We start from the raw sequence: 143,866 nt of genomic DNA, 5'->3' as shown, positions 1-143,866 counted from the left end.
TTTATTCTGGGTAATTTATAAGAATTTAATAAATATGTAATTCACTGTTCAGCTCAAATGTATAATAATCAATTAGTTTTTACTTAACAAAATGATTTTGGTTCAAATTCATTATTTTGGGTCAAATTTGTTGTTCATCCCACAAAATTTTAAGCTCAAATGGCAAAACCGAAAACCAAAACTGAAAAACCCAAAACCTAATGGTTTTCAAAAATTCAAAAACTAAAGTTTCGGTTTTTGCCCAAAACCGACCCAAACTTAACCATGCAATAAAGTATGAAACTTTAAAAACCAAAGTTTTGGTTTTTGCCCAAAACCAACCCAACCCGAACCGTGCAATAAATTATGAAAATTAAAAAACAAAAGTTTCAGTTTTCACCAAAACCGACTCGTGCAACAAATTATGAAAATTCAAAAACCAAAGTTTCGGTCTTTCCCCAAAACCGACTCGTGCAACAAATTATGAAAATTCAAAAACCAAAGTTTCGGTTTTGCCCAAAACCGACCCAAACTTAACCGTGCAATAAATTTTAAAAATGTAAAAACCAAAGTTTCGGTTTTTTGTTCGGTTTTGCCCAAACCCAGCCTGAACCGTGTAATAGATTATGAAAATTCATAAACCAAATTTTCGGTTTTTGCCCCAAAACCAACCCGAACCGATCCGTGCAACAAATTATGAAAATTCAAAATCCAAAGTTTCGGTTTTTGCCCCAAAACCGACCCAAACCAAACCTTGCAATAAATTATGAAAATTTAAAAACTTTCAGTTTCGGTTTTTGCCCAAAACCGAGCCGAACCGAATTATAAAAACCAACACTTACTATCCCTTGGATCAGTGTCTCCAAAGCAAAGCCGAGCAGAGCAAATTAACATCAAACCCACAAATTTTAACATCAAAAGCTTCAATCTTGAATCGCCCATAATGAATATACCAGCTACAAAACCCAATAAGAAGCTGAATGAATAACCTGCAATAATAATAAATTTATGAAATTGGAGACAGAAAAGAGTGAATTCGAAAGTAAAAGCTGTAAAAAGACGAACAAAAAGCAAACAAATAAAAAAATAATAAAAACCCACTAAAAAAAGTTAATTGAAGCACGTTACCCCAAAATTGAGTCAAAAAGTATGACGAATTGACTGATAATAAGAAGCTACATTAGTTAAGTTAATAATAATTTGGATTATGTGAGAAAGAACTAAGAACAGAGGCTTGTTGGAACTAAGATAGATAGAAGACGGTGTGGGTTATTAATATTAATAATAATAATAATATTATTATTATTATTGTTGGAATTTAAATACTTTTTACTAATATTAGACCGTTGGGTGGGAGCTTGCTTGCTTGCTTGCTTGCTAGCTCAAGTGGTGGATTATTATTATTATTATTATTATTATTATTATTATATATGGGTCATTGTTAACTGGTCCAACTTAATTGTACGGAGCTTTTTAAACGTCTCTAGGTTATTTCCGGGGAAAACATATCCGTCCGAAGACCCACTAGTGATAAATTTATACGTTCTCAGGATCGAACATGAGATCACAAAAATACCGGTCTTCCACAAAGTGTTGTATGTAAGAATCAAACTTGGGTCTGCATTGAATAACTCAGACTTCCTACACTGCACCACATTAGAAAGGACGATGTTTGGGTTGTTTTAAAGTCGTTTCGGTTTTGTAATAGGCTAAATGTTTAGCAGGTTGTTCTAATAGAAAAATACATAGTCGGGTATAGAGGTGGGCAAATAAACCGGTTAACCGAACCGACCCAAAACTTAACCGAAACCAAACCGGTTTGATACGATTATGTATTAACCGGTTTGGAACCGATTGAAAACGGAGGTCTGGAACCGGTTTGTAATTTTCTCCACCAAATCCAATTCCAAACCGAAACCGGTCAAAACCCAAACCAAAACCGATCAAACCCGAACCGAAACCGATTGTAACATGGTCAAGAAACTGGTTCAACCCGTACCGAAATCGATCATAAACTGGTTTTGACTTTTGTTAACCAAACCGAACCGGTTGTGAGTTTTAAACCGGTTTGGGCACCTTTAGCCCGGTACATGTAACCCGTGTTTCTTGGTTTTAACATAATCAACATTTCTAGAATAGAAAACCAATTACTTTATTTGGTTTCGTTTTCAATTTAAAGTTAGATAAAAAAAACCGAATATGTAACTCAGTTTGTTTTAAATGATTTCAGTTCTATTTAAAATAGAAGGTTGTCCTAAACAAGTGATTTAACTGATTCAACATGGATGTCTTTGATCACAGTTAATTAACTTTTATCCTTGGAACATATTTGAATACAAAATTTATACATGTAACGTACCAAATTTATATAAATACATTTATCAAGTTTGTCATGCACAGTATGCATAAAATGTGTTGTAGATATTTTTATACAATGTGCATGAATCAAACGTGCTGTGCATTAATTTGATACGTTACTAATAACTATTTATTAATAAAAAAAATAATAAATAGCCGTTAATAAAAAATGAGAAAAACATTAAATAAATTATTTATACTGTTAAATATTATTATTAACTAAATAAAAGATCATTTATTTATAACAAATTTAGATAATAATAAAAATGGATGAATTGTGCTTTAAGCTTTTGTACGTTGTGCATCCAAGTGTGTATAATATAATATTCTTTTTTTTATATATAATTTTTATCTTTTTTTACTTTTGGTACTTACATTTTTTCATAATACAAATATGTCATATTTTAGTTTTAGTTTTCAACATTTTTCCAGTTTCAACTTTGGTGCCTTATGTTTTTCATCTTTTACATTTTTTTTTGTTTAACGTTTAACTTTGAATTTAACGAGTTAACGCGTTACAACGCATGTGTGTAGTTGAATGTTATGTCTATTTTCCGTTTAACAGCCCCATCGAAACGTGTAGATGTTAAGTTGACTTAGTTATTTTTTCTATAATTTATGTTCCGGTCTAATTTGTGTGTGTTAACACGATGCAATGAGCGTGTGTGGTTTAACGTTTTTACGTCTACTTTTTGTTTAGTTTTCTTAATGGTAAACGTTAGTTACTGCTGCGAACAAAGGCGGCGGTGGTAACTTCGTGCTTTCGAGTGGAGTGGATATGTAAATACAAGGTTTTACACCTCCACCGCAACGCCGGGGTGTAAATACTAGTTTTAAATATTTATTAGCTGTTATAAATATATTTAACTAGTTTTTATCTCACGTATTACAGTGTTGTTTTACATTATTCGTTCTAATATTTATATATATTTTTGAATTTTAATTTTGTTTATTGTAAGGAGGTTAATAATATACTTATATTTTGATGATGAAAGAGTTTCACAAATAAATGAGATGTTATAATCAGGTTTAAAATCTATTTGGGTTTGAGACTCATGACCCGCTTATTTTTTTTAGTATAAAATTGTTTTTTAAAAATCAGATACTAATTTTTAGTATATCTTTATTTTATATGATTTTAATATAAAATATTTTGTGAGATTAATTGTTAATTAAATGAAATGTTATAACTCGTTTACGAGTTATCTGGGTTTGGTGAGACCCGTACTCATGAATTCGAGTCAAAAGCATGAGAAACATTTATTTACAAATAAATCAATCTGATAGTTTGAGAAATTTAGGAAGGTTTTGTTTATATATATTTAAGATAAAACACAAGATGCTTGGAAAATTGGATTGAAAAATGTCATAAATCAACAAAATAAAGGCAAAAGGAAGGTGGAGAGTGAAATGCAGGAATTGATGATGAGATCACCCAACTCTTACTTATCTCTTAAAGCAAACGCTTCATCATTAAGTCTTGCAAAATTTCATAAACAATCATTCTCCACACTATTTTACAACAAGCTTTATTATATATAATTAATTAACATAATTGTTAAAATATAATGATAAAAGTAAGATCTAAGCTAATCTATAAATAGACATTCTGGTTTCTAGAAAAAAGGTATAATAATTAGTCCACTAAATGTTTTTAAACTTTTCAGTATCTTTAGTTACCCTTATAAAAAGAAAATCAGATCGTTTAATTTGATTTAATTCAATTTTAACTCGTGATTTAGTTAGCTTGACCAACATTTGGAGTTGAGCTTAAACGAACTCGATTACAAGTCCAAGCCTACATACAAGATTGTTTAATAAACTAGCTTGAGCTTCACTTTTCAAGTTTGAATAGTTTCACAAGCCTAAACATACCTATTAGTTATGTAAATTTTATTAACATATTAAATATATTTTTGCATCATATCTATATTAATTAATAAATAAATGTTTACTTATGTCACATGTAATCACTATGTTAATCCTTACAAAATATTCCCTCCTCTCTCTCATATTAAATACATTTTCCATTTTAATATTTTATTTTCAATTTTTAATAATTCCATCTTAATTTAAAAAAATTAATACCATCATAAATATGTTAATTTGTTTAATATAAAATGGAAAATTGTTTTTAAATACTCCCAACTATGTTCTATTGGCAAATAACAGTCTCAACTTAACACTTGGCTGGTGGCGGTCCCAACTAAAGAGATATTTGTTTCCAGTGGTCCGCGACTAACGAAATGTTAACTCCGTCAGTCCGATGCTTACGTGGCACGCTTAGTTGTCAAAAATGCTTATGTGTCAGCTTACATGGCATGTGACTGTTAATATTATTTATAAATATATTATATAATATATTAAAAGATTATTTAACCACCACTTCATCTCCCATTCTCCCGTACACCATATTCAACACACAACCACCACCATCTTTGTCTTCAACCCACCACCTGTCCACCACCATTACTTAATTTTTCCGGCCAAAGTTAACCCCATGGGAAAGTTCAGGTATTAGTGAAACGTGGTCCACCTATCTAACTACCATTGTCAGTCGTCTTAGCCCTTCTACCGCTAATGCCGGCTACCGTTGAGCCACCATACGTTGGGCGGAACCCTAGCCGCTTTATCCCTTTCGATTCACAAGAGTCCCTCTCTCTTTCTCTTAGATCTACAATCAATCACCGTAATTTCGAATCCACGTCACCGGAAAATCGAGTTGTAGCTTTCCGTCGTCGATCTGAGATCTGAATTAGGTTTGTAAATCCGGGGAGCTTCGATTAGTCGTAGTATTTGTATGAAACGCGAACATATAGGCTTCAAAATTTTGATACTTTTGCACCTTCTCCTCCGATGAACTCGTATCCGACTCGTTTTGGGTTTAAGAAATTAAAACCTGAGGTAATTATGCTTTACAATGAAGGTGGTGGTGGCGGCTCGACGGAGTGCCGGTGATGAAGTTTTGGTTGCAGAAGGGGGGTGACGGGTGGCTGGGTTGGGTTAAATAGTATTTTAATATAATTATAAATAATTTAAAAAGCCACATGCCATGTAAGCTGCCACGTAATCACTTTTTGACAACTGGGCGCGCCACGTAAGAATCAGACTAACGGGGTTAACATTTCGTTAGTCGCGGACCATCGGAAACAAATACACCTTTAGTTTGGACCACCACCAGGAAAGTGTTAAGTTTGGACTGTTATTTGCTAATAGTACATAGTTGGGAGTATTTAAAACCAATTTTCCATATAAAATATATTGCATTAGTTATTAATATTAGATTTTTATAAGTAATTAATACGAAACGGGTGGGTTTCTTTAACCGATTAAAGTATCAAACATAGTTCATGCCAAAATAATTTAAGATTAGAATGACTTTTGGTCCATGAGTTGGTTTAAAAAAGTAGGCATTTTCAACTAAATTTTGATATAGAAAATAACAAAGAAATAATTTATGATTTATGAATTTCTAACAACTTTTTATTTCCAAATTAGGTAATGTGTAACTTTTTTACCGTATAATATTAACTTTATATATGTGATACATCTTTTATGTATTTTACATTATGTTATTATTTAAAAAAAATTACTTATTTTAACCCGTGTGCTACACGGGTAACTAACCTAGTATTTTATATATATAATTATAATAAGATTAATGTACAATTTGTATGAAGTGTAAACAAAATAATTGTGGTAAGACAAATTCGTAATTAGTCTTAACATAGTGATTGCACTACAACAATACAACATTGTGATACTAATTACGCTAAACTTTACATGTATCGTAATTATTATTACAGTACTTGTATTTTTTTGTAGCCTGATTATTCTCTTCAACATGATTACTAAAATGTCACTACATTCTTTTTTTTCTTCATTTTATATGTTTCACACCATAAAAGTTATTAGTATTGATCCAAACACATACTATATATAATATAATGTGTTATATATAAAGAAAAGTTATCAATGCATGTAAGTGCATCAAAGAACTATAAACATGTTGAACCCAAACCAAGTTCATGATTTAGAAATAGAATTTGAGATAAGCCAAGCTCGAACTCACTCTCATAAATTAGATAAGCCTAGCATAAAGCAAGCTTAGTTTTTCATGGTCTCATTTAGGCCTTTAATTGAGGCCCAACACTGTTCATCACGTAATGTTTTTGGGCTTAGAAAGTAGAGGTGTACAAAACCAGTTCGGGCTATAAACCGGTTTATGAGGAAAATTGTTCAAATCGAAGCTTTTAGTCGAACAAAAAACAAAAATTCGAGCCCTCATATTTTAGCTTTAATTCGATTATTAATAGTTCAAGACCTTTTTGGACGAAATCATGATTCACGATAAACTTTTAAAAAAACTATCTGGCCAATACTAGTTAACTAATTAAACTAGTAAAACAGTCATATATAGAAAAAGCCACTTTCATAAAGTTTTTTTTATGTTGCTTGAAAACATGAATCACATTGACTGATTAAGAAAAAAAAGTATGGACTAAATGTCACATAGAAGATACAATAATTGAGATTCCTTTTATAATAACCCGAACTTTGATATTGAATATAAATATATATATATATATATATATGATAATAATAATAATAATAATAATAATAATAATAAATAATAATACTAAGACATTACCATCCAGCCGAACATATACAGGAAGAAAGAAATTGATCATCATCATCACAACCTCATTAATAATAATAATAATAATAATAATAATAATAATAATAATAATGGATGGGTTCAAACTCAAGACTAACCACATGTGCATTATTTTAAATTTCCATTTATCATCAAGTTGGCTTCTTCAAATTCAAACTTTCGGATATATCTGAGATGATCGATTCGTTTCTTTTTAAGCACCCTCAAACTCTATCAAATCACATCCTCCCGTTTTTAACTACCACCCATGTAAATAGCTAGAAACGACACCGGAGCCGCCACCCCTCGGACACAGATTTGCTTTCCAGGTCTGTTCGATTCATGAACCAAGTACTTAAGTTCGGTTTGTTCCCTCAAATTCATCTTCCATGAAATTTAATTCGGATGTATGTTGATTCGTTTTGGTGATCACCGAAGCCTGTGGCGTTCCCGGGTTACCACGCTGTTACCTCCTTGATTTGCTCATGTTTGACTACATATGGAGGTGATTGAATTTGGTCTTTTATTTATAGTTTTGGATTATAAGTTCTAGGATATTGATCGATTCCGGCGACAAAGTTATCATTTAATCTAAAATTGAGATGTGAAGAACATGCTAATAATTTCAATACATCAAGAATTATGTTTGTTTTCTGTTTGTTTGTTTGTCTTAAGACTTGTGATCGACACAATACGTAGGTTAACTACTATATCCATGAACTACTACTACTTTCTTGTTTACACCATGAAATCATACCCCAAGAACACTTTTAACATAAAAATAATACTAAGTTTTGAATATGAAGGATATTAACATCTAAGTTGGCTGATAAGTCAGTACGTATATTGATTGTAGTTTTCATAACTTATAATATAATATGCTTTGTTATTGAAGAGTGAAACTATTTTATTAAGTATTCATTCAAGAGACTATTCAACAGGAGAAAAAGAAAACTTGGTATGATTTATGGAGAGCGATAACTTGTTGTATCGTATAAAAATATTAAAAGCTTTTGTCGCCGGAAAAGCAATAAGTAAACACATTAAAGTTCTATAAATCTAATTCGAACCATAAATAAAAATGTAGATTTTCAGTTTGGTTGAAGACAATTTGATTTGTTTGCTATGTGTAAGGTACGGATTCTGGTTTCTGTCACTCATAGTATAAATTTTATTTTGTTACTTTGTAGTACGGTTTCTGTTTTTGTTCACTTTTAGTATTGACTCTATTCCGTTACTTTGTAGTACGGATTTTCGTTACGCGTCGGTTATATTTTGAGTTCAGTTATGTTATATAATATATTTTAGTTATACGACTTTAGTTCAGTACTCTGTTACCCGAGCATTTCTGACTTGTCGTTGGGGCGTCAACGACATGGCACTTATCGTGACAGTGCGTAATCAAAGTTCACGGCGTCTCTGAAAGTACTCATGTAGTACCTTGGCCACTTAGAGGCGTATAGATCGATCTTAGCTCCGACTCCTGACATGGCACTTATCGTGACAGTGCGTAATCAAAGTTCACGGCGTCTCTGAAAGTACTCATGTAGTACCTTGGCCACTTAGAGGCGTATAGATCGATCTTAGCTCCGACTTCTGACTCCTAACTCCTGACTCCTGACTTCTGTTTGAGATGGAACAATGTGTGCACGCCACCCACACCGTCTGCTTGGTGCATGGACTAGCTAGCTGTGTACCCCTCTGTTTAGGCTCTGGGTGCTTCCGTATTACACGACCTATTTATTTTAACATCATCGTCGTGTATTTTAGTAATTATATTTTGTTTCGCTATATTTCTGGTCCGTTTTGAAATGTGTATATACATTTGATTAAATTTGAGTATATTCAGATTACGTCCCGATCGTGTATCGGATTATGTTTCGCATTTAATTATAGTTCAGTTAAATGTTACACGTTATATGTTACACGTCACACATTATATGTTACAAGTTATATGTTTCTGGCTCTGGGTGTTTTTGTTATAGTTCTGATATATTTCCGCATGCGTTTGACCATGTTCTGGCCAAGTGTCGGATCATACATCCGAATTTTATTAAGTATATGTTTCGGTAAAAAGGGTTGGTTTCGAGTTTGAATTGAAGTTCGTATATTTATTCTCTTACGTCTGTCCTTACCTATACTATTGTTCTTTCCGTTACCGGGCAATTTTTGGCTCAGCCGTGTTTTCTTGTTTTGTTTTTCTTATTTTGTTTTCAGGTAATCCGGGATTCGGGGAATTTAGTGATGAGAGATAAAAATGAAGTTCAAGCTTCTAAAAGTTAATTCATTTTGTTTAATAATATGACGTAGGTTGCATTAATTTTTGTTGTATTTTGGATTGTGGCGTTGATTTTATATCTGTAATAGTAACACGTTAGCCTGTTCCGGGTTGGGGTGTTACAGTTATGGTATCAAAGCCCAGGCTCTTTCTTGTAGAAAACTTAAACGAAAATAATTAAAAATGTGAGTTAATGGGTAGACGTCGAGTTAGGATTTTCCTTTTCGTCTTCCGCGTATTCCGTAAATCCTTATCGTTCAATTCATACGTTATCTTACTTTAAGATGCCTCCTAGAAGACGTGTTAACCGCCAAAACGGGAATGATGCTGGAAACGACCCACCTCTTGTGACCCTTGTCGCTAACGCCGTCAATGCGGCTATTGCTGCGGCAGTCCCTAACATCATACAACAGTTGCAGCAGAACAACGCCGGTGGCAACAACGCCGGTGGCAACAACGCCAGTGGAAACAATGCTGGAGGCAACAATCCTCCTGTTGGTATTCATGTCTGGCTTGAGCGTTTTCAAAAGCAAAAGCCAAAATCCTTTAGTACTTCTAGTTCTCCAGTAGAAGCTGAAAACTGGATCACGCACATCGAGAAACTGTTTGAAGTGTTGGGTGTTGAAGATGTGTTTAAGGTTCGATTAGCTACTTACAAGCTCGAAGATGACGCTCACAGATGGTGGAAGACACTGAAAGCTGCCCGTGGAGGAGACAATTATGCTGCCGCACTTCCTTTGAACGATTTTCGCACCTTGTTTTACTAGCAGTATTTTACTGATGCTGATCGTAGTGAATACCTGAGAGAATATTCTTCGATTGTTCAAGGAGATGATGAGCCAATCGTAGAGTTTAAGAACCGTTTCGGCCGTCTGGTTAGCTTTCTGGGCCCGACCGTAGGTACTCAAGAGCAGCAAACCAATCATTTCAAGTGGGCCATATGCGATCATGTTAGGAAGTTCATTCTTAATCTCCGATTTAATGAGATAAATGAAATAGTGGATGCAGTTAAAACTTGGATAACGATAAGAAACATTCTCAAAGGATTTATGATAATAATCGTAAACGAGCAAGGGAAAGCAGTAGCGATCAGTCTCCTTCTAGTGACAACAACGATCAATCATTGGAACCTCGAGACCGTAAGAACCGATCTGATCAGAATTTCAATAATCAACCACGACATGGGAGGAACTGAAACCAAAATCGTGGAGCTGCACAAAATCAAACACAACAGAATCGTGATGTTATCCCTCCATGTGCTACGTATGGAAAAACTCATAGGGGTGTATGTCGCCGAGCCGAAGGCCTTTGTTACAGATGTGGAGAGGCTGGACACTTAGTTAGGGAGTGCCCTCAACGTGACCCTCGAGCTAATACCGGGGGATACGCTAGGCCTACTGCAGGAGGACGAGTTTTTGCACTTGCAGCTAATGCCCCTTGTACGAACCATTAGTTATTTTCAACGTGATATGTTTGGTCATTCGTTTTCAGTTTTAATATCATGAGTTACGCGTTTAGTTTACCAAATAAGATAAGTTATTAGTCTCCATTTGATATCATAATTGCTATGAGTCATGTGTTTCGGTTGTTCTGATCTATCTCTCCGAATTTTAAGTATGATTAAGTTCGCTCTAGGTTTATCTCTCATTTTAGATACTCCATATTTTAGTGTGTGGTATTCGTATATGTGTATTCATGAAGTTTAAAATCTAATATGTTTAGTCTCTGTTGCATCTGTATTTGCTCGTTTTTGTTTTACAATTTCGAGGACGAAATTTTTTTTTAGGGGAGTATAATTATAATAACCCGAACTTTGATATTGAATATAAATATATATATATATATATATGATAATAATAATAATAATAATAATAATAATAAATAATAATACTAAGACATTACCATCCAGCCGAACATATACAGGAAGAAAGAAATTGATCATCATCATCACAACCTCATTAATAATAATAATAATAATAATAATAATAATGGATGGGTTCAAACTCAAGACTAACCACATGTGCATTATTTTAAATTTCCATTTATCATCAAGTTGGCTTCTTCAAATTCAAACTTTCGGATATATCTGAGATGATCGATTCGTTTCTTTTTAAGCACCCTCAAACTCTATCAAATCACATCCTCCCGTTTTTAACTACCACCCATGTAAATAGCTAGAAACGACACCGGAGCCGCCACCCCTCGGACACAGATTTGCTTTCCAGGTCTGTTCGATTCATGAACCAAGTACTTAAGTTCGGTTTGTTCCCTCAAATTCATCTTCCATGAAATTTAATTCGGATGTATGTTGATTCGTTTTGGTGATCACCGAAGCCTGTGGCGTTCCCGGGTTACCACGCTGTTACCTCCTTGATTTGCTCATGTTTGACTACATATGGAGGTGATTGAATTTGGTCTTTTATTTATAGTTTTGGATTATAAGTTCTAGGATATTGATCGATTCCGGCGACAAAGTTATCATTTAATCTAAAATTGAGATGTGAAGAACATGCTAATAATTTCAATACATCAAGAATTATGTTTGTTTTCTGTTTGTTTGTTTGTCTTAAGACTTGTGATCGACACAATACGTAGGTTAACTACTATATCCATGAACTACTACTACTTTCTTGTTTACACCATGAAATCATACCCCAAGAACACTTTTAACATAAAAATAATACTAAGTTTTGAATATGAAGGATATTAACATCTAAGTTGGCTGATAAGTCAGTACGTATATTGATTGTAGTTTTCATAACTTATAATATAATATGCTTTGTTATTGAAGAGTGAAACTATTTTATTAAGTATTCATTCAAGAGACTATTCAACAGGAGAAAAAGAAAACTTGGTATGATTTATGGAGAGCGATAACTTGTTGTATCGTATAAAAATATTAAAAGCTTTTGTCGCCGGAAAAGCAATAAGTAAACACATTAAAGTTCTATAAATCTAATTCGAACCATAAATAAAAATGTAGATTTTCAGTTTGGTTGAAGACAATTTGATTTGTTTGCTATGTGTAAGGTACGGATTCTGGTTTCTGTCACTCATAGTATAAATTTTATTTTGTTACTTTGTAGTACGGTTTCTGTTTTTGTTCACTTTTAGTATTGACTCTATTCCGTTACTTTGTAGTACGGATTTTCGTTACGCGTCGGTTATATTTTGAGTTCAGTTATTTTATATAATATATTTTAGTTATACGACTTTAGTTCAGTACTCTGTTACCCGAGCATTTCTGACTTGTCGTTGGGGCGTCAACGACATGGCACTTATCGTGACAGTGCGTAATCAAAGTTCACGGCGTCTCTGAAAGTACTCATGTAGTACCTTGGCCACTTAGAGGCGTATAGATCGATCTTAGCTCCGACTCCTGACATGACACTTATCGTGACAGTGCGTAATCAAAGTTCACGGCGTCTCTGAAAGTACTCATGTAGTACCTTGGCCACTTAGAGGCGTATAGATCGATCTTAGCTCCGACTTCTGACTCCTGACTCCTGACTCCTGACTTCTGTTTGAGATGGAACAATGTGTGCACGCCACCCACACCGTCTGCTTGGTGCATGGACTAGCTAGCTGTGTACCCCTCTGTTTAGGCTCTGGGTGCTTCCGTATTACACGACCTATTTATTTTAACATCATCGTCGTGTATTTTAGTAATTATATTTTGTTTCGCTATATTTCTGGTCCGTTTTGAAATGTGTATATACATTTGATTAAATTTGAGTATATTCAGATTACGTCCCGATCGTGTATCGGATTATGTTTCGCATTTAATTATAGTTCAGTTAAATGTTACACGTTATATGTTACACGTCACACATTATATGTTACAAGTTATATGTTTCTGGCTCTGGGTGTTTTTGTTATAGTTCTGATATATTTCCGCATGCGTTTGACCATGTTCTGGCCAAGTGTCGGATCATACATCCGAATTTTATTAAGTATATGTTTCGGTAAAAAGGGTTGGTTTCGAGTTTGAATTGAAGTTCGTATATTTATTCTCTTACGTCTGTCCTTACCTATACTATTGTTCTTTCCGTTACCGGGCAATTTTTGGCTCAGCCGTGTTTTCTTGTTTTGTTTTTCTTATTTTGTTTTCAGGTAATCCGGGATTCGGGGAATTTAGTGATGAGAGATAAAAATGAAGTTCAAGCTTCTAAAAGTTAATTCATTTTGTTTAATAATATGACGTATGTTGCATTAATTTTTGTTGTATTTTGGATTGTGGCGTTGATTTTATATCTGTAATAGTAACACGTTAGCCTGTTCCGGGTTGGGGTGTTACACCTTTCTCCTAGTGACTAGTAAACTCGTTAGGTAGCTAACTAAGACTCGCTCGTTAAAAGCCTCAAATCAAGTCGAGTTTAAATAAGCTCGAGCTTTACATATCAAACTTGACTAAACTCATGAGTCTAAATAAGTTTGTTATTTATATGAATATAATATTTTTTAGTTTGTATAATAAAATATATGATTGTATATAAATATTATTTATATAAATTTATGATTAAGATAACTAAATAATTAATTATTTCATAAATAATAAACAAGTCAGGATCGCGAAGAGATCAAGATTATTAAAATAATAATTATCGAACCAATCTCAGCTTTAGATATACAATTTGAGACGTGCAAAATTTGAGCCCACATTCTTTTCTTTTAGTCAAGTGACACCAAAGTTTTGACTGTTCGATTCGGCTTGACTCGTTAACTATTTTATGTGACAGTGAAAAAGAAGAAAGGAGGGGGAAATGTAAATTTCGGAATATGTTGCTAAAGCTTCATTTCTTCTAGCTACAGTATTATTGCCACTAAACCTTGTCCTTAGATTTTTTACATAAAACAAATCACAATGCATAACTTTATTTTCCAATATCAAAAAAACGACACACAACTCAATTCATGTCCCTAATTTTTACAAACTATAAGTGCTATGCTTAGTGTACTTCACACTTCATTAAATATATTAAGAATCAAACTATGCTTATTATATAATTTTTTACATTTGGTGTTGTTGAAGTATATGGATATTTCAGTTTTATAACAAAAATAATGAAAAATATTAATGAGATTTTATTGTTCTAATGTGATTGTGGTGTGTCTATTTTGTATGTTGGATTGCGCTGAGCTCAATTTGGACTAAAAATAAGTTGTGTTAAAGTTGAGAGGAGTTTTGAGCCGGTGATGGGCTTGGAAGTTGGTGCGAGCTTGTGATCATAGACTTGGCAATCTAATCTAATCTCATATTACGTAAGGGATAGTTTTGTCCTTTTCTCCTCAAATATACTCCAATTTTAATTCGCAATCCTCCTCACGTGAGGGCGCCCCGATGGGTTTAACGACCAGACATAACGGGATTGGTGAATTCAGGTTTAATTGCAAGTGAAATGAAACCTTAGGGGCGAAAATAGCAAATTTAAAACTATTGGATTAAAACCGCACAGACACAGGGACGAAAGCCGCAGTTCACTCTATAATTTATAAATGAAGTTTATAAACAATCAATTAAAAAATGATGCATCATGAGACAATAGGCAACCTCACATGTGACATGAAGTATCATGGTTAAAGAAAACGTGCTTTGGTCTTTTGTAACAAACAAAATTTCAACTCATCAGTATTGTATATCACTACAATACAAACTTATCATGTAGAAAACAACACTATCATGTGTATTGTATGTTTTGTGTTGAGTTGTTTTCTTTTTTCCTAAATACAATATGTTAATCAAATGATAAATCAATTCATTTGTTAAGCAACATGGGTTTCGAAAAACCATGTTCGATTCATGCCTGAAACATTTTGTGAATAAAGAATCCACGTCTTTGATATGTTCACATATGCTATGTAATTAGTCATGCGACGGTGTTAAACGCCCGGAATAGGTTTTATTGTAATCCTTCAGTTTATAAATGATGTCCTTATGACATACATATAGCCAAGACTCCTCTATGAAAAGGTTTACCGTTTATGTATCATAATATAGTATAGTATAGTATAGACAAGAATATGTATCAGTCCATTGGGTTAACAATAATCATCATGTAATCAGGGGCGAATCTTCATTGAGGCCCGGGTGGTCCCGGCCCCTCTGTTTTTTTGCGCAGTAGTGTAAATTTACCCGTTTTCGGCCGAAAATTTTTATACGTAGTGTACGTCTTGCCTTTTATGGCTGAAAATTTGAGTCCGGCCCCCCTCATTTGTGAAATTTTGTATACATTTTGAGCTTCCCCCGGTGTCTCAGTCCAAGCTTCGTCACTGCATGTAATATATATTTTAGTGTTAACAACTAGGACAAGACTATTGAATCAAAGTTTGTATATATTTAACTGTGAAAATTGTGGCATATCACTTGCATGTTTAGTGAAATGTAAGTCGATATTAGTTAGTTCATTTAAAGTCTTAGAAAATAATAAACCACACCAACTGTCTCTATACATTATGGTTATGTGTAATGTATGTTTCCAATTCAGACAATAAATCCATGCATGGTGATTAAAGTTCTCACATTATTAGTTAAACTTATCCTTTAAAATATCTGATAATAATAATAATAATAAGGTGTTGGTCCTGACTCTGGTGATGTTAAAGTGTATGAATAATCCAATGTAGCTAGTATTGTATCATCATCCATTGTGACTCTTTACCAATCACACGTCCTATCAAGTCATATGATGATGATCCATATCACTATAAATATAACGTTAATTTCATGCAAACTAATTAAGAGAGTAACAAGAAATGTAATAATTCTATGTTAATATATGCACCTACATTATATAATCTAACTTTAGGTTTTTTACACATTAAAAATAAACAAACCTTAAAATTATTATTATTATTATTATATATATATATATAGTTTTTTTTCCCTTAAAAATCATCCAATGTCTACTTTGTAGTGCTCTAACTCACACCACTTTAATAAGAATAAACACCTTATCTCATTAAGGGTATAAGCAAGCTAAATCAAGCCGGGGCTCGTCTTGTTTTGACTAGCGAAAGCTCGAGCGTTCCGTGCTCTTTTTGCATATTTTTGGAAAAACCTTAAACGAACCTAAGCTTGGCTTGAGCTTAAGCATAGTACCGTAAACGAACCCTAGCTCAACTCTGGTTGTATGTATGAAATTATTACACAAACGTCCAACACACTTAAAAATCTAACAACACACAAGGCTTGTTAAGACACAAGCCAAACGATCTTCCCATATAACTAGTGACGTATCCAAAAGAGGAGGGGCATCCAAAACAAAAACTTTGCATACCCAGAAAGAGTTTTGTTATATAAAAATGGCATATCTTAAAGTTTTGGGTATACGATACATAAAATTGAACTATGTCAAGAAAGTTGAGGGATATCTCAGGCACCCTCTGCCCCAGCCAGTATATACAAGGCTCAAGTTCGGGTTCAATAACTAAATAAGTTTTATTCGAGGCTTGAGCTTTGTTTGGGCTCGATAAAGCTCATATCATTTTGAACTATTTATCAACCCAATCTCAACTAGCTCACGTACACTCGTACAACTCGACTCATCTACAACCCCCGTAGGGTAGATCATGAGCCGAGTCCGATCAAGCCAGGGTGGGTCCGAGCCTGAGCTCGAAATTAAATGATGCAGTTCAGCTATGCTCGTGCTTGACTTTGTAGTTAAACGAGCCAAATATTGAGCTAACAAGTCGAGCCAAGTATGGCTTTTTTTACAAAAATGAACCAATTCAGGCAGGGTTGTTTCAAATCAAATTTTATTCAAGTTTTTGTCAAACAAGTCATCAGCTTGAACTTCAAGCCACGAACTTTTTGAACCGGTCATCATCATCATCATCATTAGGCAAAGAGACCATCTACTTTTTGTAAGTGTGTGTATGCATTAGATTTGTACTACCTCATGCCAATAAATACACCACTCTCCACACCTACCTTACTATCTCCTACTCAACTTCACCACCACTACCACGTTCACAACCATTCTTCCTACATAATAATAAATAATATTATTATTTATTATTATGGGGTGTTGTATAAGCACCAACAAAAACAAATACCCACCATCTTCTAAACTATCAAGCAGAGCTCCACCACCAGTAGACGTTGAAACAGTAAAAGAAGTCCTCTCAGAAACTCCAAATATTATTATTAAAACCCAAGATGATGATAATAATAATGATATAACAAAACATTTGTCCCGACACAACTCTTACAATATCCGACAAGAAGACCACCATCATCATCATGTTCTTGAAGACACACATGTCATGGAAACCGGTAGTACCATGAGCGAAAATGTTTCCACGACCACGTTTGACGATGACGTGTACAACCGCCGCAAACTTATTATTAATAAGTCCCCGTCAAAGTCAAGGATTCATAATAATAATAATAAATCTCCGGGTCGGGTCAAGTTGGGTCCGGAAAGAAATGGGAGAGAAACCGGGTTTGGGTCTCCGGGTCGGGTCAAGTTGAGTCCGGAAAGAAAGGGGCGGGAAACCGGGTTTGGGTCTACGGGTCGGGTCAAGTTGGTACCAGAAAGAAATGGGCGGGAAACCGGGTTTGGGTCTACGGGTCGGCAGAGGCCGGGTTCGGGGAATGTGTTAGCGGCTCGTTCGAGGTCTCCTGCGAAACGTACTACAGTGGGACCCAGGATTGGTTTTAATGGGGATGAGGTGGGACCTGGACGAAGCTTGTCGGGTAGGAGGACGGGGAAGTCTCCAGGTCGGGTAGGGTCGGATTTGAATGAGAGGGTTCGGAAACCCGAAGTTAGATCGGGTCGGTTTGTAAGTAAGGATGAGTCACTTGATAACCCGTTTGTGTCCTTGGAGTGTTTTATTTTTCTTTAGAATTGTGGTTTAATGATGGATTGATGGGTAAGATTGTAATTTTGTGTAATGATTATGGACGTATTTAATTTCTGTTTGTAAATTATATAAAAATATTTTTTATTCAAAACTAAGCGGCATTGGTTCTCATTTTCCTTCTATTTCGGTGTTGATGAATATGCATATTAAGAATTGTTAAGCCTGATATAATGTTTATATTAGATTAATTTTCATACTTAAGTTGTTACGTGTAATTGTCGCGTCATGACGTGTAAGGGTTGGGTTTTCACACATATGCTTGATGTCCATTGATTTTTGTCATGCCTTAGATTAATTAATTCGGCCTAATTACTCTTGGTTAGTGTGGTGTCAAGAAGTGTAAATACCTCTTACAAAAAGATAAGTAATTGCGGCAAGGAACCCATGCGTTAAATACATTTCTTTGTAAACCCGAACCCTAAATAAAATGGCCATGACATTCTTCAACACGAAAATCATGAATGTGACTGCGCATTGCAACACTTCCCCAACAACATCCTTCATACTTGACTTTTAGTGACGTATCGACTATACCTTGAACATTTTACGATAACACATATTGTGTGTTCTAGGAGCGTGACCACTTTACGATAACACTTTACAACCCCTTTCTCTCCATGTAAAAATCCATTCACTCACACAACATCACCTTGTCTTGGTCTAATTATGAGAGTGTCCCAACTTTTGGTAAGTGTGGTAGCAAAAAGTGTAAACATTTATGTCACATGCAAGTATGCAACACATTAATAAGTGATGAAGTGAACCCAAATGCACTTTTGCAAGTAGGATTTTTTTTTCTTTCTTTTAGCGGCAAATTCATCATACTGCTACTCCTACATCATGTAAGAGACGAGGATTTTTTGATTCTGCAGATATTAATTTTCCAGTTTACAAACGTTATCTGAAATTCTCATCATCTGAGTTTGTTAGTTGATAGGACATATCTTAATCTGCTCTTTTCAGAAGACCTTAAAAGTTGAACTGATTCATTATACAATCATAAAAACCTTAATCTTAAATCTTAACACAATAAGAAAACATATCTTTATTTGTTTATATGCATAAATTTGATTCTATATGTGTAATATATCTATTCTAGTATAGGTGCATTTAGATTTTGTGTACAATAGTCCAGAGCAATAATGGTTTGAGAAGTTATTAGGTCGAGAAGGACATTACCGTATAAAGAATGATCATTTGTTGTACATTATGCAATAAAAGGTGTGCTTTACTAATAAGCTGACAAGTTGTTATCAAAGTGTATTGATCAATGGCCTGGTTGGTAGATGAATTCAAGTGACATTACATTTATGGATGGTCAAGCTCCATGTTACTTATTAATTGGGGAATTGGAATATACAACCAAATGCCTAGGAGTAAATACACTGATAAGATCAAACAAAAGGAAAAGCGTTTTATATCGCCATCGGGTCTTTAGTATCTGGTCTGGTGGTTAGGGTGTCTTTTCAATTTTCCTTACAAGTTTCTATCTGGGTTCAAATATCTAGAACATCAAACTAATTACAGGTTTCTTTCTGGGTTCATCATACTCCCTTTTTTATTAATCTTTGGTGTCCTTGTAGTGAATTTGAGCTTTCAAGCTACTAAACTTGGTTAGAAACATGTCATTGAAAGAATGAAAGAGCATTATTTATTTATTTTTTACAATTATCGGATGCAATTTGTCAAGATTTACAATGCAAATTAAAATTTTGAAATATTTTGGAACCAGTCTTATTCCAAGTTTATTTGCTTTCTAAACATTTAAAGTTGCCCCTTTTAACTCTTCAAATCTTCAATTCTTAAGACATGGGCCAATCATATTTACTTGGACTCTTTCTTCATAAACAAAAAAGAAGCCCAAACAAAAGTAATGGGTCAATGGGCAGCACTTAATTTATTATTGTATCTTATACTCTTGAATGTATAAAAAATTTAAAAAAAATCTTTGAATAATATAAAAATAAAAATAAAAAAACTTGAATGTAATTTCTAAGAAGATGCAAGGGAGATCTTCACAAACATCACCCAAGGCCTGTCACTTTTATCTGCAACGTGAAACCCAACCCTCCAATAGTACTCGTAATCATGGAACCTGAACCATTATGATTTGTTTCGGTTACTAGTTATTCGTTTTTGGGTTTCAAGTCAACCCGAAAAACCCGTTATGCATATAATATTCCATATATATTTATTTAACTTTTCGAATGACATTCCATTGATTTCAAGGACAATGATTATTCTACATCTTTTAATTTTTCTTCAATGATAACGCTAAAGGTTTTTGTTCATCCGATTCTATAGATTTTGTTCGATCGGTTTTTGTTCAATTCTACAGGTTTTTGTTCGATCGTATTCATCTCTATTCACAATACTCATTAAAATGATTAGTTTTAGTTTTTCTTACTCAAAAACTCGAAACCCGATTAACTCACCCCGATAAAAAAAACCCCAAACCTAAAAACGCGGAAGTGATTAGGGTCGGATTTTAGTTCATGCTTTAAAATTCTCAAACCCAAAACAACAACCCTCAAACGAATATTGATCATTTGATCTTGTACTAATTACAAGTACAAAGTAATCTTATTACCATAGATCCAATTTCTTATTTGATTTTATGGTACATGAATGGTATGTCTTTGCATGACAAATCAACATCAACCCGGATTAACCGTACATATGGACCACTCTCTCGGTCAAACCTACTTAGTAGCTACGGGTGCATATCATCAATCTAAGCCTATTTAACCAATTAAAGTGAACTAGTGTAGTTGACTAGTTGGTTTGGTTTATGTGACTATTTTTTTAATTGGAAAAGTTCATAAATGTTGAAACCTAAAGATAGTTTAATAAATTATTAGTTTTACATAAATCGATTCATATTCTCTTTTTGATCAAAAGCCCTAAAAAATTAGTTTGAAATTCTAAAAAAGGTATAACGCAATTAAGTCCTTTTTAACGGGGGACCATTGAAGGCCAATTTTTTAAAATTTGGGACCGCCAATGGTGATAAAATGAATATGGATTATTATCAGCCAATACCTGTCAATATGGACTATTAAAATCTAATAAACCTTTATCGAAAGACTTGGAAAGAGTAGCCTTTGTACTCAAATCTAATAGATTAAATTACACTTATTATAACTGCGGTATTCAAAAATCATAAGTTATTAATTTGCCCTCCTACACAATTTTAGTTACATAAATACTACTTTGGGCCCAAATTTATTTGAACTCAATCTCGTGTGGCCCGGCACTTTATTTTAATAGCCTTTAGAACTCCCTTCAATACCTGAGTGAGTTTTTCCGATATCAATCGTTCATATTGATTATAACGTTTTAGGTCTGACTCATTTAATAACACTATCATGTAATTGTATTGGAAGGTCAATGGGTCATTTGACCCGACACCGACCCGACGTTTTGACAGACTTACTTGTGAGTAGTAAGCCTCTAGTGGGAATCCATTGAATATACAAGTGGGTTTGATCGTCTGCAAGTGCAACACAGACAAGACAGGCCCACAGAATATAGATAGATAGGACATCTTGACCCATAAGTTGGTTAATAACTGTTTATACATTTTGACCCATAAATTGGTTAATAACTGGTTTTAGGTTTATATATATAATTTTTTAAACCGGTCTTTTTTTCCGGTTATTTACCGGTTAACCGGTTTGTGACACATCTTAGGGTTTTTGTGCTTGATAACCGGTTAGTTAACAGTTTACCATTATATCGGTTATTAAATTAACCGGTAACCGATTTATGCATGTCTACACCCGACTGGTATTAGGCTGTTTGACTGGCATAGTTTCACAATCGTGTTTTAGACTGGGCTTATTAATACCCGTTTCATTGCACTCTTTGATGAATATGGTTGTGAAGTGTTTTTTAAATTATGTTGTTGTATTTGTATAAGTTTTTTTTAATGATATATAAAATAATATTGGTAGTTTGTAATTACTTTGGTTACAAATTGATTTTTATATATGTATTTTTTTTATAATGATTAGATTATAAAAAAAAACATTTTTTTACAAATCTTACTTCTCTAATAAAAGACTACCACTAGGTGTCACTTGTCAAACTCTCATCAATTCTAAGACTTTTTAACCCAATTTTCAAATATGAATCATATGGGTCATTACCCACCCATGTTTAATGTAATTTGGATCTGTATCTTTTATTCCTTCATAAACCCTAAATCACAAAACTCTCTCAACTCCATCATCCATCCCCCTCTCCATGGTCGCTGAATACTATTATTGCCCCTCCATGGTCGCTGAATACTATTATTGCCCCTCCACGGCCGCCACTACCACCACTGCCTGCACCGCCACTCCACGACCTCTTTCCGGTTTCCACACATCCATCCATCCATCGATCGAAAACTCTCCTTCAACACCAAATATGAATACCGGACCCGAACTCTTCTCTGATATCGGCAAGAAAGCCAAAGGTTATTTCAATTCGATTCACCGTTATATGCATATTCAATTCAATTCGCCCTGATTAATATGTTTATTTGACCTAATTAATTAATTTTTGCATATGTTATGTTTGTGTTAGATCTGTTAACGAGGGATTACATAACGGATCAGAAGTTTTCTGTCTCCACCGTCAGTGCCACCGGCGTTGTATGTATCTCTGTCGCTTTTTCAAACCCTATATTTTATCTCTGTCTCTTTTTTTTTTCTTTAACAGTCCATTTTCCAGTAATTGTTTTAGGAGTAGATTTCAATTGCTTAATGTAAATTATCAAACTAGATGAGTAACATATGAATTGGAATAACAAATTTTTGTTTTAAACCTAATTCACAGTAAATTGGTCGTGGAGTGTATTTTCTTTTAGGCATAATTATTATTCCAGTATCGATGGAGAAATAGCCCATCATAATTGGTCGTGGAGTCCTAATTCACTGATGTAGTTCACAGTAAATTCTTTTAGGCGTAAGTATTAATATTTTAACATATATTTTCTTTTAAAATTATGAATTGAAAAAAAAAAAACAGATAATGAAACACCACGGGCCTCAAAACAAAAATTATGAGTGGTCAAACTCATAGGACTTTTGCAAATAAATTCAAATTAGAAACTCATTTTAACCAAAAATAAATATATTTTAGGAAATATTTCGTTTTTTATAAAACTTAATATCTTTAATTTGGGTTTCAATATCTCTAAATTTCAATATAATTCGTTATATTATGTGTTATATAGACATTATATAGTCTCAAACAAATACAACAGATTATTAGGCTACATTTAAAATTTTGTTTTTATTATAATTTTCCTTAATTTTAGTCAAACAAATTAGAAACTCATTTTAGGTAGGTATATGAGTGGTCAAACTCATATGACTTTAAGAAATAAATTCAAATTTGAAACTTATTTTAACCAAAAATATACATATTTTTAGGAAATAATTTCGTTTTTTAAATTACAAACTCATTTTTAACTAAAAATGAAGATTTTTAGGAAACAGTTTCAAGTTACTTTTAAAATGTATATCACATAATATCAAATTTAACAAATCACACTATTTTCGGTTTCAATATCTTTAATTTTAATAAATTCATTATATTTACATTATGTATATTGGTTTTTTTTATATGTTATGTTTTTTTAGAAAATGATGTAGTCTAAAAGAAATACAACATCAAAATTTAAGGTTTTTTTTATAAATCAATTTCAGCTATTTTATATTAATATATTTAATAAAATATTAAGATATTTTTTAGGAAAATTTCAAATAACTTTTTAGAAAAGAATTTCAAATTAGTTTAAAAAGTCAATATATTTTAGGTTACGTTTAAAATGTTGTTTTTATTATAATTATTCATTATGCATAGTCAATCAAATTATAAACTCATTTTAACAAAAATTATGACTGGTCAAACTCATAGGACTTTAGGAAATAAAGTCAAATTAGAAACTCATTTTTAACCAAAAATAAAGATATTTTTAGAAAATATTTCATTTTTTTAAATAGTGTAACCAATTTACAGTTTAAACATAAGTAAATAAAATCCTGTAATTGAATATTGTCAAATATAAAACTTAACAACTCCCACTAATTTGGGTTTCAATATCTCTAAATTTCAATATAATTCGTTATATTATGTGTTATATAGACATTATGTAGGATCAAACAAATACAATAGATTATATTTTATTAAATTATTAGGTTACGTTTAAAATGTTGTTTTTATTATAATTTTTCTTAATTTTACTCAAACAAATTAGAAACTCATTTTAAGTATGTATATGAGTGGTCAAACTCATATGACTTTAGAAAATAAATTAAAATTAGAAACTCATTTTAACCAAAAATTAACATATTTTTAGGAAATAATTTCGTTTTTTAAATTACAAAATCATTTTTAACCAAAAATGAATATTTTTAGTAAGCAGTTTCAAATTACTTTAAAAAGGTATATCACATAATATCAAATTTAACAAATCACGCTATTTTCGGTTTCAATATCTTTAATTTTAATAAATTAAATACATAATGACATTATGTATATTGGTTTTTTTATATGTTATGTTTTTTTAGAAATTGATGTAGTCTAAAAGAAATACAACATCAAAATTTAAGGGTTTTTTTCAATCAGTTTCAGCTATTTTAAATTAATATATTTAATAAAATATGACTTTACTAAAATTATTTGGTCATCAAACTTAACCAAAATTGTCTACGAGTTAAGGTGAATATCAAATTTTCAGAGTTTAAACAGAATTAAATAAAATCCTATAACTACTCAATTATAACAAAAATCCTATAACTAATGCTTATACATGAAATATTCACATGAAATATTCTTTAAATTGTTTTAATTTCAATAAAATAGTATAACCAATCGTATAACTAATCTACAAATACAACTAAAATTTTCAATAATATTTCATAATATTGTAATATTTCGAATAAAATTGGGAATTTTTTTCCTTATTCCAAATATAACTTTACCATGATTAATTGTAGATAACTATGGAAACCTACAATTATTGATTATTAGTTTATGTCAACTTTTTTTTTTCAAAATATCCCGTATTTTTAGTCTTCTCCTGCACCAACTATTCGTGTTCCGTTTCGTGAGGAGTTTCTTAACTCAACTGAGTTTTGTCATATCATCACACTCGAAGAATTTTATAAGGCAACTTGATTTGTTCAAATCATTTTTAATACTTTATTACTAAATTTTGTGTTTCTATCTTTTTTCAGCCTAAACAGGTTATCATATGTGGAAAGATTCTTCCTATGTCGAAATATATGCAATGGTATTACGTGGGTTGCAAGGTTTGCACAAAGTTGGTCAAAGATCGTGTAAACAATGAAGGTGCAATTGAGGGATCACATATTCTGAATCAATTTCGTGTTAAGTATTTTTGTAACCAAAAGTGCAACGGCGCTATTGTTGAAGCTGAACCGAGGTATTTAAATTCTGTCCTTATTTCTATTCTTTTGACATTATATCTACGGTACAACTACTTTTTGTTTTATCTTTACTAAAATAAATATTTGTCCATATATGTAGGTATCGTATTAATCTGGCAGTTCAAGATGCCACTGGGTTGTCGATTTGTCTTTATGGGAGGGGCATGCTAACAGACTTCTTAAGATTAGTGCTCATGACTTGCTGCTTAAAGTCATAAATGTATGTTTTTTAAAGAACTAAATACTTTTTTTTATGTTCGTACTTTATACATATCAATTGTTATTAATAGTTAATTACTAAATTATGCATAGGGACCTCTGAATTCGGACCTATTTCTTGAGGAACTGAAGAACCTTGAGAATAAACTGTTTGCTTTCAAGATTTTCGTTAATCAGTTTAATTTGGATAATCGAGGCTCTCATATCAATATATCCAAGTTAACTGAAGACTCTTTTATATTAGCGGAACTTTAAAAGAAAGTTAACTCTAACCAGGCACAACAAAATTTGTCTTGTGTTTTGGTTATTAATTATCTATCTATTTTAATAAAAGCATACCATTTTTGCCACTTGTCAATACCATAGCCCTCCTCACCTTTTTTTCGACCAATTTTCATACATGGTCCTTATCTTTTAAGTCATTTCAATATATGACATTAAAATTATAGGTTTATTCCAACTAAATCCATTACTACATATAATAAGCATGCTCCATATGGATTAACAAGTGACGATTAGTCAATTTTGAAGTGTTAATTAAAGTGTTTATTATGATTTATATTCAAAATAACAAACAATAAATATTCGATTCAAAATATGTGGAACGAAAACAATCGACTTGGACCAAATTCTGATAACGTCAGCGGCTAAGACTTAGCCTTTAATACCTAAAAATACATATGATTTTAAAACTAAAAGTTTTCGGGTTGACCCGAAACCTAGAATTTGGACCCAAGAACCAACACGAATTACTTCGGTTCAGGTTCGGGTTAGTATTTTCTTGGGTTCGAGTTTCTCGGGTCAGGTTAGTTTGGGTTCAGGTACGGGTTGTCTTTGGTTGGGTTTCATGTTACGGGTAAAAGTGGCAGCCTTACTTTCAACGATTATAAATAAAAATCACTACATTCATTTTATGCAACTTTAAATCTTCTAATATTCTTTTAACTTAGAATAATCACTATTATTTGAACATGGTTTTAATGTTAGTATGTATTTTTTATTTTACTAGACAGTTACATTCATATGAAATAAGCAAATCATTTTATTATATTTAAATTTTCGGTTTTTATGTTCATTTATTATACAATTTTTAATTATAAAATATAAAGTCAATTAAAAATTTGTCATACACAGAATATTAATGACAACAAATTTATCATGATCAATCAAGTTCAAATTGTAAAGATTCTAAGGATAATTATATTATTAATAAAGTTCAGGTATGTCGTTTTTGGGATAATCATGTTTTTTTCTGGAATAACATGAGAAGATGTTTTCAAATGACATCATATTAATTGATTAAAAGCTATGATATTTTATGTGTATGAATATTTTTTTATTAGTATCATGAATATATATTATCATTTATCTAGAGTTGGTATGTACTTGGAGAATATTTTTTGTCACACGGACAATATCAAGAGTTATAAGCAACCTCCATCTTACTTTATTAAGAGTTACAAGCAGACATGGACTAAAAATTTTGATTTTTGATAAACAATGTATACCTGCTAATACAATCACAAATGTAGTGTAAAAGAAAGTTTTTACCTATTTGTAACATATTTGTGTAATCTTAGTTATGTAATTTCTGTAATTTTATAATTTTAATTTAATTGTAATTGTATTAACAATATATGATCAATTTATTGACTGTATTTCACTAAATGGTCAGAGTTTAAAAGTTTCAACAATTACCCGTGTAATACACGTGCCTCAAACTAGTTTTCTTAATAATAGATTAATCGTCTAGTCATTCGCATTTACAAATTTAAAAAGGATTTTTTTGCTTTTACCTTTAGTCATAAATTTATTTGGATAGATATTAGATGAAACAGCTTTGGTTACAATTTGTCTTATGAAACTCTTATGTGTAACATCTATTTATAACGTTAATATAATTTAGCTAACAAGAAATCTAATAACCTTAGTTTGATCATTTATTAAAAAAACCCTTTAAGCCCACTGCTCACACCCAACTTGTTTAGGACCGACCATCATCCCCTGACACGGGTTGGAACCTTTGCTCGGGACAGACAACAGTTAAGTCTACACAACCTACTCTACTTTATATTCACATATAATAATAAACCTTAAAAAATATAATATTTAGTTATTTTTTTTTATAAAATTGAGTATATACATCCAAAATTTTGTAAAATAGATACTTAATAATAAAAAAAAAATAGTTCAAAGTTACATTGCTCCATCTATAAAACACCCACGCCACTTTATAAAAAAACAAGAAAGTATTTTGAGTTCTTTATGCTTTATACTATCTAACCCAAGTACAAAGATCTTTACCCCCTCTTTCCTATGTTAAAGTCTCAAACTTGATCAAGTGGGAGTTACTAAATCTTGAATCTCTATACAACCTTCACTTTGAAATTAATATTCTCCCTTTTTTTCTTTCCTTTTTGTTGCATATTTTTTTGGGTTTTTGAGTTGGGTATTGAGGGTTAGTGATCTTTCTTTGTATGTGCAAAACTTGAAGTGGGCATGATAGAATCTTGAATCTTTATTAGGCTTTTCAAGATTCTTGAAATGTGTATGCAAGCATCTTTTTTTTATAGAATCTTGAATCATTATACAACTTTTTAAACATTCTTGAAATGAGTATTCTACCACACTAAATTCTTTTTTTTAGCCAAAAGATAATCAAGTTTCTTGAAGTAGTTATTCAAATACATATATCTTGGAGTGAATAGTGATCAAGATTTTGTGTTTTTTGAAGTGGGTAGTAATCAAGATTCCTTAAAAAAATCTTTTTTTTAAAAAAAAATTATAGTATTATTATTGATTTGAATAAATGGGAGTTTTTGCCAAAAGATACTATCAAGCTTCTTGAAGGGTAGTTATCCTAGCACATAAATCTTGAAGCGGTATTCTCTACTAGATTTTGTGTTTCTTAAAGTGGGTAGTAATCAAGATTCATAAAAAAACTAAACAAAAAATATTTTATTTAAATTTATTATTATTATTATTATTGATTGATTGATTGAAGAAATGGGAGTTATAGGGAAATTGGTGTGGATGAACACAAGCTCAAAGAAACAATGTAGAAGCTTATTTTGGAGAATGAAAGCAGCCATGAAGAAGGTAGTCAAGCAACAAATAGTTCTTGTTGCTCTATATGGAGGTCAAAAGAAAGAAGTTAACTATCAATATGATCCTTCAAGCTATGCTCTCAACTTTGATGATGGTACATTTCATCATCATCATGACTATCAACATCAACATGTTATGGAGCAGCACAAAATTACTAAACTACCCTTGTCAAAGCAACAAGTGTCACATTTTGATAATGCTACAAGGGTCTATGTTATATGGGTTGAATCTTTCTAGTATTATTTAGATCTTTTAATGGGTTTTTAGGTTGTTAATGTGAAAGCTACATTAAACTATTTAGTCCAAGTCTAAACTAGAATAGTCTAAATTAGAATCGGTTATCGGTCCTTTGATAAAATATCAATCAAAATATCGGTATCGTAATATCAGCGAGCGATGTTGACTGATATTTGACCGATATATCAATGATATTCACGATATCAGTGTTCTAAGTCTTATACATATCAACTTTTAGTGTTCAGTGTTAATGTTTTAAGTCTTAATCAATTTTTACTTTTTACGATGGTTAGTGTTTTGCAATTTGCAAAATGTTTATTTATTAATGCTAGAAGACTATACTAAATTATTAGTGTTAAATTGCTATACATATATATATATATATATATATATATATATATATATATATATATATATATATATATATTGTTTTGCAGCATGGTTCTTTTTGAGAAATCGAGTATTTTGTGCACCTCTACGTATCAGTGTCAAACTGAACATTTTTGGTACCGATACTAAGTTCTTGAGAAAATCGGTACTGAGCTCATCCCTACATAGAAGCATATAGAATGAACAAAAAAATTAATCCTATATATTACTACTATATATATGCAAGACCTTTGTCACAAGGTCTAAATGAACACAAAGTATAAATAACTAAACAAGTCTAAAAAGATATTTAAATTACCAATTAAGGAAGCAAAACAGACTGTGTTATGAAATACAAAGTCTAAATTTATTTACCAAAGTAATCATAGTTTAAAAGTTGAAAGATTAATGGAACAATGAGAAATGAAACTGCCAATGATCCAACTCTTGGTAGTTCTTGCCACAAAGTCCAATATTGCGCATTTGCACCACAATTGCCTGTCACGAAACAAGAAATGCGGTTTAGCTAGTTAGAATATACGAATACAAAGATGTCGTATCGAATTTCAAATGTAGCATGATAGCAAAACATATAGATATAAGGCATAACATTCGTATATGAATAGATCGTGTTCAAATAAAATATTTTGTTGAAAAGGTGAGGCGATCAATGTGACGCGAAGTACAAATAACTTAGCACCGAAAACGTTCCAGATCCATGGTATTGGTCTGCGGCCACACAGTCGTGCGAGTTGCTTTTATGTGGCCGAATGCATCAAGAAAAAGGTCGTGTGTAATGAACTGATTCGTCTGTTATAGCGGCTTTAGTCTATTACCAATATCATCATTGTCATTAAATGGCATTTTATTATATTCACAGTGAATAAAATGATTAATCTTACATCACTTAAATCACTTATAAATATATTATTATATATAGCATGTTTTCTAAGGAGTACGAAAATATCGTGAAGAACGAAAGAATAAAAGTTAAAAGAACGAAATAGTTGTCACTTCACATGTCAAACGTATACGAGCACGAACATGTTTAAGCGAAAGATAATCATAATTTATTTCACAAAACATAAGAGTATCTTCATAATTTTCATTCCAAAATACAAACCACAAAGAACTGTGATTACAACTAAAACATGTTCAAGATCAGAACGCAACAAATGATGAAAACATGACGGCTATACGTACCCGGGTTGGTTCTGTTTTGGCGTGTAACGAATGTCAAACAGGCGGGTCTTCGAGAGTAGCAGTGAAAAGATCGGTGATTCGTGGATAAGCCGCTTTCTCATCAAGTTGATTTTGAGCCCATAACAGCATTCTCAACAAACTTGGGAGCTTCGGGTCTGTTAATCATGTAATAATCTCAATGTTAACACTAATCTCAAGTATCATACAAATCATAATCCATGTTTGTGCAAGTTACAAACTCGTTCACTTATAAATGAGTTGATTTGGATTATATTAACAGCGTGTCAAATAGAAAATCAATTAATTAAACTAAAAGAAATACAGGTTCAACAGGTCGACCGCATTACTTTATAACATGATGCAGGTTGTTAAAAAATGAATTTTAGTAGTTACATTAAAAAAAGGAGTAGCTTTTGTATTCAAATTTAATAGATTAAATTACACTTATTATAACTGCGGTATTCAAAAGTTATTAATTTGACCCCATACACAATTTATTTGCATAAACACTACTTTGGTCCCAAAAGCGGATGCAGTAAGATTGAAGTTGATGATGAAGACGAAATTTTACATTTTTACCCTCCTTCACTACCATCTTGAAGAAGAGGAAGAACAGGAATTTAAAAAAATCATAACTGAAACCTCGAGAACTCGAAATCAGATACATTTTGAAGAGGAAGAACAGGATTTAAAAAATTCATAATAGAAACCTCGAGAACTCGAAATCCGAAACATTTTCTTCTCCGTCTTCTTAGAGAAGACCTTAAAAAAAACAGAAAATCCAATAATAACCTTGAAAACCCAAAAAAAAAAAATCAAATCATTCTCATCATCTTTTGAAGAAGATGAAAAACATGTTGTAAGAGAAAAGAAAGATGATGGAAAAAGAAACTTTTGTTGAACCAGTTAGGTTTTGTTTTATAGTTTTTAGAGCGAAAAATTGCTCATGGGTTTCATCAGACGATGAAAGATTTAATTTTTTAAAAGGTGGTTTCGGGTTTCAAGTATTTGATTTTTCAAATACTTTTGTTGAACCAGTTAGGTTTTGTTTTATAGTTTTTAGAGCGAAAAATTGCTCATGGGTTTCATCAGACGATGAAAGATTTAATTTTTTAAAAGGTGGTTTCGGGTTTCAAGTATTTGATTTTTCAAAGCTTTGCGCTTCCAGTTTCCAAAGTTTCACTCTAAATTATCTTTTAAATTGTGTTAAAAGGGAGTATAAAATGGTAAACTTGCGCCTACTTCACGGGTCCAATCTCACATCATCTACTGACCAAAGGATTCAAAATAAGCAAATGCTAACTTTAATAATAATATCAACTGCCAAAAGTCAATTTACTCAAGTACTCAAAATTAGATAAACACAAACCTTTTTCATGGCTTTGACTAGTAAGAATCGCCGCATTGACCTCGCTTGCGGTTTTCAAACGCTGCGATATGTCTAAAAGATCTCCAACAGGGCTGTTTTTAACATCTTCAAAAGCCAGCAGCGCAACCGTTCTCTCCAGCTCCTCTAGAAAGCTTTGCTGCAATCATGGGATCTTATCTTTATAAACAATCACTTAAATAAAAAAATTTATTAGAAAAAAACGTATTCATAAAGATAGAAATTACATTTTCTTCTCCCCTCGGAGCGAGTTCCTCCTGAGCAAATTCTAAAGCCTCTTCAACCTTTCCATTTCTAATCAATTCTATCAACCTTTGCTGCTGCAGATGGAAAAATAGCTGCGGATTCGTATCTAGAATCTACACAATATATTTGCCACATCAGCATTTATAACTAGAGGTGCACAAACCGGTTTAAAACTCAAATCCGGTTTGGGTTGAAACCGGTTCGGTTTGGTCAATAAACGTCAAAACCGGTTTACGATCATTTCGGTTCGGTTGAAACCGGTTTAGTTTGGTCAACAAAAGTCAAAAACGGTTTATGATCGGTTTCGGTTCGGGCTGAAACCGGTTCGGTTTGGTCAACAAAGTCAAAACCGGTTTATGATCGGTTTCGGTTCGGGCTGAAACCGGTTCGGTTTGGTCAACAAAAGTCAAAACCGGTTTATGATCGGTTTCGGTTCGGGTTGAAACCAGTTTCTTGACCACGTGACAATCGGTTTCGGTTCAGGTTTTGATCGGTTTTTGCCCGGCTTTGGCTGGTTTTGGTTCGGTTAACCGGTTTTGGTGGAGAAAATCACAAACCGGTTCCGAACCTACGGTTTCAATCGGTTCCAAACCGGTTTGGTTTCAGTTAGATTTCGGGTCGGTTAGGTTAACCAGTTTATTTGCCCACCTCTATTTATAACAGTTAAAAATGAAGAAAAAGTAAGTCTTTTAAAGCAAAATAAACAACAAACTAACCTCGGGATTCAGATCATTAACTTTTTCAATTGCATCTTCAACATTCCCAGACTGTACAGCTTTCTTAACAGCCATACGATCTGTAATGGTAGCAAGGTCTATATCTGCTAATTATATATAAGGAAGTCCAAAGCAATTAAAAAAGACTAATCAAATCAACGTAAAAACATTATAAACATGTCTAAGAAATAAAAAAGGATACGTTCCGTGCCAGATTCCATTCGGAACTTTTCTGCTGCATCAACGTATCCCTCGGTGACAAGAAAATTCATAACCAACTTGTTCATGTCTTCTTTTTGAATTTTAACATCGTTAAGCTTTTTCTCCCATTCTTCCCTTGTTATCACCTTCTTTGAAGTTGCCTACATGCAATAAAAATAAATATAAAAATAAAAATAAACAATGCACTTATGCCAAGTATATTTTGTAAGCAACAAGTTTTGTTTTTTTTTCTTTTGCAAACATGGCGTTCGAAGTGACTCTCATACGGATCAAATATGTTAAAAAAAAAACATTTGCAAGAAACTGATAAAAAACACAAAATACAGAATTTACATTTCACATGTAAAGGTATCATTTTGATCAGTATTGTGCATTCTTATAGCCTTACTCAATCTAACCAGACATGTAGTTCAATAAAATGACAAAGTTATTGCTCTGTTAATTAGATGTTATTAAGGGTGGCAAACCCAACCCAAATGGATTGTTTTGGGTCAAGATGGATAAATTTTAAAACTAAAATGGGTTAGGATGGATCATAAAAATTCTTCAAGTGGGTCAGGATGGGTTGGAAATATACAAGTGAGTTTTATTTATAGGTTAAAATGGGTCAAAACAAAATATCCAAGTTATCCAAAATTTTTCTAATTCAAAATACCCAAACTATCACGTGCGAAACAAAACTCATCCGAAACCCAAAAAACGATCAAAACGAAACAAAAAACCCGAACCGACTAAAACGAAACAAAAAAACAAAAACGAAACTGAACCGAAATAGAAAAACGACCAAAACGAAACAAAAAAAAAAACGGGAATGAAACCGAAAAGCTGACCAAAACGAAACAAAAAAAAAAGCGAAATGCAACCGAAAAGCTAACCAAAACTAAACAAAAACACCGAATCGACCAAACCGAAACAAAACTGAATCGAAATAGAAAAACGACCAAAACGAAACAAAAGAACCGATATAAAACCGAAAAGTTGACCAAAACGAAACACAAAAAAAAAAAACGAAATGCAACTGAAAAGCTGGCAAAAACAAAACAAAAACACCGAACCGACCAAAACGAAACAAAAAACCGAAACGAAACGAAACAAAATTGAAATAGAAAAACGACCAAAACGAAACATAAAAACCGATAGAAACCGAAAAGCTGACCAAAACGAAACAAAAAAAAGCGAAGTGCAACTGAAAAGCTGATCAATACAAAACAAAAACACCAAATCGACCGAAACGAAACAAAAAAACAAAACGAAACTGAACCGAAATAGAAAAACGACCAAAACGAAACAAAAAAGCGAAGTGCAACTGAAAAGCTGATCAATACAAAACAAAAACACCAAATCGACCGAAACGAAACAAAAAAAACAAAACGAAACTTAACCGAAATAGAAAAACGACCAAAACGAAACAAAAAAGCGAAATGCAACTGAAAAGCTGACCAAAACAAAACAAAAACACTGAACCGACCAAAACGAAACAAAAAAACCAAAACGAAACAAAAAAACTGATATGAAACCGAAAAGCTGACCAAAACGAAACAAAAAAAAGCGAAGTGCAACTGAAAAGTTGATCAATACAAAACAAAAACACCAAATCGACCGAAACGAAACAAAAAAACAAAACGAAACTGAATCGAAATTGAAAAACGACCAAAACGAAACAAAAAAAGCGAAATGCAACTGAAAAGCTGACCAAAACAAAATAAAACACTGAACCGACCAAAACGAAACAATAAAACCGAAACGAAACTGAACCTTAATAGAAAAACGACCGAAACGAAACAAAAAAGCTGAATTGAAACTGAAAAACTGACCAAAAGGAAACATAAAAACAACTAAATGCAATACAAAAACCGGACCAAAACGAATCAAAAACTCCGACCGACCAAACCGAAACAAAAAAACTGAAACGAAATAGAGAAACGACCAAAACGATACCAAAAAAACCGATATGACACCGAAAAACTGACCACAACGAAACAAAAAAAAAAGCGAAATGCAATCAAAAAGCTTACCAAAACGAAACAAAAATATTGAAACCTAGCCGGCCAAAATAAAACAAAATGAATCGAAACGAAATGAAACCGAAAAAACTGACTAAAACAAAACTGAAACCGGAAAAACCGAGGAATCGAAACCGAGCAGATACCGAAACCAACCGGAAAAAAAACACAAAACCGAACTGGAAAAAAAACCGAAAAACTCGAACCTGAACCGGTACAAAAAGGTTTTTTTTAATGAACGAGGATGACGTGGGAAACATTTTTGTTATTTTACATTTTGCATTTTTTATTTATATTTTGAGTTATTATTTTTTAATAGTTATTTTGAATATTTTTTTGAGGGGTTTTTAAAACCCTTTGTATGTCAACCTTAACTTGGGTCAAGATGGGTTATCTTTACCCATCTTGACCCATATCCATCCTAACCCTCTATTTTAAAAATCCATCCTGACCCCATACCCATCCTGACCCATCACCCAAATCCAACCCAACCCACTCACATTGCCACCTCTAGATGTTATTAGATGTATATAATAGTCCATATCACGAAAAACTGATAAAACTATGTTGACTTTATATGAAACTCATAAATCTAGTTACAAAACTCACTGCATCATGCACAGTTACTAGGGTTGTAAATGAGCCGAATGTTCGACGAAAGTTTGTTTATTTTGCTTCGTTTGATAAACGAACGAAAATGAACAAGGAATTTCGTTCGATTAAATGAGCCAACACGAAAAGAGACCATGTTCGTTCGATTGTGTTTGTAAACGTCTGATAAGGCGTTCGTTTACGTCCGTTTATGTTCATTAAAGGCTTTTTATATTTTTTTAATGATTATTCTAATCTTTATCATACAGATTCAAGCAAAGTTATTAACTTCAAAACAAATATATATATATATATATATATACACGAGCATATACTATTAATTTACATGTAAATTTTAAAAGTAACCAGACAGAACCATTGACACCGTTCACAAACAAGTTCATCTTTTTAATGAACGAACACGAACAATCAACTTCTAAGTAAACATGTTGATATATGTTTTGAGTATACATATGCTACCAAATACCAATTTTTTGATAAATAAACCCTAATAAACAAATAAATAAATAATTAATTAACACCAAATCAATTTAAAAATAAAATTAGAAACCCTAGGTTCAAAAATCACAAAATTAACAACAAACCCATCAAAATTAAACACAAATAACAAATACCCAGATACTGAATCATCATCGTTTGGAATATAAATTAATAATAATAATATGAAAGAACGAACAAAAATGAATAATAATAATAATAATAATTGAATACCATGGCTTCAATCTCTGCTAGTTGACGGATTACACTCCAAAATAATGACATCAGTTTGCTGCCAAATCCATCTAACGAATTTAATTACTTAATTTATTTTTGATTTTTGAATATATTTTTTTTGTTATTATAGATCGAAGATCAACACTGGCTTTTATTATTATTAATAATTTAATATTATTAATTATATTGAGGGATGAATATGAAGATTATTTGTTTCAAAATGGCCCCTGAGGTTTGGATTATTTACAGTATTCAACTTGGTCGATTTTCGCTCGAAAAATGTTCGGCTTAGTTTGAAATGTATGCGAGACAAGCACAAGCGAAATACGCTATTTTTGGTTCGGTTCATTTCAGATATTGTTATGGTGATTTGAATTATTTTCTAATTTATTTTTATATGTATATAAGTATGTATATATACACGTTTTTTAAAAAATTAATCTCTTTAGGGTCACTTTCGTGTTTTATATGTTCGTTTTAAGTTTTTAGGTTACTAGAAGTTTGTCTAAAAGTATTAATTCGTTTTCGGGTGTGTTATATATTATTTCAAGCTTCAGGTGTAGTAATGCTCGGAAATTCGTTTGATGTTCAGTAAAAAATGCTCGGAAAATTGTTGTTTGGTTTTGGTTCGGTTTGTAAACAAGCTGAGAAACACTCATTTGATTTTGAATTGGTTTGTAAATTAATAGATTGGCTCAATTCGGTTTGTAAATGAGTCAGGCATGAGCAAACCCTCGGTCAGTTCGATTCGACTTGTAAACAACCCTACTTTATTATAACATTTACATTTGTATCATCATCACCATCCCTGCAATTTTACTGAAAAAACCACATTTATTCCATAAATTTGGTTATCTTTTTAAAAATGTTCATATTGAATTTCACGTATCTATTAGAACTAGAAGTAGATATGTACAAAACTGGTTTTGTTCAAACCGAACTGGTTTTGTCAAAGCCTGGTCAGAACCGGTTTGGTTTAGAAACCGGCTTAGAGGCAAGAGATGTCGACCTGGTCCAGATCGATTCGGTTATGTTTGAAACCGGTTTTCCTCAAACCGATTCGGTTTTAAAACCGGTTTGGTTGTTCAAAAAGGGAACCGGTATCAAAACCAACGGTTTGGGTAAAACCGGTTTTTTTGTCAAACCGATTCTGGTTGATTTTCCATGAACCGGTCTCAAACCGGTATTTTTTTACGCCTCTAACTAGAAGCAAGTAATTTGGGCTTACAAATTCCATCTACAAACTCGAAACCAGGAAGTAAGAAGCCCATTAAAAGCAATTAGTTTGGGCATAAGAATGTCATCTACAATTCTACAAATACCAAAGCCCACTCACATCCATTTTGGTAGTAAAAACATTTTTTTATTAAAGTCGTATATGTGTGTGTCATATAGTAAAACGAAAGCTCTCGTGGAAGGATTGGTATTGTTTTTGGGTGTAACGATTGTAATTGGATGGGTTGGTTTTCTCCTGTTTTGGTGTTTAACGTGTGCTTGTTAACGTTTTGTTTTGATATTTATTGTGGTGTTTCTGGCATCTTGCTAGTTTAATCAAAATTTCTTTTATTGATCGTTAAAAAAATTTATATGTTTTATCAAGTCGTCCAATTATTGAATAAATCCAAAAAGCCATAAAAATATTGTTGTGCTTTAATTTATGTATGTTCAGACAAATTTGGAGAAGATTATAAAGGAACTAAATAAAGTTTTATAAATTTTTATCATATAATGTAAAAAAATTAATTTATTACAACCTATATGTTATCCTTTAATTATTTTTTAAATTAGTCTAGCAAGTAAAAAGACTAGGCAATATTATAATAAATAATTAATATTTTGCAAAGCATTTGAAAATATTAATTGCAACACCAATGGAACCATACCTATATTTTCTTATTCTACCGACATTAAAATGCAAACTCAAAGACCACTTAGATACTACTCTATTTCTATATTATTTTATCTTTAACGAAGGCTTAAGTCAATAAAAGAAACTAATGCTAATACAAAGTATGAATTAAATACTAGTATGCCTTTTTATTTAAATATACAAACTATAGAAACTTGAAAGGCATAATGGTTTGTCACATATACAATCAATAGTCTATTAAAATATGGCAAAGTTTACTTGTGCTTCACTATTAACACTCATGTTTTTATAATTTTATTTTAACCACAAGATTATTGTTTTATGTTGTGCAATATTTTTATAGATATTAAGTTCTTTGTAAAAAAAAATAAAACACGGTTACTATTAGTGATTATTTTCTTTAAACTCAGCCTGAAGTAGAAGATAATTATGAATAAAAAAATTAGTCAAATAATAAAACTAATATATGCTCTATGTAAGTCGCTTATTAAGAAAAAAAACGTTTATAAAAAATTTTACAATGAAAAAGAAATAAACTTCAATGATGTTAATATTTTAAAAATAAGTACAATTTTGAAAAAATATTGAAACTTAAGTACTATTTTATGATATATATCTCAAACATAAAAGTATTAAAGTTTTGGCCAAATCTACAAAAATTATGTATTTTTTATGGCGTGCATATATACTTCCATTTTTTACTTTGCTCGTTTACCTGCCATTTCATTATAAATCTTTTAGTTGTTTTTAATAAAAAAAAATAGAGTTTCTCATAATCATATATTAATTTTCTTTTCATTTAAAAAATATATATTTCTAAACCATATGGGTGTGAATATATCAAAATATCATTTTGGATATTGATATAAGATGACAAATGTGTAGCTATCTTCAGTGTGGTAAGCCCCATAGACTATATTATTATAATATCAGAAATGGTTAATAGAAAGTTGGTGGGTGGTCTATTTTCTTGAATTTCTAGCTGGATCACGGTTGTATGCAACATTCACCACCTAATTTTGAAAAAGAAATATGCATTATATCTTTTATGTGAGTAGTCTTTGAGTTTTAACTTTTAAATAAGGTCCATCTATATAGACACCCGGACTCACTAAGCTCCTTCTCTTTCTAGAAATTTTGTAATGACATGAAAACGAGTAGTATAACTCTACTCAAGTGGTAGAGTCGTAAATAGTCATACGACTGGCATAATGTCACACCCTCAAAATCCACTAACGGAGTTTTACCGTCAGAGGGTGTGAACTGACAGGATCGGAATCATTAGTTATAACCAAACCAAAGAAAAACGTTTAAATGAAAGTAAATGCGGAAGCGTAAAACCTTAATTCAAAAGTTGCGTCACGCAGGACGACTTAAAAACCAAAAGCAACTGTTAAAGTTTAAATTTGCGGAATAAAAATGTTTTCAATAATGCATGCTCCTAAACCGCGCGCCCGCCTCGGCTACCTGAGAATAACATACTAAAAGTGTCAACACAAGGTTGGTGAGTTCACAAGTAAAATAAGATAGATTGTTTAGCGTTTTGCGTAACCTCGTTACGACGTTTAAATGTTGCGTAACCTCGTTACGACGTTTGAGCGTGTAACCACGTTACAACGTTTAAGTATTGCGTAACCTCGTTACGATGTTTGAGCGTGTAACCATGTTACAACGTTTAAGTGTTGCATTACCAGATAGTGTTATGTTAAATTATATATCGATAGGTAGCTAATCTATACAACAAGTATTGCTAAGTGGTTCGCGACCGAAGCTGACTGTTTATCAAGTGCCCGTCACCAGGTCCTCCAGACCATGGTATGTGTTAGCCCAAATTTACACCCACTCAACCTCCAGTTGAGCTATAACGTCGGGTGGGGTTTGTCAAACCCAGTAGTACTACCCAAAAGTGACTCGCTATTCCAAATATTAACCGGTCCGATGTGTGGGACTTCAAGTTGTTACAAATGCCGCTTAGCCTTTACAAGTGATATATAATTTATAACAAAATCTTTCATATGCGTTTATCTCAGAAAATATGTTTATCGGAGTATGTTATCTCCCCCAAGTGAAAAACGTTTGAAAGCAGTTTAAGAGTGGGGTAAAGTGAACTCACTGTTTGCGAAGAATATCCGATCTAGATCACCGAGTGATGCGCGTCGTAGAAAACTCTCTAGCGTTCTAAAACAACAAAGAGATTTTCTAAGTGTCGGAACGTTTAACGAGTCTCTAGACTCGGCACATAATACCTATGCAAGTAACATGTTTCGTGTTTCGTTTGTGTATTGTGTGTGACTCTACAAGTACAATCGTGATACGACATATGAGTGAGCAATTACTTCCGTGTCATGTGTTAATAACCTACTTACTAGCAATAATTCCCGTAAGGGCAATTTGGTCAACAAACAAAGACTAACTAACCAATATTTCCCGCAAGGGTAATTTGGTCAATTCATGGCAATCAACTAGCAACTATTTCCCCGCAAGGGTATTTTGGTCAAAATTACAACAATTATATAGAAACTACCATATTTCATGCATTCCTATACAACTCAGCAGCTAGTTTCGTTATGACAGAATTTCTACTTGAAAGATTGTACTAGTTCACTGATTATAACGTCTCAATTAATTCACCAAAAATTACCACAGAAGCATACATATCTTAGGTTTCCAGAACATCTTTTATCTTATTTTTATTCCATATAGATTGTTCATAATGATCAAAACATTACAGCTAACTTATATCAGTCAGATTCATGCACAACAGAATATTATTTGCAATTCCCGTTAAACGAAAAATCCAATAAATGCAAGACCACTTGGGTTTGGTTCCTGACTCAATGAGTCAACTTCCAAAAGTGGAACCAACCCAATTGGCCTCGTAGTTCATGAGATATAGTATTTACAATATAACCTAACAGCAGGTCTAACAGCTCAGCTTTGCATCACGTTTTTGTAAAATCATAAAAGTATACTTCTACTTATCCAAAAATTACGAATTTATACTTTATAGAAACTAGACTCAACCTAGTTTACTGCAGTACCCACAATCTCAATCAATTTTCACGTTTACACTTCGTTACAGTCAGTTAAACATCGTATATACATTCTGTCCAGAATCTGTTCACATCAAAACTCAACCTAACCATACCCTATGAACTATCATGCATCCATATAACCTTCTAGATACTATAACTACTATCCATGCATATCAATCATACCATACATACAAGATTAGGGTTTGTGTTCTAATTCAAATCAAAGACAATCAATGAATCATGTAACAACATCAAGAATCATATTAATCTATCATCCAACTATCAAGAATCATATTAATCATATAACACCTAGAATCGGCTGAGTTAGGGTTTGCATACAACTCATTAAACATCAAAATTACACAACAAGGAGGTAAGGGATGATCAAGTATACCTTCCTAGCACCTAGTTCTTGGATTAAACTCTTGATTTGATGTGTGTGTGTGGAAGATTGTGGACGGCAGCCGTGAGTAGGGAGGAAGGGATTTCCGATCGGAGGTTATTAATAATAATAATAATAGTTAGGGTTTAGAGTTTATGTTATATTTATAAGCCAACAAGTTACATTCTAGTCCCTAAACTTCCAATTGTTGTTTTTCTCTAGAACATTCCATCATACTTGAACAATAAGTTAACATGACCATACTATTATCACATAGCACATAATCCTAACACATAATAATCATATAATTAGTGTCTTGACGTTTGTCGTTTATTTGTCAATCGTTTGCGTTAACTCGTTTGCGTTTCGGTGCAAATCCCGAAAGACTACACATGTAGTAAGTGTTAAGCGTCATTTAAACCCTAGTTTAAATGTAACGAAGTGTGCGTTAAAGATTCAACGATCTTAAAGTTTGAATTGACGGAGTTGAGTTAACGAGGTTAACCTGAAATTGACGATTGTCACATCATTCCCATGTTAAAGAATTTTCGTCCCGAAAATTGAGTCAAGTCGTGATGAGAGCCTGAAAAAGTAAGAAAAATTTTCAGTTTGTCATATCATCCCCTAGTAGAAAGAAATTTCGTCCCGAAATTTAGTTCATACCTCCGGTGATGTTTGACGGTTTGCCGGGTTTCGCGGTTTCCGGTGTTTGGTTAGCCCTTCAAAAAGGTGAGGATACTTTTTCATCATTTGATCCTCGCGTTCCCACGTGAACTCCGGTCCACGTCTCGAGTTCCAACGAACCTTAACGATTGGAATTTTGCTGTGTTTGAGCGTTTTGGTTTCCCAATCCAAAACCTCGATTGGTTCCTCAATGAACCGTAACTGTTCATCAACTTGTAGTTCCTCCAAAGGGACTACTTGGGTTTCATCAGATAGGCATTTCTTCAAATTTGATACGTGGAATACATCGTGTACGCCACCGAGTTCTGTTGGTAGATCCAGTCGGTACGCCACCGGACCAATGCGCTCAGTTATCCGGTACGGACCAACATATCGCGGGTTAAGTTTGTTTCGCTTACCAAAGCGAACCACACCTTTCCAAGGTGAGACTTTGAGTAACACTCGATCGTTTACTTGAAATTCGAGAGGTTTTCGGCGCTTGTCGGCGTAACTCTTTTGTCGATCTCGTGCTGCTGCCATGCGATTTCGGATTTGAACAATCTTTTCCGAAGTTTCGAGTACCAGTTCCGGACCAGTGATTTGGCTATCACCCACCTCTGCCCAGCAGAGTGGTGATCGACACTTCCGTCCGTACAGCGCTTCAAACGGCGCTGCCTTAATGCTTGCGTGGTAGCTGTTATTATACGAAAACTCTACCAAGGGTAAATGGGGTTCCCAACTTTTTCCGAAATCTAAGACGCATGCACGCAACATATCCTCCAGGGTCTGGATAGTCCGTTCACTCTGCCCATCTGTCTGAGGATGGTATGCGGTACTCATATCGAGACGTGTGCCCAGTGCGCTTTGCAGCGACTTCCAAAAGTGTGAGGTAAAACGAGAATCTCGGTCGGAAATGATGGAGACAGGCACTCCGTGTCTCGACACTACTTCCTTCATGTAGACACGAGTCAGTCTTTCCATTTTGTCTGTTTCCTTAATCGCTAGAAAATGTGCCGATTTAGTCAACCGGTCAACGATCACCCAGATGGTATCGCATCCCGTCGGTGTCTTAGGCAAACCCGTAATAAAGTCCATTGAGATTTGTTCCCATTTCCACATTGGGAGTTCCGGCTGTTGCAGTAGACCAGATGGTTTCTGGTATTCTATCTTGACTCTGGCACAAGTCAAACATTTGCTCACGTAGGTTGCAATGTCGGCTTTCATGTTCGGCCACCAGTAAAGTTCCTTTAAATCATGATACATTTTATCTGAGCCGGGGTGGATAGAATATCGGGACTTGTGAGCTTCGTCCATCACTAGAGTTCTCAACTCTCCGTATCGTGGAACCCAAATCCGGTTCTCAAAATATCGGACCCCGTCCGACCTGGTTTCAAGTTGCTTGCTCATGCCCCGCATGAGTTCCGATGGGAGATTATCATCTTTCAAAGCTTCCAGTTGCGCATCGCGAATCTGATCGGGTAAGCTGGCATGAATCGTGAGTTGCAATGCTCTCACCCGTCTGGGTTTATCTGTTTCTTTTCTGCTAAGGGCGTCGGCCACCACATTGGCCTTGCCAGGGTGGTACTTGATGGCACAATCATAGTCTTTAAGCAGCTCGACCCAACGACGCTGTCTCATGTTCAGCTCTTTCTGATCGTAGATATGTTGGAGACTCTTGTGGTCGGTGTAAATGGTAAACTTGGTACCGTACAAGTAATGCCTCCATATCTTAAGAGCAAACACTACAGCTCCGAGTTCCAAATCATGGGTCGTGTAGTTCTTCTCGTGAACCCGTAGTTGTCTAGAGGCGTAGGCTATAACTTTCTCAAGTTGCATCAGCACACAACCGAGACCTTGTATAGATGCGTCACAGTGTACCTCAAAATTTTCCGTTCCCTCGGGGAGGGCTAAAATAGGGGCGCTACAAAGCTTGGTTTTCAACAGTTGAAAAGCGGATTCTTGCGCGTCACCCCAGTTGTACTTAGTGCCCTTGTGAGTCAAAGCGGTTAGGGGTTGAGCAATCTTTGAAAATCCCTCGATGAAACGCCGGTAGTAGCCGGCCAGTCCTAGGAATTGTCGCACCTCAGTCGGAGTCTTAGGTGCTTCCCAGTTTTTGATGGCCTCTACCTTACCGGGATCGACATGGATACCATTCTCGTTTATCACATGTCCTAAAAAGTGAACCTCTCGAAGCCAAAATTCACATTTCGAGAGTTTAGCATACAGTTGTTCCTTCTTCAGCAGTTCCAGAATTATCCTTAAGTGTTCGTCGTGGTCAGTCTCGTTCTTGGAGTAGACGAGAATATCATCGATGAAAACAATCACGAACTTGTCGAGGTACGCCTTGCATACTCGATTCATGAGATCCATAAATACGGCTGGTGCGTTGGTTAGGCCAAAAGGCATAACCGAAAACTCGTAGTGACCATACCGTGTTCTGAAAGCCGTCTTTGAAATATCTTCTTCGCGCACTCTCAGCTGGTGATAACCGGATCGTAAATCGATCTTCGAGTAGTAACTCGATCCCTGAAGCTGGTCGAACAAATCATCAATTCGGGGTAAAGGATAACGGTTCTTGACCGTCACCTTGTTCAATTCCCGGTAGTCGATGCACATCCGGAAAGTCCCGTCTTTCTTTCGGACAAACAAGACAGGGGCTCCCCATGGCGATGAGCTAGGTCGGATAAAACCCTTATCCAACAAATCTTGCAACTGAGTGGACAACTCCTGAAGTTCCGCCGGTGCGAGCCGATACGGGGCTCGTGCTATGGGTGCTGCACCGGGTGTCAACTCGATTTGAAATTCGACTTGACGAATAGGAGGGAGTCCGGGCAAATCCTCCGGGAAGACTTCTGGAAAATCTCGCACAACCGGAATGTCTTCAATTCGTTTCTCCTCCACAGGTTTCTCAACAATCTGCGCCAGAATTGCCGGATGACCCTTTCTTAAATACTTCTGTGCCTTCATAATGGTAATGATGCTGGTGGTCATGCCGCTTCTCTCGCCTCGGACCGAAATGATCTCGCCTGAAGGGGTGGTAATATGGACGATCTTATCATGACATATAATCTCCGCTCGGTTCTCAGATAACCAGTCCATGCCGACAACGACATCGAAACTACTAAGCGTAAAAGGAATAAGGTCGATGTCAAAGACATGACCTGACAATTTCAACTTACATCCCGCAAGTATATGAGTTGTTATTACAGTCTTACCGTTAGCTAATTCAACAGGAAACTTAGCGTCTAACGGGGTTGGAGTAAGGTTTAAAAGTTGGCTAAAGGCCTTTGACACAAAACTCCTATCAGCTCCAGTGTCAAACAAAACAGAAGCAAAACAATCGTTTACAGGGAACTTACCAGACACCACATGCGGATCTCTGCGGGCTTGACCTGATCCAATCACAAACGCTCTTCCTTTGCCATTTCCTCCACCGTTACTGCCACTCCCATTACCCCCGTTATTGTCGTTCTGTTTCAGCTTGGGGCAGTCCTTCCGGAAATGACCTTCCTGTCCACATTCATAACATCCCTTAGTCATCATCGGTGGCTTAGGAGCACCCTTCGCCACAAGGTCAACTCTACAATCCTTCGCTTGGTGACCTATCTTTCCGCATCTTTGACACTTGACACGGTCACACTGCCCAACATGGTGAAAGTTGCACCTATTGCACTTTGGATGTTTCCCAGCATACCCGCTCGAAACCTGCCCGTTACCGTTGTTGTTGTGATTCTGAGTGTTGAAACTCCGAGTAAATTCGGGCTTCCGGTAGCGTTGCGGTGGGAGGTTTGAGGATGAAGATCTGGTGTTGTCAAACTTTCTTTTCCCGCTGTTCGGGTTGCTGTTGTTGCTGTTGCTGGCATGGTCATTATTCGGGTTGTCACGGGCTTTTACAGTCGAACCCCTTGGTGGTAACGCACCCTGGGTCACAGCCTGATCCGTTAGTTTGTGAGCCAAACGGATCGCTTGTTGGATCGTGGCTGGTCTGGAAGACGTCACCATACCCTGAATCTGTGGTGCCAACCCATCAATGTACATCTCTATTCTTTTGCTCGGCGGATCCACCATCCGCGGACACATCACAACCACATATTAGTCTAAATAAAAATTTTTGATTAAAACCATTGTATTCGCTACAAAGTATTTCCAATCAATCCTTAAAATCGTAGAAAAATAATAGTTTGGATGGAGACAACCCCTCCATCTAAGTGTCATCATCACTAGATGTCGTCATCTGAGGACACCTCTGAATGTGCCTCCTCCTCAGCCGGTTCCTCCTCCGGTTCTTCTTCGGGCTCCTCCTCGGGATCTTCCTCGGGATCTTCCTCAGGCTCCTCTTCGGGATCTTCTTCAGGTTCTACTTCGGGTTCTACTTCAGGCTCTGCCTCGGGCTCGGCCTCAGGTTCTGCTGCGTTCTGATCGAGTTGCGTTTGTAGGATATCGCAACGTTCTAACGCTATTTCCGTTCGGGTCCTTGCTTCTTGGAGTTGTTCTTGCAAGTCTATCATCTCGGCTTGCATCTTCATCATAACCTTGGTTCGTTGTTCACTAGTCTCTTGCATTTCTTTCATTGCCGTTGTCATGCGGGCAATCTCCTCTTGAGTCTCGGTTCCATCTTTAAACAGTCTAGCAACATTTTCTCTAGTGTAGCGCATGTAACCCACATCACGCTCCAAACAAGAAACGACAGCTGCGAGGACTCGTTCCACAGGTTCGGTTATGGGTGGTAAAGTGTTAGGGTAACCAGGGTGGTTCGGGTGAGGCAATGGGGGAACTTGTTCACGGTAGACCATACGTCTGATCATGTTGGGATACCATTCCCAGCTAACGTCGTTATCATACAGGCCTCCGGATGGGCGGTACCTCTTTGGTGCGGGAGCTTCGAGTTCCGGGACTACACGGGGTGGCGAGGCAGTAGGTAACTGCGGTTCCTTCCCGTGAGCATGCGTCATCGAATCGGATGATGATGAGGGTGGCGTCGACATTCCTACAGGTAAGCCGTGTATGCGCGCGCGTATGAGCGAAAGAGGTAAAGAGATAAGATTTCAAGACTACACAAACCTATGCAGTGCGTATTATTATAACTAATGGGTCGTCGCGGTTATAGTCTAGTATGCATGCGGCTTCTAGTTCGCTATAACCAATGGCTCTGATACCAATCTGTCACACCCTCAAAATCCACTAACGGAGTTTTACCGTCAGAGGGTGTGAACTGACAGGATCGGAATCATTAGTTATAACCAAACCAAAGAAAAACGTTTAAATGAAAGTAAATGCGGAAGCGTAAAACCTTAATTCAAAAGTTGCGTCACGCAGGACGACTTAAAAACCAAAAGCAACTGTTAAAGTTTAAATTTGCGGAATAAAAATGTTTTCAATAATGCATGCTCCTAAACCGCGCGCCCGCCTCGGCTACCTGAGAATAACATACTAAAAGTGTCAACACAAGGTTGGTGAGTTCACAAGTAAAATAAGATAGATTGTTTAGCGTTTTGCGTAACCTCGTTACGACGTTTAAATGTTGCGTAACCTCGTTACGACGTTTGAGCGTGTAACCACGTTACAACGTTTAAGTATTGCGTAACCTCGTTACGATGTTTGAGCGTGTAACCATGTTACAACGTTTAAGTGTTGCATTACCAGATAGTGTTATGTTAAATTATATATCGATAGGTAGCTAATCTATACAACAAGTATTGCTAAGTGGTTCGCGACCGAAGCTGACTGTTTATCAAGTGCCCGTCACCAGGTCCTCCAGACCATGGTATGTGTTAGCCCAAATTTACACCCACTCAACCTCCAGTTGAGCTATAACGTCGGGTGGGGTTTGTCAAACCCAGTAGTACTACCCAAAAGTGACTCGCTATTCCAAATATTAACCGGTCCGATGTGTGGGACTTCAAGTTGTTACAAATGCCGCTTAGCCTTTACAAGTGATATATAATTTATAACAAAATCTTTCATATGCGTTTATCTCAGAAAATATGTTTATCGGAGTATGTTATCTCCCCCAAGTGAAAAACGTTTGAAAGCAGTTTAAGAGTGGGGTAAAGTGAACTCACTGTTTGCGAAGAATATCCGATCTAGATCACCGAGTGATGCGCGTCGTAGAAAACTCTCTAGCGTTCTAAAACAACAAAGAGATTTTCTAAGTGTCGGAACGTTTAACGAGTCTCTAGACTCGGCACATAATACCTATGCAAGTAACATGTTTCGTGTTTCGTTTGTGTATTGTGTGTGACTCTACAAGTACAATCGTGATACGACATATGAGTGAGCAATTACTTCCGTGTCATGTGTTAATAACCTACTTACTAGCAATAATTCCCGTAAGGGCAATTTGGTCAACAAACAAAGACTAACTAACCAATATTTCCCGCAAGGGTAATTTGGTCAATTCATGGCAATCAACTAGCAACTATTTCCCCGCAAGGGTATTTTGGTCAAAATTACAACAATTATATAGAAACTACCATATTTCATGCATTCCTATACAACTCAGCAGCTAGTTTCGTTATGACAGAATTTCTACTTGAAAGATTGTACTAGTTCACTGATTATAACGTCTCAATTAATTCACCAAAAATTACCACAGAAGCATACATATCTTAGGTTTCCAGAACATCTTTTATCTTATTTTTATTCCATATAGATTGTTCATAATGATCAAAACATTACAGCTAACTTATATCAGTCAGATTCATGCACAACAGAATATTATTTGCAATTCCCGTTAAACGAAAAATCCAATAAATGCAAGACCACTTGGGTTTGGTTCCTGACTCAATGAGTCAACTTCCAAAAGTGGAACCAACCCAATTGGCCTCGTAGTTCATGAGATATAGTATTTACAATATAACCTAACAGCAGGTCTAACAGCTCAGCTTTGCATCACGTTTTTGTAAAATCATAAAAGTATACTTCTACTTATCCAAAAATTACGAATTTATACTTTATAGAAACTAGACTCAACCTAGTTTACTGCAGTACCCACAATCTCAATCAATTTTCACGTTTACACTTCGTTACAGTCAGTTAAACATCGTATATACATTCTGTCCAGAATCTGTTCACATCAAAACTCAACCTAACCATACCCTATGAACTATCATGCATCCATATAACCTTCTAGATACTATAACTACTATCCATGCATATCAATCATACCATACATACAAGATTAGGGTTTGTGTTCTAATTCAAATCAAAGACAATCAATGAATCATGTAACAACATCAAGAATCATATTAATCTATCATCCAACTATCAAGAATCATATTAATCATATAACACCTAGAATCGGCTGAGTTAGGGTTTGCATACAACTCATTAAACATCAAAATTACACAACAAGGAGGTAAGGGATGATCAAGTATACCTTCCTAGCACCTAGTTCTTGGATTAAACTCTTGATTTGATGTGTGTGTGTGGAAGATTGTGGACGGCAGCCGTGAGTAGGGAGGAAGGGATTTCCGATCGGAGGTTATTAATAATAATAATAATAGTTAGGGTTTAGAGTTTATGTTATATTTATAAGCCAACAAGTTACATTCTAGTCCCTAAACTTCCAATTGTTGTTTTTCTCTAGAACATTCCATCATACTTGAACAATAAGTTAACATGACCATACTATTATCACATAGCACATAATCCTAACACATAATAATCATATAATTAGTGTCTTGACGTTTGTCGTTTATTTGTCAATCGTTTGCGTTAACTCGTTTGCGTTTCGGTGCAAATCCCGAAAGACTACACATGTAGTAAGTGTTAAGCGTCATTTAAACCCTAGTTTAAATGTAACGAAGTGTGCGTTAAAGATTCAACGATCTTAAAGTTTGAATTGACGGAGTTGAGTTAACGAGGTTAACCTGAAATTGACGATTGTCACACATAAAAGCTTGGTCAATGACAGACTTGACATCTTTGTATCGTGCTAGTGTACGGTAACACCATACAAGTCGTATAAAGGGTGTTCGTATAATAACCCTAATTAATTTACTACCAAATACCAATATTATTGTCATTACTTATTACTATCATGTCTCATGCAAAAGTGTATCAAAATAACAAAATGTATTAAACTTTACATAAATTTTCACCGGATTTAATTATGAACTTTTAAACTTATATTTCTATGCTACAAATGTTTATACCCATATTATTAAACTTAGACATCCTTCCATAAAAGGTTCGCAGTCGATCATCTTTGTCAATGTCCCATTCAAGTACGTCAACTTCGTCATCGAATCATCGAGATGTATTACTCGACGATTCCATTATTTATTTATTATTATTATTTATTTGGCTAGATCATTTTCTCATTAAGTCGAAGATAAAATAAATCTAATCCGTATAGACCATTTTGTCGAAAACAATGTTTTTAAAATATATTTATAAAAAGTAATTTTAAGGTAGCCATCAACATTGAATGATAACAACTTCAAAACTTGTAACATCAGCATTATGATTGAAAATTAATTCTACTTAGTGATTATTTTTTTGTGTAAATATCATAAATATTACTCCACTTTGTCTTGTGTTATACTACATGTCCGTATTATACTCAATACAAAAGTTGAATAAATAACTATTCCACTCTTCTGATACAATATATATCACCACTGTACTAGCAAACACATATACAGAAACCTAAGTTATAACAATTAAATAAATAACTCACATGTTAATTATCGAACTTAAATATTCTTCGCCTAGATCATTACGTACACCGATCTTGAACGGTGGTGAAGCTTGAACTTTTATATAGAAGGGCCGAAAGTCATGAACCTTGCTTCAAGTGGTGGTGGTGGGGACTTAACACATATAATCCTTTTATACGAAAACACGTAAATATTATAGCAACTTCATGTGAAATTAATAAAAGAAAAATGTAATAATTATAAAAAGACGGACTTGATAATCTTTTCAAGAAAAACAATTTTATAAAAACATGATAATTTAAACGCTGATAATGACAAATAACCGTGTTAGATAATAATCCAAGACAATTAAATCATATCACTAACTAATGTTATCATAACCTTGATTGTTGCACACAATTATAAAAATATACAAACTCAAGAGTTTGATACCTATAGTAACAATTAACAAATGGCCATATTATAATATTAGTGTAATCAATTAACAAATAATGCATCCAACCCAACGGTACAATAATCCTGATCCACTATGAGTTAATAAAATATTAGAATCTAAATATTTTTTTAATTAAAACATCTTTAATGAACAAGTAGGGTGCATTATTTTCATTCCCCAATAAGAACATAACATCAAGGTAGTGAGAGAGTGTGTGTCTCACATGCGGTCTAATGTTACGAGGCTTCGGTTATTTACTGGAGTTTCAAGTTCGATCTCAATCTGTATTATTTTTGTGAAGTTATTTAATGAATAATTTGAGTTAAGCCTTGTGAGCTTGTCAATTTAAATCCCAAGTCAACCCGTTACTTGATTTCTCGTCCTACCGTGTATTACATCAGAGATTTATGCTTTTGTGGTGGCACTAGGGCTGTTCAAAAAGTTCCTTGCTTGAAGCTTTGATTCGTGACTCGCTCGAATAAAACTTAATTTTAAACAAACCAAGCTGAGTTAGCTCATTTTTGTAACCGAGCCAAAATTGACTCAAGCTCGATCCTAGGCTCGTTTAATTTCAAAATCGAGCTGGAGACTAGTTAAACTGCCTCGCGTAATTTCAAACTCGAGTCGTGAATAGCCCTAGGTAGCACAACGACTGTCAAGTAGCAGTTGACAGTATGGTTTCCCGGAGTAACGCAAGACCAAACTATAAAGTCAACGTAAACCAATTAAAACAACATAATCTGATCAGAACGTTGCAACAGAGCTCTCGAAACTTGACTTGAAACAACCCGATCTGAGTCAGCTCGTTTTTGTAACCATGCCAAAATCGACCCAGGCTCGATCTTAGGCTCGTTTAACTTCAAAATCGAGCTGGAGCCTAGCTGAGCTGCCTCGTTTAGTTTCAAGCTCGAGTCGTGAATAGTCCTATGTGACCCAACGACTGTCAAATAACAGTCAATGTAAGCTCGGTTAAGTTAACATAATCTGATCATAATGTGACAACTGAGCTCTCCAAAACACACAACTCAATAGTCGTTTAAATAGTTAAAATAAAAATAAAAAAATCTCAAGGTAGACAAAGAGAGGTGGGGACAATGTCGTTTGAGTGTATGTGAATGTGATCCCACATGTGAGAATATTAATCTTTTATCTTCAATCTCACACTCTTATCTTTCTTTCAACACTACATTACCTATACTACTACTGATGCATGTGCAATACCTCATCATTTCCTGCTGTCTTACTATTACTACTATCTCCACAGATCTGTTCATGTTATTCCACCACAACACTCATTCTTCTTAATTTTATCTCCACACATTCATTCTTCATTCACATCTTATTTGCAGTATGGATCCATTTACACATCTTGAATATGCCCTGTTTCAACTTACTCCAACTAGAACAAGGTACTTATTATTATTATTATTATTTAATTTTGTTTGTAGATCTTTTGTTTGTATTTAGGTTTGGTTTCAGTTGCTTTGAGTTGGGTTTCTTTGTTCTTGGTTAAAGATTTAATCTTTTGGATTGATTACAGTAATTATGAGTTGGGCTTTGTTTTTCTTGTTGAATTTGTATAAAAAAATTGATCTTTTTGGATTAATTTCAGTTATTATGAGTTGGGTTTTGTTTGTTTTTGTTGAATTGGTATAAAAGATTTGATCTTTTGGATTAATTTCAGTTATTATGAGTTGGGTTTTGTTTGTATAAAAAAATGATCTTTTGGATTAATTTCAGTTATTATGAGTTGGGTTTTGGTTGTTGTTGATGAAATTGTATAACAAAATTGATCTTTTGGATTGATTTCAGTTGTTATGAATTGGGTTGTCTTTGTTCTGTTGAATTTGTTGAAAGATTTGATATTTTGGATTGATTACAGTTATTATGAGTTGGGTATTCTCTATTTTTGTTGAATTGGTATAAAAGATTGATCTTTTGGGTTTATTTGTAGTTATTATGAGTTGAGTTTTGTTTGTTCTTGATGAAATTGTTGAAAGATTTGATTTTTTTGGATTGATTTCAGTTGTTATGAGTTGGGTTGTCTTTGTTCTTGTTGAAATGCTTGAAAGATTTGATTTTTTGGATTAAATTCAGTTAATTTGAGCTGGGTTGTCTTTGTTCTTGGTGAAATTGTTGAAAGATTTGATCTTTTGGATTGATATGAGTTGGGCTTTCTTTGTTCTTGTTGAAATTCTTGAAAGCTTTGATTTTTTCGGGTTGATTTCAGTTATTATGAGCTGGTTTTTTCTATATTGTAAGAATTCTTGATATGTTTAATCTTTTGATTTGATTTCAGTTATGCTGAATATGGTTTTATATATTCTTGTTTAAGTTCCTAAAAAGCTTGACCATTTCGACTTCTCTCACATTCTTGAAATTGATTGTAATCCGAGTTTTTAATTGTTCTTGTTGAATGGTCTGTTTTTTAGTTTTCATTGATTGCGAAGACGTTATTAAAAGATTTAACCATTTTGGGATTTATATAAAATCTGCTGATTTGAATATTTGCTACTCATTCAACAATTTATTAAGATTAAATCTTTTTTTGTATTGGTTTTACCTAAAATTGCATGACCCTTAAGCATTTAATGTGTGAAAATACAAAAAAGGCTAAAAAATAGAGATCTTGTGGAAATAACTAATTTAGTGGCAAAAATAACCGATTTCGGAAATGAATCTGATTGTTAATTTGGGATTTCTTTGTTCTTGTTGCAGATGTGATCTTTTGCTATGTTCCGGGAAAACGAAAGAGAAATTAGCATCTGGATTAGTGGAACCTTTCATATCACACTTAAAATCGTTTAAAGATCAAATTTCAAAAGGGGGTTATTCGATCACTCTTCGTCCACCAAACACTAATGCTTTTTGGTTCACCAAATCCACTTTCCAAAGGTATAGCTCACACTTTATTTTGTTTCATTCCATTCATGATTAGATATATGGATAAAATATCACATCACTAATGAATTATATCAAGATTAAGTAGTCCTTAATCCACATCAGACATTGTTATCATTTATCAAGAAGTGAAATTGTTTAATAATTTAATAAAAAGACTTTCTTTATAGTAACCGAAGCAGAAAATCTGCAAACAGGGTTCCAAAGGTTATGGCTTTAACATTGAGATGTTTTTGACACCTTTACTTGTGAGCGGGTCAACTTGAGTAATATTTAATCTTTAACGGGTCAAACAAATCTATGTATAAACCTCCTAAATCATTTCATTCAACCCGCCAACTTGAGTAATATTTAATCTTTAACGGGTCAAACAAATCTATGTATAAACCTCCTAAATCATTTCATTCAACCCGTTATGTGAAAAAAGTGTTCGGGATCAACATTACCAAAAGAATTTGCGCATTTTGATTTGAACCCGTTACGTAAACCACCCATTTTGAAACCTCTACTTCAAACTTAAAATGTTAAAACTTTGTTATCAACTTCAAAATTTGAAGTGGGTCCCACTATTTTAGTATGGCATATATATATAAGGTGAGGTTACTGTACAATAATTGCTTAACGTACGATAGGTACGCGATACGCACAAAGGCAAAAAACAAAAACGCTCAAAGGCAAAAATAATAAAACGCTCAAAAACGGTTTTCGTGAAGAAAAGTAAAAAATTGATCGATTAATGATCCAAAACTGCTTATTTCGGTGAACCAATGATTAATTGGATATGTATTGACGATTTCAAGATCTTGTGATGTGATTTTGTGGATCGATTTCATGAATATAAGTATTCTTGTACCTAATGTACGTCAAGCATTTATTGTATTCTATCTTTTCTCTCTCCCCCTCTCTCTCTCTCTCTAAATATATATATATATAATTTAAAAAAAGAATTAGAATCAAGTGGTCCATGAGGCCAATAGACCTTCATTACAAGGCATGCTTTATTGATTGAAAGCCTTTTCAAATGCTTGCCTCATTAGAAAGCAAAGCTCACTATGCTACTAGATTCCTTGTTTGCTCACATGAGTCATAACAAAGTAAGAGAATCTTGGCACTAATCGGTTGATATTTGCAGGCTTGTGCGGTTCATAAACTCGCCTGAAGTTCTTGAGAGGTTTATAAGATTAGAACGAGAAATTTTACAAATCGAGAATTCTGTTAATGACAGCGAGGAACAAGTTGGTGAAGGTATTGCTCAAAAGTCAAAAAGTCAACTCTTGAAACGACTTGTGTTTATTTGTTGTCTCACATTGATATCGATTTTTTAGCTGGAAGCTTATCATCTGATGGAAGCACTAAGAAGTCTACCGATCCCTCCAAGGTACACGTACACAAATCAAGTCAAATATTTGGTGGTCAAACATAAAAATGTAAACTTTATATATATATATTTAAAAAAAAACAAAAAGTAAACTTAAAATAATAAATATAATGTAATTAAGTTTAGCAAATTATATATTTAGATTTTAAGTTCTTAACACAACCAAAACCTTTTATTATCCTAAACTTGACTTGTTTGACCTTAAAAGTCAGCGTCTCTGTTATTGAAACATCGGGATTCATATATGTTTGTATCTAATTTATATCTTGTGTAATAGATCAAAACCGGAGAAGCTGGTGATAATGGACAAGAAGAAAATTCCAAGTAATTTGAGCTTGCTTATAAAGATTTTTTTTTTTTTTTTGTATCCATATAACTAAGGTTGACTTTTGTCAACTGCATTTCAACAGGATTCAACTTCAACGGTTATTGGAGACACGCAAAGCAATGCTTCGGAAAGAACAAGCAATGGCTTATCACCGTGCACTTGTTGCTGGATTTGAAACCGAAAACATGAACGATCTAATATTGTTTGCTGATCATTTTGGAGCGTCACGTTTAAGGTACATTTTGACTTTTGACATCATAAATACTTTTATTTAGATATTTCTTTTACATTATAAGTTAAATTATAAATCTTGATGTTTAGATCTTCAAGTTAATATTTTTTTTTGTTTCATATAGGGAAGCGTGCATCGAGTTCAGAGATTTATGCAAGAAGAAGCACAATGATGGTCTATGGATGGATGAATTAGCAGCAATGGCTGCTGCATATCCTCCTTCAGAACTAGCTTACAGCGGTACCTCTGGATTATTAATTGCAACTGAAAGTAATGCTTCAACTCTAAATAATGATCTCAACTTCGAGAATCCAGAAGGTGACAAAAGTAAGTACCTTTACGTGTTTATGTGTGTAACGGGTTGTATTAAGAAGTTTAGTTTGAATGGATAACAAGTCTAACGTTTAAAAGTCACCCGTGCCATATCAAAATGTTTACAACCTCTTATATTGCTTTAAAAAAGACAAGTGGATAATTAATATACTAGTATTTAATAAAATCATTATTTATGAAAATTTAAAGAAATGACAAGAAAGTTGTTGGCAGGTCAAAATCGTATGATTTGACTTGATTAACATAGCTCCGCTTTCACATAAAGAGACAATACATTATCGATTACTAAGTTTTTAGCAATCCAAGTTTATGCAAATTTTGGATCTTGTAGCAAAATGCCGCCTCCTTTTTTTTCCATAAAACAGAACTGTTTTGACTATTATAGTCAAACAAGCCAATGCAAGAAACTCGATTCTTATATACCCTTTCAAATTTAAATGAAAAAATAACGCTCACATGTTGAATTAAACAAAATATAATGGATTACTATCTTTTAAATGAACTGTTCATGTAAAATTTGTGTTTAAAATATTTACTTATTTGACCACAAATAAGGTTTCTTATAAAGTTTTTTTTTTTTTGTTGCAGATACAGATCAAGCACCATCTACTCCTTCAAATGTCCCAATGCAGATGCCATGGCCAAACCAGATGCCTCAATACATGTACAACTTTGGCCCACAAGGTCCACGTTACCCGTATCCATACCCTGGTTTGCCTCCATATTATCCACCTCATATGAACTGGCCCGTTGATGATTCTGGCCACGGCCGACATCATAGATCATCTTCCAAAAAGAAGTCAAAGTCTCCGTTACCTGACTCCTCGGAGGAAGATGATGATGAAAGCAATGAAGATGGTGAGTCTGATTCTGTTAGTGACTCGGGTACTGTCTCGAAGCATGAAAAGTCGAGTAAGAAGAGCAAAAAGAAGTCTTCGAAAACGGTTGTTATCCGAAACATTAATTATATTACTTCCAATAGGAAGAATTCGGATGGTGGTAGTGATGATTCTGCTGAAGATGAAGTTGATGATGTTCTCGAGTCTTTGGTTAAACACCATAATAAGTCGTCGAAATCACACGAGAAGAAGAAGAAAGACGCTGACTTGGATAATGAATCGGGAAAACGAAATGAAAACTGGGATGCATTTCAAAATCTGCTCTTGAAAGATGATGTTCAAGATGATCATTTCTCGGCGAGAAACGATGCTATGGATTTTGGCTCTGAAAGTTATGTGAAAAGTCAACCGAAAGCGAGAGTCAACGACTCGTTTGTGGTTCCGGATAGAAATGGATTTGACGAGTCAAGAAAAGTCAACTCTCATGATTTTGAGAATGGTGAGACTTTTAGGATGAAGGGTAGAGATTCATCAGATGCTGATCTGGTGGTTTCGCGTGGATTTGGTGAGGGAACCGGTGGAATGACGAGTTTCCGGGATCTTGGGTCGGAGTCTTCAATGATTAGAAACAAAAGGGATGGAGATTGGTTTGTGGTCAAGAACTCTGAAGGTCAAACCGGAAAGTCAACGTTTATCGACGACTATGCTTCGATGAAAGGCGACGTTTTTTCATCCGAAACAAACAAAAAGAGTGTACCCATTGATGATTCTTTCATGGTACAACCGCAAACAACGGTTGCATACGATTCACAATGGCGGTCAACTGACGTCAGCATGGTCGAGAGCGTTAACAAACCCGACGTCAATGAGTCAAGCCAGGCGGCAAAAACCGGGTTCTATGAGCCAGATGATCTCTATTTGATGGTCTTGCGTGATTCTGGGTCCGAGCCATCGGTTAGGTCCTCGTGGACCCCAGAAATCGACTATGGGACCGAGGCTCAGTTCACAAAGTCTGAGCCCAAGCCGGCTCCTGTTGAGACAAAAGAACAAACCGACGAGTCCCCGGTCAAGCCTAAAACAAAGAAGGTGGTAAAGCCTCGACCTTTGTCAAGATCTCTCCCAACTGACAAGAGGTTACCTTTCGTGAGTCGGTCTGTGGTTCCCAAGAGCAAAAGAGAACAGGTATGGAAGTGTTTTTGACTTGACTTCGAGTGTCAAACGAGTTACTTTTAGTTATAACTTTAATACAGACGTATCTAACCTTCAATGCGAAACCAATAGTTATATCATAAACCAACTTAACTTGGCGTAAGTTTTAAAATAAATAGTGCCAAATTGTTAAAAGATTGAATAGCAATTTTAATTTTGTCAAGTACAAGTTTGACTTGACTTTTAATGTCAAACTAGTTACTTTTGGTTTCAAAATTTAATATGAACACATCTAACCTTAAAAGTGAAAGTGCTAGGTGTGTGCACGGTTCGGTTTGGGTCTGTTTTGGGCTAAAACCAAACCAAAAACCGAAACTTCGGGTTTTGGATTTTTGAAACCGTTCGGTTTCTGTTTTTCGGCTTTTCGCTATGGTTTCGGTTTTTGTCATTTGAGCTTGAAAAGTTTAGGCCGAAAATAGTTGGCCAAAAATAATGAACTTAGGTACAAATATTTTTTTTAATTATTAACTAATTGATTATTATACATTTGGCCAAAAATATTTAAGTTACATATTTATTAAATTCTTATAGATTATTTAAAAATAAAAATAAAAAACAAAAATATAGAGGTTCGGTTCGGTTTTTATTACACGCGAAACCAAAACCGAGCCGCAAGTTCGGTTTTTACAAAAACATAAAACCAGACCGGCGGTTTTTGTTTCGATTCAGTTTTTTCGGTTTGGATTTTTCCTTATGTTGATTTATTTTTGGGCTCTCAAATTATATAGAAACATAGATATTACATCAACATAGCAGGTAGGCGGGCAACAAGCTGCACCGCCACCCCTTTATGAATTGCAAACCCTAACCTGCTAAAGACATACCCCTGCCCCTTTGGAGTCGACACATTGCTATGCACAACCCGTTGGACCCTGGTTAGGAAACGGATAGCTTCCGGTGCCAAGGAGCCAAAGGTATCAAAAGCCAGAGGGACAAAAACATGTTGGTTTTCTTCGCAGGTTTTAGCATGTTTCTCCACCTTCTTCGTTTCAGCCCTTTTCATTGCTTACCCAGCTACAAACCCATTATCCCTCAAACCAGCTAAGGGAGATACCCCTGTGAGGTCAACACAAGCTTGTTTGCCCCCGGCCCAACCAAAGTGGACAAAATTTTTCCTTTTCATTTATATTTTAGATTATCAACTAGGATCTTGAATCTTTAGGCCTTTTATTGTAAAAGAGCAATATTTTTAGCCAAGAGGACAAAATTTGTAAGATTCTTGTAATAAAAATAATATAAAAATTGTATATTTCATGCATGCAAAAAGTTTATGTCTATTGTTTATAAGTTACTTTATATTGAAACAGGAAGACGAGGCTCGAAGGAGGGTGGAAGAGCTAGCAGCCGAACGACAAAGGAGAATTGCTGAAAGAACCGCAGCTGCTGCTGCTAAGAAGCCGGTTAACCCAAAGACCGTTGCTAGTCCACTTAAGACAAAGGCGACAGCCAAGTAAAATGCTGGTAATAAGTTTTATACATGAAGGAGAATTCACACATGGCCTGCTACTGCGACAGACGGTTGTTATTATTGAGTTCTTGTTTGTATTGTCCAATGTGGGTTGGTGTGTATAATACTGGGTGGTTTTTGTTAAATACGGTGATGAATGATACGAGTATTTATACATTTTCGGAATAATTTTTGTGTATGTATAATGTATGTTTATTTTAATTTTAATTTGTAATAATAAACATGGTGGTGATTGTGGTACATTATGAAATTATTTTGTGTTTTATAAATATTTTGGTTTGTTGGTTTAATATGTTGAAAATTTATATATTTTCAGGTCAAAGTTGGCTATATTTACTTTAATAAATATAAAGAATAAATTTTTATAGTGTGTTGAGTATTATTAACGCTTATTTTATTGTATTTAAACATAAAAATTTAAGAGTACCCAAGGAACGAGAATCGTAAATTTGAAACTATTTGACTAAAATCGCAAATTTAGACAAACCACGGTAACGAAAACCATAGTTTACTCTTTAATAATTCTATTTTTTACTGGCACATTCTTACTAATTTTATCTGTTTACTTTGTGACTTTATTTAATTCAATTTAAAATTTATCTAGAATCTAGATTTTTAATTATGTAGTTCCTTTTTAAATGCTTCTATATATCGATAGGGTTGTGCGTGGTATGGTTCGGACTTCGGTGCGATTTTGAGCTAAAATCAAAACTTCGGTTTTTTGATTTTTTGAAACCGTTCGGTTTCGGTTTCGTTTTGATTTCAGTTCGGTTTCAGTTTGTCGGTTTTTGTCATATGAGTTTGAGGATTTTAGTCCGAAGAAAAAGTTGGTCAAAAAGAATGAATATAGGTATAAATAATTTTGTTAATTGTTAACTAATAGATTATTATATTTTTGACCAAAAATATTTAAGTTATATATTTTATAAAATTCTTATAAATTACTTATAATAAAAAATAAAATATAAAAATTTAGGAATTCAGTTCCGTTCGTTTTTTTTTCTTACATGCAAAACCAAAACCGAACCGTTAGTTCGGTTTGTACAAAAAACATAAAACCAAACTGTCGTTTTTTTGTTTCGATCCGGTTTTTTCGGTTTGGATTTTTCGGTTTTTATGATTTCGAATAGGTTATTTTGGTTTCTTTCACACCCCTATATATCAACCTTCTTGTTAAAATGTCATGGCCCGTCACTATAATAAATCGTTTCGAAACCGATCATATAGAAACCAGTTTGAAAGCGTAGTTTGAAAGCGTAGGCTCGAAACCTTGCATTTTCATAGGGACTATTTATGTAATTATCCACCCACAATATAAATACCCCAAACTCAAGAACATTAAAGGCGCGAACTTTTTGCACATAATAATAAATAAAAAAATATTCTCAAAACATATAAAAAATTATTATTATTATTATTATTATTATTATTATTATTATTATTATTGATTTTCTGGACTCTTTGAATTAAACGTAAAGAGTCCAGAAAATGGGTGGGTATGAATTTGAATCTGAATATTGTTTTTGATTTCAATATTTTTATTATTATTAATTGGGTAAATTGGGTATTTAATTTCGGCGTCAATTTGTTGTTCAATTGTCAATAATTAGGGTTCTATGGTTACTACTGAACCCAATGATTTGACCCAATTTGGTTATCAATTTTTGTTTCGATGCGGCATAAAGAGTCATCTGGGATGCCATGTTTCGGTTGTCTGTTTCGAAAGAAGGCGTCTAGATCTCGGGTAATTGGTTTTATTCATGTTTTATGTAATGCACATAAGGTGTTTGATGAAAAACCCAAATGAGTTTAAGGGTTTATAATTCTATTCCTGCTGATTAATATAACTAGTTTGATCCATTAGCATTAAGTGCTAGTCTGCTAGATACAGATTATAATTTTTCTTTGTGTGCATAATGCGGTACTTGTTTAATGCATGTAAGGTGTTTGATGAAAAGCCCGAATGAGTTTACGGGTTTGTACTAGATATAATTCATGTTGGTTAATGTAATTACTATGAATTATGATCCATTAGCAAGAAAAACTGGGTGCTAGATACATAATATAACGCTTCGTTTTAGCATTATGCAGTATTTGTTTAATGCACGTAAGGGATTTAGGTGTTTGATGAAAAGCCCGAATAAGTTCAAAGTTTTGTTCTAGTATGCTAGATATAGGTTATAGCTCTTTTCTGCATTATGCACTACATATGATAACATATCTAAGACGGTCTGCAACGCAGCTGCACGTAGGCCATCTGTGACTGCCTGTCATATATTTGATTATTTGTCTCACAAATCCATAAATTAAATATTAAAAAGTAGGTTGCATGTGGGAATGATGGGTCTGGTAGTGCTGTAGGTAAAAATATGTTTGTGTAAGAATGGGTAAAAAGTTGATGTGGCATGCTGACTAGGCCTGCATGTGGGAAGAATGGGTTGTAGCGTTGCGGGTAGTCTAATGCACATTTAAGGTGTTTGATGAAAATCCCAAATGAGTTAAAAGGGTTTGTTCTAGTATGTTAGATATAGATTATAGCCCTTGTTTTGTGCATTGCACACTACTGATCCAATGCAGCTCTGATTGACTTGTTATTGATCTGAAAGAAAGGAAAAAGTACCGTGGGGTCGAGTAAGAAGGATCAGGCGACAAGTAAAAACCATCCCGGGAATAGTAAAAGGTCTCAATCATCAAAAAGGGCTCCCGAAACCGAGAATGTGGTGGTGCAGAAGCCGCATGCTGCTGACAACTCTGACAGATTGATTGAGCTTCGAAAGAAGATCATGAGCTTTGGAGAGTTGGTTGATTTGCCTCCATGTAGTAGTTCTTCAACCGATTTTGAGGTATAATTTGTATTGTAAAACGTGTTAGAAATCGTTAATTCAACCTATTTCTCTGGTTTATTTGCAGGTGGTGAAACACACTGTCAATGAACTGCATAAATTATACCCAAATGTCGTGCATTGGATTTCAATATCAGATTCAGAAGGAGCTGTGGATAAGGTTTTTTTGATGTAAACATATAATTGTGGATTTTATCGACTTCAAAGTTTTGGTTTTTTTGTAATCAATGAGTTCTGCAAACAGGCAATAAATGAGCTTTGTGCATCTATCAAGTCTCTTGGGAAGCATTGGATGCATAATGATGAATGGATGGTCAAATCCAAAACAGACAACGCAGCAGAGTTTGATTTAGAAAAACATGGTAAGTTAATGTTTTCATTACAATGTATATGATCTCAGTTAATCATCTTGTAATATAGTTCTTGTCGCTTATTATAGCGTTGGCTTTGCTTGATGACATTATTAACGTGGCACGAGAGAAAATGAACAATAAAACGGATACGGATAATAACAAAGAAACGAAGAACCATGTAGACTCGCCTTCTAGTTCAAATGGGAATTCTTCTTCAAAATCTTATCCAGACAAAGTACCTTCACCAACTTCAGTTCTTCGCGTGTTGTCAAATAAACAATCTGCAAAGGCATGCTCATAAGTTAAATTCTCTCCACCTGTTCTCTTGATCAGACATGACAATTTTGACCCGTTTACTTATGAATGGTCGATTCAGGCTATGTTTTATCTCTAACTGGTCAAAAACCTTGAGTCGGATATTAAATTGTTAATGAAATAGTATCTTTTTTGAACCAGATGAAAAGTTTTTTCTGGTCAACCTGACATGTTTTGACTTTTGACACCCGTTACCCGACCTGCCAGTTTTTTCATCTCTGATCTTTTTAAGTTGAAGATGTGGAGAAGTTAAATGTCACTGATATTAAGAGTTGTGATTCCAGATGGACAATAATGGGAATCCTGATGGCAATGTGATAGTGCAAATGGAGATTTCGTTACCGTCATCATCTTTAAAATCAATTGTGGATTCTGAGAATGTACAGTTGATTCCATCATCGTCTTCTGAAAGGCCATCCATTTCAGCAGCAATAGTGTCGTCGCCACCTCAGATATTGGACTCAGAAGCCAGTCAATTGCAGCCATCACCACAGCCATCACCACCACTATCATCACCAGATAAGCCTTCACCAAAGATGGACATCAACCATACAGCAGATTCATCTCTCACATCAGTAGGAAATCTTTGTCCTCCATCACCACCACCACCACCACCATTACCGCCAGCATCACAGCCTCCACCTTCACCTCCTCCCTTGGTGACAATAAGCAATACAGCATCACCACCACCACCACCGCCTCCACCTCCACCTGCATCCTCAACAGTAACAAGTACTACAGCATCACAGTCACCCCCACCAAGTAATGCAGCACAACCGCCGCCGCCACCACCACCACCACCATCGTCGTCAGACAATGGTTTGCCAGTGTCAGTAGGATTATCTTTTATTCCACCAGGACCACCAGCAGCAGCTCCCACAGCAGGTGGAAGCATTCCACCACCACCAGCAGCAGCAGGTGGAAGCATTCCTTCACCACCAGCAGCAGCAGCAGCAGGTGGAAGCATTCCTCCACCACCACCACCATCAACATCATCAGGTGGATCGGTCCAACAACCGCCACCACCGGTGCAAGAGGTCAAAGGCGGTGCTCCACCACCACCACCTGCAGTTGGTAATGGCGGAAAATTGCTGCGTAAATCAGTCAGTAAGTTAAAAAGATCATCTCAGATGGGATGCCTGTACCGTACACTCAAAGCAAAGGTTGAAGGATCAGGTGTGAAAACTAAAACATTGCAAAGGAAAGATAGTAAAGTTGCTCTTTCTTCTGGTGGCAGTGAAAAAATGGGAATGGCTGATGCACTTGCAGAGATGACAAAAAGGTTCATTTAAATCATTAAATCCATATTTATAAACTTTATATGTTTTCTGGATATTTAAGTTTTTTTGGTTTACAGATCATCCTACTTTCAGCAAATCGAAGAGGATGTTAAAAACTATTCAGATTCCGTCAAAGAAGTGCAATCCGCCCTGATATCTTTCCAAACAACAGATATGGATGAGCTCATCGACTTTCACAAATATGTGGAATCCCATCTTGAGAAACTAACCGATGAAACACAGGTCTATACTCTGATTTTTTATATATTTTTTTTCAAAATAGGAAAAAAAGAGTTTAAATGGTTTTTAGGAGAGAATAAAAGTTTTTGGTTTTTAGGCGACCCACCATTTGAAATGGTCCAGATGTTGTCAGCGATTGTTTGGTGATTTTGAGGTTTCGAACGCGTATAGTCATTCCAAAGGACGGATCCAATTTGAATATGCTACGATCCGCCATATGAAATGGAAGATCTTGAATCTTAACTCAGACAAGTACATGCATTGATTTGATGTACCAGCTTTTTGACATAGGATCCGCCAATTCAAATGGCGGATTCTAGCATATGCAAACAGGTTCTGTCCTTTGGAATGGCGGAATAAATTCCAAACTTCCAACTTGCCAGACAAGCACTGACAAACAACTGGACACTTCTTAGGATTCGCTATTTCAGATGGCAGATCGCCTGACTCCTAGAAACCAAAAGCTTTCATTCTCTATCTCTCGTAGACATCATTTAAACTCTTCTGTTTTCCTGCTTTGAAAAAAAATCTCTATACTTCTATTTTAATTATATAAAAGTAATTTAAAAAACTAAACAGTTTCAAATGTGACTTTAATGTAAACTAGGTTCTGGCAAGGTTTGAAGACTTTCCTACCAAGAAGTTGGAAGGATTGAGAATGGCTGCAGCATTATACTCTAAGCTAGATGCGATAGCCGATACTTTGCAAAACTGGGATATAGAGCCACCGGCGAACCAACTTCTCGATAGAATTGAGAATTATTTCAATAAGGTAACACCGACCCTAATTATCTTATACCATTTTGTCGTTTCATCACTAACCGATAAACAATTTCACGTCAAGATCAAAGGAGAATTGGACACATTAGACCGAACAAAGGATGACGAAATCAAGAAATTTAAGAGTCAGAAGATCCATTTCGATTTTGCTATACTTATCAGAATCAAAGAACTCATGGTGGATGTTTCCTCAAGCTGTATGGAATTAGCACTAAAGGTAACTCTGATAACAAATGGCATAGGATCTTCATACACCACCATGGATCTTCACACACCACCTTTCGCCTATACACTTCGTATAGGGCTATACGGGCCGTATATGACCTGAGTTGTTGAAAACGTATACGGCTCGAATAGGGCTATACGGGTCTAGGACTTCAAAAGGCTGTTTTTTGTGTCCCATCCGTACACTTGTCAGTCATGTGTGGCCTCTACGGCCTTAATAACCCTATATGAGCCGTATAGGCCTGTACAGTCACCATGGGGGTGGTCCGTGAAGATCACATCCCTATTAAATATAATAAAACCTAATACAAATCATATGATGATAAACAATTGAATTGTTCTATAAACAGGAAAAGAAATTGGCAAGTGCATCTAAGAAAAATGGGAAGAAGAGTAGTTCAAATAAAACCCTTTGGAAGGCATTCCAGTTTGCATTTCGGGTGTATTCGTTTGCAGGGGGACAAGATGAGCGTGCTGAGAACTTAACAAAAGAGATCGCTCAACAATTACAAGCCGATAATATGCATTAGTATTTATTATTAAAGAAAACACATTTTAGTTGACATGTGTATATATAGGGACACTATACTTGCAGCACAACAATGAGCCATTTAAGCCGCTTGATCGAACAAATGTGTTACATTAGGCTTATGTGCACCGTGTCCTACATGTAAATAAATTTTGGACACTTGTGTATGTTGCAGATAGGATATAAGCTCGGAAATGCTAGATAACGGACTTTAGCATCACTATTTCGGTTTGCACAGTTGGTTTTATTGAAATGTAAGTGTTTAATCCGCAATTCGGATGTGTGACAACACTGAACATCTTCCACAGGTGATTTATTCTGCTTGTAAAAAGTGCTATCCTGCTATTTAAGCTACTTAACAAATATTATAACACATCACTTATATTTTTTTAAACTTATGTTTATATAATTATCTGAGTAAAAAACCCATTTTACCTTGTGAATTAAAATTTTAAATTAAGAGTATTAAAAGTTGCACTCTTCTTTAAAAACATTAAAAAACTAGAAGTTTAATTTAAAAGGTGTCTAAACAAAGACCAACCACCAAAGGTGTCTAAACAGAGACCAACCACCACTATTGGTATAGTTTAAAGCTCTTATTGAATCTTAGTCACAAATAAATTGTATTTTACGTTTAAGAAAACATAATAAAAGTAAAGATATGTTTTATAGGAATTCATTTTGGTATTGTAAGGGGTCTACTTAAATAATTGAAGTTTATTAAGCAAGATTGTAAGCTTTATTTTTTATCTTTATTTTTTATTTTGTTAGGGGTGTTCACTATGAACTTGACCGGTTTTGACGAAATTCTGGGTCGAACTCCTAAATGCTAAGAGTGTGCATGAGGTGGTTCGGTTTGGTTTTGGGCCTTAACCGAAACCAAAATGTTTGGTCATTGAATTCTCTTACAAATTAGTTTTTGATTAATCAAGTTTTTTTCTATCGGTTTGGTTTAGATTTGGGTCGGACAACCAATATATTAGGACCAATATATTAGGCTATAATGTTTTAAACTGTTGGGCCAAAAATTGTTTTTCTAGTACCCTCAAGTTACTTGAAGGTTCCATAAGTCTCTCTAAGATTGTTTATCGAGAGAGCCGATTTAAAGTTATGTTATCATCAGCTCAAACTAAGACTCGAAGAATATAGATCAAAGAAACCAAAACCAGCTCAAGCTAAGGCTCGATGAATACATATAAAAATAATAATAGAGGAAAAGAATAAAAATTGAAATATGTAGAAGAAAATGGTGAAAAATGATATTATTTAACTTCGTATTTTCGAGTTTCAATAAAAAAGGAAAATAAATTTTAAAGAAATGGAATTTTCACATTCTCCATTTTGAAAGAAAATTTAGAAGATAAAAGTATTAAATGTTTTTATTTATCTTTTTTCCATTTTTTATGCATTAAAAAAATGTAGGATCTTAAATATTTTTCAGATTCTTTCCTTTACTTTCTGTTCTCTCCTTAAATAAGGCCTCAAAACACAATGGAGTTATATAAATAGTATATGTTTTATAAGGTGCTACTTTTGAAAGCCTTATTTTTATAATTACTAGGTGTTAATGAACCATTGAAACAGACCGAACAGTCAAAACTGAAAGCAAGTCGGTCAGTTTGAACGGCCTCAATCCAAACATATGGAACTTTGGAATTGGTTGTTTCAACTTTCTTATTAACATATATTTTTAATTTTTTTAAGCCGTAGTTATGTATATGTATTACAATCATTAACCATTGTAATAATTTGTAAGTCTAAATATAAGTAAATGATTTTGAAAATAAATATGTTCAAACCATGAAACCGTTAAGAAGGTGAAGTTAACCAAAATTAACCCGCATGGTTTGGTTTGGTGTTCTCCAAACCAGAGTAGAGGACGAGCAAATAACTTACTTAACCAACCAATGACTGGATTAATCGACTATTAAGTGATGGTTTTGTTAAGCCATCACCGAGTAACAAAATAATTGTGAGTCGGTTTTGGTTACGATGTGTGTCATAACTCATAAGCGAGTTAACCAAAATTAACTTTGTCAACTTGAAATAAATTTTAGAATACCACATATATAGTAAAAACTAAACATAATCTAATCATTTGACTACTATCTTTTATTTTAGTTTTAGACGTGCACTTTTCGTCTCTGTGGTTTGTTCAAATTTGATATTTCAGTCCAAAAGTTTAAAAATTGCTTTTTTCGTCCCTAAAGTTTCATTTACGTCAATTTTCGTCCATCAGGGAAGAAAATTGCAAATTTTAAACTTTTGAATTGAAATACTCCGTAGCAAATTTGAACAAAGTATTCACTCTTTCGTTTATTATTCTCGAAAATGTATTAGTTTGTATTACTAACTAGACATAAGATAACTATCCATGTTTGATGCCGCAAGCATAGATAATTATTTTATGTATAATTTGTGCTTTATGCACCACATTTTCCATCTTTTATAGATTTTATTATATTTTTTAAAACAATTGTTTACTTTCAAATTTGGGCTTACTAATTAACATTTACAATTTAGTGTCAATACCGATCGAATTCGTGTCGATTCATCATCGCAACACACTTATTCTCTTTTAACATGTTAATTTTTTGTATTATGATTTATGCCATTGACAATTTTTGTTGTTTAGTTCCGGTGTCGTAATCCGATATCGACCGAATTTGCAATGTGCATGCTTTGTCAATCGGCTGCACATCATTTCAAATATGTTTTTATAATCATAAGCTACGAGTGTCAACACTATTTAGTACATTTTGTTAATTTATAAATAGTTACATATTTACCCCTTATTCAAAATCAATTACACCCACGACGTTAAACGGCAATACCTTCTTCACACATAAATATTTTTTTAAAACAAAAATATACGATAAAAGCAAACATTTTATTCTCTTCTGAGTATGGTGTTGCTATATACATATTTTCATTTTCAAAAACTTCACTTGTTATGTGATTACAAGGACCGACAAACTTATTGGGTCGACTGGTTCGAGTCATGGGCCTAGAAGGGTTAACGTCGAAAAGGGTCGATACAAAAAATGGTTAATTTGGTTCAGGTTGGCTGGGATGGGTTCAGGTCGAAAGGGGTTCAAGTCAAAACGGATATCAGGTTAGAAAAGTATCAGGTCAAAATGACTTACGCGCGTACTGGCACAGTAACACCAATTACTTGTTCATTGTCGTGTTTGTGTGTATACTCCGCTAGAGGTGCACAAAAAACCCGAACACGTACTTGACCCTACCCGTAAGGTACATATAATTTTAGTACCCAATTTGTACTTAGTAATACCCGTAAACCATCAGAAACGGGTTTTTCTAATACCCGAACGAACACGTACCTGACCCTATCCGTAAGGTACATATAATTTTAGTACCCAATTTGTACTCAGCAATACCCGTAAACCATCACAAACGGGTTTTTCTAATACCCAATCTATACATGAAATTACCTGAAAAATACCATAAAAAAGTGCAAACCCCCTTAATAATCCCAATGCATACCCAAAAAATACTCGGAACAAATTTGAAAATAAGGTTTTTTTTTTCAATACCAGAAATATGATATTCAAATAAAAACCCAAAAATATGGCTTTTCCCAATGTCTAGAAACATGATATTCAAATACCCAGTTCTATATCCGCCCCGAACTCAATACATATGGTATGACTTATAGATACAATACCCAGTCATACCCAAATTCAACTTTATACCCGAAACCTAGTATTTGAAAACCCCAATTTATGTACCTTTATACTCTCCAGCATCGTACGAGCACCCCGTCAGCCATAATAATACTAATAATAATAATAATAATAATACTCTAAAACATTTTTATGTTGGGATTTCCAAATCTAGACACCCCCCCGGCCGGCACACACACACACACACACTTGTTCCGTGACCACCGTCACACCTTCATTTCATTTCTCTAAACTCAAATATTTTCCCCCAATTCTCCCCCCCTCTCTCTCTCTCTCTCTTCTCTCATCCATTTCAAATTACAAAATTAGGTTAAACCTATAAAACTAATTAACCAATTCAATTCAATTCACACTACCACCACTTCCATACTTCAATTCATTCATTTCATAATAATCTATAACAACAATGTCTGAAGAAGAGAAGTTATTAAAGGACGCGAAGAAGTTACCGTGGGAGGATCGATTATTTCACAAGAACTGGAAGGTTCGTAACGACGCTAACATTGATCTCGCTTCCTTATGCGACTCTATTACCGATCCTAAGGATTCTCGCGTCCGTGAATTAGGTACGTACGTAACTCCTAGGGTTTCATTTCGTTTTATATGCTAGATCTTACGGTTAATCATCGATTCGTGTAATGTGTGATTGCTAGGGCATTTTTTTAAGAAGACGGTGGCGGATTCGAATGCGCCGGTTCAGGATAAGGCGCTTGATGCGTTGATTGCTTACTTGAAGGCTGCAGATGCTGATGCTGGAAGGTTTGTTTCAGTTTGTTTGTTTTGGTTGCGTAATTGTGCTGTTATGCCTAGGGTTTTGTGATGTTATGTGACTGTGTTACACTATTGATGCATTCGGTGTGTTGATCGCTTACTTTGAAAGACGTGGATGCTGGAAGGTTTATTATTATACTAAATTGCTTAATTGTTGTGTTTTGGTTGTGTAATTAGACCTAGGGTTTTGATATGGTTGTGTGGAAGTTATGTGACTGAGTGATGATATTGATATGATGTTTAGTTTATATTTAAGATCTCTGAATGTTTTGTAATTACATTATTAGGTTTGGAATGAATTGTATTATTAGGTTTATATTTTAAGGCGCTTGATGCGTTGGTTGCTTACTTGAAAGCCATGGATGCTGATGCTGGAAGGTTTGTTTTACTTAGTTAATTGCTTAATTGTTGTGTTTTGGCTGTATAACTGTGTCATTAGAGCTGGGGTTTTGTGACTGTGTGACAACGTTGATGTTATGTGGTTTATTCTTAAGATCTAAATGTTAATTGGAATTGCATTATTAGGTTTGGAATTAATGTGATTGCGGAAATTATTGAGTTTTGAAGATCTTATTTGATTGGTGTAGGTTTGCGAAGGAAGTCTGTGATGCAGTTGTGGCTAAATGTCTTACGGGGCGGCCGAAGACGGTTGAGAAGGCGCAGATTGTGTTTATGCTTTGGGTGGAGTTGGAAGCTGTGGATGTGTTTCTGGTATGTTTTGTGTTCGGTTATTGTAATTGCATTATTTGGATTTGGATTTGAATTTTGAAGTCTAGTTTATTAGGATGTGGCTTGTTGCATGTGATACGGTCCCCTTATTTGTAATTGCATTGATAAACTAAAAAATACATCTGTAAGTATGAAACCATTAGTCTGGCTGATATGATTTTGTTTTCTTGCACTTAATCTCAACCGTCTGATTTGTTTTTTTGACTCTTGTGATTGCTGCTAACAATGCATTAACTAATCACTGTTTTAAAATCATCGAAGTGTGTGCTATTTTCTTTTGAAATTACCTGATTGCTAAATGAAAATAGAGTTTGTCATTTTCTTATACATAGTGCGGGTGTTATCTTGAGTATTAGTATCCACAATACTAGCATCTTAAAGGTTACATGATGTTAGCATTTGTTACTTCTGTAGCATCATTTTCTTTATATATGTGTACTTTTGAGGGATTTCTATCAACGTTCTATGCATTGCACGGCAGGGGTGCTTATCTTGCTGTTATATATTATATTCAAATGGTTTAACTCAATTCACAACTTGCATAACTTTCTAGTGTTATTTTTTATTATTTGACATTCATGTGTGTTTTCTGAATGATATTGGTTCTTTAATGGAATTTTTGTTGATAGGATTCTATGGAAAAAGCAATAAAAAACAAAGTTGCAAAAGCTGTTGTTCCTGCCATAGATGTCATGTTTCAAGCCTTAAGGTTTGCGATTCATATATCTTGGTTTCATTTTTAGAAGGTTGTTATGTTATCTTATTCATTTGCTATATATAACATTGAAATCTTTTCTGCTAATAACCAGTGAATTTGGTTCGAAAGTTGTGCCACCAAAGAGAATATTAAAGATGCTTCCAGAACTTTTTGATCATCAAGATCAGAATGTTCGTGCTTCATCTAAAGGGCTAACTTTAGAGCTTTGTCGTTGGATCGGCAGAGACCCTGTTAAGTCTATACTCTTTGAGAAAATGAGAGATACAATGGTATGGTGATTATTTTTTTATTGCTTCCACTCTGGTTTATGTTCCTTCTTGACTTTTCTTTATTTTATTGTTGAAGAAAAAAGAACTAGAGGCTGAGCTTGTCAATGTCACAGGAGCTGCTAAGCCTACTCGCAAAATAAGGTTTGTTATTTATTTAGACGTTTTAATTTTATGGGCTTAGTGTTGCACTTTGCCCATATTCGCCTTACTTTCTGGATAAATTAATAATTAATATATTGTAATAATATAGATCAAAGTTACGAATATATTTTCCAACGTTTGTAGATCTGAGCAAGACAAGGAACCAGAACAGGAAGTTGCGGCTGAGGCTTCAGGCTCTGGTCCTGCTGAAGAATCTGCCGCTGAGGGTATGCCATTATCTTGAATATGTTGCTATATATCTCTAATAATATTTGTTATACTATATGTTATTCTTACTTCTATATTGGATGTGATGGTGTTGGCTGGTCATTCTTGAACCGATTGGAATATTTGTGGATGAATTAGAAATATGCACATGCAATGTATAATATTAATGCATGCTACTTAGTATAATACTCCACCTCATATATCTTGAGTTTTTGGCAATATGTAGGGATTTCTTCTTCATGCTTTAACAACTTATTTTTTTTGTTGATAAACGGGTTATTTCATCTCATTATATAGTATCCATTAAGATGATTTATGGACATGCAATAATGGTCAATGGATGGATTTTTAAAAGCATACTTATATGTTTTATGTTTCTGTAAAACACTCTGTATAATTTTAAGCTGTGCATGGATGAATTTTCAAAAGCAATGTAAGGAACAATCAGGTTGGCTTAATAGCATATCTGTTTATGATTAAAAGGGATTTGGTGACCAAACCACAATTACATGAATCTTGAAGTTGGCTTATAGTATATCTGTGTATGACTTATTTTGTAGTTGGACATTATGTTGAAAACACATATGCTGTAGGCTGCTTATATTGATGGATGAAGTATATTAGTAGATGTGTGACTTGTCTGTTTGTTTTTCAATTATTTTTTATTCTTGTATTTTATACTGACGAATTTGTGTGCCAGTTCCTCAAGAAATAGACGAATATGAGCTTGTTGACCCCGTTGATATCTTAACACCTTTAGAGAAGTCAGGGTTTTGGAATGGAGTGGTGAGTTTTTTTTATGTTTGTATTTGAAGATCAGCAACATTGCTTTAATATCTGCTTTTTTTTATATTTACATAGATACCCTATTTTTGGTATTTCCTTTTTACAGAAAGCCACTAAATGGTCTGAGAGGAAAGATGCTGTTGCTGAATTGACTAAGCTTGCATCAACAAAGAGGATTGCTCCTGGAGACTTTTCAGAAATTTGCCGTACACTTAAGAAGGTATTTAGAAATTTGTGTCTAAATCCACCAAAATTTTAAATTCTATTTTTCTTATCAGAAGTGAGTATGTAAAATCTGCTTTGTGCGATTACTCCTTTTTGCAGCTTATTACAGATGTAAATATTGCTGTTGCTGTAGAAGCAGTCCAAGCTATAGGCAATCTTGCATCAGGATTAAGAACTAACTTTTCTGCGAGTTCACGTTTTATGCTGCCTACTTTACTTGTAAGTGTACATTTTATCATGTTTTTAGATCTTTAAAGCTACTAGTGGTGGTAGATAACATCTACTTACATCAATGTCTCATTATATATTGCTTGCTAACTCTTTTTGCATTAAGTGGTTGTTTCAAATCATTTACAAAGTATTGTTTTTATAGGAAAAATTGAAAGAGAAAAAGCCTACTATGACGGAAGTACTGACTAATACTCTCCAAGCAATTCACAAGGCTGGATGTGTGACTCTTGCTGATATTGTTGAAGGTAGGCTCTATACTTTTTTGAATTTAAAGGGTATTTTGCTGAAGTGTTCTTTTATCAATGATTTGTTAATAGTGTTCTATCACTGCCCTAATATCTAGCTTAATTGTTTTATTTCAGAGGTTAAAGCAGCTGTAAAAAATAAAGTTCCACTTGTGCGTTCACTGACGTTAAATTGGATAACATATTGCATCGAAACGAGCAACAAGGCAGTCATTATTAAAGTGCACAAGGACTATGTCCCCATTTGCATGGAGGTTAGTGAATTTGTTTCTGTTATAATATATATTATTGGATGATTGATTTTCTTTAATTTTAAAATGAGTTTGGTTAACTTTTCTTAGTCAGTATAGATTATTTTAACAGTTTATTACAACTTGTTTGGTTATTGTAGTGTCTCAATGACGGAACACCAGATGTCAGGGATGCTGCATTTGCAGTTTTGGCAGCAATAGCGAAGGTATACCATCTTATTATAGTTTGGCTGCAGGGCTATTTTTTTTATTTTTTTATTTTTTGCTGCTGTTAAACAGTTTTCTGTTTCTATTTTTAGTCAGTTGGCATGAGGCCTCTAGAAAAGTCATTGGAGAAACTTGATGACGTCAGACGAAAGAAGTTGTCAGAAATGATTGGTGTTTCTGGAGGTGGTGCTCAAACCGTTGCAGGCTCAGGTTTGAAGATGCTTTGTTACTTTTCCCTATTTAAGCGAGTCACTCATCAACTTGTGAGGGTTGCTTATTATTGTTATTATTTTTCATTCCACAGCTGTCCCATCATCTGGTGGAACTGGATCATCTGTGGAGGTGTGTTTCTTTTATCGTTTTTTAACTAGTGTGTTAATACTATTTAGTTTCATTCTTAAAGTAGCATGTTTATGAAGTTAATGAGTAACAAGTTCATGAAATTAATATTATAATGCTTAAGATAACACTTCATGCCATAATTTTGCAGGCTTCCGATGGAGGTTTTGCTAGAAGGTCAGCAGCAAGCATGCTTAGCGGGAAAAAACCTATTGCGGCTGCTGTGAGTTTCTTTCTTAGTATTCTGTCATATTTTTATGTTTAATCTTTAAAATATCTTTTATCCTCTTGATATTGATACTTCTCATCTTCAATATTTAAGCCTGCTGCTAAGAAGGCTGGTCCTACAAAGACAGCTGCTGCCAAGAAAGCAGATGGACCAAGTCAAACCAAAAAAGTTGAAGTTGAAGATGTTGAGGTAAGTTACTTGACGTGTGTATGCATTTTTTAATCAAGTATCATATCTTGTTTGCTCTTGCAGCCGGCTGAAATGGGCCTCGAAGAGATAGAAAGTAGAATAGGGTCTCTCATTCAAGAAGATACTATTCCTCAGTTGAAAAGTGCTGCATGGAAAGAACGACTTGAAGGTAGAGAATATATTTTTTGTTTTTAAGTTACTAGTGCTAAAGTTGATCTAATGATCTTTTTTCTTCATATTTACTAATGTGTGACATTGACTGTTATGTTTTCCACAATTGTGTTCTTTTCTGCAGCAATTACTTCATTTAAAGCACAAGTTGAAGCACTCCAAGAACTTGATAAGTCGGTTGAGATTTTAATCCGTCTGCTATGTGCGGTTCCTGGCTGGACTGAAAAAAATGTGCAGGTCCAGCAACAGGTTATTGAAGTAGTCAACCATATAGCTTCTACTGCATCAAAATTTCCAAAAAAATGTGTTGTACTTTGCATAGGAGGTAAATAAGCTTACAGATTGTGATTATTAATTATTAACAATAGTATAGTTATAGTATAAACTTGTCATTTGCATAAAACAGATTTGCTATCTTGTCCTTCAAACTTTTTTTTGCATCTGATGTTTGGTGTTTGTATTTTTTGCATGTTGACAGGTATATGTGAAAGGGTTGCTGATATTAAGACCCGTGCTCAAGCTATGAAATGTTTAACCACTTTCTCTGAAGCAGTGAGCCCAGGTTTCGTTTTTGAAAGAGTAAGTGTAGTCAATTGTCTTAATTAGTGTTCTTTGCGTTCCATATTCTTATAGTTTTTTATTGAAGTTGTATGCCATATTCTTTTACTCAATATTGTAGATGTTCAAGATCATGAAAGAGCACAAAAATCCTAAAGTTCTTAGTGAAGGCCTGTTATGGATGCATTCTGCAGTTGAGGATTTTGGTGTTGCACATCTGAAGTTGAAGGATGTAATTGATTTCTGCAAGGATACCGGTTTACAATCAAGTGCTGCTGCTACTAGAAACGCTACCATTAAACTTATTGGTGCTTTACATAAGTATGTGGGCCCTGATATCAAAGGGTTCCTTTCTGATGTCAAGCCTGCTCTTCTTAGTGCAGTTGAAGCAGAGTGTGAAAAAAATCCTTTTGAGGTATGGTCCAGTTCTAGATGTTTTAGTTTTTTAGTTTTTGTTTTTGCATTTTGGGCGTTATTTCCAAGTTTTTTCTCTTGCAGGGTGCAGCGGCTGCACCAAAAAAGACTGTTAAAGCAACAGACGCAGCATCTTCTGCGTCGGTTGGTGGTTTGGATAGCTTGCCACGTGAGGATATTAGTGGAAAGATAACACCGGCCATTCTTAAAGGATTAGAAAGTTCTGATTGGAAGGTGATGCTTCTTTAATTACTATTTATTAAATATTAAAACATGGAATATCATTTTGACAATGTTTTTGGTTTTGTTCAGATGCGTTTGGAATCTATTGAAGCTGTAAATAAAATTGTGGAAGAAGCAAACAAGCGTATTCAGCCTACTGGAACTGGTAATTTATATGTTTCTTGAGCTCATTTGTTTGAAGTATTTATGTGCATTAAATGGTCTTATTAGAAAAAGTATTATTTTTTACATGTTTTTTGGTTATTTTTTAGTGGAATTGTTTGGGGCTCTTAGAGCTCGGTTATACGACAGCAACAAAAACTTAATCATGGCTACTCTGACTTCTATAAGTGGTCTTGCGTCTGCTATGGGACCTGCAATAGAGAAGGCCAGCAAGGTTAAGAGATACACTTATCTCCATCTATTTATAAAAAAATTGGTCTACATAAATCAATGGATTCTAACATTTATACATATGTTTTGACTTTTCTTGCAGGGAATTCTGTCAGATGTTGTCAAATGTCTTGGTGACAATAAAAAGCACATGAGAGAGTGTACATTGACAACTTTAGATTCGTGGGTTGCTGTTACTCATCTCGACAAGATGGTCTGTGTCTTATATGTTATATTTTATTATTTAATAAAAAGCACAAATTTGTAATTACAGCTGTATTAGTATCTAATTATGTGCAATCTAATTTGTAGATACCATATATTACTGCTTCTTTAGCTGATGCTAAACTTGGCGCGGAAGGACGTAAGGATCTTTTTGATTGGTTGTCCAAGCAACTTACAGGATTAGCCGAATTCCCAGATGCAATTCAGTTACTGAGACCAGTTGCTGTTGCTATGACGGTATTTAATATTTATAAATTTACTACATTCGTTGTTTCATCTGTTAACGTTCATTTTTCAGTCAGCAGACTAAGTGATATTTGTTTATCAGGATAAATCCGCCGATGTTCGTAAAGCAGCAGAAGTGTGCTTAGGAGATATTGTTCGAGTTTATGGACCAGGAATGGTTAGTAAAACTGCTTACTTCTACTCTTTTACTGTTTTACTTTCTTGTAATTTTTTTGAACCAATGTTATTCACTGTAGGTTATGAAGAATGTAAGAGATATTCAAGGTCCTGCACTTGCAATTGTTCTTGAACGATTGAAGGCACATGGTGCATTTCCAGAAGTACACGACAACACAAGAACAGCTCCAACTGGACATCCAACAAAAGCAGGCTCAAAGATCGGAAAGTCAAATGGTCATGCCACAAGGCAGGGAGGCAGATCTGTATCTTCGGTATGCTATAATATCTGTTATATCTTAGTTTATATTGATCTGTGGAATATTATTTGCATTATCGTCTCAATTTATGTGTTCTAGAGAGCGGTTTCAGCAAAGGGCTCAAAACCAGAGCCTGTGATGTCTGTTCAAGATATTAACATCCAGTCACAAGCTTTAATAAATGTCAGGGACTCTAACAAGGTATCCTTCTATGCTGCAGTTGCATATAATTTAACGTATTTATCACAAAATGTATCTAAGCGTATTGTGTTCTTATCTGCTTGCAGGATGAAAGAGAGAGAATTGTGGTTCGTAGGTTTAAATTTGAAGAGCTTCGTTTGGAGCAGATTCAGGATCTAGAGGTTGTTTTTTTTTATTATTAAATGAATGGCATTATGTTGTGGCTATCTAGATATTGAAAATAACAATCGTTTCTTGAAACAGAATGATTTGATGAAGTACTTCAGGGAGGATTTGCACCGGCGACTTTTAAGCACAGATTTCAAAAAACAAGTTGATGGCATTGAGATGCTTCAGCGGGCACTTCCAACGATTGCTAAAGATTTAATTGAAGTTATTGATATACTGTTAAAGTGGTTTGTTTTGCGATTCTGTGAATCTAACACATCTTGCTTACTAAAGGTTAAACTTTTAGTATTATTTTGTTCTGTCAAATACACTATCGTTTATGGTTGACATGTTATGCTTAGAGCATATTTTAATTGTTATATATCATTATAGGTGTTGGAATTCCTCCCAGAGTTCTTTGACACATTGAGAAATGAAAACTACAATTTGAATGAATCTGAAGCTTCCGTCTTTTTCCCTTGCTTGGTGGAGAAGGTTTACTCAGCCCTAGACTTTATAGAATCTATTTTCTTGTAGAATACATTTTAATAAAATCATGTCATCTGAAATATTTACAAGTTTTACATGAGAGAGTTTGAAAGCCTACTTACTATTAACTTCTTTGTGTGTGCAGACTGGTCACAACATTGAGAAACTAAGAGAAAAGATTCGGGAACTAATGAAGCAGCTCATTCATAGCTATTCTGCTGCAAAAACTTTCCCTTACATTTTGGAAGGTCTACGTTCTAGAAATAATAAGACAAGAATCGAGTGTGCTGATCTTGTTGGATATCTGCTAGACAATAATAGCTCCGAGGTACATCTTTGCATTTTTTACATTTTAATGGTTGAACTCAACATGAAGGTTGCTCACGTCTTCTATATCTTCTCAGATAAGCGGACAGCTAAAATCTTTGCAAATTGTGGCAAGTTTAACTGCTGAACGAGATGGTGAACTTAGAAAAGCTGCTTTAAATTGTCTAGCCACGGGTTATAAGATATATGGTGATGATATCTGGAGATATGTTGGGAAGCTCACCGAAGCACAAAGAAGCATGCTAGATGATAGATTTAAATGGAAGGTATAATGTTTTCCTTCCTCCCTGTTTTCTACTATCACAATTATAATTATTATTATCAATACTATTATTATCATTGGCATCATTATTGCATTTTTAATATATTGTTATAACCTAATTTTGCTTTTTTTATGTTTGTCTAGGCCCGAGAAATGGAAAAAAGAAAGGAGGGGAAGCCGGGTGAAGCAAGAGCTGCTTTAAGGCGTTCTGTAAGGGACAATGGGTAAACATCAGCATATCCCTTTCGTTTCATCTTACTATTCTATCATAGTTATCTTGGAATTTATGTTTTGAGTATCTTAATTTTTTGTGTTGTTCTTGTACAGTTCTGATCATGCTGAACAAAGTGGTGAAGTATCACGATCCATATCTGGACCTGCTTTTGCCAGGTAGTCACAGTTTCCTGTTTTCTTCTCTTTTAACTTGTTTTGTTCTCTTTATATCATTTCCTGACTAACGAGGACTGCTTATTATGTGGTTTTAGGGATATTTATACTCCTCCAGAACCTCAAATGGAAAGGCATCCAATGGCACGACCATCTGGTGCTGTAATTGGCCCTACAGACTGGAACGAGGCTCTAGATATCATTACATATGGCTCTCCTGAGCAGGTTTGAATTATACTTTTCTTCTACTAAATTCTTTCTATACAAATATCCAGTTAAGTTTTTACTGAATGCATAAACTGTTAATATGCAGTCTGTTGAAGGTATGAAAGTTGTGTGCCATGAGCTGGCAGCTGCAACCAATGACCCTGAAGGCAGTTTGATGGATGATTTAATCAAAGACGCTGATAGGCTTGTTTTGTGTTTAGCTGCTAAGGTACTTGCTATTTGTTGCTCTTTTTGGATCTACTATTCTTTTCTTTTACCATACTCTCCATTACATGTGGATTTTTTTATTTACCAGGTCGCAAAGACTTTCGACTTTAGCTTAATGGGCGCATCTTCAAGGTCTTGTAAATATGTGCTCAACACACTCATGCAGGTAACGTGTCATTTGCTGTTTTTTAATATTAAATTCTAACAGTTCAGTAGACGGTTCTTATGTTGCAAGTTTATTTCTTTGTTTGCAGACGTTTCAAAATAAAAGGCTTGCTCATGCTGTCAACCAGAGAACACTTGACAGTTTGATTACAGAGCTTTTACTTTGGCTTTTAGATGAAAGGGTTCCAAGGATGGATGACGGCAGTCAGCTTTTGAAAGCATTAAATGTTTTAATGCTTAAAATATTGGTAACCTTTGCCTCTTACCTAATGAATTAATGATTGTATGCACTCTTATATTGTGTTAACTTGTTTGGTATATTATTTCAGGATAATGCTGAGCGTACATCATCATTTGTGGTACTGATCAATCTTTTAAAACCGCTGGATCCTTCGAGATGGCCATACCCCCCATCAAATGAGTCATTTGCTACTAGAAATATGAAGTTTTCAGATTTGGTTGTCAAATGTTTGATTAAACTTACAAAGGTCAGGTTTTTAGATATGATAATAATAATTAACTCACGTGTTAGTTCAATAGCGCTATAGCTCCCTTTTGAATTAATATAGGTTCTTCAAACTACAATTTCTGAGGTTGACCTTGATCGCATTCTCCAAAGCATTCATATTTATCTGCAAGAACTTGGGATGGAAGAGATCAGGAGGAGGTTTGCTATACTTTATTGATAATTTTTTTGTTAATTATTAGAGTTCTTATCTATGGCTAATAATTTTCCCGTGCTTATAGAGCTGGAGCAGATGACAAGCCTTTGCGCATGGTGAAAACGGTTCTGCATGAGCTTGTAAAGCTTCGTGGAACGGCAATAAAAGGCCATCTTTCTATGGTTCCAATAGACATGGAACCCCAACCTATTATACTTGCCTACATTGATCTTAATCTTCAGGTATTTTGTTTAATATATAACTTTATATGCAAAATTATCATCCAGATTTTTCCAGCATCTTAAATGCTATTTTCTTTTTGAGAATTTTTAGACTTTGGCTGCTGCAAGGATGTTAACACCAACGGGGCCTGTTGGTCAAACACATTGGGGTGACTCCATGGTCAATAATCCTATGCCTGCTACACATTCTGCAGACGCTCAACTTAAGGTGAGTTTTTTTTAATCTTAATTGACACTAATTTATTAAAGTTATTAAATTGTAAGTTATTTTCCTGTTTCTTGCTTCTAAAAGTACTCGGTGTTGTGTTTACAGCAAGAACTGGCTGCAGTATTTAAGAAAATTGGGGACAAACAGACATGCAGTATCGGTTTATATGAACTATACCGAATAACTCAGTTGTACCCAAAGGTACAGCACTATTCTCCTTTATGCATGTATTAGTTTTCAAAGTTTTTCAAGCGCACATGTTAACAATAAATTTTTCAGGTTGACATATTTTCACAACTTCAAAACGCAAGTGAAGCTTTCAGAACATACATTAGAGATGGTTTAGCCCAGGTCTTGCTAACTGTTTTTCGAATAAATTCGTTTAATATAACTTTTTATATATTTCTCTAACTTAAGTTTGTTATTTTTTTTGTAATATCAGATGGAGAAAAATGCTGCAGCTGGAAAAACTCCATCCAGTGTGCCTATGCCAACGCCTCCACCGTCTGCCATGAACCTTCCGTCTCCGAAATTTGCACCTCTTTCTCCTGTACATACCAATTCTTTAAATGATGGAAAATCTGTTAATACTAAAGCCGAGCCCACAAATTTCAGTTTACCACCGTCATATGCTGATGATATGTCATCATCGGCTAATGTTATGGCCTCAAGAGGAGGTCCAATCCCTGGTCAACCAGATGTTGAAAGATTCCCGTCAGGAGGTTTGTTTTTACCACATTTGTCGTGACCTCATTGAACTATTTGTTTTATTTTTATATTTGTTTATTTATTATATGGATTTTACTGATTTGCAGTTAGCAGCGGGACTCTAGATGCAATAAGAGAAAGGATGAAGAGCATTCAGTTAGCTTCTGCTGGGAACCCTGAACCCGTGAACCGACCCATGATGCCCATGAATGCTAGTCACGAGGACCATGCGGCCGGTCAACCGACGGATGACGTTAGTGCGGTGAACCCGAACCCTGTTCATAGTGGTGTTCTTCCAATGGATGAAAAGGCGTTGTCCGGGCTTCAAGCACGAATGGAGAGGTTGAAAAGCGGATCAATGGACTCTCTTTGAATTGAAATTACATAAATAACCTTTAGGGTCTCGGCAAGAGCTTTGGGCCACGAGGATATAGCAAAATCGTATTCTTGTCACACTAGGGTTATTATAGAAAGAGGCGAAAGTAGGTGGTTGGGTGGGTACTTAATTTTTGATTTGGAGGTGTGTGTGTAAATTTAATGTTGGAAAAGCATATACTTTGTGCGCTCATATGCTTTGTAGTGTATTATACTGTGAAACGCGTCGTCATCGTCGTCCTTTGCGATCGATCACTTTAGGTTTTCCAAACTTTTTATGTTAAATTGTTGATGAACATATAGGGAAGATTGATTTTCATTTTTTAAATCGTATGATGAAATTTGATGTATGATAAGTTTATCATATTTCAAAACTTACTGTTGCTAATTTGTGTGTGTTTAGAACTTAAAAGGTTTAAAAGTTATTTACAGCATGCGAAGTGCAGCTACAGTGTAGTGTAGCGAGTCAATATGAAGTCGGGTAGGCCGACAGGCAACAAGTTAGATATACGGCTATGTGCATCAAATAAGATATAGTCATACAACTTGGGATGCTAAATGGAAAAAAATGAGTTTTATGCAATTATAGTACGTCTGCAATACGTCAACTAGTACACGAGAATGTTTTCGGTGCATATGATGCGTACTCGCAATGTTCGAAAGTGTTTCACGTGGGTGAAACGGTGAAATTGTACTATTTTTTTGACAGTATTATTTGTTTGTATGGAAAATAATGTGCATAGATCGACTTCCTATAACATGCAACTTTTGCATGTCGCATATAAACTAACCATGTATTAAAATGTCCTATTAAATAAGGTATGAAGACGCGTGCTAGTAAACTATAAATCTATAATTGTTTTTAATACACAGTGTAAATAAGCTAGCTATATAGAAATTTTTTTTTATAAATTGTCGGTTTACAATTTTTTTTATTTTTATTATTTTGTTTTTATTTGTTTTTGTATATAAGTTATATTTAATATATCCTCATGTTTGATGACATTTGTATGAATAAACTAACGTGACTCACAATTTCATGATAAGATGAGTAGTTAAGAGTGTATTTGTTTTCTTTCCTTTTTTATACAGAAAACATTCTTTACTTGACAAGTAATGTCGGGTGCACTACCACACAAAATGTTAATGACTTATTGTGGTGTTGGCAAGTATAAATTAATTTTGTTTACGAACGATCAACAAAGCCCGGGTATCTGGGTATATTAACTAGACAAAAGGTCATCTACACTTGCGATCACAGACTACGCTTAGACCCAGACCGCCACTAATTCCAAGGAAAACCTATTGCTCGAAGGCTCACTATGACAAAACCATTGTCTTGCACCCGACATTTTATACATAATATACATTATTTAAGAAAATTAAAATTTGATACACTAAAGTTTAATAGCTCTCTCTCCCCCCCCCCCCCCCCCCAACTAAATAAATTATTACTAATATTAATTTTATTCCTGACAAAACCCAAGTGTGTGTATATATATTTAGCAAAATCATTTATAAAGAAAAACTATGGTTGAACAAATTTATGGATCCCCTTGATTTAAAGTTTAAACAAACAATATAATATGCTATAAAACATGTTTAATTAAAAAATTAAAGAAGATTTGACCAAACTTGAGAACAAACATTTGACTACCACAAATAAATTGTGGGCTCACAACCATTCACATGCCTTTCTCCTTTTTGTAGTGGGGAATATGTGTTGCACATGTTCATATAATTCCATCAAGGAGGCTAAACCCAATCCTAATCATTCCATTATGTTTAGGACTATCATCTTTATATTTTATATTTTATTGTTTGGTAATCCTTAGTTGTGACAATTATTATTAAAATAATAAATGTAATTATATTGTGTTATATGAAGACTGAAGGTATAGGTTTGTAAGAAAACATTGAAATTTATGCTTTAATGGATGTTGATGTCAAATAAGTAGTATAAGATTTAATTAGTTTATGCTTTAATGAATTTGTTAGAGCCTAGTTTGATATAGCATGAAAAAGATATAAATAAATAAAAATTGTTAAGAGAAAAATGTAAGTAAGATTTAATTTTAATAAAGAATTCAATAGTTTTTACGCATGCGCCTATGTTCGTGAAGTCTTTACATATGCCACTTTTCCTCGGGGGTTTCATCGATGGATTTACCTTTGCCGACGAACTACTTATGAATATTCGTGTCACTGAAATTCCTCTAATTTGTAGTTACATTGTTTAAAAAACATGACACAAGAAATCATAAAAACATTTTTTTATGATCCATTGGTATATGTAAATTATACAAATAAATTATATAACAAAACAACAAATAATAGGGTTCCCACAAATTCCATTTGAAGGATGGGCAAAAATCCAAAAGAATCTTTCTTTCTCATCTTGACATCAACTCATATAAAGTTATAAACCCATTGAGCTGTAAGAAGACACCAATGGTCTCTTTGATCACATGCACATCACTCCAAATCTCTTCACTATATTATTCACAACTTCATATGCAACCCCACTGACACTAATTAATATTCTTTCATTTCATTAATTCATGACACACATTCACAACATAATATTCAAACCATGAAGCTGAAATAATAAAAGAAACCACAGCTTCAAGAAACAGTATACATCCAAACATCCCAAAAAAAAAAAAAAAACCCTAGAACAAATTAATAAAAATCATATAAAAATCATCTAAAGTTGGTTAATAACTTAATATTGATCTCAATCTCACCTCCTTTTATTGTTTTGTTTGTGGATCATCAAAGGGTTTGTTAAGATCAGCTTGAACCATTGAATCAGTGTCATTCCATGTCCAATAATTTGGTTCCAAGAAGTTACTTGTGGTTGGAACTTGCATCCATTGTTGTGAAACATTTGAAGAATCATGCATCATCATTCTTGTTGTTGTGAGAGTTGAATCATCTTTGAAACCGGATAATAATGGTGGAAAAGAAGTTTGAATGATTGGAATATTAGGGTTTGTTTCCATGTAGGTCAAGTTTGTGTGTAGTGGAAACCCTAAATTTTGATGATGTGATTGTTGCATGGTGGTTGTGGCACCGGTGAATCCACCGTTGAAATCCCAAGAAACTTGATCGAATTCGCTATCGGATGGTTTATAAAACAAACCTTTGTCATTTGGGAACATGTATTTTTGATCACTCATGTATTTCTGATCACTCAACCCTAAATTATGATTAATTGTGGCGTTTGTGGCAGTGGCAGCGGATGTGGAGGTGGTATTAGCGCGTTTGATGCGCTTATTTTTTCGGCCTCCACCAACGGGGACATTGCGAAGAGTGCCACCTTTGGTCCAATGCCTCTTACACGCTTTACAATAATGTCGCGGTTGCGTTTTGTTGTAGTTGTTGTAGTAACAAAATTTTGTGTTTGTTGAATCACATCTTGGACACTTTAAGGGATCGGATTGTTGCGTTTGCAATGATCTTTTCATCAGTGTTGAGCGCGTGCTTGATGGTTGTTGTGTGTTGTTTGATGCTAACATGTTTTGAGTCCAATTGAACTCAATTTGATCACTAGAAACTTGCTTGCTACTCAACCCCATGTTTATGTATTTTGTGTTGGAATTTGAGGTGGGAATTTGATTATCAAAAGAGAGAAATGAAGAAAAGAAGTTGATTTAATTGGTTTGAGAAAAAAACAAAGCGTGATGTGAGGATATAAGGGGTGAAAGAAAGAGGGTTGGGTGGGGTAGGGAGAATGTATAGGAAGGTGATGAGAATTGAGAAGTGAGTTTGTGAGAAGAATCTCTTTTGCATATAGTTGTATATAGGTCAAAATAGAGGTGTTTAATATACTACGTAGATATGATCATGTTTGGTTTGATCATTTTAGGTAGGTGTTTTTCAATTCACTAGTTCTATTAAAATTATGTATGCCTATATATAAGGAAGATGATAAAAAGAAAATGTATGATAGTTAAAGAAAAACCAAGGTATACAACTATGCATACACAAATACATGTTATGTATTTCAAAATATAAATATATAGTGTCTTTCAAAACATAAATTGTTTTAAGTAGGGATGTCCAAGTCATACAAGTAAAGAGATGCCTATGACATCCGGTCCCTCGTATTATCATTATTGTTCATTTTGTCTACGAAGAGCTTACGGATTTATTTTTTACTGTCCAGGAGGTCATTCATCCTGCTATTACTTCCACCTGAGCACGTTTAACCGTGGAGTTCTCATCTCGTCTACTAGCATTAAGCCCCAAACAAGTTGATGATTTAAGAGACGATACATTTACTTATGAATCAATAATCTCTTCTGTTCACGGTCAATGTGGAATCGCTTAGAAAGTTACAATGTATTCATTGATAATAAAAAGAAAAAAATACGGACGAAAACTAGATTGGTGATAAAATAGAATCATGGGCTATATACAATGATACAATTAATGATGAAAAAAAAGAGAGTTATTGGTTTGGTTATTCACATTCATAACAGAAAAAAGAATTAAACAAATTTCATTGAGCTAGCTTGACTCATACTAATCAAGTTTTTCAAACATTTCAACATTATGATAATTTGAAGATTCATAATAGGTTCATCTCGCCCTGCCTGCGGTGCGCGCATATAATGTATATATGTGTGAACTCTCGGGTGGCAAAAGTGAAATTGTACTAATTTTGACGTTATTTTACTAATCTCGTGAAAATAACGTTAAAAGTGGCGGAAGGTTAATCAGGCATCATGTGGTGGCGTTGATAGCCGAAAGACAAAGGTACATGCACCAATCGATCGGTGTCCCGATGGTTGAGTGTTATGTGTCTTATGTCCAAGGCTTGATGCAAAACTACTATCGAGCTGGGGGTCTCACCGGAAGCAGCCTCTCTATCCCAATGGAGTAGAGGTAAGGCTGTCTACATCTTACCCTCCTCAGACCCTACCATAGCTTTTGCTATTAATGTGGTGGCGTTGATAGCCGAAAGACAAAGGTACATGCACCAATCGATCGGTGTCCCGATGGTTGAGTGTTATGTGTCTTATGTCCAAGGCTTGATGCAAAACTACTATCGAGCTGGGGGTCTCACCGGAAGCAGCCTCTCTATCCCAATGGAGTAGAGGTAAGGCTGTCTACATCTTACCCTCCTCAGACCCTACCATAGCTTTTGCTATTAATGGGATATACTGAGTACGATGATGATGATGATGATAATAGGTTCATAATATAATATAGATAACGTGTGTATTTTTGTATGTATGCGTTGACCAAGTCAACAAGGGGCTGAGAAATTTTGTCCTCCTTAATCGTCAAGAAAGAAGTGATGCATTTGGTCATCCTTCTTCAATTTTTAATGTTAACTAGTTCTTTGTTCCTCGCGTTGCCTCGGAGACGTAAAGACGTGAAAAAACAATCAACATTGAAACGTAAAATGCATGAAAACAACCAACGTTGAAACGTTAAAGATGGTCTTTGGATTAACGATGGTGAATAATATACAGTTAGTTCTCTAGTTTGTAAATGATGATAAAAATAATAACAAAATGACATGCAACAAAGTAATTAAATCATTTTCCAAAACCGGTTCAATTTTCCTCTTGCCTTTCCTTTTCAGCCATGCAACCTCAAGAGTTGCTTTTGTTTGCTTCGTTATGTACAGAAGTCAAATTCCAACTCGCCAGTCATGATTGACTTGCCACGTATTAGAAGAGCCATATGAAACAGATATGAAACCTTGCCTAAAATGATTGTACATGTAGCTTCAGCAGCAGTACATTGATGAATAGTATTTTCTCCTTACAACCAAAAGATACTTTTTAATATATATATAATAAAGAGATTATACAATTTAATACAAAATTACAAATTAAAACTTTTTCAACCCCGGAATACAAGGTACAGGCAATTTCTAAATTTCACATCTCTTTCACAATGATTCTGAGTATGACCCTTACCTATGTGGTATATGTATAACTATATATGCATGGTATGCATATGTAGATAACGTATGTGAAATGTTACAATCTAGGTAGTGGTAAACTTAGGATATTTTCTCACGGAGAGCGGAAAATTTTTGGGTCATTTTAAGTTCAATTCATTTTGCTTTGGTTCTTAGTTGACTATTGCTATATAATTTTTTGGGTCCGGTTCGGGTCATATATATCGAAAAAAGGATAATAGAAAAATATCATATAACCAAAAAAGTACGTGAAACTTCATTATACATGCATAATTACAATATATATATATATATATATATATATATATATATATATATATATATATATATATATATATATAAAGTTGTTCTCTACGAGGTTTATTTTTTTTAAATCTAATCAAAACATCATCTAGTTTAACCTTTATAAGCAAGTTAATTCTCAATGATCAAATACGACCATCGTTTAAATTCTCGTCACCATTCAATTACACAAATCTAACTCTAAGTACTTACCTTTTCTTTTTAACTTTCCACTTAATTACCATCTTATACTCCTCAATCTTAACTATTAAAATAGTGTGTCCATGGTGGGTGTAGTCATATACTTTATCATACTCATCTTTCTTAATCTCTACATATATATGTTTATTTATTTATTTATATATATTATAGATATGTGTGCTTTGGATTACTTAAAGACTAAGGTAGAATTGAGACCATTGATAGTTGTTTCATAGTTGTTTCAAGGATGTTGGCTGTAAAGTGTTACATGTCATTGATGTCAATATCTTCATTCCACCCACACATTCCCAATCCCATGTGTAATATATAATTAAATGATACCAGTCAATCAAACTATTTAAAAATGACCATATATGAAATATATATGTATATAAATGGAATCAGGTTGGAACAAAATTTCAAATTATTATTCACTTATAACTAGACATCTATTATTTTTAAAAAGAAGTTATGGCGCAATTTATTGCTTATTTGTCTGCCACTTTATTATAATCGCTTTATAATAACTGAATGTTAAATAATATGATATTTATTCACTTATAACTAGACATCTATTACAAGAAAAAATAGACATGCCTCATTTATAACTCGTCATGTTTGCATTTTAAAGCATTTTCAATTTATTCGTATATTTATATCTATAATTTAACTAAACTTTATCATTTACTAATTTTACTTATGGTTTGTAAGAATTCTTTCACATCTTATTCTTCATTGTTGTCTTTATTTTTTTCTCTTTCTACCATTTGCAAATTTAGCTAATACTAACTATTTTTAAACATTTATTTACTTAAAAGATAAAACATAAATAAAAGATAAATGTTGAGCCAAAAATATGAAAATTTATTTCAAAATGTTTAAAAAATAATCAGAAATGTGTATTTTCAAAAACTCTAACGAATACACGTAGTTTGAAAAAAAAAGTTATATGTAATTAATGTTCAATTAAATGAAAAGTTGTAACAAAAAAAAACATTTATATTTTTATGTGTTATCATGTAATTGGCTTGTTTAAATTGAGATGATGAATTGTTTTGCTTTCCTATCAATATGAAAAACAAACCACCATCCTGAAAACAAAATCAAAATGCAGAATATAACGTATAAATTATAATGCTCCTATTATAATGCTCCTGTTATATGTAATAGAAATTTAATAAATTAATTATTTCACTATAAACTTCAATCTTTAATCTTTAGGCCAAAATTTATCAATTGTTCGTAATATTTATTTTGTTAAGATTAATGAAAACAAATTTTACTTCTATTCCTAAAGCCCACAATTTCGGCCATTTGCCGCTCAATGTTATTACCTCAAAAGTTGGCACCAAAATATAATCAATGACATATGTTGAAATATTAATATATTAAACTTGTGACCATTTTTTAAATGTGCAATATTTTCTTCCTTGAATTTCGGTCTAAGATATATATATATATATATATATATATATATATATATATATATATATATATATATATATATATATATATTAATCAATGCAATCTGTAGTTTTATATTTTAAAAATGCATTCTAAAATTTACCAATTCTTATGATTACTAGTTATATTGGCAATTTATAGAAGAATTCTGAAAATGTTTTACTTCTAACATGATCTGAATAAGAACATGGTTTATATCTTTATAGGTACACCATTGTATTTCATTTTTGTAAAATATATATATTATTGATATTTTCTGAACGCAAATGAAAACGGAAACATTAAGACACCGAACAAGTTTTCTAGATTCGTAAAATACATGCGTAAACACTAGTTTAAAAAGATGAGATTAATGATAAAAGTTAACGTAAGAAAGAAAATGAGACGAACAATAGCACGGTTTATAATTAAACAATCTAAATATGTAGTTAGATCTTCTAATTAAATTTGAAAAAAATACTTACAATAAAAGAAACACAACATTTGAATCATAGAAAAAAAAAGGATTGAATAGACACTAGAGTAGACCACACCATCCATTGTACTATTGTAGTGACCCCTAAATAAAGACTAGGCAAGAGAATTCAATTGTACCATGTGCTTGCCTATTGTACAACATGGGCCCATTTATTTGGGGCCCGTTAGGTGGGTGGAGGGCTGGGGGGAATATAGGACACATTTCAGTAGGTATCTAAAGGGCCTTGGTTCACTAGTCTATCCATTATCATGTTATTTAAAAAATTGTTCCATAGGTATTAGTGATATATTGGTGATATGTGACTTGACAATACACAAGCTTTTCTATATACTTTTAGGGATGTCTCGGATTCCTTATTTTACCTTTTTATAACTTTTTTAAGGAATAAGTTATAATTTATACTTTATACATTCATAAAACTTAACTTTTCTAAACAATTTATAACTCATAAATTATAAGCTATAAGGAGCTAAAATAAGAAATCCCAAACACCCCCTTTAAACCACATGAAGTGGTATAAGTAAAAAGTAAAAATGTTCATGTTGTGTAAACACAGAGGATTTCATTAATTTTTTTTAAAAGCGTAATGATTTAACTAACAACACATTTATTTGTTAATTGTAGCGGAACTTGTTGTCCGCTTGCTTTATGTTTCGATATAATCACTATGTTTCATTATGTATGTAATAGTAATGATGAAATGAGGATAAAGGAAATCGACATGAACATAGTACTTAATCTTTTTATATATATAAAAGTGAGTTAAATTAACCCTTGAAACCATTAACGGGGTAGAGCCCACGGACCTCGCACTAAAAAATGTCTTCTCCCGTAATACAGGGCTTGCTTGACATTTGTATTTATGTCTGTAACATAGGCGCCCCTGGTCTCACAAATCTCCGTATTACAAATGGTCTTATCATGAGAAAAAAAAATGTTTGCTCCTTTATATACTAGAAAAAATAATAATCATTATATAATGATATTAATAATATATATATATATATATATTCCTTTTTATTAAATAATATATGATGTATATAGATCACTATAAGTTTTATAAAATAGATAAGTTGCCATTTTATATTGACATGAAAACAATCATGCATAGTACCAGTTTATGTTAAGTCACCAAATTTATAACCATAGAAGGTAGTTGAATCATAAAACTAATATGCACTCTAGTTTAATAGTAGGTTCTCCCCTCAACATCAATGGTCCCATTGACCAAACATGATTTACAACTTTGAATCAAGCATGATATATCAAAACCATGACAATGTCTAAATTTGACATAAAGCACAAATCAATATCATAGAACATGAAATGAGAAAAAGCTCCAACCTTTCACCAAAGGAGAAGCATACCACAGATCCACAACTTACTTAAACCAAAGCATAACATACAACTTTTTAATGGCTAAAGTACGAGTTATCATTAACTTATGATAACTTTAGAAAGACGTTAAAGTAACAAGTTAAGTTATTATCGTGTTATTTCTTCTCGTCAAGTTTTAGTTGAGTTACGGAAAAAAAAAACTGAATTAAACAAACTGAATTAAACTATAGCCTGTAACAAGTTTTTTTACTCCACGTATTTTTTTTTGTGTGAATGACGTTTTTATTAATAATTAATAAAAACTAAACTTCTAGCAAGAAGCTAGAAGCAACCAAAAATTGCATGTACAAAAGCGGGTTTTTGATTCATTGTACCCATGATATAAAATTTACAATACGGACTACTATACCATACAAACGAGTAATGCTAAATATCATAAAAAATGGTCTCTCTTTGGTGTCATTTCTTCTAATAAACAGTACATTTATGAATATCATTTCACAGTCATGTAAGAATAAGTCTTAACCGTCAAACCCATGTAGTCAAGTTAAGTTATTATCGTGTTTTGTGCAATAGTAAGTATAACATAAAACAAACATAAAAATCAAACATAGAAACAAACCCATATTTACTTTCAAAATATACAAACAAATAACCAAATCTTTACTTCTAATTCTAATTATATAATTATATGATCGTACCAACATAATCATTCCTCTTTATCATGGAACTTCTATTGTAATCTAAATGTGGAACGAATTGAGTTGATTCATAACCACAAGTATACCAAAACATCAAATCATTTTCAAGTTCTACTCTATACGTAAAACGCTATTCATCGACGAATTACAGAACACACAACGGTTCAACAAAATCTTCCCCACAATGCTCCCCTCTTCAACCCGAAGCTTTCGACTTTGCTTATTCCAAAGATGAACCGCATAACTCTCCCTCCAAATCTGCCTCACTTTCCCCCTCAAGCACCTCGCATCACTCTCATTCCTCGCCCCACGAAACAAAATCCTTACCCGGTTCCAGTTCACCGGATAAAACGCCATCGGGGGTAAAACAGTAAAATTATACCCCGGTCTATCTTGAACCCTAGACACCACCCTTGAAACCAAATAAGGACCATTATGACCCCATTTGTTACCATTAAAAGTTAATGAAAACTCTTCAATAAACTTATAAACCAAAGGATGCATTTTATCAAACACCATGATTGCATTATTCAACCTACTCCAATTCTTTGTATCCAAATCCAATGTTTGTGCACCAATTGAATTCTTCAACTTTGTGAAGCTTCTCAACACCATAACATCACTATCCAAATACACCCCACCAAATTTATACAACAAACAAAGCCTAATTAAGTTTGACAAATTTTGACCTAATGGAACATAACCAATATATAATTCCCATTCTTTAACTTCATAAACCAAGGCTCAGCCATTGTGTTCTTGAACAAATAATTTAAATCAGGCGAAACCGCGGTCACCCGAAACCCTAACTCCACAAAGGGGTTTAGTATTTGTCTACCTTTTGGTGAATCCATTGAGTTTGAAACTATTAAAAGACACCCTTCTGGGTGTGTGTTGTATAATGTTTCAATTGTTTTAAACTCTTTTTGAGTGAATGAGTCTAGTGATGATATCCATGTCATAAAGAACTTAACTTTACATGAAAATGACTCATTCTTGCTGAAAAAGGCCTTAACTTTTGCCCGAAACTCACCTCGCCCAAACATGCCGAAAGAGTCAACGAAAGTCAACGCTTCCAAATTTTGATGTGATTTCAACTGGGTTTTTGAAACCACAACTGGGTTTTGTTTATTATCAATAGGAGACTCATTCTTGCTAAAAAAATCATCAAATTTCGCGGGAAAACCACCTCGCCGGAGCTTGCCGGGAAAGTCATCGAAAGTCAACGCATCCAAATTCTCAGTATTTTTTCCCAGGAAATCTTGTAAACTGTGGTATTTACGGAAAATGGGCAAATGGGTATTTGAAAATACAGGTTTTGAGGTGAATCTATTGGAATCTCCGGCGAGGTTACCGGAGATTCCGCCGGAGATTCCACCGGAGACTGTGTTTTGGTGTGATTTGAACTGGGTTTTTGAAACTAATAATGGGTTTTGTTCTTTAACTGAGTTCATGAAGTTTGGTAATGAGGATGTGACAGAAAGCAAGTTTCTTGAATCTATTTCAAGATTTTCAGGGTAAGGTATATTAATGGAGAAGAAGATAGAAGCTCCATTGAAAGATATTAACAATATTAAAAGAATGGAAAGGATAGCAAAGAAAGATCTCTTGTTATTTTCCATTGGTTTATTCCGGGTTCAGAAAATTTCCAGGGACCGACGACAAATTGTCTAATTTATGGTTTTGTGTAATCTGGGCTTTCTACGAGTTCGATATCAAAATGTATAACATTAAAATGAGAATTTGTACCCGTTCCCCAAAAGCTGACTACGCCTATACTATTATTATGTTGAAACATAATATGTTTTGTATGATTCATGGATTTTGGGTTGTTTGGAAGGTGAATAGTTGGTGTACGAGAGTGTAGATGAGCATTGTTGATGGCGGCAAACAGTTGGTGTGTGTGTGTGTGTTTTTTGGTGTTGGTGTGTGTGTTACTTTTTTGAATATTTTGGAACCAAAAATTATGTTGGTTTGATGAAAGAGTGGGGTATAGATGTTTGGTTTGTACTTTAGTGGTAGAAGATTGAAGATTTTTTAGTTGCATTTATTATTTAATTCATCTGGATTTATGGAATATGAGGGGCCAAGAGGCACATGCTCAAGTTAGGTGAGGTGCAATAAACTGCTTTCTCATTTAATTTGTGTGTAACTGTGTAAGTTGTAAGTTGTAAGTTGTAACCTTAACTAATTGTTGTTTTTTTTGTCCATTGGGATTTAGACAAATGTAGTGAGCTAATAACTTTGATTGGTGATTTGTAGATTTGTTAGGTGTGTAAACTAGTTGAGGTGATCTCGAGTTCGTATTAAAAGAAAGCTTGAAACAAGTCGAATTATTTTGAGCTCGAGCCGATTCCGAACCTTAAATTAAGCTTGTTTAGGGGTGTAAATGAGCCGAGGTGCTCTCGAGCTTGGATCGATAGAATGCTTGAAACGAGCCAGGCGTTTTCGAGCTCAAGCCAATCTCAAACCTTAAATAAAGCCCGTTTAGGGGTGTAAACGAGCCAAGATGCTCTTGAGCTCGAACCGATTGAAAGCTTGAAACGAGCCAGGCGTTTTCGAACTCAAGCTAATCCCGAACTTTAAATAAAGCTCGTTTAGGGGTGTAAACGAGCCAAGATGCTCTTGAGCTCGAACTGATTGAAGGTTGAAACGAGCCAGGCGTTTTCGAACTCAAGCTAATCCCGAATTTTAAATAAAGCTCGTTTAGGGGTGTAAACGAGCCAAGATGCTCTTGAGCTCGAACTGATAGAAAACTTGAAACAAGCCAGACGTTTTCGAGCACGAGCTGATCCCGAGCCTCAAGTAAAGCTTGTTTAGAAAATTAGAGGTGTAAGCAAGCCAATATGCTCTCAAGCTCAAATCGATAAAAAGGTTGAATCGAGCAAGCTTTTTCGAGCTCGAGCTGATCCTGAGCCTCAAACCTCTAGCTCAAACGTTGTACGGGAAACTCGATTAAACTCGTAGAGCTTTTAATGGGCCTTGTGAATTTTCAGTGTTACCTCTTTTAGACTTCTTTGCATTGATTTCACACATACAACCAAGCTTGAGATGAATTTTGGCTCATTTAAAGTAATACTCAAATTCAAGTAAAGCTTTAGCTCGTTTAAGAGTTATTTTTTTCAAAATATAAACAAATAACTAAAAACACATACACGAGTCACGCTAAGCTTGAAACCAACTCATGACCCGAGCTCGAGCTTGAACTCTCCTTAACTAAAAAAACCCAATAACATCACTTCGTTTTTGTTCTCACTCTCACCTAAAACAATGGACCAAATCAAGCATTCGTACATCCAAGTCAACGGCTTGAACCTCCACGTGGCCGAGATCGGGTCCGAGTCGTCGCCAGCTGTCGTTTTTCTACACGGATTCCCAGAGATATGGTACACGTGGCGCCACCAAATGATTGCCGTGGCAAACTCGGGGTTCCGAGCCATTGCACCCGATTACAGAGGATACGGACTATCCGACATACCTACCCGACCCGAGAACACCACATTCGTTGACCTGGTCAACGATACTGCCTCTATTCTAGATTCTCTCAGTATCTCTAAGGTACATAATTTAGGTTATGGATACTTATCAAGTTTGGATTAATTATCGATATTAATAAATAATAAATAGTAAACGAGCCGAACTCGAGCTTCAAAATCTACTCACTAGCCGAGCTCAAGCTTTGAAAATAGAGCTCGGGCCGCCTAAACATGTCTGTTATTTATATATTTTTTTAAAATATATATTTTAATAATAGTTAATTTAGTATATATAATATTATGAAAAAGTAAATAAAAGTAACTAAATAATATATATTATTTTATACATAAAATTACAATTTAAAAAATATATATATAAATAATTATAAATATATAAAAATTAATTAATATGTAGTAAACCAGCCGAGCTCGAGTTTGGAAATATACTCACGAACCGAGCTCAAGCTTTGAAAATAGAGTTCAAAACAAGTCGAGCTTAGGCTCGGCTCGTTTACACCCCTATCTATATCAAGTCATGATAAGGGTTGTAATCAAGTTTTGAGTTATTTTCTTGGTTAATATAATCAGGAGAGCGTATTCCTTACGCAAATACGTTTATATCATGATCTGTATACTTGTATAATCATTCATGATGGCTATGGTGAAAATGTTGTATATGTGCATATTTGTTATCAATTATACTTGCTATATATTATGTTATCACGGAGTGAATTGATATAAACGTACTTGCGTAAGGAATAAACTCTCCTGGTGATATGAACCAAGGGGGTTGCGGCACAGCTTGTGCCTGTTTACCTGCCACTACATTGTAAATCATTTGGATGTTTTTATCGAAAAGATGTTATTAATTTTTTTTTGACGTTTCAGATTTTATTTAAAAATATTCTTTTTTTATTAACCAAGAAAATAACTCAACACTTGATTACAACCCCTTTTCATGACTCGATATAGATCGGTTCATGAATGTAAATGAATGAAGGAAACTTCCCACCGAGCAGTTCACACTTCACACATTTCATTGAACGTTTGGTTTGTTTGCAGGCCTAGTTAATACTAGTATATCATATATTATATGTGTATAAATGTTATAAACATTTGCTTCTTAAATCTCCTTGATCATGTTTGTCTGTTCTTTCTTAGGCGTATGTGATCGGTAAAGATTTTGGAGCGATGGTTGCCTACAGATTCGCGCTTAATCACCCGCAAAAAGTTGCAGGTATAATAACACTTGGTGTGCCATTCAGGCCACCTAGTTCTTACAAGAGTCAGCAAACACTTCCTGAAGGTTTTTACATTCTAAGATGGCAGGTACTCACTTTAATCATAACAATATAGTAATGTTTATATAAAATAAGACTTAGATAGTTAAATGCATGTTAAAAGTTAATATTGATGACAATATGACTGAATATTTATTAGAGGTGTGCATGAAACCAAAAAAACCGATCTGAAAAGAAAACTGATGGTTTGGTTTAACGTTTTTGTAAATACCGAACTGAATTTATAGATTTTCATATTTTTATTTTTTATTTTAAGTAACTTATAAGAATTTAATAAATATGTAACTCTAGCCCAAATGTACGATAATCAAATATTTATTAATTAACAAAATGATTTAGGCCCAAGTTCATTATTTTGGGCAAAAAAAAGTTTTATTGCCTTAACTTTTCAAGCTTAAACGAATAGGCAAAACCGAGCCTAAATTGAAATCCAAAAAACTGATACCGTACGGTTTTATTTTATTTTTTTTCAAAAAACCGAAGTTTCGGTTTGGTTTTAGCTAGGCCTATAACCGAACCGAACTTTTGGTGAACTGTTCGTGAACCGTTCGGCAGTAAGTTTGTTTACTTAATAACGAACTAACATGAACAACAAGTTTGTGTTTGTTTAATTAAACGGACGAACATTAACGTTCAATTATGTTCGTGAATGCTTGTTTATTTATGTTCATTTATGTCAGTTTATTTATGTTCGTTTACATATTAATAGAAAATAATTAAATATTATCTTGAAGAGTCATCTAGTTAATGGTTTTATATTTGTTCATTTAACTGTATTCATTTATGTTTTGTTTGTCTTTATTTACATTTGTTCATACATGTTCATTTATGTTCATGAACTGTTCGTTTAGAATTTAAACAAACGAACATAAACGAACACAAACATGTTCATGTTTTAAATAAACGAACACGAACACAAAATATGTGTTCGTGTTCATTTAAAGTTAAATGAAAGAACACGAGCATGCCCTTGTTTGTGTTCGTTCGGTCGTTTACAGGTCTAGTTTTAGCCCAAAACGAACCATACATGATACACCCAGGGGACTGAAATTATGATATTATCATCAGGAACCAGGAAGAGCTGAAGCTGACTTTGGACGGTTTGATGCTAAAACCGTTGTGAGGAAAGTTTACACTATGTTCTCCAAAAGTGAAATACCTATAGCCGGTGAAAACCAGGAGATAATGGATCTAGTTGACCCGTCGGATCCTCTACCGTCTTGGTTCACAGAGGAGGATCTTAAAGTATATGGAGATTTGTATAACAAGTCTGGCTTTCAAACTGCACTCCAAGTTCCATACAGGTAATAAACCAAATATTATCTTTAGAACTAATATTATGTAATAAACCAAATATTATCTATTAGAACTAATGAGTTGATATTGTTAACCGTTGTAGGTCGTTTAAAGAGAAAATCGAACCTCTAAAACAAGGTCTAAGCGATATGAAGATTGAAGCTCCAGCATTGTTCATCATGGGCGAGGAAGATTATGTGTTCAAGTTCCCGGGAACGGAGGAATACGTGAGGAGCGGGGAGGTGAAGAAATATGTGCCGAATCTGGAAATCGTGTACTTGCCTGGAGGTGGTCATTTTGTTCAAGAACAATTCCCGGATCAGGTTAACGAGCTCATACTCAGTTTTCTCAATCGCAACAAGTATTAGCATAATGTAATGCCATGATAGATAGATATATTATGTAATAAAGCTTTCAAATGACTGTTAGTTTGTTAAATTGTGGGCTTGTTTGAGTGTAATTTTCAGTTGACTGTTCCTTTGTTAATTTGTGGGCTTGCTAAGCTTTTAAATGATTGTTCCTTTCAAATGACGATCGTATAGACTACAAAAAACTGTGAGCCTGCACTTTCCATACATATGCCGTACACACAGTGTCTATACGGGTCGTATAGACATATACAGACACCATGACGTCATTTGTATTGATAATCATTACCATCTTAATGAGACGTATTTGATGTCAAGTATTAAGATTAGTAAGATGTTATGATAATAAAGAACTTACAAGACAATACATTATTCAAATGACACAAATACGAAACAAACCCGAACTTCTACCTTGAAGTTCTCACATGTCAAGCGAGTATGATCAACAATGCTTACGTAGGAACGCGATGATCATTGGGTTCACCTTCTCTGGAAATTGTTCTTGAACGAAATGGCTTCCTTCGGGTATATGTTCTATCTCCAAATCGGTTGCAAAGTGTTTAACCATTCCACTCTTTATATAATCATCCACTCCCGGAAACTTTAAAAAATAATCCTTGTCCCCTAAGATCAACAACATCGGATTCTTGATTACCTGATCTTCAATGTTGTACTCTTCTTCAACAAGTGACCAATAGGGAACTTTGAGTGAATTAAGAAAACCGGATTTCTTGTACAGAGATCCGTAGGTTGAAAGATCCTCCTCCGTGAACCACAGAGGTAGAGGGGTTGATGCGTCAACGATATCCATAATCTCTTGGTTTTCGTTGACGATTGGAATTTCATTCCGAGAAAACAAGATATAGATGTTTCGTACAACGGTTTTGGCATCAAGACGCCCAAAATCAGCTTCAGCTTTTCCAGGATCCTAATAATATACTGATTGATGTAAATAGTTTTGTAAATGAACAAGAGCGGGATGTGTTTGTTTAACTTTAACCGAACAACTAATATTTTTGTTCTCTCTTTATAGCAATTGCTAAACTTTGTTAAAAAAAATAATAATAAGGTAGGTATAGAAGCAAGCTAAAGTTGTTATAAAAAAAGGAATAGAAAGACAATAACAAAAATATAAAAACGTTAAAAGGGAAATAATAATAATAATAAATTAAATTGAAACCATAGAATTTCTAATCAAATAAATGGTTTCATCAACTCATGTAATACATGTATTTTTTAACCTAGTTTTAAATATTTATACATAAATGAATGGACATAAACTAACTTAAAAGAACGAACAAGGCATATGCTCACGAACATATAATTTGTAAGACGTACGTACCCGCCATCTATTCAAATAGCAACCTTCCGGCAACTCAGTTAGGAAACTTTCGCGTCTGAAAGGCGTACGTGGAATTCCAAGTGCTATAACTCCCTTGTCGAGTACCGAAGCGTAAACACATAAGCCGGTCTAACCCCGGTGTCTTTACATATTATGAAAATCTACAAATAAAATTGTTAAAATTATTATATATGTCACAAGTAACTTAAACTAAAGAATTAGTTTCTTTTTTCTTTTCTTATTGAGTAGTTTAAATTACATGTTTTTTTCATTACTAACAGTATTTGAACCTTTACCATATAGAAAGACAAAGTCTTAGCCAACACTTTGATACCGCTAAGCCAAAAACGTTTTAATTAAATACATTAGTTAATGCACCTTATCAATGGCGAGCGAATCAATGATCGCCAGAACATCGTTGACGATATCATTGAATCCAAACTTCTCGATGTCTGGAGGTGGATCCGAGAGGCCATAGCCTCGACAATCGAGGGAGATAGCTCGAAAACCGGAATCCACAACATCGATCATCTGGTGACGCCAACTGTACCATATTTCGGGGAAGCCGTGGATGAATACCACCACCGGTGATGACTCATTACCGATCTCGGCTAAGTGAATCTTCAATCCGTTAACTTTCACGAATTTGTGCACAATTTGATCCATTGATACAAGAAACACAAAATAAATGAGTGTAAGGTTATGTTAATGATATAGGGTGATAAAATATACTAATGTTAATGCATGGGACTTATTTTAAAGTTTTATTTTTTAAAGAAAGTTATTAGTTGGTGGTAAATAAGATATGTTGCAATTTGAACAAAGTCTAAATAAGAATGAAGTTTATTAAACTTTAAGTCATATAAAAAAGAGTAAAACATTTAAATATAATTAGTTGATGAGTATAACTTATGAAAGTTTATATTTTTAAATCCAGAAGACTCAGACTTTCGTTATTTAGAAAGACAAAACATTATCTATCGGTAGTTCGAATCTAATGGTCGTCATAAATTGAAGAAGCAACAAAAAATGAAAGTAGCAACGCAGGATGAGAAAGCGGGACGGGAACGGCTCCCACTCCTTAGCCTTCGGGGTGGAGAATCAGGACGAAAGGGGAGGAGCGAGCGCCATCTACTTCGTCCATCCCAAGGCGGCTATGAGGCAAAGCCAGGTGGTCGACGAACCCCGACTTGACATCCCGGCAGGGCGAAATTAAAAAAAAAAGAACTATATATATATATTTTTTAAAAAGAATATCTATTCTTAATTTTTAAACCTAATTACTCAATTAATTTAAGATTTAAGGCCCGATGTTTTTATTTTTGTCTTCAAACCAAAAAATATTCACGATTCTTGGAGAAAGCCCTGAACCTGATACCAAAATAATTTGATTTCTAAGTTGTGATTTTAATTTATTTGTTGTATTCATATTGACTTGTTTAATGATTTACTTAAAAAAGTCATTTTTCAATTTGACATGTTAACATGTGTATATTTTTAACAAAGAACAAGTGACTTGTGAACATGTATAAAATAAAAACAAATAATAAATAGTTATGTCAAATCATTTACCATACCTTTACCCCATTTATTACAACACATATACACCTTAGACCATATGCTATGGGACGCCATATGCTATGGGACGCCGAGGAGGGGGTTTTTTGGGCGATGAGGGCGCGGAAGACCGCGGTGGGGCGCCAACGAAGGTTGGGCAGCGAAGATCCGACCGTTGCAACGGCCGACGCGATTGATTGATTTTTGGTGGCCCCCCTCTTAACAACTCTCTCCATCTATCTCTCTTTCTCTCTCTCTCTCTCTCACACACACATATATATATAATAGGGGCGCCATTGGAGCATTAAACCATTGCGGGGCATCTTTGAGGTGGGGATTCGATGCCCTCATGCTTACGTGGCGCTGACGTGGCACGGTGGAGGGGTCTCGGTGCTTACAACTCATTTACAACCCGTCAACCTGTTTAAAGTTTACATAAATGGATTGCATGGTTCGTTTTTGGGTTTGATATTAATCATACATTATTCAAATGAAACAAATACGAAACCAACCCGAACTAGTCACAATACATAGGTAGCTTTAATATTAATCATACATTATTCAAATGAAACAACAATGATTATGATCAACAATGCTTACGTAGGAACGCGATGATCATAGGGTTCACCTCCTCTGGAAACTGTTCTTGAACGGAATGGCTTCCTTCGGGTATATGTTCTATCTCCAAATCGGTTGCTAAGTGTTTAACCATTCCGCTATCTATATAATCACCAACTCCTGGAAACTTTAAAACATAATCCTTGTCCCCTAAGATCAACAACATCGGATTCTTGATTATAGGATCTTCAATGTTGAATTCTTCTCCAAGTGACCTATAAGGAACCTTGAGTGGATTAAGAAAACCGGATTTCTCGTATAGAGATCCATAGGTTGAAAGATCCTCCTCCGTGAACCAAGGAGGTAGAGGGGTTGATTCGTCGACTATATCCATAATCTCTTGGTTTTCGTTGGCGATTGGAATTTCATTCCGGGAAAACAAGATGTAGATGTTTCGTACAACGGTTTTGGCATCAAGACGCCCGAAATCAGCTTCAGCTCTTCCAGCTTCCTACGAACAAATTAACTATGTAATCATAGGCCTATAGACTATCTGAATAGGATATATGTTCATTTTGTTTGTTTGTTCAACTTAAATTGGACAAAAGATCGAACAATTAACCAAACGAGGTTTTCTTGTTCATGTTCGTTTGTTAATAGTATAAACAAATAGTTCATGAACACAAAAGAACAAACATATATGGATGAACATAAACATACATGAGAGGGTGACATAACATAGTGAACACCAACTTAAAAGTGGATGAGAACATTAATTTATTTTATTAAGATTGACAATTAATAAAACTAGACTAAATTGTTATGAATGATCATTTAAATTCTTGTAACTAGATGTTGTTGTAATTGGCCTAAGGAAATTAATCAAAATATTAATGAACGTGAAAGAAAACATATTAAATGAACGAATGTAAACGAACACAAACTAGTATGTACCCTCCATCTATTTACATAGAAACCTTCCGGCAACTCTGTGAGGAACTTTGGGCGTCCGAAAGGCATATGCGGTACTCCAAGTGCTATAACTCCGGTCACCCTCGTCGGGTACCGCAGGGTGAACACATAAGCTGGCCAAACTCCGGCGTCTTTACATATTATGAAAATCTACAAATAAAATTGTTAGTCAAGGTATTAGTTAGATCACAACTTAAAATATATATATAGGATTAGTTTTTCTTTTTAATCTAATTTATTATTATTATTTATTTAACGCGGTATGGGACTAAGCCAAACAACTTGTGAGCTACTTGAGACTAAATCGTGGAAAAGCTTGATCAAGCCGAGCTTAAGTGAACTCGACCTCAACTCTAAAAATAAGCTTGTTTAATAAACGAGGCCGAGCTTCACTTATGCTTGAACCAGCTCGCGGGCGTATTATTATATTTAATACATATTTTTTTATAATTATTAGTTTATAAAGTTATGAGAAAAATAACTACATAATATATATTATGTGATATATAAATTATAACTTAAAAATATACATGTATAAATAATTATAAATATATAAAAATTAATAAATGAAAGCTAAGCAGCTTGAGCATGACAAACTATTCACAAACTCGAGCTTCAGAAATAAAGTTCTAAAAAACTATTTACACCTATAACCCTCACCACATAGAAAGGCATATCTATATTCTTTAAGAGGTAGCCTCTTAAAGAATTAGTTGATGTACCTTATTAATGGCGAGCGAATCAATGATCACGAGAAGATCGTCCACCATATCAGAGAATCCAAACTTCTCGGGGTCCGGAGGTGGATCCGAGAGGCCGTAGCCTCGACAATCAAGGGAAATAGCTCGGAAACCGGCATCAGTGACTGCGATCATCTGGTGGCGCCAACTGTACCATATTTCGGGGAAGCCGTGGATGAACACCACCACGGGTGATGACTCGTTGCCGATCTCGGCTAAGTGAATCTCCACACCATTGACTTCTACGAATTTGTGCACGATTTGATCCATTGCTAGTGATATTAACAAGAAACAAGTGACTAAAAGGTTAGGTACTTAGGTTGATACTGGATATTAAGGAAGCACAATAATATATAGAGTTTGACACTTGTCACTAATTATTAGATTAACAATATTTTGTCTTCGATGAAACTTTAAGTACAAGAGTGTTTTCAGGAATCTAGATATAATAATGATTTATGCATTATGCATGGCCACTTACTTTAAAGTTTTATATTATATTTAAGAAATGGGACAAAATTTAGTGGGAAATTAAGAAGACGACTACTTGATTACCTATTTTCATGAAAATAGTCTATAATTTCTCTCTGACGTGGCACATACTTTCTCTCTAGAGAGAGAATTTTCCATATTATCTCACTGACTTGGCGATAATGTAATAAAATATTATTATTATTATTTTGGGCGAGAATTTTAATTTTTTTTCTCTCCATCATTTAGCAATATGCTTTGGTGAAATAATCTTTATAAAATGATGGAGTCTATGTTCATTTTTGTTAAAATGCTTAGTCATTTGTTCTGAATTATACTAATATTTGAGTAAGACTGTTTATAATTTTTGACTCTCGAGACTTAATCCATTCAGAAACACTATTAAAGGAAAAATTCATCACTGTAAAAAAACCTTATTGGTTCAATTTTCGAATATGAGGCCATAAGGTCATAAGTCTCAATTATTATGTTATTAAATCAAAACCAATTGCACTTGTGATGAATTATTTTTGGATCAATTTGAACAAAGGCTAAAGTTTAATAGATAAGAATAAAGTGTAATGATTTTGATTTTGAAGTTATATGAATAAGAGAGAAGCGAAAAGTAAAGTTTAATATTAATAGATAAGAACAAAGACTAAAGTTTAATAGATAAGATAAGATGTCTTATATAGATTTAAAGGTTGAAGATTAAAATAAAACTCTACATATATTTACAAATAAAAGAAACGAAAAGTAAATTGGAAATTATAATAATTTATAGAAAATATAAAAAATGTGAAAAAAAAGAGAGAGACTATAAGCTTTACAAACATATATTTAGAAAAAGAAACAAAACAAAATAAAAGTAAAAAAGTATAGGAAATTATAGCGAGATGTCATCAGAATTAAAGAAACTACAAGGCAAAACGGAGAAGTGGTATAAGACCACGAAGCCCGCTGCGTAGCCTTTGGGGCGGGAGAGTGGGACATGAGGAGCGGGGCGAGTGGCGCCCACTTTGTCCATCCTAATATAAATACAATCAGATTTTAAGTTATCATTTTTAATTTATAAGTTGTTTTATAATTACAACTCATTTACAACCCGCCAACCTGTTTGAAGTTTAGATAAATAGATTGCATGGTTCGTTTTTGGGTTTGATATTAATCATACATTATTCAAATGAAACGAACACGAAACCAACCCGAACTAGTCACAATACAAAGGTAGCAAGCTTTAATATCAATGACACATTATTCAAATGAAACAACTACGAAACCAACCCGAACTTCCGCCTTTAGGTTCTCTCAACAATGCTTACGTAGGAACGCGACGATCATCGGGTTCACCTTCTCTGGAAACTGTTCTTGAACAAAATGGCTTCCTTTGGGTATATGTTCTATCTCCAAATTGGTTGCAAAGTGTTTAACCATTCCGCTCTTTATATACTCATCCATTCCCGGAAACTTTAAGACATAATCCGTGTCCCCTAATATCAGCAACATCGGATTCTTGATTATAGGATCTTCAATATTGAATTTTTCTTCAAGTGACCTATAAGGAACCTTGAGCGGATTAAGAAAACCGGATTTCTCATATAGAGATCCATATGCCGAAAGGTCCTCCTCCGTGAACCACGAAGGTAGAGGGGTTGATGCATCGACTATATCCATAATCTCTTGGTTTTCGTTGGCGATTGGAATTTCATTTCGGGAGAACAAGATGTAGATGTTTCGTACAACGGTTTTGGCATCAAGACGCCCGAAATCAGCTTCAGCTCTTCCAGGTTCCTACGAGCAAATTAACTATGTAATCATAGGCATGTAGACTATCTAAATAGTTTATTTTTCGTGTTTTTTGTTTGTTCAACTTAAACCAGACAAATGATTGAACACAGATAGTTAAACGAGCGAGGCTTTCTTGTTCATGTTCGTTTGTTAATAGTATAATGGTTCACGAACACAAAAGAATGAACATAACTAAACATATGTGGATGAACATAAACATACATAACTGAGTGAACACCAAATTAAAAGTGAACGTGAACATCAATTTGTTAGCCTAAAAAGTTAATAAAAATAGATTAAATTGTAATGAGTGATACTTCATGTCATAAAACTAGATTTAGTTGTAATGGGCTTAAGGGGTATAAATCAACATATAAGTGAACATAAATGAACAAAAACATATATAAACGTAAATGAATGGAATAATTTAAATGAACTAACGCAAACGAACAAGACATAGGTTCGTGTTCCTTTCTTTACTTAAATGAACAAAAAAACGTTCTTGTTGGTTTGTTTTTTAGATAAACGGACATAAACGAGTACATACCCTCCATCTATTCATATAGAAACCTTCTGGCAGCTCTGTGAGGTACTTCGGTTGTCCGAAAGGCGTATGCGGTATTCCAAATGCACTAACTGCGGTCACCCTTGCCGGATACCGGAGCGTAAACACATAAGCTGATCTAACTCCGGCATCTTTACATATTATGAAAATCTACAAATCAAATTGTCACAATTAATTAGGTATTATTTTGATCAAAGGTAACTTAAATTATAGGATTAGTTTTTTCTTTTTTTCTTTATATATTGAACAGCCTAAGTTACACAATTATTTTATCACCTATGGGATTTGAATCCTCACTAGGAGTGCAAACGAGCCAAGCCGCTTGTGAGTTACTCGAGATCAAGCTTCAGTAAGCTTGTTTTAGTAAACAAGCCCGAACCCAAGCTTCAGTACTTATCAAGCTTAAGCCGCAGCCTATTATTTATATTTAATACATGTTTTTTTAATAAATATTATTATATATAAAGTTGTGGGTGAAATAACTACTTAATATAAAATTTTAAATTAAGTGATACATAAAATCATAATTTGAAAAATATATATGTATACCTAATTATAAAAATATATAAAAGTTAATTAATATGTATATCTAATTATAACCCACACCACATAAAAAAGACATAACATTATCCAACATATTGATACCACTATGCCGAAGGTAAGTAAAGGATTAGTTAATGTACCTTATCAATGGCGAGTGAATCAATGATCGCGAGAAGATCATCGACCATATCGTTGAATCCAAACTTCTCGGTATCCGGAGGTGGATCCGAGAGCCCGTAGCCTCGGCAATCTAGGGAAATAGCTCGGAAACCAGCATCAGCGACCGCGATCATCTGGTGGCGCCAACTGTACCATATTTCGGGGAAGCCGTGGATGAACACCACCGCAGGTGATGACTCGTTGCCAATCTCGGCTAAGTGAATCTTCACTCCATTAACTTGTACAAATTTGTGAACAATCTGATCCATTGGTTCTTGAATTGTTGTTCAATGGTGATTTTAACAAGAGACACAAAATAAATGAGTGAAAGGTTAGGTTGATAACTTAATACTTGTCACTATCTAATTATTGGCCAAAAATATTTTGTCTTGTGTAAGGTTATTTTGGGGAATCTGGGTGAAGAAGATACCCATGTGATATGTCATATGAGTAATTGATTTCTGAGTATATAATCATAATGATTAATGCATCATGCATGGCCCTTACTTTAAAGGTGTCAAAAATACACTACACATATTTTTCTTTACAATTCAATTATTGATTTACATATAAAGGGTTTTCTCATTTTTATGTTTTCTGTTAAATATTACATGTAAATGCTTGGAGCTTGGACTGGATTTATAAACGTTGGGCTTGCTGGATTTAATAATGGGCTTGTAGCTGAAGAGAGTTGAAGGTCCAAGTTGTGAAGGCCCATTTTGTTATTATTTCCGTTCAGTATACATAATACATATGGGTTTTTTAGAGACTTTTTGATATTGAAGATATTATTTCTTTCATTCGTTTTTCTTCCAGACGTTCATCACTTTTGATTAGTATTCACTTCTTGAGAATTCATTGTATTTTGATTAATAAAGATAGTGAAGTTAAAATTCTGACAGTCTATTATACCTAACACATTTGAGTTACTATTATTTAGTTTAGAAGATATTTTTTTTTTTTTTTTTAGACTTTTAGTCCAATTTTTATTATGTCACTTAACTTTGTTAGTATTTTGTTGTTAATCTTTCATTATGCGCCACTCATGGATATTTTGGTAAGTTATAATTTATGAAAGTTTTATAAATCTAAAGGGAGAAGATTAAAATAATTATTTTTATATATTTACAAAGAGAAATTATAATAAATTTAAGGAAATATAAACAAATAAAAAAGAAAGAAAAAGGTTCTATACTTAACAAATATATAAAAAAAATGAAATAAAAGTAAAATGTATAGGAAACAATAGCGACATGTCATCAGAATTCGATGAAGCTACGTTGCAAATTGGAGAAGTGGGATTGGACCAACGGCGCACACTACGTAGCCTTTGGGGGTGGGTGGGATAGGAGGAGCGGGGCGAGTGGAAAACACTCCGTCTACTCTAATACAAATACGACCAAATTTTAAGTAGTCGGTTTTAATTTATTTTTTGATTGTATTTAATTAAATTATCATTTTCAATTTGATATGTATAAAACGTCAACCTATCAACATGTTTATAAAAAAATCTATGTTTACAAGGTCAACCCGTTTATTGAAATCCGACTACATGTTTATGTTTACAACTTGATTATAATCTATTTACGACACAATCAACCTGTTTGAAGTTTAGATAAGCGGGTGCATGGTTCATTTTTGGTTTACATGACTCATGTCCGGGTTTACATTTTCAACATTTCCAAAATCAGATGACACGAAAATGTTAAAATTTTGGCATACATAATTCAACTCAAGATCTTTAGACTGTTTTAAAGCTCAAAAGCACTTTAACATTTGTTGCGATTGAGAAAACCGAGTATGAGCTCATTAACCTGATCCGGGAACTGTTCATGAACAAAATGACAACCTTCAGGCACGTAAACGATTTCTAGATTTGGTACATGTTTGTTGACCGCCCCGCTCTTCACATATTCCTGCATTCCTGGCCACTTGAATGAATAGTCTTGTTCACTTACGATAACCAGCGTCGGAGCCTTTGTTTTCGCTTAATTAATATCATGTTTTCGAGATTCAAATTTCTCCCCAAGTGACCTAACACATGTATATCATTTTTGCCACCTGTCAACCGTCGTGTATATATTAATGTAATAGGTTTAGTAACTACCTGTAAGGAACTTGAAGTGGAGTTTGAAATCCTGACTTTTGATATAGTTCCGCATATACTGCAAGATCCTCCTCTGTGAACCACGACGGTAGAGGATCCGACGGGTCAACCAAATCCATTATCTCCTGGTTTTCATCGGCTATCGGTATTTCACTTCTAGAAAACATAATGTAAATGTTTCTCACCACTGTTTTAGTATCAAACCGTGCAAAATCAGCTTCAGCTCGTCCTGGTTCCTGGTGATAATAAACAATTTCGCTCATATCAACTCAATCGTCATAACCATCATAACCAAACCGATAACGACATAACCGGTTGGTTGGTTTAATTAATTTTTGAAAACCGCCAAATGCGAGTCAGTTTTGGTTAAAGATAATTCCAAGCCTGCCATAACCAAACTGACCCATTGATTTAACCAACAATATTTTGGGACTAACTTTCATCAAACATATTGTCTGGCTGTACCATTTTGATGTTTTCGGTTCAATGTTTGTAGGGGTGTGCAAGAAATCGAAAAAAGCGAAAAATTCAAACCGAAAAAACCAAACCGAAACAAAACAACCACCACCGGTTTGGTTTGGTTTCATGTTTTTGTAAAAACTGCACTAACGGTTCGGTTTTGGTTTTGCATGTAAAAAAAACCGAAAAAACCGAACCGAACTGATTTCCTAAATTTTTGTTTTTTATATTTTATTTAGGTAATGTATAAGAATTTAATAAATATGTAACTCCAATATTTTCTGATCAAATTTATAATAGTCTATTATTTTACAATTAATAAAACTATTTATACCAAAATTCATTATTTTTTGTCAATTTTTTGTCAAGCTCAAATGGTAAAAACCGAAACCGAACCGAAACCATAACGAAATCCAAAAAACCGAAACCGAAAAAACCGAACGGTTTCAAAAACTCCAAAAACCAAAGTTTTGATTTTCGGTTTGGTTTTAGCCAAAAACCGCACCGAACCGCACCACACACACCCCTAAATGTTTGTAATCGAATTAACTTGGATTTCATTGTTGGATTACATAAAAGTTGTTTCTTTAAATATTTGATATTAATACTACCGAATATATATTTTGTCGGATAATGTTATGTCGTGTTTTTTAATATTTGGTACCAAACTTTTAGGCACAAATACATTGTCTTGGTTGCGACTTGCGATTAACCAACTCATTATAACGTATCGATCATGGCTATGGGTTTGGCCCAAAACCGCCCCAAACTGACCCTTAACATTAGCTTTTAACATTACTAGTATTATCACGCGTACCTGCCATCTACGAATGTAGAGACCTTCAGGGAGCGTTAGCTTGAAAGGCGCATTAGGGTGCACAAATGGTGCACCAAGTGTTATAATTCCTGCAACTTTCTCTGGGTACAAAAGTGCAAATGTGTAGGCAACTTTTGTTCCAAAATCTTTACCAACTACAAACACCTAATAATGTCCACATACACATATTTAGAATAATTTGATGTCCAAAACATTTGCAGCCCAAAATTTATGAAAGTTACCAAAATGATAACACATAAGAACCAAGGGGAGAGTGCAACAAAAAACTAAAAAGTTACGAGAAAACCGAGAAAACTAGTACTATCAACCAATCAATTTTTTTATTTTTTTTAATTCATTACTTTCATCTATTAGATATGTAAAAAAGATAAAAATAAATATATATAAGAATATGTAACTCACAAAGTTACATATATGTATCTCATTTAAAGTACATATACGTAGCTAGGGGTGTGCGGTTTAGGTTAGACCCGAACCGGGCCCGTTTAGTCATATTCTTGGGACCAGGGAGTCGACCTTCTTGTAAATAACCAGGTCTGATTAGTTCGGGTCTCGCGGGTCTTACCCGGTTTATATAAAGAATAAATGGTCAGACCCGAACCCGTTTATTGGTATCGTTAGGTTTTGGGACCCGACCCTATTGTAAATAACCGGGTCTTACCCGGTTTATGCTCATATTCTGGTCTGGCCATTAAGCGGGTTCAGTAACCGGGTAAGACCTGCGAGACTCGAATCAATCAGACCTGGTTTTTTACAAGAGGGTCGACTCCCAGGTCCTGAGAATATGACTAAACGGGTTCGGTTTGGGTCTCACGGGTCTTACCCGGTTTATGCTCACCTATAGTGTACAAGTTACATATACCTAACCTTTTGACATAAGTGTTATTATTATTCTTTTTATCTTTCTTACATTTCTAACCTTATAATATAAAGAAATGTGAAGAAAAAAATTAACAAATTAATTAGTCGGTAGTAGTCAGGGGCTCGCTACTTGAGATTGGCTTGCTAAAAACTCAAATCGAGCTTGAGCACGAGCTTGAGCTTTCGCTGAGGCTCATTTAATAAACGAGACATATCGAGGTCAAGCTCGCTCGCGAACCTAAACAAGCTTTTTATCTATATAACTTTTCATTTAATATAATTATATTATAACATATATTATGTATAAACCTATATATAAAAATGTAAACTAATATATCCGTAAAAACTTAATAAATAATAAATTAGCCGAGCCGGCCCAAGCCGAGCTCGAGCATGAAAACCAAAAAAATCGATCCAAAACCGAAAAAATTGAAAAAATCGAAATGAAGCAAAAAAAGAAAAAAAAAAAAAAAAAAAAACCCGAAACCGAACGGTTTCAAAATCTGAAAACCGAAGTTTTGTTTTGCAGTATAGTTTTATCCCAAAACCTCAAATAACCGCACTATGCACACCCCTACCGAGCCCTAGCCAAGCTCAAGCATGAAAAACTACTCACGGGCCGAACTCAAGCTCTAAACGAACCGAGCTTGAGCTCGAGCCATCTTAAGTTAAATCGAGTCAATAATCTGAACTTAACTGCATACCTTAGAAGCGTTGACCAAGTCAACTATCGAAGCAGTATCGTTGACCAGGTCAACGAATCGGGTATCCTCGAGTCGGGCCGGGATATCGGATAGTCCGTATCCTCTGTAATCGGGTGCAATGGCTCGGAAACCTGCGTTTGCGACTGCGAGCATTTGGTGGCGCCACGTGTACCATATCTCTGGGAATCCGTGTAGGAAAACGACAGCTGGCGACGACTTGGACCCAATTTCGGCCACGTGGAGGTGTAGTCCGTTGACTTTAAGTTGACTGTGCTTAATTTGATGATCCATTTGTGTTTTGTGTGAGAGATGAAAGGGTGTTATAAGTTGTCACTGATGTATAAACGGGTCGGGTCTGGTCGGGTCAGATTTATTTGATTTATTTCATATGAAATTAAAAGTGTAAGCGAGCTCGAGCCTTAAACGTATATTGATATATAATGTTATAGAAAAATACTAAATAATGTATATTGTATTATATATAAAGTTATAATTAAAAAAATATTTAAATAACTGTTGATGTATAAATAGTAAACAAGCCAAGTCCAAGCTGTACTCAAGCTTTAGAAATAAAGATCGAAACAAGCTGAACTCGAGCTCTGTGAAAGTTAAACGAGCTGAAACCGAGCTCTGTGAAAGTTAAACGACCCAAGCTCGAGCTCGAGCATAGTCGTGCTCGGTATTGACTCGTTTCGTTTGCACCCTATAGACGATACTATTAACATGAAATTAGTTACATGTTAGCTTAGTTGGGTCGGTTTTAGTTTCAGATTAAATCTTTGAACAAGTTTAATTAAATGAATCATGTTTGTACAGACTGGTAAACGAGTCGGCCGAACCCAATTTTTATAAACCAAACAAAATTATGTTTTATGTATATGTAAGAAATAAAGGTAGAATCAAAAAGAATTTTCATAGTAAACTAAACGGACCATATTGGTGTCAACATGCGTAAACTCGTATCATGTTTAAGTGTATGACATGATTTTGGATACATGTGGTGTTTGGATTTTGTTAAACTAAAGTTCATGCTAAGATATACTCACCAACCCAGGTACAAGACCTATAACATATAACTTGTGATAAAATTTCACCGGAAAAAATTGAATTATTTAGTATTGTAAGCTATATAAGTGTCGAAACTTTAAGTTTGTAATGATATCAAAATGAATTGAACTAATTCCGACCAAGCATTAGTACCAATATTGCTATTATTAGAAGTGATGCTTGTATTTGATTTTTTTGGTTTTTAATCGATGTAAAGCACGTTTAGATATCCTTTTAGGCATATCATGGGCTCACGATTTTATATTTCTGATTTTTTTTTCCCGGTTGCTATAGCAAGTGCCAGTGTTATAACGGGCTAAACCGATATCGACTGAAGTCCTAACATGGGCCCCACTTGAATCCCACTGATAAATCTTGAATTAACAACTTAATAAGGATAACAATTAACAAACATATTTATGTTTTAATTTTATTTTAAATAAGGTAAACAAGCATCCCTTAACATTTTTAAATAACTAAATAATGAATATAATAATAATAATAATAATAATAATAATAATAATAATAAAAAATAGCATAATACAATATCAAACTAGCAATTTGAGATGCTTACCTTATTTTACTAGGAATTTAAAGATGTGAAAAACCTCAAGTTTTAATTTATTTATTTTCTACTCTTTGTCCGACAAAAAGTAATCATTCTAGAAACACAAAAGTAACTCATTTCATTTTATTTAGAATATTAAAAGTACACATAACATGAGAAAGTAACACACTTAAACACTTGGTCGATAAGGAACATCATACCTAAACAATTATCGACTTTGGCAACTATAATCGTGCTAATTATTTCAAACCTAACGTAGATAGATAGATAGATAGATAACGCCAACAAATGCAAAGCCCTAAAATTTGTTGCGATTAATAAAATCGAGTATGAGCTTATTAACCTTGTCCGGGAACTGTTCATGAACAAAATGACCACCTTGAGGCAAGATTTCGACTTCAAGATTCGGTGCAAACTTCTTGATCTCCCCACTCTTCACATATTCCCCCATTCCAGGGAACTTGATCAGATAATCTTCTCCCGGAATGATAAACAATGCCGGATGTTCAACTTTCACATCACCTTGTTGCGGATATCCATTTGGATCGTCTGCTTTCCTATAAGGAACTTGTAGTGCAGTTTGAAATCCAGTCTTGTTATACGCTTCCCCATATACTTTAAGATCCTCCTCTGTGAACCAAGATGGTAGAGGTTCCGACTGGTCAACCAGATCCATTATCTCCTGGCTTTCACCAGCTATAGGTATTTCGCTTTTAGAGAACATAATGTAAATTCTTTTCACAACGGTTTTAGCATCAAACCGTGCAAAATCAGCTTCAGCTCTTCCAAGTTCCTAATCAAAAGTTTAGTTATTATTATAAAGATATGTCGATCAATACAGAACCAGTTTTAAGTAAAACTGAATCTGTATTTAATTGAGCACACCTTTTTGTGTGTGTATATATTATACAATGAGTACCCGAAATCTTCGAAAGTAGAAGCCTTCGGGGAGAGCTAGATACCCGTGGTGCGAACCGTAGGGCATGAATGGCATCGAAATTGTTATTATTGCTGTAACCTTTTGTGGATGAAATAGTGCAAACAAGTACCCGACCATCGAGCCAAAATCTTTACCAATCACGTACGCCTAACAAAGTGCAAATACAAAGGTGGTTTAGTGTATAATTAAGCCACATATTTTAATATTAAAAAAAACACTAGCAATAACTTTTATGCTATTTTTTAACCGTTAATCTACTCCTAAAATCTACCTAATCTGTCTACTGTCATATGTGAATCCTCAAACTACAGGTGTTAATAATTTGGTTTAAAACTGTGAAACTGTCTCACTGTCGGTGGTCTCTTTTTTTTAAATATTGATCAGTCGGTTTCAAAATTTTCAAACCATAACTAACGGTTTGGTTTACGATTCAAACTTAAAACCATCAAAACCGGGTTATGAACACCTCTAGCTAAGTCAGTAAGTCAGACCAGATGATGAGCCTGTTAATTTACTCCTAAATCCACCTAACATGTGTAATGTAACATGTGAACACTGGCGGATCTTAGTGTGAGCCAAGCAGGCAGCTACCTACCCAACTTTTTCATTCGGCAGTGTAATTAAAAAAAAAAGTGTATGGTATGGTTTAAAATTATTGTTTAAAATCCACCGGCCCACCCATATTATGTGTTCAATATCCGTCGTACGAGTGTTTATGGTTTGGTTTAAAATTTTTGAAATCGTCTCACATATAGGTTTTTTTAGCTATTTCAGCTCAAACTGTAACGAACAGTTTGGTTTACGGATAAACCTTCGTAACGGCGAGAGAGTCAAGGATGGAAGCCGTATCGTTGATCAGGTCACGGAATGTAGCCTTTTCGGGTTGTGGGGGTACGTCAGATAGTCCGTATCCTCTATAATCGGGTGCAATGGCTCTAAAACCCGCGTTTGCGACTGCGATCATTTGATGGCGCCATGTGTACCATAGTTCCGGGAACCCGTGTAGAAAAACGACAGCTGGCGACGACTCGGACCCGATCTCAGCTACATGGAGCTTTAATCCATTGACTTCGATGTAAGAATGCTTGATTTGATCCATGGGTAAGAGAGTGAGTATTATTATTAACTATAAGAGTGAGTGTGTGTCTTTAGAAGTTGCATTTGGCATGTATATATATAGTAGTTGTGTTGGAAAGAAAACAAATATTAAGTTTGGAATTAATGTGTTCTCCGAAACCTAGGATTGTAGAAAATCAATCAAATCAAGTAATTCATTAATGGGCTTCTAGTTGGGCCTTCAAAGCACACGTGCATAATATGGAAAAAAGGCACATCACACAACTGGGTGTTTGGAGGTTTGGCAGAAAACAACAGGCCCTTGGCTGTTCGGCACGCAAATCAAGAAGAAATTAAACATTGTTTTATTCATGTTTGAATTTGTTTTTGAAATTAACAGTGTTGTATAAACAATTCCATGTGTTGGTTGTTTAAACTATTTGTATGTGTTGGGGAATTTCTGCAAAATCTGAGATTCGTGAAATACTTTCAGATCAAAATTATTTGTTGGTTCCCAAATGTTTTGACCGGATAAAACTTAAATTGAGTGCAAGAATCAGTGTGGAGATTGAGAGAGTTTTTATGAACTATTGATTGTATCATATGATCAAACTACGTTATATTAGGGTTTGAGACATGGATGATGATAACTGATTTGCAGTTATCACAACAGTTATCAAAATAATAACTGAAAGAACGCTCTTGTTTGTTTCATTAAATTTTGTAACGAAAATTAATTTTCTAATATGATTTTAATGAAGCAACATGTGTCCGTAACAAACCGACCTAGCTCGACCCCAGCCAGGGGCTGCCTCCCCTTGGACCCTGCTACCAGTGGCTCTGACCCCGGACCCCCGCCAAGGGGATGTTGCCCCCTTGGAACCCCCATGACTTTCGCCCCTAAGTTCCAATTATAATATGATCAAATAAGTGTGCACCCTGCACCCAACTTATTTAGATTCATATTACAATTAACTTGATCAACGAGTTAATTCTCAATTACACTAAAATCACTAACAATATGTGTTAGTAATCCTTGCTTTACAACTTGTTCGGTTGATGACAAAACCTAGAAGCTTGTTGGGTGACATAGAATAGGTTAATTCACACAAGTAAATAGGTTAATTGAATTATAAACTATCAGTGGACAAAGATCTGTTTTTTTATTTACCATCTAAATTAACCAACTTTCCAACACCATGTCTATAGGTGTCCAATTATTCAAACGAGTTTTGTGTGAACCATAGAACCTGGAACCCGGAAGAGCCTGTTAATTTACTCCTAAATCCACCTAACATGTGTAATGTAACATGTGAACACTGGCGGATCTTAGTGTGAGCCAAGCAGGCAGCTACCTACCCAACTTTTTCATTCGGCAGTGTAATTTAAAAAAAAAAGTGTATGGTATGGTTTAAAATTATTGTTTAAAATCCACCGGCCCACCCATATTATGTGTTCAATATCCGTCGTACGAGTGTTTATGGTTTGGTTTAAAATTTTTGAAATCGTCTCACATATAGGTTTTTTTAGCTATTTCAGCTCAAACTGTAACGAACAGTTTGGTTTACGGATAAACCTTCGTAACGGCGAGAGAGTCAAGGATGGAAGCCGTATCGTTGATCAGGTCACGGAATGTAGCCTTTTCGGGTTGTGGGGGTACGTCAGATAGTCCGTATCCTCTATAATCGGGTGCAATGGCTCTAAAACCCGCGTTTGCGACTGCGATCATTTGATGGCGCCATGTGTACCATAGTTCCGGGAACCCGTGTAGAAAAACGACAGCTGGCGACGACTCGGACCCGATCTCAGCTACATGGAGCTTTAATCCATTGACTTCGATGTAAGAATGCTTGATTTGATCCATGGGTAAGAGAGTGAGTATTATTATTAACTATAAGAGTGAGTGTGTGTCTTTAGAAGTTGCATTTGGCATGTATATACAAGTCCTTGGGTTGGAAAAATCAAGATGAGGTTTCTTACATGCATATATTTGTAATAATTTAAAGCACACGAGGTAAAATGGTTGTAATATTTTTAGGAGATCCGTCAGATTATATACATGGCCAATCTGTTTATGTTGGGTAAGTTGGACAATTAGTTGATGTCCCGTCATTTGAAATGCCGGATGTGGTACATTTTTCGTATAATCCGACATTTCAAACGGCGGTTCACGATGTTGGGAATTTCGGTTCAAGTGTGTTACTTGGCGTGCAAGGTTAAGTAACAAGATTTAAGTGGTAGATAATTAAAAACAAGTAAATGTGTTTAGATTTAATTGCTAGTATAATTAGAGTATTTTATCAAAATATGATGAAATGAAAAATTATTTACCAATATAGGTGATTTGAAAAGTATTTACTAAAATAGTGATTTCTTTAAACTTTTTTTCTCTCCTTCCTAACCTTATTGGGTTATTGATATAAAAGATTTTATATTTGAAAAAAAGTTATTTTATCAAAACAATAATAATTCCAACAGTTTGTACTTTGTAGGATCGTTATATTCTATCAAAAAATATTAAATTTTTCCTTAATATTATATAGACATGGCTGTAAGTTTTTCAAAACGATTTTTATATACAAATGTTTATATTCAATTTATATATAACTTTTACTAAGGTTTAAAGTCGTATTTTGCTATTGAGTTACCCAAAATAGTGAACTTGTCTAGCCAGCACTATTTGCAAAAGCATACGTAAAAAGTCGCATTTTGCTATTGAGTTACCCAAAATAGCCGGGCTTCGTTGTTCGTTCAGAAAAAAATGTTTTTCTTTGGGTTATCCTTCTAAAAGGATTAACACAATTTATACATGTTATTTTGCAAATTATAATAAGATCAATTTCATCTTACATGTTCATAAAATTATTTATAAAGAAACTAAAAAAATACTTTAAAGCTAAAAACATTTGTATTAAGAAAGTAGAATTTGTGACTCGTGCTTAGTCGGGAAGCAAACGAGGAAACTGTTTCCATAGTCAGCGACTTTCAGAGTAACTCGAGCCTTAGAACTAATCCATGGAGATTTATGTTGGCCCATTACTCCTAGTACCATAGCCGGAAATAGGTACGTGTTAGTCTTAATTGATGATTTATCTCGTTTCATGTGGACTAGTCTGTTGAAGGAAAAAGTGAAGTGTTCGATACCTTCAAGCAATTTAAAGTCATGGTGGAAGTGGAAAATAGTGAGAAACTTAAGACATATCGAACCGATCGAGGGGGAGAATTTACTTCTCGTGATTTCAATCGGTTCTCTGAAAACGAGGGTTTTATTCGGCTTTTAACCACTCCATATACACCACAACAAAATGGTGTTGTGGAGAGTCGAAACCGCACAATAAAACCCTCGTTTTCAAAGAACCGCTTGAAATCACGATAAATTCCCCCTCCCCCCTCGATCAGTTTGAAACGTCTTCCCTCACCCCGTCACCACTTGAACTCGTAGAAACTCGTAGAGTTTGACCAGGGATCGACCCGATATTTTTTGGTATTAACGCTAACGATAATGGATTTGACTCGGAGTCTATTAAAAGCGATACAAGTTCCAAATTATATGTGGGGTGAAGCGGTGAGGCATTCGACCGACGTGATTAATAAAATTCCTACTCGAGCGTTAAAAGACAAAACCCCGTATGAGATGTTAAAGCGAAAGAAAACGAATCTTAGATTTCTTAAAATTTTTGAATGTGTTACGTATTCAAAAATACTTGCGGGAAATATTAAAAAATTTGACGATCGTTCGACTCGTTTAATTTATCTCGGAAGCAAGAAATGTTTGGCGGAGTATCGTTTATACAATCCATCGAGTAGAAAAATTGTTGTGAGTTGAGCGGGTGATATGATGTTTGATGAAAAGCAAAGTTGGAATTGGGGTAAAGGTACCAAAACAATCGACGAGTAGGATCGAGCACTTGGCATGTTTTGGGTTAACTTTGGCATGTTTATGTTGGGTGAGTTGGACAATTAGCTGGTGTTCCGCCATTTAAAATGTCGGTTGTGATACATTTTTTGTGTGTTTAACATTTCAAATGGCGGATGTTAGTTTTTCTGGTCCGCCACTTTGGCTGGCGGTTCACGATACCCAAAGTAGCTTATCCCTATACATCAAAATGTATTTTGACAAACACCAGTCATCTCCATTTGAAATGGCAAGTGTCGTCTAGACATCCTGTTAAAATGGAAGGGTTAGTTTTGTAATACCAAGTAATAGCAGGGTCTGTTTTGTAAATACTGTTTTAGTTTTTTATTTTAATTTAGTTTCGCTTCTATTTGTATTTAGTTTATTTGGTGTTTGGTTTTAGTGTCTATTGAAAAATGAAAGAATATGAAGGATTCACAAATTAAGTGAAATGTTCACATGAATTTCAACTTTCAAGTGGGTTGAAGTCATTGAAACGTTCATTTTTCATCTTAATATTTAAGTGTGTTATTTCAGTTTTCATTTATGAAAATGAGTTAATTTATAAATATTAGAAATATTTTGATTTGCATTGACTCGGGTAAAAACGGGTCACTTTAAAAGGGTATCAGTTTAGTTTTGATCAATGAGTCAATATAAAAATGTACGGATTTCGTTCAGGTTTCAACGTGTCTTTTTAAAATCGTATCGATTTGGTTCAGGTTAAAATGGGTCATTCTCAAAACGTATCGATTTGAATCTGGTCAAAACATGTCATGTTAAAAAGGTTTCAATTTGGTTCTGGTTCTTAAATGGGCATTTGACGTGCCTCAATTTATTATGGTGCAATACTTTTCATATGAAATGTAAAAACAATTTTCGTAGTCAGTTAGTTATTATGTTTGTTAGATTGGTGTATGGATATTTATGGCATCAACTATGTTTCCAATCCAGGAAGAAAAGAAGACTGAATCATTCTTGGATGCTTATCGAGAATCTTTCCTGGATGCTTATTTTTTGATTTGCTTGCTTTCCAGAATAATGTTAGTAAGTTTGTTTGTTTTATATTAATATTATTATTTTTTAATTTATGAAGTCTATGTTTTAAAATTTTAAATTTTCTTCGTAAACATCTTAAATTTCTTCATAAACATCTTACTATGTAAAATCATTTTTTGTAAGTTTATGTATTCCAGTACTTTGTTTGCGTATGCGTATGAATATGAATTACATTTAAAAACATATTGTTGTCTCAAAAAATATATTAAAAAACTTACTTGTCGATTGATATTATATATGTATTTACTTAACGATTTCTATATTTCCCCACGTATTAATAACCTAGTAATAATAATAAAATAGCATAATACAATATCAACCTATCATTTTGAGATTACCTTATTTTACTAGGAATTTAAAGATGAGAAAGACCTCAATTTTTAATTACTTTTTTTTGTACTCTTTTCTCAGTAGTAATCATTCTAGAAACCCAAACGTAACTCATTTCATATTTGTTGTAGAATATCAAAAGTTACACGTCACATGAGAAAGTAACAAACATACACTTAACACTTGGTCAATAAGGCATATATCATACCTAAACATTTTATCGACTTTGGTAACTATAATAGTCCCAATTATTTAAAACATAACATAGATAGATAGATAGATAAATAGATAGATAGATAGATAGATAGATAGATAACGTCAACAAATGCGAAACCCTAGCATTTGTGGCGATTAAGATAGTCGAGTATGACCTTATTAGTAATTTCCGGGAACTGTTCCGGAATAAAATGACAACCTTGAGGCAAGGGTTGGACTTCAAGATTCGGTACATACTTCTTGACCGCCCCGCTCTTCACATACTCCTCCATTCCCGGGAACTTGGTAATATAATCATCTTTAGGAAGGACCAACAATGCCGGAGCTTCAATTTGATAATCCTCACTTTCCGGATATTCATTTCGATCGTCTAGTCTCCTGTAAGGAACTTCTAGCGCAGTCATAAATCCACACTTGTTATACGCTTCCGCATATACCTCAAGATCCTCCTCTGTGAACCAAGGTGGTAGAGGTTCCGACGGGTCAACCAGATCCATTATCTCCTTGTTTTCAGGTGCTATAGGTACTTCACTTCTAGCGAGCATAATGTACATCTTCCTCACAACGGTTTTATTATCAAACCGTGCAAAATCAGCTTTGGCTCTTGCATGTTCCTATATCAAAAGTTTAGTTATTATTATAAAGATATGTCGTTAAATACAGAACCAGTTTCAAATGAAACTCGATCTGTATTGAACACACATTTGTGTGTGTGTACGTATTATATAATGAGTACCCGAAATCTTCGAAAGTAGAAGCCTTCGGGGAGATCTAGATACGTGTGGTGCGAACCGTACGGCAAGTATGGCAGCCCAAATGTTATTATTGCAATAATCTTTTGTGGATGATATAGTGCAAATAAGTACCCAACCATTGATCCAAAATCTTTAGCAACAACGTACGCCTAACATAGTACAAATAGACATAAAAATGGGTTTGGTAACATGTTATAATTGCCACATGTTTGTATACTTTAGAAATAATAATAAAAAATAAAAATAAATCAACTAGAGAGAATTTTATATTATTATTTATTAACGGTTAATCTACTCCTAAAATCCACCTAATTTTGTTAACTGTCATATGTGAATTCTCAAACTATAGGTGTTAATTGTTTGGTTTAAAAATGTGAAACCGTTTCACGGTCGGTTATTTTTAGAAATTTTTGATCAGTCAGTTTCAAAATTTTAAATATAATGAAAAAAAATAAAAATATATAAACTACAGAGAACTTTCTATTATTTTTTACCGTTAAATCTACTCCTAAAATCCACCTAATTTTGTTAACTGCCATATGTGAATCCTCTAGCTTACATGTGTTGATGGTTTGGTTTAAAATTGTGAAACTATTTCACGGTCGGTTTTTTTAGTAATTTTCGATCAGTCGGTTTCGAAATTTTAAAACCGTAACGAATGGGTTGGTTATTTACGGTTTAAACTAAAAATCGTCAAAACCAGACTGTGAACACCTCTAGCTGACTCGGACCAAGTGATGAGTTTGTTAATCTACTCCTAAATCCACCTAACATGTCTATTGTAGCATGTGATGACAGTGACGTAGTCAGAATTTTTTTCCTAAGGGTTCGGAAAATTTCGAGGGACGGACGGCCGATTGTTTATCACTTATATTTATGTTTTCTACGGGTTATATGTCAAAATACACTAATATATTATATAACACTAAAACAAAATTTTGTGCGGGGTCGACCGAACTCATTCCCCTAAAGCTGCCTACGTCCGTGTGTGATGATGTGAACCCTCAAACTACGGGTGTTTATGGTATAGTTCAAAACTTGTGAAACCGTCTCACATTTAGGTTTTTTAGTTATTTCTGCTCAAACTTTTCAAACTGTAACGAACAGTTTAGTTTACATACCTTCTTAATGCCGAGAGAGTCGAGTATGGAGGCCGTATCAGCGGCCATGCCACTGAATGTGGTGTTTTCGATATCTTTAGGTATGTCGGATAGTCCGTATCCTCTGTAATCGATTGCAATGGTTCTAAAACCCGCGTTTGCGACTGCGACCAGTTGATGGCGCCATGTGTACCATAGCTCTGGGAACCCGTTTAGAAAAACGACAGCTGGCGACGACTCGGTCCCGATCTCAGCTACATGGAGCCTTGTTCCATTGGCCTCTATATAAGAATGCTTGAATTTATCCATGGGTAAGAGAGTCATGAGTATTATTATTATTAACTATAAGAGTGAGTGTGTGTCTTTAGAAGTTGCATTTGGCATGTATATTTGTAGTAGTTGTGTTGGAAAGAAAACAAATATTAAGTTTGAAATTAATGTGTTCTCCGAAACGTAGGATTGTAGGAAATCAATCAAATCAAGTAATTCATTAATGGGCTTCTAGTTGGGCCTTCAAAGCACACGGGCATAATATGGAAAAAAGGCACATCACACAACTGGGTGTTTGGAGGTTTGGCAGAAAACCACAGGCCCTTGGCTGTTCGGCACGCAAATCAAGAAGAAATAAATATGATGAGGCAAGGCTAATCTCGTTAAACGTTAAACATTGTTTTATTCATGTTTGAATTTGTTTTTGAAATTGACAGTGTTGTATAAACAATTCCATGTGTTGGTTGTTTAAACTATTTGTATGTGTTGGGGAATTTCTGCAAAATCTGAGATTCGTGAAACACTTTCAGATCAAAATTATTTGTTGGTTCCCAAATGTTTTGACCGGATAAAACTTAGATTGAGTGCAAGAATCAGTATGGAGATTGAGAGAGTTTTTATGAACTATTGATTGTATCATATGATCAAACTACGTTATATTAGGGTTTGAGACATGGATGATGATAACTGATTTGCAGTTATCACAACAGTTATCAAAATAATAACTGAAAGAACGCTCTTGTTTGTTTCATTAAATTTTGTAACGAAAATTAATTAAAATTAATTTTCTAATATGATTTTAATGAAGCAACATGTGTCCGTAACAAACCGACCTAGCTCGACCCCAGCCAGGGGCTACCTCCCCTTGGACCCTGCTACCAGTGGCTCTGACCCCGGACCCCCGCCAAGGGGATGTTGCCCCCTTGGAACCCCCATGACTTTCGCCCCTAAGTTCCAATTATAATATGATCAAATAAGTGTGCACCCTGCACCCGACTTATTTAGATTCATATTACAATTAACTTGATCAACGAGTTAATTCTCAATTACACTAAAATCACTAACAATATGTGTTAGTAATCCTTGCTTTACAACTTGTTCGGTTGATGACAAAACCTAGAAGCTTGTTGGGTGACATAGAATAGGTTAATTCACACAAGTAAATAGGTTAATTGAATTATAAACTATCAGTGGACAAAGATCTGTTTTTTTATTTACCATCTAAATTAACCAACTTTCCAACACCATGTCTATAGGTGTCCAATTATTCAAACGAGTTTTGTGTGAACCATAGAACCTGGAACCCGGAAGAGGTTACATCTTTTTTAAATTGTTTTCTAAATTCAATCTTTCAATTTTTGCTTGATATCATTTCTTCACCTTAGTTAAATTTATATTATATAATCAAGCAAATTTTGTAATACTAGCCACATGCGCCTCCTGGATACAATAACCTATTTACTCTATCTATGTAGTTTAATTAGGTTTTTACATGACTAGAACGACGTTCATCAACATACATACATACTTGCATGCATGTACTGAAACCGGTATTGAAGACAAAACTCAAGAAATACTAGTACCGTTCCGATACTGAAACTCAAAACTTGGTGAAAAATATCTCTCTGAATATGTGGGCTATGCAACTTAAGTACTTATCAAGGATATCATTCAAATTGCATTAAACTGAATTTCATATCATTGGTGAAACATACCTATCAAGATTTACATGTGTGTGACCTATAAAAAAAACACAAAAGAAAAACACATCTATGTGATTTGAATCATATAAGCTTGTGATATGCAATGAAGTGTCGATGCCCCACATGTTTTTTCAAGCACACGACTCGACTAAACGTGTAGACATTTGTGGTGCAATGAAGTGAAAATGCTCGTGTGAAACCAAAAACACAAATCTCTTTCATCCAAATTACACAAGGCGCGTGTTTTGTGAAACAAAACATATCCAAGCAAACTTAGGTTACAAAAATTTATGTGAATGAGGGGAGTAATGTAATACCCGTAAATTTTAGTTTTACAAAATATGATATAATAATAATAATAATGGGAATAATAATAATAATAATAATAATAATAATAATAATAATTTAAAATTGAAACCTAGATGGTTTCAAACTCATGATTGAGTATATGTTTATTATTTGATATTCCAATCATCATCTAGATCAACTCGTTTCAAATTCAAACGTGCTGGACAATTTGGATTAACTCCAAAGCCTCGTTACTTCACAAACGACCTCCGTTATAAATTGCAACAAACTCCATCGCACCCATCTATCATCTACTCTCATCACACCTATCTCCACCTCCCTCACTGTGACTCTTTGTTGCTGTTACAAGTGGCCGACGCCGACTCCATTGCCGACGAACCGTCACGAACCAACCACTTGGCGATCCGAGTTGTTCCTATTTCGCCATATTAGTTTCATATCCCGACGCGAACGCCACCACCTTCACGAATAGTGTACTACTACGACCGCCGCTTACCGTCCCTATTGCTCTCTATTTGACGTCTTGTTCCGCTATTCGGCCACCGTCACACACTTGTGTTCCCTCACATTTTTGTTCGGCTTGTGAGGTAACAGTTTTGATCATCCGCTTTTGGTTTGTATATGTTTTTAATGTGTTCTAATATGGGGGTGGGTTCGTTGATTCGTTACGAGGACAAAATCCTTATTTTAACTAGGAATTTGTAGTTAAGCTTAAGAATGGAATTTAAACAATATAGTTTTATGTTGTTAGTTCATTCGTTTTGGGTGTTGTTTGCTAATGTTTGGATATGAATCAAATCCGGATAATGGAAGCTATAAGTATAGTTGCATATTTATATTATGTGGCTAATTCATGCAGCCAAGTCCAAATCTCCAACCCATGGGTTTTGTTTTTTTTTATATAATACCCATAATATAACTAATATTAATTTTTCTAATATGTTGTTCCTAACTGTCAACAAAGTTAGGATATTAAGTAAGAATGATAAACTAAATAAAGAGTTGGTGGGTTTTTTTTATAATCATTTGAAAGTTATTTATTTCATGTCTACTCTTTTATAACAAATAAGTAAATAGTTATATTAGAAATTTTCATATAACCAAGTTGTAAACTACACGTCCTTGGATAAATACTACACGGGCAGTGACAATGATTGTTTCTTTTATCAATCATGAATTAAAGGTTTTCGTCATGGGAAAATCAACGAATCAACCAATGCAAATTCTGTTTGTACATCTAAATTAGAATGTAACTAAATTATAGGTTATCATACTCTTTGGAAAAACTTAGAGTTTAATTGACTATGCTTACTTGTGTCTGGCGAGCTAAGGTACGGTTTCTGTTTTTGTTACTCATAGTATTATATTTTGTTCCTTCGTAGTTCGGATTCCGTGTTTTTCTTCTTTTAGCTTTATATTGTTTTCACCGTTCTCGTAGTGGTACGGATTCTGTTTCTTGTTACTTCATAGTACGGTTTATGTTTTTGTTACTCTTAGTATTAATTATAGTCTGTTACTTTGTTGTACGGATTCTGGTTTCTGTCACTCATAGTATAAATTTTATTTTGTTACTTTGTAGTACGGTTTCTGTTTTTGTTCACTTTTAGTATTGACTCTATTCCGTTACTTTGTAGTACGGATTTTCGTTACGCGTCGGTTATATTTTGAGTTCAGTTATTTTATATAATATATTTTAGTTATACGACTTTAGTTCAGTACTCTGTTACCCGAGCATTTCTGACTTGTCGTTGGGGCGTCAACGACATGGCACTTATCGTGACAGTGCGTAATCAAAGTTCACGGCGTCTCTGAAAGTACTCATGTAGTACCTTGGCCACTTAGAGGCGTATAGATCGATCTTAGCTCCGACTCCTGACTCCTGACTCCTGACATGGCACTTATCGTGACAGTGCGTAATCAAAGTTCACGGCGTCTCTGAAAGTACGCATGTAGTACCTTGGCCACTTAGAGGCGTATAGATCGATCTTAGCTCCGACTCCTGACTCCTGACTCCTGACTCCTGACTTCTGTTTGAGATGGAACAATGTGTGCACGCCACCCACACCGTCTCCTTGGTGCATGGACTAGCTAGCTGTGTACCCCTCTGTTTAGGCTCTGGGTGCTTCCGTATTACACGACCTATTTATTTTAACATCATCGTCGTGTATTTTAGTAATTATATTTTGTTTCGCTATATTTCTGGTCCGTTTTGATATGTGTATATGCATTTGATTAAATTTGAGTATATTCAGATTACGTCCCGATCGTGTATCGGATTATGTTTCGCATTAAATTATAGTTCAGTTAAATGTTACACGTTATATGTTACTCGTCACACATTATATGTTACAAGTTATATGTTTCTGGCTCTGGGTGTTTTTGTTATAGTTCTGATATATTTCCGCATGCGTTTGACCATGTTCTGGCCAAGTGTCGGATCATACATCCGAATTTTGTTAAGTATATGTTTCGGTAAAAAGGGTTGGTTTCGAGTTTGAATTGAAGTTCGTATATTTATTCTCTTACGTCTGTCCTTACCTATACTATTGTTCTTTCCGTTACTGGGCAATTTTTGGCTCAGCCGTGTTTTCTTGTTTTGTTTTTCTTATTTTGTTTTCAGGTAATCCGGGATTCTGGGAATTTAGTGATGAGAGATAAAAAAATGAAGTTCAAGCTTCTAAAAGTTAATTCATTTTGTTTAATAATATGACGTAGGTTGCATTAATTTTTGTTGTATTTTGGATTGTGGCGTTGATTTGATATCTGTAATAGTGACACGTCAGCCCGCTCCGGGTTGGGGTGTTACAGTTATGGTATCAGAGCTAAGGCTCTTTCCTGTAGAAAACTTAAACCTTAAAATCAGACTTGTGAGATAATGGGTAGACGCTGGGTTAGGATTACTTTCTTTTCAATTTTCTTGCTCATGATTTTGTGATTTTAAATTTAAGGGTACAAGATCGCTCTAATATTGACCGTACGTTGACATTTATTTCACTTAATGACTTTCTCGTTTATAATAAGTTAAGTGCTTCTACCGCTGTTTTCGCTTACTCTCTACCAAAGAAAACAATAACTTCCGAAGACAATGTTCAACACAGTTGATGAGATCAGGATTTGAGTTACTCCTCTATGCCCCATTCAGACTTTGCTATTACATATGACATCAGACGTTTCCGAAACACTTATACTTTTGAATAGATGCGACACTTAGTATTAGTAAGCACGCATAAGAATTTGGACATCGCTTCTTAATTAGTTTTTCATCACGTCTAATTTAAAAAAAAAAAAAAAAAAAAAAAAAAAGTTAACCGTGTTTTAAGATGCATAATGGAAGGACAGTTAGGACGCGGTCGTAAGGTAAATTGACGATTATGGTCGCGAACGTAATCGTGAATTTACAGGTACGTTTGTGTGCTACTAAAATCCCATTGTGCCGATAAATGTTTCTCTAATACTCTAATATGACATCCTAAGTTTTCACTATTCTGTGCTAGTGTTACGTGCCTTTTGTTATTTATTTAATTAACTATATACGAGTTAAGAAATTTATATTAACATTCAAGACGTGTGTTTGAATTTTTATATTTAAGTCTTGGGTTTTTCGAAGTGTCTGATTGGCTACTACTTGTTCAACTTATAAGTTACATGCGTCAGTTAATTGTTTTTAGATTTAGCTATTGAGTGCATGCTAATGTCTTTATTTACCATTTTTTTTTTTTCGTGAAGTCTAAAATTTTTTTTTTTATGTTATTTCATTTATGCTTAATTATTTTAGCTTAATTATTAATTTCGAGGTCGAAAATTTTTTTTAAAAGGGTAGAACTGTAATACTCAGACATTCATAGGATATATACTTAATAATTCAGTATTATTCTCACGACTAGGTATCCTTCTCTAGCCATTAGTTATTCAATTTTATTTGTTACATTGTCAGTTATTTGTCTCCAATAAGCCATCGCTTCCCAATACCTCTAAATCCCAGTTTCATCTATTCTACCAAAACTCTTGTGGTTTGGGTGTTTAATTTTTCGATGTTCGAAACAGTGAAAAATTAAATTCTGTTATGTATTTGTTACATCTAAAATTTATTTTCATTATTTATATATATCAAATTTCGAGGACGAAATGTTTTTTTAGGATGAAAGAGTTGTAATACCCGTAAATTTTAGTTTTACAAAATATGATATAATAATAATAATGGGAATAATAATAATAATAATAATAATAATTTAAAATTGAAACCTAGATGGTTTCAAACTCATGATTGAGCATATGTTTATTATTTGATATTCCAATCATCATCTAGATCAACTTGTTTCAAATTCAAACGTGCTGGACAATTTGGATTAACTCCAAAGCCTTGTTACTTCACAAACGACCTCCGTTATAAATTGCAACAAACTCCATCGCACCCATCTATTATCTACTCTCATCACACCTATCTCCACCTCCCTCACTGTGACTCTTTGTTGCTGTTACAAGTGGCCGACGCCGACTCCATTGCCGACGAACCGTCACGAACCAACCACTTGGCGATCCGAGTTGTTCCTATTTCGCCATATTAGTTTCATATCCCGACGCGAACGCCACCACCTTCACGAATAGTGTACTACTACGACCGCCGCTTACCGTCCCTATTGCTCTCTATTTGACGTCTTGTTCCGCTATTCGGCCACCGTCACACACTTGTGTTCCCTCACATTTTTGTTCGGCTTGTGAGGTAACAGTTTTGATCATCCGCTTTTGGTTTGTATATGTTTTTAATGTGTTCTAATATGGGGGTGGGTTCATTGATTCGTTACGAGGACAAAATCCTTATTTTAACTAGGAATTTGTAGTTAAGCTTAAGAATGGAATTTAAACAATATAGTTTTATGTTGTTAGTTCATTCGTTTTGGGTGTTGTTTGCTAATGTTTGGATATGGCAATCAAATCCGGATAATGGAAGCTATAAGTATAGTTGCATATTTATATTATGTGGCTAATTCATGCAGCCAAGTCCAAATCTCCAACCCATGGGTTTTGTTTTTTTTTATATAATACCCATAATATAACTAATATTAATTTTTCTAATATGTTGTTCCTAACTGTCAACAAAGTTAGGATATTAAGTAAGAATGATAAACTAAATAAAGAGTTGGTGGGTTTTTTTTATAATCATTTGAAAGTTATTTATTTCATGTCTACTCTTTTATAACAAATAAGTAAATAGTTATATTAGAAATTTTCATATAACCAAGTTGTAAACTACACGTCCTTGGATAAATACTACACGGGCAGTGACAATGATTGTTTCTTTTATCAATCATGAATTAAAGGTTTTCGTCATGGGAAAATCAACGAATCAACCAATGCAAATTCTGTTTGTACATCTAAATTAGAATGTAACTAAATTATAGGTTATCATACTCTTTGGAAAAACTTAGAGTTTAATTGACTATGCTTACTTGTGTCTGGCGAGCTAAGGTACGGTTTCTGTTTTTGTTACTCATAGTATTATATTTTGTTCCTTCGTAGTTCGGATTCCGTGTTTTTCTTCTTTTAGCTTTATATTGTTTTCACCGTTCTCGTAGTGGTACGGATTCTGTTTCTTGTTACTTCATAGTACGGTTTATGTTTTTGTTACTCTTAGTATTAATTATAGTCTGTTACTTTGTTGTACGGATTCTGGTTTCTGTCACTCATAGTATAAATTTTATTTTGTTACTTTGTAGTACGGTTTCTGTTTTTGTTCACTTTTAGTATTGACTCTATTCCGTTACTTTGTAGTACGGATTTTCGTTACGCGTCGGTTATATTTTGAGTTCAGTTATTTTATATAATATATTTTAGTTATACGACTTTAGTTCAGTACTCTGTTACCCGAGCATTTCTGACTTGTCGTTGGGGCGTCAACGACATGGCACTTATCGTGACAGTGCGTAATCAAAGTTCACGGCGTCTCTGAAAGTACTCATGTAGTACCTTGGCCACTTAGAGGCGTATAGATCGATCTTAGCTCCGACTCCTGACTCCTGACTCCTGACATGGCACTTATCGTGACAGTGCGTAATCAAAGTTCACGGCGTCTCTGAAAGTACTCATGTAGTACCTTGGCCACTTAGAGGCGTATAGATCGATCTTAGCTCCGACTCCTGACTCCTGACTCCTGACTTCTGTTTGAGATGGAACAATGTGTGCACGCCACCCACACCGTCTCCTTGGTGCATGGACTAGCTAGCTGTGTACCCCTCTGTTTAGGCTCTGGGTGCTTCCGTATTACACGACCTATTTATTTTAACATCATCGTCGTGTATTTTAGTAATTATATTTTGTTTCGCTATATTTCTGGTCCGTTTTGATATGTGTATATGCATTTGATTAAATTTGAGTATATTCAGATTACGTCCCGATCGTGTATCGGATTATGTTTCGCATTAAATTATAGTTCAGTTAAATGTTACACGTTATATGTTACTCGTCACACATTATATGTTACAAGTTATATGTTTCTGGCTCTGGGTGTTTTTGTTATAGTTCTGATATATTTCCGCATGCGTTTGACCATGTTCTGGCCAAGTGTCGGATCATACATCCGAATTTTGTTAAGTATATGTTTCGGTAAAAAGGGTTGGTTTCGAGTTTGAATTGAAGTTCGTATATTTATTCTCTTACGTCTGTCCTTACCTATACTATTGTTCTTTCCGTTACTGGGCAATTTTTGGCTCAGCCGTGTTTTCTTGTTTTGTTTTTCTTATTTTGTTTTCAGGTAATCCGGGATTCTGGGAATTTAGTGATGAGAGATAAAAAAATGAAGTTCAAGCTTCTAAAAGTTAATTCATTTTGTTTAATAATATGACGTAGGTTGCATTAATTTTTGTTGTATTTTGGATTGTGGCGTTGATTTGATATCTGTAATAGTGACACGTCAGCCCGCTCCGGGTTGGGGTGTTACAGTTATGGTATCAGAGCTAAGGCTCTTTCCTGTAGAAAACTTAAACCTTAAAATCAGACTTGTGAGATAATGGGTAGACGCTGGGTTAGGATTACTTTCTTTTCAATTTTCTTGCTCATGATTTTGTGATTTTAAATTTAAGGGTACAAGATCGCTCTAATATTGACCGTACGTTGACATTTATTTCACTTAATGACTTTCTCGTTTATAATAAGTTAAGTGCTTCTACCGCTGTTTTCGCTTACTCTCTACCAAAGAAAACAATAACTTCCGAAGACAATGTTCAACACAGTTGATGAGATCAGGATTTGAGTTACTCCTCTATGCCCCATTCAGACTTTGCTATTACATATGACATCAGACGTTTCCGAAACACTTATACTTTTGAATAGATGCGACACTTAGTATTAGTAAGCACGCATAAGAATTTGGACATCGCTTCTTAATTAGTTTTTCATCACGTCTAATTTAAAAAAAAAAAAAAAAAAAAAAAAAAAAAGTTAACCATGTTTTAAGATGCATAATGGAAGGACAGTTAGGACGCGGTCGTAAGGTAAATTGACGATTATGGTCGCGAACGTAATCGTGAATTTACAGGTACGTTTGTGTGCTACTAAAATCCCATTGTGCCGATAAATGTTTCTCTAATACTCTAATATGACATCCTAAGTTTTCACTATTCTGTGCTAGTGTTACGTGCCTTTTGTTATTTATTTAATTAACTATATACGAGTTAAGAAATTTATATTAACATTCAAGACGTGTGTTTGAATTTTTATATTTAAGTCTTGGGTTTTTCGAAGTGTCTGATTGGCTACTACTTGTTCAACTTATAAGTTACATGCGTCAGTTAATTGTTTTTAGATTTAGCTATTGAGTGCATGCTAATGTCTTTATTTACCATTTTTTTTTTTTTCGTGAAGTCTAAAATTTTTTTTTTTATGTTATTTCATTTATGCTTAATTATTTTAGCTTAATTATTAATTTCGAGGTCGAAAATTTTTTTTAAAAGGGTAGAACTGTAATACTCAGACATTCATAGGATATATACTTAATAATTCAGTATTATTCTCACGACTAGGTATCCTTCTCTAGCCATTAGTTATTCAATTTTATTTGTTACATTGTCAGTTATTTGTCTCCAATAAGCCATCGCTTCCCAATACCTCTAAATCCCAGTTTCATCTATTCTACCAAAACTCTTGTGGTTTGGGTGTTTAATTTTTCGATGTTCGAAACAGTGAAAAATTAAATTCTGTTATGTATTTGTTACATCTAAAATTTATTTTCATTATTTATATATATCAAATTTCGAGGACGAAATGTTTTTTTAGGATGAAAGAGTTGTAATACCCGTAAATTTTAGTTTTACAAAATATGATATAATAATAATAATGGGAATAATAATAATAATAATAATAATAATAATAATTTAAAATTGAAACCTAGATGGTTTCAAACTCATGATTGAGCATATGTTTATTATTTGATATTCCAATCATCATCTAGATCAACTTGTTTCAAATTCAAACGTGCTGGACAATTTGGATTAACTCCAAAGCCTTGTTACTTCACAAACGACCTCCGTTATAAATTGCAACAAACTCCATCGCACCCATCTATTATCTACTCTCATCACACCTATCTCCACCTCCCTCACTGTGACTCTTTGTTGCTGTTACAAGTGGCCGACGCCGACTCCATTGCCGACGAACCGTCACGAACCAACCACTTGGCGATCCGAGTTGTTCCTATTTCGCCATATTAGTTTCATATCCCGACGCGAACGCCACCACCTTCACGAATAGTGTACTACTACGACCGCCGCTTACCGTCCCTATTGCTCTCTATTTGACGTCTTGTTCCGCTATTCGGCCACCGTCACACACTTGTGTTCCCTCACATTTTTGTTCGGCTTGTGAGGTAACAGTTTTGATCATCCGCTTTTGGTTTGTATATGTTTTTAATGTGTTCTAATATGGGGGTGGGTTCGTTGATTCGTTACGAGGACAAAATCCTTATTTTAACTAGGAATTTGTAGTTAAGCTTAAGAATGGAATTTAAACAATATAGTTTTATGTTGTTAGTTCATTCGTTTTGGGTGTTGTTTGCTAATGTTTGGATATGGCAATCAAATCCGGATAATGGAAGCTATAAGTATAGTTGCATATTTATATTATGTGGCTAATTCATGCAGCTAAGTCCAAATCTCCAACCCATGGGTTTTGTTTTTTTTTATATAATACCCATAATATAACTAATATTAATTTTTCTAATATGTTGTTCCTAACTGTCAACAAAGTTAGGATATTAAGTAAGAATGATAAACTAAATAAAGAGTTGGTGGGTTTTTTTTATAATCATTTGAAAGTTATTTATTTCATGTCTACTCTTTTATAACAAATAAGTAAATAGTTATATTAGAAATTTTCATATAACCAAGTTGTAAACTACACGTCCTTGGATAAATACTACACGGGCAGTGACAATGATTGTTTCTTTTATCAATCATGAATTAAAGGTTTTCGTCATGGGAAAATCAACGAATCAACCAATGCAAATTCTGTTTGTACATCTAAATTAGAATGTAACTAAATTATAGGTTATCATACTCTTTGGAAAAACTTAGAGTTTAATTGACTATGCTTACTTGTGTCTGGCGAGCTAAGGTACGGTTTCTGTTTTTGTTACTCATAGTATTATATTTTGTTCCTTCGTAGTTCGGATTCCGTGTTTTTCTTCTTTTAGCTTTATATTGTTTTCACCGTTCTCGTAGTGGTACGGATTCTGTTTCTTGTTACTTCATAGTACGGTTTATGTTTTTGTTACTCTTAGTATTAATTATAGTCTGTTACTTTGTTGTACGGATTCTGGTTTCTGTCACTCATAGTATAAATTTTATTTTGTTACTTTGTAGTACGGTTTCTGTTTTTGTTCACTTTTAGTATTGACTCTATTCCGTTACTTTGTAGTACGGATTTTCGTTACGCGTCGGTTATATTTTGAGTTCAGTTATTTTATATAATATATTTTAGTTATACGACTTTAGTTCAGTACTCTGTTACCCGAGCATTTCTGACTTGTCGTTGGGGCGTCAACGACATGGCACTTATCGTGACAGTGCGTAATCAAAGTTCACGGCGTCTCTGAAAGTACTCATGTAGTACCTTGGCCACTTAGAGGCGTATAGATCGATCTTAGCTCCGACTCCTGACTCCTGACTCCTGACATGGCACTTATCGTGACAGTGCGTAATCAAAGTTCACGGCGTCTCTGAAAGTACTCATGTAGTACCTTGGCCACTTAGAGGCGTATAGATCGATCTTAGCTCCGACTCCTGACTCCTGACTCCTGACTTCTGTTTGAGATGGAACAATGTGTGCACGCCACCCACACCGTCTCCTTGGTGCATGGACTAGCTAGCTGTGTACCCCTCTGTTTAGGCTCTGGGTGCTTCCGTATTACACGACCTATTTATTTTAACATCATCGTCGTGTATTTTAGTAATTATATTTTGTTTCGCTATATTTCTGGTCCGTTTTGATATGTGTATATGCATTTGATTAAATTTGAGTATATTCAGATTACGTCCCGATCGTGTATCGGATTATGTTTCGCATTAAATTATAGTTCAGTTAAATGTTACACGTTATATGTTACTCGTCACACATTATATGTTACAAGTTATATGTTTCTGGCTCTGGGTGTTTTTGTTATAGTTCTGATATATTTCCGCATGCGTTTGACCATGTTCTGGCCAAGTGTCGGATCATACATCCGAATTTTGTTAAGTATATGTTTCGGTAAAAAGGGTTGGTTTCGAGTTTGAATTGAAGTTCGTATATTTATTCTCTTACGTCTGTCCTTACCTATACTATTGTTCTTTCCGTTACTGGGCAATTTTTGGCTCAGCCGTGTTTTCTTGTTTTGTTTTTCTTATTTTGTTTTCAGGTAATCCGGGATTCTGGGAATTTAGTGATGAGAGATAAAAAAATGAAGTTCAAGCTTCTAAAAGTTAATTCATTTTGTTTAATAATATGACGTAGGTTGCATTAATTTTTGTTGTATTTTGGATTGTGGCGTTGATTTGATATCTGTAATAGTGACACGTCAGCCCGCTCCGGGTTGGGGTGTTACAAGTAAACTCGTTCCAAATATATCCATTGTTATTTATAAGATATTATGAAATCTTACATTTGTTATTTATCACATCTCACTGTATATCGTTAGAAAAGTGAATATGAGGCTGTTACGGATATAACTTGTATGCGAAACGCAGCGTATCTTAAATAACACAATCTGATTATTATTATACTTTCTTCATTCAATAAATCCGGTATTCTTTCTTTATCTTTTACCAACTCATTATGAATTTTTTTTAATCATCCCAACTAATCAAACATTAAAACTTGATTTGCAAACAGTCTTAAAATCAAATACATAACTTTAAAGTTTAAACGTGACATTGTAAATTATTATTTTTTAAGTGTCACTGTTAAAATAAAAAGATAATGTCGCTATAACGTACTATAAAAATTAAAAAATTAATAATAATAATAATAATAATAATAATAATAATAATAATAATAACATGGGTATGTTAAATTTATAAATGTGCTATATTAAATTTATAAATTATCTCCTTCAAAAGTAAAAAAGGTAGCGTGGCTATATCTTATATTTAATTTTATTTTTTATTTTTACAATTACTTCTTTTTATTTCTTATTCAACTAACTCAATATATTTATATTTTTCAAACAAAGAATAAAACGAAACCCAGTAATACGGGGTAACCCAATAACAAAATGTGACCCTATACTTCCGCGATCACGTACAACACCGGTATTGAAGACAAAACTCAAGAAATACTAGTACCGTTCCGATACTGAAACTCAAAACTTGGTGAAAAATATCTCTCTGAATATGTGGGCTATGCAAATTAAGTATTTATCAAGGATATCATTCAAATTGCATTAAACTGAATTTCGTATCATTGGTGAAACATACCTATTAAGATTTACATGTGTGTGACCTATAAAAAAACACAAAAGAAAAATACATCTATGTGATTTGAATCATATAAGCTTGTGATATGCAATGAAGTGTCGATGCCCCACATGTTTTTTCAAGCACACGACTCGACTAAACGTGTAGACATGTGTGGTGCAATGAAGTGAAAATGCTCGTGTGAATCCAAAAACACAAATCTCTTTCATCCAAATTACACAAGGCGCGTGTTTTGTGAAACAAAACTGAAGAGGTAGGTCCCAGCAGAGACCAGTTGGTCCCGCAAGACTCACCTTGAACAGGGACGTCTGCGCAAAGGCCATCTGTTCCCGCAGGACCCACCATGCTCATAGAATCTTACGCGCAGTACGCAAGCTGTACCCGCAAGGAAAGCCTCCCAATGGTGAAGTACCCCGCCTGTTCCCGCAGTTGCGGATACAAGCCATCAGGGAAGGCTACCCGCAGACAGCAGGGCTACACGCACAAGACACTAGCTACTTCAATAGTCACATGAAGGAATGAGCAAGGCGGGAACAATCCCGCCTAAATGAGCCAGTCTGATTCTGAAAGATCTTTTGTACTATACCTACCATGGTATGGATAGGACAGACGATCTGACCAGAACAGCCCATGAGCCAATCACAGGGTGACAGCTCACCGACAACAGTGCGAGGAGGAGCACCCTCTAGTACTGTTTGTCACTATTAGCCGCTGCCTATTCACCAACCAGCATGGCCTGCGTACAATCCACAGTAGGTGGGACGTGCATAATCTACAGTTGGTGGAATAGTGCAGCCGACTTTGTTACTGTTGGCCGTAACCTACCCACCAACCAGTATGGCCTGTGCATAGTCCACTGTTGGTTGAACAGGAATACTATTCAGCCGGCTGTACCTTCTGGGAAACCTACCTTCGGCTATAAATACTCCAATATCTTGGAATGGTAAGATCATCTGCTATCCAGTTATCTAGCAATCTCTTAATATACACTTATATTCAGAGCAACCTAGTCTGATTCTCACGCCGGAGGGTGGTCACAAGGAGGAACCCCCCCCCCCTTCTCAGTGACGAGCTTACGGTGTTTGTTTTGCAGGTCTCCTGAAGAACAGCCTTCTCAGCAAGATCTCATTCGTGGGAAACATTACTTAACCCCCAGATTATCTATAATCTGTACCGGGTCACTTAGTGTTTCTTCAAAAACATATCCAAGCAAACTTAGGTTACAAAAATTTATGTGAATGAGGGGAGTAAACTCGTTCCAAATATATCCATTGTTATTTATAAGATATTATGAAATCTTACATTTGTTATTTATCACATCTCACTGTATATCGTTAGAAAAGTGAATATGAGGTTGTTACGGATATAACTTGTATGCGAAACGCAGCGTATCTTAAATAACACAATCTGATTATTATTATACTTTCTTCATTCAATAAATCCAGTATTCTTTCTTTATCTTTTACCAACTCATTATGAATTTTTTTTAATCATCCCAACTAATCAAACATTAAAACTTGATTTGCAAACAGTCTTAAAATCAAATACATAACTTTAAAGTTTAAACGTGACATTGTAAATTATTATTTTTTAAGTGCCACTGTTAAAATAAAAAGATAATGTCGCTATAACGTACTATAAAAATTAAAAAATTAATAATAATAATAATAATAACATGGGTATGTTAAATTTATAAATGTGCTATATTAAATTTATAAATTATCTCCTTCAAAAGTAAAAAAGGTAGCGTGGCTATATCTTATATTTAATTTTATTTTTTATTTTTACAATTACTTCTTTTTATTTCTTATTCAACTAACTCAATATATTTATATTTTTCAAACAAAGAATAAAACGAAACCCAGTAATACGGGGTAACCCAATAACAAAATGTGACCCTATACTTCCGCGATCACGTACAACACCGGTATTGAAGACAAAACTCAAGAAATACTAGTACCGTTCCGATACTGAAACTCAAAACTTGGTGAAAAATATCTCTCTGAATATGTGGGCTATGCAACTTAAGTACTTATCAAGGATATCATTCAAATTGCATTAAACTGAATTTCGTATCATTGGTGAAACATACCTATCAAGATTTACGTATGTGTGACCTATAAAAAACACAAAAGAAAAACACATCTATGTGATTTGAATCATATAAGCTTGTGATATGCAATGAAGTGTCGATGCCCCACATGTTTTTTCAAGCACACGACTCGACTAAACGTGTAGACATGTGTGGTGCAATGAAGTGAAAATGCTCGTGTGAAACCAAAAACACAAATCTCTTTCATCCAAATTACACAAGGCGCGTGTTTTGTGAAACAAAACATATCCAAGCAAACTTAGGTTACAAAAATTTATGTGAATGAGGGGAGTAATCTCATTCCAAATATATACATTGTTATTTATAAGATATTATGAAATCTTACATTTGTTATTTATCACATCTCACTGTATATCGTTAGAAAAGTGAATATGAGGTTGTTACGGATATAACTTGTATGCGAAACGCAGCGTATCTTAAATAACACAATCTGATTATTATTATACTTTCTTCATTCAATAAATCCAGTATTCTTTCTTTATCTTTTACCAACTCATTATGAATTTTTTTTAATCATCCCAACTAATCAAACATTAAAACTTGATTTGCAAACAGTCTTAAAATCAAATACATAACTTTAAAGTTTAAACGTGACATTGTAAATTATTATTTTTTAAGTGTCACTGTTAAAATAAAAAGATAATGTCGCTATAACGTACTATAAAAATTAAAAAATTAATAATAATAATAATAATAATAACATGGGTATGTTAAATTTATAAATGTGCTATATTAAATTTATAAATTATCTCCTTCAAAAGTAAAAAAGGTAGCGTGGCTATATCTTATATTTAATTTTATTTTTTATTTTTACAATTACTTCTTTTTATTTCTTATTCAACTAACTCAATATATTTATATTTTTCAAACAAAGAATAAAACGAAACCCAGTAATACGGGGTAACCCAATAACAAAATGTGACCCTATACTTCCGCGATCACGTACAACACCGGTATTGAAGACAAAACTCAAGAAATACTAGTACCGTTCCGATACTGAAACTCAAAACTTGGTGAAAAATATCTCTCTGAATATGTGGGCTATGCAACTTAAGTACTTATCAAGGATATCATTCAAATTGCATTAAACTGAATTTCATATCATTGGTGAAACATACCTATCAAGATTTACATGTGTGTGACCTATAAAAAAACACAAAAGAAAAACACATCTATGTGATTTGAATCATATAAGCTTGTGATATGCAATGAAGTGTCGATGCCCCACATGTTTTTTCAAGCACACGACTCGACTAAACGTGTAGACATGTGTGGTGCAATGAAGTGAAAATGCTCGTGTGAATCCAAAAACACAAATCTCTTTCATCCAAATTACACAAGGCGCGTGTTTTGTGAAACAAAACATATCCAAGCAAACTTAGGTTACAAAAATTTATGTGAATGAGGGGAGTAAACTCGTTCCAAATATATCCATTGTTATTTATAAGATATTATGAAATCTTACATTTGTTATTTATCACATCTCACTGTATATCGTTAGAAAAGTGAATATGAGGTTGTTACGGATATAACTTGTATGCGAAACGCAGCGTATCTTAAATAACACAATCTGATTATTATTATACTTTCTTCATTCAATAAATCCAGTATTCTTTATTTATCTTTTACCAACTCATTATGAATTTTTTTTAATCATCCCAACTAATCAAACATTAAAACTTGATTTGCAAACAGTCTTAAAATCAAATACATAACTTTAAAGTTTAAACGTGACATTGTAAATTATTATTTTTTAAGTGTCACTGTTAAAATAAAAAGATAATGTCGCTATAACGTACTATAAAAATTAAAAAATTAATAATAATAATAATAATAATAATAATAATAATAACATGGGTATGTTAAATTTATAAATGTGCTATATTAAATTTATAAATTATCTCCTTCAAAAGTAAAAAAGGTAGCGTGGCTATATCTTATATTTAATTTTATTTTTTATTTTTACAATTACTTCTTTTTATTTCTTATTCAACTAACTCAATATATTTATATTTTTCAAACAAAGAATAAAACAAAACCCAGTAATACGGGGTAACCCAATAACAAAATGTGACCCTATACTTCCGCGATCACATACAACACCGGGTAGTCCAAGCCCATCATCTCCAGTTTCATGAAAAACCTGTCGCTCAAATGCCCACCACGGCAAAAATCCAGTTTAATCATATTCAAACTTGAATATTTCGTTCTCCAGCTCAAAATTCATTTTCTCCAATGTCAGTTGAGTAATTTTTTCTTCAATCAACTAATTATAGTTTTTTTATTTGTTTTATCATTGACTTTTTTGTTATTTTCTTAATCAACCGATGACAAATACAAACCATCGATGTATGTGTTTGCTTGTCAAATCACGAGTTACTTGAGATCAGCTTGTAAAAGAATTAAGCTGAGTCAAGCTTAAATAAATTTGAGCCTAAAAATAAGCATGTTTGATAAACGAGGCCGAAATAGGAGTTCGAGCCGGCTCACGAGTTTATTAACTACATTGTTTTTATTTAATATAAAACTATGACAAAAATAACTAAAGAGAGAAATGTGGTTTTTACCCTTGTGGTTTAACCAAATCTACGGTTTTAGTTTAGTAATTCAAA

The 143,866-nt window shown here is 34.2% G+C and overlaps 12 protein-coding genes and 2 pseudogenes across 16 annotated transcripts in view; 5 read left to right on the top strand and 9 right to left on the bottom strand.

The window, feature by feature from the left end:
* Positions 1-1,154, bottom strand: part of LOC143621184 (protein STRUBBELIG-RECEPTOR FAMILY 1-like) — a 6,548-nt gene extending 5,394 nt beyond the window's left edge. Inside the window, exons 1-2 of the mRNA XM_077092692.1 lie at positions 1,108-1,154; positions 822-968 (exon numbers count right to left, since the gene is read on the bottom strand). Of these exons, the coding sequence (XP_076948807.1) occupies positions 822-921 (100 nt within the window). The 5' untranslated portion in view covers positions 922-968; positions 1,108-1,154. The remainder of the gene's footprint in view (positions 1-821; positions 969-1,107) is intronic.
* Positions 1,155-29,809: 28,655 nt separating this feature from the next.
* On the bottom strand, positions 29,810-36,784 carry LOC143621108 (protein GID8 homolog). Of its 2 annotated transcripts, XM_077092626.1 has the most exons (7): positions 36,616-36,784; positions 33,270-33,429; positions 33,068-33,174; positions 32,333-32,464; positions 32,088-32,244; positions 30,719-30,873; positions 29,810-30,013 (listed from the first exon to the last, which is right to left on the bottom strand). In XM_077092626.1, exons 1-6 carry the CDS (start codon positions 36,664-36,666, stop codon positions 30,752-30,754), a joined length of 729 nt encoding a protein of 242 aa, XP_076948741.1. In that variant the 5' UTR covers positions 36,667-36,784; the 3' UTR covers positions 29,810-30,013; positions 30,719-30,751. The 2 variants fall into 2 exon arrangements, with proteins under 2 accessions (XP_076948741.1, XP_076948742.1); XM_077092627.1 differs by lacking the exon at positions 29,810-30,013 and having other exon boundaries at positions 30,608-30,873; positions 33,068-33,171.
* Positions 36,785-52,945: 16,161 nt separating this feature from the next.
* LOC143621183 (COP1-interacting protein 7-like) lies at positions 52,946-60,570 on the top strand. The gene is made up of 9 exons (XM_077092691.1): positions 52,946-53,076; positions 54,386-54,562; positions 55,701-55,813; positions 55,894-55,946; positions 56,224-56,270; positions 56,357-56,509; positions 56,631-56,833; positions 57,428-58,860; positions 60,195-60,570. Exons 1-9 carry the CDS (start codon positions 53,018-53,020, stop codon positions 60,339-60,341), a joined length of 2,385 nt encoding a protein of 794 aa, XP_076948806.1. The 5' UTR covers positions 52,946-53,017; the 3' UTR covers positions 60,342-60,570.
* Positions 60,571-62,934: 2,364 nt separating this feature from the next.
* On the top strand, positions 62,935-63,976 carry LOC143621107 (uncharacterized). Its single transcript, XM_077092625.1, has 4 exons — positions 62,935-63,198; positions 63,266-63,358; positions 63,443-63,560; positions 63,638-63,976. The coding sequence occupies exons 1-4, from the start codon at positions 63,139-63,141 to the stop codon at positions 63,850-63,852; spliced, it is 486 nt and encodes a 161-aa protein (XP_076948740.1). The 5' UTR covers positions 62,935-63,138; the 3' UTR covers positions 63,853-63,976.
* A 174-nt stretch (positions 63,977-64,150) lies between these two features.
* LOC143621235 (uncharacterized protein At4g04980-like) lies at positions 64,151-67,018 on the top strand. Its single transcript, XM_077092732.1, has 5 exons — positions 64,151-65,148; positions 65,224-65,389; positions 65,994-66,158; positions 66,231-66,383; positions 66,742-67,018. Exons 1-5 carry the CDS (start codon positions 64,151-64,153, stop codon positions 66,919-66,921), a joined length of 1,662 nt encoding a protein of 553 aa, XP_076948847.1. The 3' UTR covers positions 66,922-67,018.
* Positions 67,019-70,921: 3,903 nt separating this feature from the next.
* On the top strand, positions 70,922-83,736 carry LOC143621182 (protein MOR1-like). Its single transcript, XM_077092690.1, has 48 exons — positions 70,922-71,193; positions 71,281-71,386; positions 71,986-72,109; positions 72,757-72,836; positions 72,937-73,114; positions 73,191-73,255; positions 73,400-73,482; positions 74,184-74,269; positions 74,376-74,489; positions 74,594-74,713; positions 74,868-74,970; positions 75,088-75,224; positions 75,362-75,427; positions 75,521-75,638; positions 75,733-75,770; positions 75,919-75,990; positions 76,090-76,185; positions 76,249-76,354; positions 76,481-76,681; positions 76,835-76,935; positions 77,036-77,329; positions 77,413-77,562; positions 77,641-77,716; positions 77,823-77,947; positions 78,047-78,157; positions 78,256-78,405; positions 78,497-78,571; positions 78,651-78,845; positions 78,930-79,031; positions 79,118-79,192; positions 79,275-79,472; positions 79,572-79,673; positions 79,813-79,995; positions 80,072-80,260; positions 80,401-80,480; positions 80,584-80,646; positions 80,742-80,868; positions 80,957-81,079; positions 81,167-81,244; positions 81,333-81,491; positions 81,573-81,731; positions 81,813-81,910; positions 81,991-82,147; positions 82,239-82,355; positions 82,461-82,556; positions 82,635-82,706; positions 82,798-83,077; positions 83,171-83,736. The coding sequence occupies exons 1-48, from the start codon at positions 71,034-71,036 to the stop codon at positions 83,434-83,436; spliced, it is 6,054 nt and encodes a 2,017-aa protein (XP_076948805.1). The 5' UTR covers positions 70,922-71,033; the 3' UTR covers positions 83,437-83,736.
* A 2,307-nt stretch (positions 83,737-86,043) lies between these two features.
* LOC143621106 (uncharacterized) lies at positions 86,044-87,406 on the bottom strand. Its single transcript, XM_077092624.1, has one exon. The coding sequence runs from the start codon at positions 87,017-87,019 to the stop codon at positions 86,192-86,194; it is 828 nt and encodes a 275-aa protein (XP_076948739.1). The 5' UTR covers positions 87,020-87,406; the 3' UTR covers positions 86,044-86,191.
* A 6,457-nt stretch (positions 87,407-93,863) lies between these two features.
* On the bottom strand, positions 93,864-95,508 carry LOC143621105 (uncharacterized protein At4g19900-like; annotated as a pseudogene).
* A 1,564-nt stretch (positions 95,509-97,072) lies between these two features.
* Positions 97,073-100,324, top strand: LOC143621104 (epoxide hydrolase 2-like). Its single transcript, XM_077092623.1, has 4 exons — positions 97,073-97,404; positions 98,484-98,651; positions 99,692-99,927; positions 100,023-100,324. The coding sequence occupies exons 1-4, from the start codon at positions 97,117-97,119 to the stop codon at positions 100,285-100,287; spliced, it is 957 nt and encodes a 318-aa protein (XP_076948738.1). The 5' UTR covers positions 97,073-97,116; the 3' UTR covers positions 100,288-100,324.
* Positions 100,325-100,567: 243 nt separating this feature from the next.
* Positions 100,568-102,414, bottom strand: LOC143621103 (epoxide hydrolase 2-like; annotated as a pseudogene). Its single transcript, XR_013151455.1, has 3 exons — positions 102,008-102,414; positions 101,630-101,790; positions 100,568-101,215 (listed from the first exon to the last, which is right to left on the bottom strand). The product of XR_013151455.1 is annotated as an epoxide hydrolase 2-like (transcript).
* Positions 102,415-103,607: 1,193 nt separating this feature from the next.
* LOC143621180 (epoxide hydrolase 2-like) lies at positions 103,608-109,304 on the bottom strand. Of its 3 annotated transcripts, none has more exons than XM_077092687.1 (3): positions 105,439-105,745; positions 104,699-104,866; positions 103,608-104,255 (listed from the first exon to the last, which is right to left on the bottom strand). In XM_077092687.1, the coding sequence occupies exons 1-3, from the start codon at positions 105,724-105,726 to the stop codon at positions 103,773-103,775; spliced, it is 939 nt and encodes a 312-aa protein (XP_076948802.1). In that variant the 5' UTR covers positions 105,727-105,745; the 3' UTR covers positions 103,608-103,772. The 3 variants fall into 3 exon arrangements, with proteins under 3 accessions (XP_076948802.1, XP_076948803.1, XP_076948801.1); XM_077092688.1 differs by lacking the exon at positions 105,439-105,745 and adding an exon at positions 108,964-109,304 and having other exon boundaries at positions 103,616-104,255; XM_077092686.1 differs by lacking the exons at positions 103,608-104,255; positions 104,699-104,866; positions 105,439-105,745 and adding exons at positions 107,025-107,718; positions 108,263-108,430; positions 108,964-109,299.
* Positions 109,305-110,775: 1,471 nt separating this feature from the next.
* LOC143621181 (epoxide hydrolase 2-like) lies at positions 110,776-114,242 on the bottom strand. The gene is made up of 4 exons (XM_077092689.1): positions 113,952-114,242; positions 112,366-112,530; positions 111,090-111,325; positions 110,776-111,016 (listed from the first exon to the last, which is right to left on the bottom strand). Exons 1-4 carry the CDS (start codon positions 114,240-114,242, stop codon positions 110,971-110,973), a joined length of 738 nt encoding a protein of 245 aa, XP_076948804.1. The 3' UTR covers positions 110,776-110,970.
* Positions 114,243-115,803: 1,561 nt separating this feature from the next.
* On the bottom strand, positions 115,804-117,615 carry LOC143621179 (epoxide hydrolase 2-like). The gene is made up of 3 exons (XM_077092685.1): positions 117,318-117,615; positions 116,486-116,653; positions 115,804-116,359 (listed from the first exon to the last, which is right to left on the bottom strand). Exons 1-3 carry the CDS (start codon positions 117,603-117,605, stop codon positions 115,865-115,867), a joined length of 951 nt encoding a protein of 316 aa, XP_076948800.1. The 5' UTR covers positions 117,606-117,615; the 3' UTR covers positions 115,804-115,864.
* Positions 117,616-123,152: 5,537 nt separating this feature from the next.
* On the bottom strand, positions 123,153-125,293 carry LOC143621102 (epoxide hydrolase 3-like). Its single transcript, XM_077092621.1, has 3 exons — positions 124,939-125,293; positions 123,799-123,966; positions 123,153-123,676 (listed from the first exon to the last, which is right to left on the bottom strand). The coding sequence occupies exons 1-3, from the start codon at positions 125,239-125,241 to the stop codon at positions 123,182-123,184; spliced, it is 966 nt and encodes a 321-aa protein (XP_076948736.1). The 5' UTR covers positions 125,242-125,293; the 3' UTR covers positions 123,153-123,181.
* Positions 125,294-143,866: the final 18,573 nt, after the last annotated feature.

This window comes from Bidens hawaiensis, unplaced genomic scaffold (genome assembly GCF_021521415.1).
Source record: "Bidens hawaiensis isolate Kalapana, Puna unplaced genomic scaffold, B.hawaiensis_p1.1 tig00002772_1, whole genome shotgun sequence".
NCBI lineage: Eukaryota > Viridiplantae > Streptophyta > Magnoliopsida > Asterales > Asteraceae > Bidens > Bidens hawaiensis.
This window is presented reverse-complemented; position numbering and strand designations above follow the sequence as displayed.

What these genes read in the sequence shown, in the direction of transcription:
- LOC143621108 (XM_077092626.1), bottom strand. Translation starts at nt 36,666, where the DNA reads ATGTCATTATTTTGGAGTGTAATCCGTCAACTAGCAGAGATTGAAGCC. An exon ending in AATGGAATCTGGCACGGAAC is followed by an intron (nt 33,175 to 33,269) that starts GTATCCTTTTTT and finishes ATATATAATTAG; the next exon opens with CAGATATAGACCTTGCTACC. An exon ending in TAGTCAAAGCCATGAAAAAG is followed by an intron (nt 30,874 to 32,087) that starts GTTTGTGTTTAT and finishes CATGATTAACAG; the next exon opens with ACCCGAAGCTCCCAAGTTTG.
- LOC143621183 (XM_077092691.1), top strand. Translation starts at nt 53,018, where the DNA reads ATGGATCCATTTACACATCTTGAATATGCCCTGTTTCAACTTACTCCA. An exon ending in CTTACTCCAACTAGAACAAG is followed by an intron (nt 53,077 to 54,385) that starts GTACTTATTATT and finishes TTCTTGTTGCAG; the next exon opens with ATGTGATCTTTTGCTATGTT. An exon ending in GGACAAGAAGAAAATTCCAA is followed by an intron (nt 56,271 to 56,356) that starts GTAATTTGAGCT and finishes GCATTTCAACAG; the next exon opens with GATTCAACTTCAACGGTTAT.
- LOC143621107 (XM_077092625.1), top strand. Translation starts at nt 63,139, where the DNA reads ATGAGCTTTGGAGAGTTGGTTGATTTGCCTCCATGTAGTAGTTCTTCA. An exon ending in CAGAAGGAGCTGTGGATAAG is followed by an intron (nt 63,359 to 63,442) that starts GTTTTTTTGATG and finishes TTCTGCAAACAG; the next exon opens with GCAATAAATGAGCTTTGTGC. An exon ending in GTTTGATTTAGAAAAACATG is followed by an intron (nt 63,561 to 63,637) that starts GTAAGTTAATGT and finishes CGCTTATTATAG; the next exon opens with CGTTGGCTTTGCTTGATGAC.
- LOC143621235 (XM_077092732.1), top strand. Translation starts at nt 64,151, where the DNA reads ATGGACAATAATGGGAATCCTGATGGCAATGTGATAGTGCAAATGGAG. An exon ending in CTTGCAGAGATGACAAAAAG is followed by an intron (nt 65,149 to 65,223) that starts GTTCATTTAAAT and finishes TTTGGTTTACAG; the next exon opens with ATCATCCTACTTTCAGCAAA. An exon ending in GTATGGAATTAGCACTAAAG is followed by an intron (nt 66,384 to 66,741) that starts GTAACTCTGATA and finishes TTCTATAAACAG; the next exon opens with GAAAAGAAATTGGCAAGTGC.
- LOC143621182 (XM_077092690.1), top strand. Translation starts at nt 71,034, where the DNA reads ATGTCTGAAGAAGAGAAGTTATTAAAGGACGCGAAGAAGTTACCGTGG. An exon ending in ATGTCCCCATTTGCATGGAG is followed by an intron (nt 75,225 to 75,361) that starts GTTAGTGAATTT and finishes TGGTTATTGTAG; the next exon opens with TGTCTCAATGACGGAACACC. An exon ending in CAGTTGCTGTTGCTATGACG is followed by an intron (nt 78,406 to 78,496) that starts GTATTTAATATT and finishes TTTGTTTATCAG; the next exon opens with GATAAATCCGCCGATGTTCG.
- LOC143621106 (XM_077092624.1), bottom strand. Translation starts at nt 87,019, where the DNA reads ATGGGGTTGAGTAGCAAGCAAGTTTCTAGTGATCAAATTGAGTTCAAT.
- LOC143621104 (XM_077092623.1), top strand. Translation starts at nt 97,117, where the DNA reads ATGGACCAAATCAAGCATTCGTACATCCAAGTCAACGGCTTGAACCTC. An exon ending in ATTCTCTCAGTATCTCTAAG is followed by an intron (nt 97,405 to 98,483) that starts GTACATAATTTA and finishes GTTCTTTCTTAG; the next exon opens with GCGTATGTGATCGGTAAAGA. An exon ending in GCACTCCAAGTTCCATACAG is followed by an intron (nt 99,928 to 100,022) that starts GTAATAAACCAA and finishes TAACCGTTGTAG; the next exon opens with GTCGTTTAAAGAGAAAATCG.
- LOC143621180 (XM_077092688.1), bottom strand. Translation starts at nt 109,251, where the DNA reads ATGGATCAGATTGTTCACAAATTTGTACAAGTTAATGGAGTGAAGATT. An exon ending in ATTCACTCGCCATTGATAAG is followed by an intron (nt 104,867 to 108,963) that starts GTACATTAACTA and finishes TTTTATTTGTAG; the next exon opens with ATTTTCATAATATGTAAAGA. An exon ending in TCTATGTAAATAGATGGAGG is followed by an intron (nt 104,256 to 104,698) that starts GTACATACTAGT and finishes ATTTGTTCGTAG; the next exon opens with GAAGCTGGAAGAGCTGAAGC.
- LOC143621181 (XM_077092689.1), bottom strand. Translation starts at nt 114,242, where the DNA reads ATGGATCATCAAATTAAGCACAGTCAACTTAAAGTCAACGGACTACAC. An exon ending in TCTACATTCGTAGATGGCAG is followed by an intron (nt 111,326 to 112,365) that starts GTACGCGTGATA and finishes TATTATCACCAG; the next exon opens with GAACCAGGACGAGCTGAAGC. An exon ending in CCACTTCAAGTTCCTTACAG is followed by an intron (nt 111,017 to 111,089) that starts GTAGTTACTAAA and finishes TACATGTGTTAG; the next exon opens with GTCACTTGGGGAGAAATTTG.
- LOC143621179 (XM_077092685.1), bottom strand. Translation starts at nt 117,605, where the DNA reads ATGGATCAAATCAAGCATTCTTACATCGAAGTCAATGGATTAAAGCTC. An exon ending in ACTCTCTCGCCGTTACGAAG is followed by an intron (nt 116,654 to 117,317) that starts GTTTATCCGTAA and finishes GCACTTTGTTAG; the next exon opens with GCGTACGTGATTGGTAAAGA. An exon ending in TCTACTTTCGAAGATTTCGG is followed by an intron (nt 116,360 to 116,485) that starts GTACTCATTGTA and finishes ACTTTTGATTAG; the next exon opens with GAACTTGGAAGAGCTGAAGC.
- LOC143621102 (XM_077092621.1), bottom strand. Translation starts at nt 125,241, where the DNA reads ATGACTCTCTTACCCATGGATAAATTCAAGCATTCTTATATAGAGGCC. An exon ending in ACTCTCTCGGCATTAAGAAG is followed by an intron (nt 123,967 to 124,938) that starts GTATGTAAACTA and finishes GTACTATGTTAG; the next exon opens with GCGTACGTTGTTGCTAAAGA. An exon ending in TCTACTTTCGAAGATTTCGG is followed by an intron (nt 123,677 to 123,798) that starts GTACTCATTATA and finishes CTTTTGATATAG; the next exon opens with GAACATGCAAGAGCCAAAGC.